The 144,179-nt window shown below is 42.6% G+C and overlaps 1 protein-coding gene and 1 long non-coding RNA gene across 2 annotated transcripts; one reads left to right on the top strand and one right to left on the bottom strand.

Moving 5' to 3' along the window:
* Positions 1 to 82,580: 82,580 nt before the first annotated feature.
* On the bottom strand, positions 82,581 to 91,846 carry NKX3-2 (NK3 homeobox 2). Its single transcript, XM_077477774.1, has 2 exons — positions 89,902 to 91,846; positions 82,581 to 83,694 (listed from the first exon to the last, which is right to left on the bottom strand). Exons 1-2 carry the CDS (start codon positions 90,266 to 90,268, stop codon positions 83,219 to 83,221), a joined length of 843 nt encoding a protein of 280 aa, XP_077333900.1. The 5' UTR covers positions 90,269 to 91,846; the 3' UTR covers positions 82,581 to 83,218.
* Positions 91,847 to 92,021: 175 nt separating this feature from the next.
* Positions 92,022 to 121,331, top strand: LOC143975401 (uncharacterized). Its single transcript, XR_013272377.1, has 2 exons — positions 92,022 to 92,189; positions 121,045 to 121,331. It is a non-coding gene; the product is annotated as an uncharacterized LOC143975401 (long non-coding RNA).
* Positions 121,332 to 144,179: the final 22,848 nt, after the last annotated feature.

The following is a 144,179-nucleotide window of genomic DNA, read 5'->3' as shown; positions in this document are numbered from 1 at the left end:
ACATTTATTTTAGAGTTTATTAGTCCCTTCATCTTGTCAGTATTCAGACTGAAGGTACTAGAAAGGGAAGGTCATCTGTGCAACGACAAGTAGGTTCTAATGATCCAGTGAGCAGGTTTTAATACTGATTCCATGAAAAGATCATGTAGTGTCACCATGCTGATTAATCAAAGTGGATGGGTGACATTGCATTTCAGCCTAACAAATTTATATTTCATCAACATATGGTGTGTGGATTTAGGTGTCAAAACCCAAGGAATTAGAAATGGTAATTTTCCATCATTAAAGGTGAAATGTGATCTGTCACAACAACTGGAACATGTCTGCGTGCTAGCACAAATAATTCTTATGATTGGGGATCATTATGGATGTCAAGCGGACTCCATTAAGTTGTATAAAGGAATTATCCTTGACGTCCGAGCCCAAACTGCCGCCTAGACACAGGCAGGGCATTGATCTCTCAGCTGTACCCTGCACTGGGGGCTGGAAAATTGCTGTATTTTCTTAATGATAAAACTGTGTTAATAAACAGTGCTGAGATCTAAGGAACGGCTGGAGAAGAGCACAGGGCATTAAGTGCTCCTACCATTAGTCTGATGGTAACTACTCTGCTTGATCAATTAGGTTTTTCTGTTCCTGCGCCAACCAAATTCCCCAGAAATTGCTGCTCTTTCAGAGTCACGAATCCAGCCCATGGTTCACATGAAAGGTGTTTTCTTCCCAATTCTGCTGAATTCCTGTACTCATCTAAGTAAATTCCCTGCTCAGTCCACCATACTGGCACATTATATTGAGTCAGGTGCTAAGAGAGTCAGGGGAAGCATGTGCAGCTATTAAAAGAACTACAAGTTCCAGCATGCTTTAGTACCTTCAGCTAAATGTGAACTCTACAGATAAATAGTCAAAAAGTTGTGTAGCAGGCTAAAAGTGTTCAGTAATAGAATTTTTAAAACATTTGGGCTGCCAGTGTTGAGAACCGGAAGTGGCATATCCACATTTTTGGTGGCTTTAGGCCTGTTTGACAGTCCCTGCCGTCCTTTAGAAAGGCGACCTCAGCAAAAGGAGGTACTTCCACCTTCTGAATGCCATTTTTAAAAAATGTTGTGCAAGCTGAAGGGGGATTTTGCTTTAAAATACCAGGTCCTGGTTCCATTGACTGCAATGGCCAAGTTTGACAGGTGGTGCTGCCTATCAAACTTGTTAAATCTCCCTTGCAAAGCATCACAGCCACATCATTTGTACAAATCCATTCCAGCTGCCATGCGGGGTTTTAAGTGGTCAGTTGGTAAAAACAAAGATCAACAGCATACTTCTACTACCTTCTTGCCATCCGTGTGAAAGTGTGGGGGGATAGTATAATTTTTTTGATGAATTCTCTTTTAAGTTTAAGCTTAACCCCTAATGACATAAAGAAAAACAAAACTCCTGTCCTGGAGAAGCAATGGGAAGAGAGGGGAATTTTCTCAAAAGTAAGGTAAATTTTCTCTTGGACAGCAGTCACTGGATCAAGTTCACCCACTGACAACTCCAAATTTAGAATTTGACCTTATTTTTGGTCATAGTGACAATGGTCACCAAGACATATGGAGAGACTAAATATACCTCATTTTTGATCATAGTGACAATGGTCACCAAGACACATAGAGAGATTGAATATCCCTTGCAGGAATACAGACAGCAATTAAAAACCTTTAGGAAAGTGGAAAAATTGTGCTTGACCTATGAGGTTATTTGACACCCCAGAGGATTTCAAGAGTTTCCTTAGCTTATAATGTAAAGTGAATTGAAGTGCCACGCCATTGCACACCACTGCTGAAAGCCCCAGATATAACTTTATTCCAGTAAGGGCCAAGGGGGGACAATCGAAATACTATATACAAAAAAAGTGATACGCTAAACAAAATTGCTTATAATGTGATATAAAAGTCCAACTGTAGAAATCACAGATTCGTGATAATGCAGATAAATCCAAAACACCCTCTACCACGTGTGTGCACCGCTGCCACCGGCAAAATAGACTCTTACCGGAGAGCCTGGACCTTTTATTATGAAGGGTCAAACAGGCTTGATGTAATAATCTTTGCCGGGATCATCAGCTGGAGATGTGTCCTCAGATCAAAAAGGACATTACCTGGATATTCAAACCAGACTCTATCCACCCCACGATCAGATCAATCATATAAATGAAAGAGATGCCACAGATCCACGTCCTGTCAGGAGAGAGGAGACCAATCGTGGGTTCCTAGTATGTGGGAACACCGATCAGTCTCCTTCCCTAGTCAGTCCCATCCCCCCACAGTTAGAATCACTCCCTAGCTAACACATTTAACCCCTTGATCGCCCTTTAATGTTAACCCCTTCCCTGCCAGTGACATTTACACAGTAAACAGTACATATTTATAGCACAGATCGCTGTATAATTGCCAATGGTCCCAAAATAGTGTCAAAAGTCTCCGATGTGTCTGCACTCCCAATAAAAATTGCAGATTGCCGCATTACTAGTAAAAAAAAAAAAAAAAAAATGAATCAATATAAATCTTATATAATCAATATAAATGAAGAATATAAATCAATAACCTATTTTGTAGGCACTATTCTCCTGCTCTGTGTACAAGAGAAAACCAACAACAGCTGGGAAATGCCTGGGAAGTGACATCACCCATTGAGTTACTATGGGGCTTCAGTTGTCGGCTGCCTCCTCCGCACCTGGCTACACAGAGAAGCTGCTGCTAACAGCTCAGTGTGGGACCAAAGCAGCTACAGAATAGGTAAGTACAGCGATTTCCTCTAGATAGATTAGGTTTAGAATGTGGCTGTGAGCAGGTTTAGAGTCAGTTAGGTGTTGGCTGAACTTCTACTTTAACCACTTGCCAACCACCGCACGCCAATATACGTAGGCACAATGGCAGCGGTGGGCAAATGGGCGTACCTGTACAGCCCCTTTAATTGGCGGAGCTAGTGGACACGCGTGCAACAGCCGCATACAACGTGACCATGCCCTCGTGTCTCATGGACTCGATGTCTGCCGGTGTCTCGCGATCGTGTCACAGAGCCTCAGAACGGGGAGATGCCTATGTAAACAAGGCATTTCCCTGTTCTGCCTAGTGACATGACGGGGATCTACTCTGCTCCCTGTCATCGGGAGCAGTGATCACTTTCATGTCAGTGGTAACTCATCCCCCCCACAGTTAGAATCACTCCCTAGGACACACTTAACCCCTTGATCGCCCCCTAGTGTTTAACCCCCTTCCCTGTCAGTGTCATTTATACAGTAATCAGTGTATTTTTATAGCACCGATTGCTGTATAAATGACAATGGTCCCAAAATAGTGTCAAAAGTGTCCGATGTGTCCGCTATATTGTTGCAGTCACAATAAAAATCGTAGATCGCCGCCATTACTAATAAAAAATAATAATAAAAATGCCATAAATCTATTCCCTATTTTGTAGACACTATAACTTTTGCGCAATCCAATCAATATACGGTTATTATGATTTATTTTTTTCCCAAAAATATGAAGAAGAATACAAACTGAGAAAAAAAAAAAGGTTTTTTTAAAACAAATTGGGATATTTATAATAGCAAAAAGTAAAAAATATTGTGTTTTTTTTCAAAATTGTCGGTCTTTTTTCGTATTTAGCGCAAAAAATAAAAACCGCAGAGGTGATCAAATACCATTAAAAGAAAGCTCTTGTTGTGTGGGAAAAAATTATCAAAATTTATTTGGTTACAACATCACACGAGCGTGCAATTGTTATCCAAAATGTTACAGCGCTGATAGCTGAAAATTGGCCTGGGCAGGAAGGGGGGATAAAAATGCCTGGTATTAAAGTGGGTAATTCAGATAAAAATCAGCATTGTATACAAATAGGCACCTATATAGAACATCCAGGCAATGTGTATAGGAATGCAATAGCAGGAAACAGCTCTTTACCTGACCGGTTTCGTCACAAAGAGGACAATCGAGAGAGTAGCCAATGCATTTTGGGGATCCAAAAACGCCTGCTTCATCAGGGCTTGAGAATAAAAACACTGTATATATGGACTAGATGATAAATGGACCTTTAATAGTATTTTCCAGTGTGGTTATCTGCACAGGTCTTATCAACAAGTTGTTGTGGCACCGTAGAGGTTCTAAATCTTCACTCTATCTAAAATGATTATTTATTTAAATTTTTTTAACCACTTCCCGACCGAAGCACGACGATGTACGTCGGCAGAATGGCATGGACAGGCAAATGGGCGTACAGGTACGTTCCTTTGAATTTGCTATCGTGCCATCGCGTGTGCACATGCCGGTCGGGACCCCGGTGAGTCCGACCGCAGATCCTGCGGACTCGATCAAGTAAAAAATAATGTGTGTTTTTTCAAAATTGTTTAAAGCGCAAAAAATAAAAAACGCAGAGGTGATCAAATACCACCAAAAGAAAGCTCTATTTGTGGGAAAAAAAGGACGCCAATTTTGTTTGGGAGCCACGTCGCATGACCGCGCAATTGTTAGTTAAAGCGACGCAGGGCCGAATCGCAAAAAGTGCTCTGGTCTTAAGGCAGCAAAATGGTCCGGTCTGAAAGTGGTTAAACACACCAGATACCAAGGACTTGTCTATATTGTCTGGCAGGGGTGTCTGAATCATACTGGCTAAACATAATTACAACATCCTTAGAAATTAATACAGGTCATGTATTTGTATTTTAAGTGCGGATTAATCTGTTTTACTGAAGCTCAACTTTAAGGCCCGGTTCACACCGCTGCGGGGGGAGATCCGGATGTGATTCGCACAGCAAATCACATCCGATCTCCGTAGCGATGCGAGTTCAGCCATACAGATAGTATGGCTGAATTCGCAGCGCTCCCGCAGCAAACTCGCACGGGACCCTTTTTTGGGTCCGCAACAGAATCGGATCGCATGGGGGTTCACACCATGCGATCCGATTCCTGTGCGAGTCGGCAGATCGCACTGCGATATGCCGACGGATCTGGGGGTGTCATTAACATAACATTGACACTCCCAGCCGTCCGCATAGGGTAGTGTGAACTGCCGGCGGGAGGTGTGCGATGCGGGTAAACGCCGCGGATTCGCGGCGTTCCCGCATCGCTATAGTGTGAACCCGGCCTAAAGCGCAATTTCACTAAATATTTCTATTTTAATTTTTTTTGTGGATAGAACAGGGGAAGGTTAAAGTGTTGATGTGTTTATTGCTCTCTGTGATCCTACAAGAGATTTATTTTCTCACAGGACAGTATGCAATGGAAAGTATCGGACAGTAAGTGAAAGAAACTATCTTCGACATGGACACAGAAAAAGGAAAACATTTTTTTTTTTAGAGTGAGTAATGATTAGAATACTTTCCTATCCCAGTGACAACCACTCCATCCACTTTTTTTTTTTTTTCCCTAGTGTCATAGCACAGGAATTAAGAGAGAATCTCTACAATGGAGGTCACAGGCACAATTAATAATCTGACAAACTACTTAAAATTAATAAAAATTAGACTTGGTACTAATGCCCCAGACACACGATCGGATTTTCCGATGGAAAATGTGCGATCGGATCATGTTGTCAGAAAATCCGAAGGTGTGTGGGCTCCATCTGACTTTTTCCATCAGATTTTCCGACGCACAAAGTTTGAGAGCAGGATCAGAATCCAATCGCATAAATTCCGATTGTGTGTAGACAATTCTGACGGACAAAGTGCCACGCATGCTCAGAATAAACTAAGAGACTAAAGCTATTGGCTACTGGCCCGTTTATAGTCCCGACGTACGAGTTTGACGTCACCTCGTTCAGAACGCTCTAATTTTCTGACAACTTTGTGCGACCGTGTGTATGCAACACAAGTTTTGGCCAAAATCCGTCGGAAAGAATCTTTTGTGGTTGGAATGTCCGACCGTGTATATGGGGCATAAGACCTTGATGTCCAATGTCTTCTGCATAATTTACTGCTATTCTAATCCCAGTTCAGTGGTTATTTCGCTTTATTTATTCTCATTAGTCCTCAGTGCTAGCACAATGATCACATTGGGCCCCCAGTAGAAGACACAGACAAGGACACTTCAGCTCTTGAATAACTGCAAGTATCTGCATGCCCTCACAGCTGTTAGCTATTTACGAAGTTTTCTTGCCAGGAAAAACATTGGGCAATGAAGTGTTAAAACAGCAAGAGCGTCGCTGCCCAACTTCTCAGCACTTAGCCGAGTCTCACAGAGGACACAGAATGGGCTCCTGTGACTAATACTGATGTTATGGTGTTTACTAAGAAGGTCACATAAAATGCATATGCTGCACATTAGCAGACCGTTCACAGGGGACAGCCCCGACATGTCATCTGGGAGTATGGGAGCAAGACTGTGCTGGCCTTATAATAAACCTAACTAATGGGTTTGCAACTGCAATAATAAATGACTAAAGGGAACCATTAAAACGACCATACATGTCTGAATTGAATACTTTAAGTTGTTGGAAGTGCTACAAGTCATCACAGATCTGCATGTAAATGTACACTATATTACCAAAAGTATTGAGGCACCCGCCTTTACACGCACATGAACTTTAATGACATCCCAGTCTTGTCCGTAGGGTTCAATATTGAGTTGGCCCACCCTTTGCAGCTATAACAGCTTCAACTCTTCTAGGAAGGCTGTCCGCAGAGAGGGGAGAGAGGAACCGCACATGACGCCAGTTTGTTTACAAGTGATCGGTTCATCATTTGACAGAGCGATCACGTGATAAACGGCTACTGTCAGAAGCCATTTACCGTGATCCATATATTCCAAGGGGGTACGCGGGAGCACGATTCTGGGAGTACACTCTCCTGGAGTTATCGAGCAGCGCTGCAGCCGTCATTCTTGCAATTAAAATAACTGGCATGATGAGAAAAGTGATTTTTGCATCTGCACGTTGCTACAAGTTCAATCACATGCTTTATTGTTACTTTATTAAACCCCTAATGTGGGCCAAATCAATATATGTGGCACCAAGGTGGTGGGATCTGTATTGTGTTGTGCAATTTTAGGAGATATTCAGGGTACCTACAGGTAAGCCTTGTTATAGGCTTAGCTGTAGGTAAAAGTGATGTAATTGAGTTTACAACCACTTTAAGTGCTTAAACTGACCTCATTTACAGACCAGATTTCATCCCATTGATCTAAAAGAACCAAATGATAAAATGTTTCCTTTTATCTCCCAGCGTTGAGCAATGTTAATAAACATTTGCCAGATTGTTTTTTTTTTTGACAGCTGTGAGTGAGCAGAGAACAGCTCTGCACTTGTTACATGAATGAATTGTCAAAATTAGGATCACGAGGGGAGCTGAATCAAGATCGTGATTTTTTTTAACAATTAATTGTGCAGCTCTACTTTACACGCACATGAACTTTAATGGCATCCCAGTCTTTGTCGGTAGGGTTCAATATTGAGTTGGCCCACCCTTTGCAGCTATAACAGCTTCAACTCTTCTGGGAAGGCTGTCCACAAGGTTTAGGAGTGTGTCTATGGGAATGTTTGACCATTCTTCCAGAAGCGCGTTTGTAAGGTCAAGCATTGATGTGGATGAGAAGGCCTGGCTCGCAGTGTACACTCTAATTCAGCTGAAAATTGTTCTATCGGTTTGAGGTGTGGGCCAGTCAAGTTCCTCCACCCCAAACTCACTCATCCATGTCTTTATGCACCTTGCTTTGTACACTGGTCCAAATAATTTGGTGGAGGGGGGATTATGGTGTGGGCTTTTTTTCAGGGGTTGGGCTTGGGCTTGGTCCCTTAGTTTCAGCGAAGGGAACTCTTAAGGCTTCAACATACCAAGATATTTTGGACAATTCCATGCTTCTAACTTTATAGGAACAGTTTGGGGATGGCCCCTTCCTGTTCCAACATGACTGCGCACCAGTGCACAAAGCAAGGTTCATAAAGACATGGATGAGCGAGTTTGTGGTGGAGGGACTTGACTGGCCTGCACACAGTCCTGACCACAACCCAATAGAAAACCTTTGGAATGAATTTGAGCAGAGACTGCAAGCCAGGCTTTCTTGTCCACATCAGTGCCTGCCCTTCTGGAAGAACGGTCAAACATTCCTATAGACACACTCCTAAACCTTGTGGACATCCTTCCCAGAGGAGTTGAAGCTGTTATAGGGTGTGCCAACTCGATATTGAACCCTACAGACTAAGACTGGGATGTCATTAAAGTTCATGTGCGTGTAAAGACAGGTGTCCCAATACTTTTGGGAATGTATTGTATGTGTGATGTACAGTATACTAATATATATATATATATATAGGTCTTTGCTCAATTTACAATCAACTAATGGTCAAAACAGTGGCTAAGTGGTTAGCGATTCCACCTATCAGTTTTAGGTTCATTGGTTTGAATCCCGGCAATGACACTACCTCCCTGGATTCACTATGGTTTCCTCCCACACTCTGAAGACATGCTGGAAGGTTAATTGGATCCTGTCTAAACTGGCTCTACTATATGTGTGACTTAGGGACCTTGGACTGTAAGTTTGTTGAGGGCAGTGACTGATGTGAATGTACAATATATATGTAAAGTGCTGTGTAAATTGATGGTGCTATATAAGAACCTGTAATAAATAAACTAATCAAGCATGGTAAGTACCTAAATCTGATGCTATTGGCCTCTTGCAGTCCCTATACAGTTGTGCTCATCAGAAATAAATCAGCAGCACAAGGCATCAATCAGTTTATGTGCTGACAAGGGGCATGCTGATAGGAGGAGAAAGCAGAGTAACAGGTAGATTAGCATATCGCTGTGCTGCTTCTCCTTCACCATGCAGTCTCAGACTCAGAGCAGGTCCATGACAGCCTGGCTTTAGAGGAAGTGGGCTGGCTGTCACTAGCCTAAAAGACTGAGGACATCTAGTGGTAGAAAAGAAGTACCGCAGGGGTTAGCTCAGGATTAAAGATGAGTATTACAGAAAATCTGCCTTTTTCTTGTTTTAATGAGCAAATATTGTTTTCTTTTACTAGAGTTCTGCTTTGACTATTAACCAATTTAGCCTAGTTAGCCTCTACAGCTATCATAAGTCATACCATGTGAATACCCCTGCAGAGGCCACTGACCCCAGCAACAGTCCATTCACTCTGGCTCCAATAAACCTTCTAGGGGTTGTCTTTTTGTAATTTATTGCTTGTAAAACTTGCAACAGGAGAGGGGTTGGGGCACTGGATGATCCAAAACACTCGGTAACATTGATCAGAGGACACACTTCTCCCTTTGGATATGGGGACAGTGTAAGGCCTCACGGATAAAGACAATGAGGCAAGTCTCTTAGTCATCTGAGTACCCTGCTTGGCTGCACAGCTATAGGTAACCAGTGCAATTTTAGGGCACTGCACAGTCAAAAGGGGGTCAGTTAAGATCTTTATTCCCAAGTCCCCAGGACAGCTGCCTCCTTCCAGCTTCCTCCAGACACAGCCCTGTGAGTGAGACTCTTCCTCTCCAGACCTGATCCCCTGCATTCTGCTCCAGATTATTCCCAGATCTCTGCCACAGTTGAGAACATGCAGAACAGCAACTCAATCCATAGGATGCCTCAGAGGTAAGCAGCACACTGAGGCTCTCGGAACATGCCCTGACAGGGAAAAGAACAGTCCCCCCAGGGCTCCAGATTATTTACCTCCTCTCAGACCACCTTCTGGACACACTTTCCCAGGAATTGGTCAGGGACAGTTAAATATTCAGACCAGTTATATGAATTTCCCATCATAAGCTCTGGAATCTTCTTCCAGAGGCAGGGGAAAACAGTCAAACTCCCAGCCTATGAAACACTAAACAGACCAGAGCAAGTGATTACTGCTCCCTTGATTACAGAAGGAGCCAAAAACTGAATTTACCTAGAATCCTTCGCCAGGAGGTTGCTACGTGACCCTAATGTCACGTACACATGATCGTGATTTCCTGAAAAAAATGTTTGATGTGAGCTTGTTGTTTGGAAATTCCAACAGTGTGTAGGCTCCATCGGACGTTTGCAGTCGGAATTTCCACCAACAAATGTGTGAGAGTAGGTTCTCAAATTTTCCGGCAACAAAACTTCTTGTCGGTAATTCCGATCATGTGTACATAAGTCCCACGCACAGAAGTCCACGCATGCTTGGAATCAAGCAGAAGAGCTGCACTGGCTATAGAACTTAATTTTTCTCGGCTTGTTGTACGTGTTGTACGTCACCACATTCTTGGCGATCGGAATTTCCGACAACATTTGTGTGACCGTGTGTATGCAAGACAAGTTTGAGTGAGCATCCGTCGGCTACATTGTTGCATCAAACCAGCATTGCCCAAAGATACATGCTGCCCTTTGCATGGCTGCAGGCAGGTTGAATCACATGCTGTCTTTCCATATCTTAATAGTTTTCGTCAGAAAAATCTTGTATGGTTTTTCCGACGGAATTCCGCTCAAGCTTGGCTTGCATACACGCGGTTACACAAAAGTTCTCTGAACTTTCGACCGTCAAGAACGCTTTGACATACAACACTACGACAAGCCAAGAATTGAAGTCTAATGCTTCTGAGCATGCGTCAAATTGTTTCCGAGTATGCGTAGGAATTTTGCTTGTTGGAATTGCTACAATCGGAATTTCTGATCGGATCTTTTTCCGTCTGAAAAATAGAAAACCTGCTCTCAATCTTTTACTGGCCAAAATTCCGCCAGCAAAAGTCCAATGGAGCATATACACGGTCGGAATATCTGAACAAAAGATCTCATCAGACTTTTGCTGGCGGGATTTCCGATCATGTGTACAGGGCTTTACAGGGACTGCAGTGGAGTGATATTTCTCCTCCAATTCGTACAAACTGTCATTGCATGGGATCTTTAAATGTAAAATAGAACCAATGGGAAATGTAGCAAGAAGATGACATCTACTACTGGAGGATTTTGCCAATAACGTATTTTCATACCTCCCAACATTTTGAGATGGGAATGAGGGACACTTACTAGCAAATGTATGTATTCATAGAACACGCCCCCTGCCACATCCCCTTAAAGAAGAATTAACCCCCAAAAAAAGGTTAATTAAATCCACAAGGGCTTTTTTTACCACTACTATTCCTTTATATTGGCTTTTAAATGTAGAAATTGGATGAAAGGTTTAGCACTGGGAAACACTTTTTGAAAGATAAAAAGTGCATTTTATATACAACTATATAGATCAGACCAAAATGAGGGACAAATAAGGAGGAAAGAGGGACATTGCTCCAAATCAGGGACAGTCCCTCGAAATCAGGGACAGTTGGGAGGTATGCGTATTCTAGTGATAAAAATAAGTGGTATGGTTAGTGATCAAAATATTGATCAAAAGAGAGGAGACTGTAATGGAAATTTGTAAGTTCTGTATATAATTGTATTCTATTTTATATGTATTGCACAATGCCATCACTGTGCACACGGCACTAATAATGTTTTCAGTACATGTTTTGCATTCTTTCGAGTCCTGATTAGAATTAGCCTGGCTATGTAACGCCCCTTGTTACCATAAACATAGAATTGTAAAATTAATGTGATACCTACGTAATCATGTGTATAAAAACCTTCAAATGGTTGAGCGCATGCGCGGGGTTTCCCAAGATGGCCGCCGGCATCTAGAGCTCCGCTCCACCGCTGCCCTGCTTTGACCACCGGAGCCTTCCGAGCGCCCCCACGATATACCGGACGGCAGATTCTTGTGGGGGAACACTCAGGGAACCCGCGGATGGCGTCCCAGAGCACCAGAAAGGACTTGACCGGCCGTATGAAGGCCGAAACCGGCCCTGTCAGTTACGCCAAAATGGCGGCGGCTACACGAGGCCTCCCAGTCACAGCTCCTCAGGAAGATTCCATAGCGGACCAGGACCAGGAACGGCTGCCTTTCCAAGGTACTGACTGTGCCCCTTTACCATCAGCTCACTCTCCCTCTTCCACTGAATCATTGCTGGGGGGATTGAGTGCAGGATATCCCACTACACCTATGAGGGATCCTCATACAGGCATGCTGCTGACAGTCAGTGAGGCACAGGAAGATTTTCCTCCCCCCACAGACTTTCCCTCCATGATGACAGCTTTCTCACATATGCTTTCCAAAAGCCTTGCTATTCAGGCTACTCAGATCACTACCTCCATACATGCAGACCTGCAGCAAATAGGTCAAAGGCTGGACACTGTGGAACGCAAAACTGACCAGGCCATATCACGGATCAACCAGAATTCGGCTAGATTGGAGGAGGTTCAGGACCAACTAGAGACTGCGTTTGCAAAAATCGATGACCTCGAGAACAGGTCGAGAAGATATAATTTTAGGATACGGGGGATTCCCGAATCTGAAAAAGAGGTACACAAGGTGGTGAGATCTCTCATAAGGAATTTGATCCCTGACATCCCGGATCGCCATCTAGAACTGGATAGGGCACACAGGGCTCTCCAGGCCCCCCGCTCTGACGGTTTACCCAGGGACATTATAGTCAAACCGCACTATTACTCGGTGAAGGAGGAGGTAATGCGAAAATCCAGATATACAGAAAATCTCTCGTTCCAGGGTCACAAGATCCAGCTATTCGCTGATCTCTCCCCATACACTATACAGAGGAGACGGTCATTTAAACCTTTGCTACAAGTTTTGCTGGACAAAGAAATCGCTTACAGATGGTCGTTTCCTTTGAGGCTGAACTTTTCTTACAAGAACAAAAGCTTTGGATTCTCCTCGTTTCAGGAAGGCGAAAAACTTCTGACTCGACTAGGTCTGATACAATTGGAACCCGCATCGGAATCTTCCAACAGAGGTACCCCAGCGTCTACCAAGAGGCCTTCCCCGGCGAGCCCGCTGCAGCAGATCTGGATGACACAAAGCTCCAAACGATCCAAAGAAAATCTGCCACCTTGAGACTATTTTAGTTTCCCCACATGTGGGCTGAACTTCCTTTTTTGCGGGGATCCCCTGGTAGTGGCTCGGGCCACGGTACTCGGGGGTCTTATGGGACTCTCTTGGTCCACTCCTCTGACTGGAGGGCTACGGGTGGGAAGTCCTCCCATGTTCTGTCTTATTTTTTTGGGGCTATCTTCTCTTCCCCAAGTTATCTGTAATTTTGCTCTCCTTTCGTTTTGTAGCATTAAGGAGGAGAGCTTAGGGGGGGGGGGGGGGGGGTTTTTTTTTTTTTTTGCATTTTTACTGTTTTGGTATTTTTGTACTCTTTAATTTTTTGCTTTATAACCTTGGACCAGGTTCATCTCTATTAGTCTCAGGTTGAGGTCTCAGGACTTGCTATTCTGGTCTCGAAGGACCGGTACAGCGCACGCTTCTCATATCGGTTGGGACTGTAAAATATATGCCTTCTCGGGGTAGTTACTAGGTTTACTGTATATGGTAGCAGGGTATGTTTTAAGGGATATGCTAATTTTCATAATCTTTGTTTTGAAAAGTCCTTTACAGCTCTTAGGTAATGATATGATAAGGGTATGGCCATTTCTCCACCGTCTCTATTTGGGGGGAGGGGGGGTGGGGGATGGAGGGTCTGGATTGTGTTTTGGGCCATTCCCTTTGCCATAGGTACAGGAGTGCTACTCCACGCTTAGACTTCTTGAGGGGCGCTCGGTTTCCATTCTCGATCGGAGCTTGTGACAGCTCCTCAGTTTATATATTTAAGGTGGCGGGGCGGTGGTGGATTTAGTGCGCTCCCCCTGGCTCAGAGGTTATGTTTAAGCTTCTGGGCCATTTTCGGGGTAACCTTGTCTGGGGTTGCCCCGTCCATTTACGAATGAGAGTGGGTTGGAGGGGTCCCGACCACTCGGGGGGGAGGATGGGGACGGGGGTCCCCTGTAGGTATTTTTCTGATAACTTAATGGTATTACAACATGGTTCTCCTCATGTTGATGTTCTTTCTCTATACGATTGTTTATCTCTTTTCTTTTTCGTCTCTTTCCTTCTCCTTTATCTTCATGTTTATTGCAGACGAGGCGACTTTACATATGACATCCGGCCTGCACTCCTGGAAGTTTATGGGATCTATTGGTGGTTCTGGATTCATACACGGCGTGGCCCTCCTCATGGGAGCGGTGAGTTCTTGTTCAGTTGCGTGGTTCTCCCCCCTCTGGTCCATGGCTGACACACCAGCTAAAGCGCCCACACTAAGAATAGTCTCGCATAATACTCAGGGTCTTAACTCTCCAATGAAACGTAGGAAGATTCTAGAACACTACAGATCCATACATGCAGATATTTTATTACTACAGGAGACGCACTTCCCTTCCTCTTTCAAACCCACATTTTTACATCAGCACTATCCTCAGTTCTTTTTGGCATCCGCTGAAAACAAGACCAGGGGGGTGGCAGTGTGTTTCTCCAAACATATAAACCTCTCGCAACCTGAGATTTTTCAGGACCCCCAGGGTCGATATATTCTGGTTTCGGGTCACATAGATGGAGAATGCTACACATTTGTTTCCTACTATGCACCCAATAAGGGCCAAAGCTCCTTTTTTGCATCTATGCTGAGGAAGCTACAGAACCGCCTTCAGAGCACGGTGTTTATTGGAGGGGATTCAAATGTAGCATTTGACTTTTCTCTGGATAAATCGGGATCTGGGGGGTCAAAACCCAAGCGTCCATCGAAGCAGAGCATTAGCATTGCCCGCATGCTCCACTCCGGTGGTCTGATTGACTCCTGGCGGGAGATGAACCCGAGGGCGAAGGATTATACACATTTTTCGGCACCGCACCACACCCATGCCAGAATAGATCACATTTTTACGAAACCCCAGACGGTCCCTTTGCTGGTCACTGCAAGGATCTTGGACACATCCTTATCGGACCACTCCATGGTGGTTGTAGTATCCAGGAGACCTATGGGCTCCGGGAGCCGCCCATGTTGGCGCCTCCGGGAATCCATTTTGAGCGATCCTGCACATAGCGCAGTGTTGGAGGCTGCTATTCGAGAATACTTTGAGCTGAATGATACCGGGGAGGTAACGCCGGTTACTTTATGGGCCGCACATAAAACTGTAATGAGAGGCAAATTGATACAGTTGTCCTCTAATCTCAAAGCGCAACACCGGGCTGACACTCTCAAACTCACGGAGGAGTTCCGGCTGAATCACTAGCCAAACTAGACGAGGTCAAGGCCCGACTGAATATGTCCTTAACCACAGCGGCTGCACAACATCTTACTTGGACGGGGGCTAAATTCTATGCACATAAAGACAGGGTGGGCTCACGACTGGCAGTAAAACTGACCCCCAAGCCACGTGCTCAGTCTTTTCCTAAAATCAGAGTTCACTCAGGGGACCTCTCTCAGAACCCTGTTAAAGTCATGGACACTTTTTTGAGGTTCTACTCGGACCTATACAAACAGGGGACTAGTCCCTCCAAGGGTGCTCGGGAGCGGCTCCTGAGTGATCTCCCACTGCCCAAGCTCTCAGAGGATCACAGGGATCTTATGGAGGATCCGTTCACTCAGGCTGAAGTACTTGACACTATAAAAACGCTCTCAGTGGGTTCTGCCCCGGGTCCGGACGGATTCTCCAATGGTTATTATAAGAAGTTTGGCCCTTCTCTGGCTCCTTATCTGGTGAAAATGTTTAACTCTCTCAGGGATGGCACCACCATGCCTCCGGACATGAACTCAGCGTTTATCTCGGTGATTCCAAAACCTGGTAAAGATGCCAGCGTGGTGGGCAATTATAGGCCTATTTCGCTTATCAATAATGACATTAAGATAATGACGAAAATACTGGCGAACAGGCTGTCAAGCTTTATTTCCCGGTATATCCACAAAGATCAGGTGGGGTTCATCCCTGGGAGACAAGGACCAGACCAGATTAGGCGCGCAGTAGATATTATTTCACTCCTGAAGGCACAATGGGACGGGGGTTCCCCGCAACAGGGGTTTCTGCTGTCCATTGACCTTCATAAGGCCTTTGACTCTATTGATTGGTCGTACCTTACGGACATTCTGAAGAGATGGGGGTGCGGAAAATACTTTCTTAACCTTATAGCGGCTCTCTATTCTAATCCTTCGGCTCAGGTGCGTCTGTTGGGCAGATTTTCTAACACGTTCGGTATTGGTAGGGGGACAAGACAGGGGTGCCCACTATCTCCGCTTCTTTTTGCCATAGCCATAGAAACTTTAGCCATTGCCTTGCGTTCTAACCCCGACATTAGGGGGGTCATGTGCGGGTCCTGCGAACATAAATGCGCCCTTTATGCGGACGACCTCCTTCTTTTTGTTACCTCGCCCCTGACCTCCATGCCCATCATTAACCGGACTTTATTAGATTTTAGTAAGATTTCGGGACTCCGGGTCAATATGGAGAAATCTTTAGCCCTGAATATTACGTTATCCACAGATATGCTATCACAACTCTCAAATAATTTTACCTTCTCATGGGCACAATCCCAGCTCCCTTATTTGGGAATCAAACTCACTTCCGATATACACACATTATTCAAAGCTAACTATCCCTACATGGCGCAAAAATGCAAAGAGGATTTAGTTCGCTGGTCAGGTTGTGGCATCTCCTGGCTGGGTAGGATTAATGCGGTAAAAATGACACTTCTACTGCGTTTATTGTACTTGTTCCGTTCACTCCCAATTCCAGTCCCCAAAACATTCCTTGAAAAAATACAAACGGACATTGTGAGGTTTGTCTGGGGGAAGAAAGGCTATAGGTGCTCCTCAGCCACACTCTACCGATTGAAATCTCAAGGGGGGTTGGGTCTTCCCAATTTGTGGGGATATTATCAAGCGGCACAACTGGCCCAGATATCAATGGCTTTCTCGGGTTCCGTAAAACCGGATTGGTTATTGATGGAACGGCAATCTATTCCCCACCACACAATAGATTTCCTGATGGGTTGTAGCCCCAAACGCAGACCAGCGATTCTGGCTCCCACCCTCTCGCATTCATTGGCGCTTAGCTCCAACCTATTCAAACGGGACTCGTTAATCTCCCCACTGAAGCCGCTAACACACATTTTTCATAATGGGGATTTTCCCCCGGGGGAAAATATAGAAGCCTTTAAATGGTGGACGAATAAGGGGTTATACAGAATTGGACACTTCTTTTCCCCTTCTGGCCCTCTTTCTTTATCACATTGCAAAAAGAAACTAGATATGCCCGATTCGGAAATATTCAGATTTACACAAATCTCACACTATTTGAATTCCATTTGGACTTCCAAACCTCTTCCTCCTTTTATAACGCAATATGAGCAATGGTGTGCGCAGGCCACGGACCAGAGGGGGGGTATCTCCCTGATTTACGCGGCTCTGATGGGGAAGGACAACAAGCCCTCTTATGCTCTCGCATGGGAAGCAGACTTGGGCTGCTCTTGGGAATCGAAACAGTGGTTTGGGGCCTCGATAAGAGCTCACAAAGGTATACTTAATGTTTCTCTAATTGAGGCAGGTATCAAAGTCCTGTTTAGATGGTACTACGTTCCTTCCAGGCTGGCAAAAATTTTTCCGGGTTCCTCGCCAATGTGCTTCAGAGGTTGTGAACTGGGAGGAGATATGTTTCATGTCTGGTGGTCCTGCCCACGCATCCGCTCCTTTTGGCGGAAAGTGTTTCGTATGGTCAGTTCCATTACGGGGACTGCCTTACTACCACACCCCAGTTTAGCCTTACTGAATCTTTTCATCCCAGCTCTATCTAAACATTTACAGCACTTGGTGCTTTTTGTTTTTCTTGGCGCTAAACTTACGATTGCTAAGGCCTGGAAGAAACACACGATTTCCTATAGGATGTTCAGATCTAAGGTAACATGGATTATGGTGCAAGAACAAGTAGTGGCTAAGTGGCACGACAAAACGGAGAGATTCCGGATGATCTGGGAACCATGGGCGACGTTGTGTAATATTTCTCTTATTCCAGGAGTGCGGCCCGGTACTTTGTCTTCTAGGGCAGGTAACATTTGATTCAGCATTTTACTTTGTCTCCTCTTCTCCTCTCCCCCTTTCCCCTTTTTTTTTTTTCTTCTTTTCACACGTTTTTTCTCTTCTCTTCTTCTTCACCTCCCTTGGTGGTTTGGGATGGGCCCCACAAGGGGTTCTATTAGAGATGGCAGCGATGTTCTAGGATGGTTTTTGGCCCAGAATTTCTTTGGGCATCTCAGGCAACTAAACTTGGTAAGGAGGGGTGGGGGGAGTCCTGGTCTTGGCGGGCGAGCCTAGCCCTTGGTCTGCAGCTTGATCCCGTTTGGGGCACCAGGGGATCTATGGCTCGTGTGCTTTGAATAGTCATTCTCCACCAAGGAGACTGAACTTGTTGTTATGGGTTCTAAATAATACCAATGTTTTATCAATGTACCTCTAGTTGGCTTTATAGGTTGGTTTTGTTCTATTCTGGTCTAGATCCATGTATGTCTAGCTTGGCTCTGCCTATGTATGGGTGGATTTATCTTGTTGAATTGTATTGAGGATTGTTTATCTTTTCTGTTCTGATGCAAATCTTCAATAAAAATTATTAAAATAAAAACCTTCAAATGCATCGTAATAAAGGAGAACGGTTATTTGAAAAGATGCTGATCGTATCTTTTGTGTCTGTTCCCTACTGCAGTAGTTATTATTAATTGGGAACCACTAATCAATATGAGGACAGGAGTTGCCTATCTATGAAATATCCATTTCATTAGGCCACAAACTGTCCATTTTATGTAACTAAAGTTTAGCTGCTACCACTTTGTCAAAAATTAATGATTTTCGATGAGGAGTGGTTAAACCAAAGGCTCCTTTTTTGTTTTGTTTTTCTTGTCCTTATTGCAATCTGTAAATTAATTTTACATAAAAAATGCATAATATTGTGCTATTGCTAAGGCTTGGTAAGTGGATTTTTGGACAATTTATAATTAACTGAACCCTCTATAATGATATATGGTGTATACATTAGAGGACCCAGCAGCACATTCAATGTACACAACATTTTATCTCTGGATGTAAAACATTTTGGAGGATCCATCACATTGTCAGTGACCCGAGTAATCCCTTCTGAAAACAGAATTGAGTGAGCGCTTTATCAGCCACAGCAGCAGGGATGGGTTAAACAAGTTTACTGGGACTAATAAAGAGCACATTATTCGGGAGGGCTCTCTAATTGCTGTAAGGAGTCATTTACCGTTGGCATCATACAGGGGATGATGATCTTCACAGGTAACGCTTCATTAAACTGTGCCTTCTCCAAAATTTACAACTGTAGAATCTGAGTGAGAGAAATATTCTGTCCATGTAAAGGGAAAGTAAAGTGTACCGTATTTTCAGTAAGAACATATTTTAATATTGCATTTATTTACATTTACTTATTTAATGTGTGTTATAAAGTTTTTGTTTTGTTTTTTACAGAAAAATAATGTTTTCACCTTTTTATGCTTTGTTGCATTTCATTGCTGCTGATCTGCTGCCGGACAACATTGGACCATGCTGGCGTAATATATGTTGGAAACACCCACAGGAACAGAGCATTTTCATCCTATGACAGGAAGTGCCCGAAGAAGGATCTTCATGGCGGGATCACCAGCTATTTTTTTAATGAAAGCAGTGATTTGAAAATATTTAACATGACTTTTGAAGGTAAATTCATTTGTTACATTTTTTGGGAGATTTTAGTGGTTAAATTTCTATCAACTGTAAAGTAATCATTCATATGACTTCCATATTTTTCCATGTTTTTATCACTGTATTAAATTAAGAAATTTGTATATTGGACACTAGGTGGAGTAGCTACAGCATTTACTCTGCATCTCCTAACGACTGTTGCAGTAATATATGAGCCACTCATTGAATGCATTCATTTTAGTGAGTCGACTTACTAATTGATTTACTAAAGGAGTAGATGCATAATGCCGTGTACACACGGTCAGACTTTCCGGCAGAAAAAGTCAGACGGAATCATTTCATCGGATATTCCAATCGTGTGTGGGCTTCAGCTGACTTTTTTTTCAAAAATTCTGACGGACCTAGAAATAGAACATGTTTTAAATCTTTCCGACGGAATCAATTCCTATCGGGAAAACCGTTCGTCTGTATGCTGTTCCAACGGACCAAAAACAAAGCAAGGGCCGCTATTGGCTACTGGCTATTTAACTTCCTTTTTCTAGTCCCGTTGTACATGTTGTACGTCGCCACGTTCTAAACGATCGGACTTTGGTGTGATCGTGTGTGGGCAAGTCTGTTTCAGCGGAACTCCGTCGAAAAACCGTCAGAGTTTATTCTGACGGAAAAAACGGTCGTGTGTATGTGGCATCACAGGAGCTCATTCTCTTCTTTCCTTGAAACATAATGATGTCACACACCTTGCAAAGGAGTTGTAGGTTTGGTTGAGGTATTTGTTTTTTCACAAAACGTTCCTTTTTCATAGGGGTTTTTAACTGCTTGTCAACCAGCCGCCATCATTATACTGCGGCAGGTTGGCACGGCTGCGCAGATCGCCGTAGCTGTATGCCGGCCACTTTAAGAGCTATAGTGGGAGCAACGCCAGAGCCGATGCACGTGACCAGCAGCCATGATGTCCGCCGGCGACCTGCGATCGCTCCTCAGGGAGCCAGAACGGGGATCTGTCTGTAATGTAAACAGACATATCCCCGTTCTGTCAGGGAAGTAGAGAGAGATCTGCTTTTCCTAGTGATCAAGAACAGCTATCACTCTCTACTCCCAGTCAGTCCACTACCCCCACAGTTAGAAACACCTCCCTAGGGAACACTTAACTCCTTGATCGCCCCCTAGTGTTAACCCCTTCCCTGCCAGTGACAAAAGTGTCCGATCTGTCCACCGCAATGTTGCAGACCCACTAGTAAAAAATAAATAAACAATAAAAATGCTATAAATCTATTCCCTATTTTGTAGTCGCTAGAACTTTTGTGCAAACAAATCAATATAGGCTTATTGCGATTTTTATTTACCAAAAATATGTAGAAGAATACATATTGGCCTAAACTGATGAAGAAATTCGTTTTTTTTTTTATTTATTTTTTATTATAGCAAAAAGTTCAAAATTTACACAATTTTTTTGTTTATTGCGCAAAGAATAAAAACCACAGAGGTGATCAAATACCATTAAAAGAAAGCTCTAATTGTGAAAAAAAAAGATATCAATTTAATTTGGGTACAACGTCGCATGACCGAGCAATTGTCAGTTAAAGCAACACAGTGCCATATCACAAAAAATGGCCTGGTCAGGAAGTAGGTAAATCCTTTCTGGGGATGAAGTGGTTAATCATCAAGTAAGGATCTGAAGTGGACCTTGCATTCTCATGGCAAGTCTGCTATAAGACATTGATGAAATCATTTACATCAAACTAATCTTTTTAATTTGTTTAATATATTAACAACACACAATTCCTTTATAGAGAAATTCCAGGTATAAATATATTTCTTATATAGTTATAAACATTGCTATTACAGTGTTCTTCACTTGCTTTCAGGTCCTGCACCAAGTGACTGTCCTGCTGCATTCTGAACTCAGGAGGTTGGCCACTTAGCATTTTCTGAATGAATGAAAAGCAATTTGATTGGAAGAGGTTTAGAGGTGAGGTGGTGATATCGTGCTCTCCAATTCATCCAATCAGAAATGGCTTTGCATTCATTCAGAAAATGCAAAGCATTCTCCTAATGGCACCCATGTCCAGTGGCCGACCTCCTGTGTTCAGAATGAAGAGCAGTCTCTCAGCACGGGGCCCACAGCAAGTGGAGATTATTGGAGTGGTGGTGTCTACTTTAGTCATTTCCAGCTTCCAGGGGTATCGGCCAGATATGGTATAGACCATTGTAAATATGCATAAAATATACATACTGGGATTCTTCTTTAATCACTTCAGCCCCGGAAGTATTTACCCCCGTCCTGACCAGAGCACTTTTTGCAATTCGGTACTGCGTCGCTTTAACTGACAATTGTGCGTGCAACATGGCTCCAAAACATAATTAGCGTCCTTTTTTCCCCACAAATAGAGCTTTCTTTTGGTGGTATTTGATCACCTCTGCGGTTTTTATTTTTTGAGCTATAAACAAAAAATGAGCGACAATTTTGAAAAAACGCATTATTTTTTACTTTTTGCTATAATAAATATCCCCAAAAATATATAAAAAAACTATTTTTTTCCTCAGTTTAGGCCGATACGTATTCTTCTACATATTTTTGGTAAAAAATCGCAATAAGCGAGTATTGATTGGTTTGTGCAAAAGTTATAGTGTTTACAAAATAGGGGATAGTTTTATGGCATTTTTATTATTATTATTATTATTATTATACAGGTTTTATATAGCGCCAACAGTTTGCGCAGCACTTTACAACATGAGGGCAGACATTACAGTTACATTACAATTTGGTACAAGAGGAATCAGAGATATATAAAAAAATATATATATATATATATATATATATATATATATATATATATATATAATTTTTTATATTTTATTTTAAATGGCGGCGATCTGCGATTTTTATCGTGACTGTGACATTATGGTGGACACATCGGACAATTTTGACACTATTTTGGGACCATTGTCATCTATACAGCGATCAGTGCTATAAAAATGCACTGATTACTGTATAAATGACACTGGCAGGGAAGGGGGTTAAACACTAGGGGGTGATCAAGGGGTTAAGTGTGTCCTAGGGAGTGATTCTAACTGTGGGGGGGTGGGCTACCACTGACATGACAGCGATCACTGCTCCCGATGACAGGAAGCAGTAGATCCCTGTCATGTAACTAGGCAGAACAGGGAAATTCCTTGTTTACATAGGCATCTCCCCGTTCTGCCACTCCGTGACACGATCTCGGGACACCGGCAGACATCGAGTCCACGGGTCCCGTGGGCACTGTCATGGATCATGCGGTGGGTGTGTGCGCAGGCGCGCCCACAATCGAAAACAGGAAGAAGATGGTCCAACCTTTACTAAATTGATTATGATCAGTATTGGTATAGCTAGCAATATTTGGTAATATCCTGAATCCTACTGCAAAGTGTAAGCCAGTGGAGATACAGTATATTTATCCGATGGTGAGGTCTCAGGACATAGACCTGGTACCAGCTGCTATGGTCGCAACCTGTATTGATGTGATGTGACCACAAATCATATTTTTTGGTGCACAGAAAAAAATTCTTATTAACATTTCTATGTTTTACGATTCAGAATAGTTTCCCTTTCCCTCTCCAGAAGGGGAAAAACATTACACTGATTCCAGTGCAAGATACAATATTGTATAATAATTATAATAATAATAATACAAATGGAAGGAATGCTTACAGGTGATTTCTTTCTTTTTACAATTAAAGTGATTGTAAAACAACCCATTCTGCTTAAAACAAAAATGAAAGGCAAAACATGTGTATAGATATTAAAAAAAAGTCATAAATACAATTTTCCCCTTTTTTTATATATGTGATCACATTCCCTCTGTTCTCAGCTGCAAAAGAGCTGGGGGAAGGAGAGGTTGCAGCACACTGAGCTTCCCAGTGAAAGACTGTGCACCAATCATTGGAGGAGAGCAGCACAGCTAGAAAACTGACCACAGTGTGTACTCCTGCTTAGTGTTGTCAGTTGTTTAATATGAAAGCAGAGGGACTGGCATGAATACCAGGGATTGCACATAAAGGAAGCAATACAAAGAGAACAGGATACTTTCTCATACATGGTACAGCAGGCACATATCAGGAATATGAATGTTGGGTTTACATATTCTTTAAGAGGACAGAAGACTGATCGATTGTTCTTTGTTACAATTATGTTAAATCTCACAATAAGCCACTTGGCCTGAACATCATATGACGCCCTTCCAGGATTGTGCCTCACACACGCCCCATGGGCCACGCTGTGATGCGATCTGTCATCCACTATATCCACTGGACGATCTGCAGATGACAGATCAGTGGACCACTGCTGGTACCATGTGATTGCTTTGACCAATCACAGCAAATAATATGAAAATTGTACACAATGGATGGCTTCCATTCATACTTTTCATTGTGTACTATTGTGTTGAGCTCCGTGATTGGTCATAGTGATCACATGGTACAATCAAAGCTAATCACAACAGTACACACTATGAATATATTTCATTTAGAAAAAGTGGTTATTACCATTATAAGCAATCATGTGTAAAAAATAAAAAATCTTGATCACTTCCCAGAGTAGTGCAGTTTTACTATGGTAGCATTTTACTGCTCTGATCACAAAATGTAAAAAAAAAAGTAAAAATCTGTAATAAAAAAGACAAAATTTGTAAAGGAAAATCGTTAAAATGTTTTTGTTTTGTTTTTTACTTGTTGTTACCAGTTACTGTCCCTGATCACCACCATACCATTTAGATCATGATTCTGTACTGCACTGGTGACAGTATGTAAAAAAAAAAAAAAATTGTGAAAAAAAACTATTTTTATTTAATTCCTTTCCAAAAAAGTGTGACAAAAAAATTTTACTTCAAAAAACTTGCTATGCCTCTTACTAAATACCCTAGATTGTCTAATTTCCAAAAAAAGGGGTAATTTGTACTGTCCTGGCATTTTCAGGCCTCAAAAAATGAGATAGGCCATCAGTGTATCAGGATTAATACATTTTTCAGATATATATATACTGTACATACATTTTTGGACTCTATAACTTTCCTACAGACTAATTAATATACACTGTATTTTGTTATTCTCACCAAATAAATGTAGCAGAATTCAGTTTGGCCTAAATTTATGAATAAAAATTATTTATTTGCTAAGTTTTATAACAGAAACAAAGAATTTTTTCAAAATTTTCTGTCTTTTTCAGTTTATTTAGCAAAAAATGAAAAACCCAGTGGTGAATAAATACCACCAAAAGAAAGCTCTATTTGTGTGAAAATATTTCTAAAAATTTCACTTGGGTACAGTGTCGCAGGACCGTACAATTGTCATTCAAAGTGTGACAGCGCTGAAAGCTGAAAATTGGCCTGGGCAGGAAGGGAGTAAAAGTGTCAGGCATTGAAGTGGTTAAAGTAACACTAAACTCTGTTTTAAAAAATGATATTCAAGTATATATTCCTAATTCAGAAAGAGTCCCTCCTTTTTTTTTTTGCAGCTGTGATCCATCTTCCTGTTAGAGGGTGGCTACGTTGGTTCCCCATGGTCCCTCTGTATGTAGGAATGTAGCCACCCTCTCTTGCTTGCGTCTGATGTCATACTGCCTCATTCCAAGAGCGAGATGTAACACTGATAAAAATGATTCTGTTGGCTGTAATTTTAACATAAATTTTTTTATAATTTTCAACAAATAAATAAATGTTAATTAATGTACGTTAATATTTTAAGTACCTTACATAATTTTCATTAGTTCTTAAAACACACCTTTTACATTTACAACAATAATGTATAATATAGAGTAAACTAGACAAAACTTTAAAGGTACGTGCATTTCCATATTCTAATTGCGTTACATTTACTTAAAAAAATGATCTTTTCATTTGACTGAAATTGCGGGAAGCAGATGTTTGCTGTGCAACCACATGAGTTTTGATGCTGTCATTTTAGAGTGTTTGACATCTTTTGGAACGTTGAAAACCTGCACAAGGCACTTCCCATACGTTTGAGGGCCCATCAGGACAAAAGAGCGCCACCAGTGACAGGAATTTTTCCAAGTCACTACAAAGCCATACAATGACATTGAAAGGTAAGAATGAACAGTGAACAATTTATTGTTCACATGCTTTAAATGCTGCTTAACCACCTAAGGACCGGAAGATTTCCCCCCTTAATGACCAGGCCATTTTTTGCGATACGGCACTGCGTCGTTTTAACTGACAATTGCGCGGTCGTGCGATGCTATACCCAAATAAAATTGACGGCCTTTTTTTCCCACAAATAGAGCTTTCTTTTGGTGGTATTTGATCATCTTTGCAGTTTTTATTTTTTGCACTATAAACAAAAAAAGAGCAACAATTTTGACTTTTAAACAGGTAATGTTTATTGAACATTATTGCAGAGATTACAATCACAGTGGCATACACCGAACATTCAAAAGGCGTTGCGTCATAACCATAACAGTAGATAAAAGACATTTTTCCATTACAGTAGCGATTATGTATCACAGTCAAGGAAAGTCCTAACATTGACATGTTATTTACTGTAACAGTACATCAAATTCCCTCATCACACGTGGCAGCCTCCTGCAGCCATTTATCCCATATTCTATGATATTTAGCTGGGCAACCCCTATTTTTATATAAGAATTTTTTGTATGGGAGCGTAAGATTAACTTCCCGTTTCCAGTCCTCAACCCGGGGTGGAAGGGGCCTCATCCACTGTCTAGCTATCACTTTTCGAACAGAAAACAAGGTTTCCTGCAGGAAAGTGCCAGTAGTTTTATCTAATACGTCAGGAAATATCCCTAGTAGACAAGGTTTGGGGTCTAGAGCCAAGGGCGAGCCCATAACATCATGTAAAAATGATACTACTTGTTTCCAAAGTTCCTGCAGTTTGGGGCAAGACCAGATAAGATGGAAGAACGTCCCAGTCTCAAGAGTACACATTGGGCAGAGCACAGATTGATTCATATTATATTTGGCGGTCCTTAGTGGGGTGAGGTATGCTTTATGCACTATGTAAATCTGAGAAAGCCTGTCCTGGAGCCTAGGGGACACCAACTTGCACGTCTCCAGAGCCTCCTCCCATTCCTCGTCTGTCAGTTCACCCACATCACCCTCCCAGCGGGACTTCAGAGCATACGCTAGTCTCGCCGAGACGGGGGCCGTAAGCATACCATAAAAGCACGAGATAAGCTTTTTGGGATCAGTGTCCTTCACTATGGCGACAATAGGATTGGGAGCAGGCCGAGGCAATGACTGCGGGAATTGTGTTCTAAGTGCATGTTGAACCTGTAGGTACTGAAATAGCATAGTGTTTGGAATACCATATTCCTCCTGCAGCGCCTGAAACGTTTTAATAGTACCATGGTGAATCAGGTGATGCAGGTAGTATATTCCCCTCGATACCCATAACTGAACACTCTGGATCTTTTGAAGTTCCGGCAATTGTTTGTTATGCCAAAGTGGGGTATAGTCATTTGGTGATGCAACATTCAGTTTAGTGGATGCCAGATCCCAAATCTTTCTGTAATGAAAAAGCATGGAGTGTTTACCTGGCTCCACGACTGAGCTCCCCGCCCCCGTCGAGATAGCAGCTATTGGATCATCTGCCATTTGTGCCCAAGTAGGGGAGAGAAGGGTAAGAAAACGTTGTTTATCAGTCTTGTCTACATGGAAAAGCTGAGACAGTTGTGAGGCAACATAGTAATGATTTAGATCTGGAAGAGCCATGCCCCCCATATCAGTCGGGCTTTTCAAAGCCTGCCAAGCAAGCTTGTGTCTATTATTCCCCCATACAAAGGGTCTAAGGAGACTTTCAAGGGATTTAAATTATTTCAGCAGCAAATATACCGGGGCATGCCACAACACATACAGTATTTTAGGTAATAGGACCATTTTAATCAGATTAACGCGCCCCCAAACCCCAAGGGGGAGACGAGACCAGGCCTGAATCTTAGTACGCACCAGGGAGAATAATGGTTCTACATTCAGCGCAATGTAATCTGCTGGATTCCTAGAGACATATACCCCCAGATACTTAATAGTGCCGACTCACTGAAGAGGCAGACTGGCCTGAGATTCTGACTGTGGAAAACTGTCAATAGGCAAAATTTGGGATTTTTCCCAATTTATACGAAGACCGGAAAAGCTACCGAACCACTCTATCTTTTGTAGGGCCTTTGCGAGGGAAGGGCCCGAGTCCGCCAGGTATAACAGCGTGTCGTCAGCATATTGACTGATTTTTTCGGTTAGTCGACCCATCGTCAGTCCCCTGATCGCAGGGTCCTCACGAATCGACACCGCTAAAGGTTCAGCAGCCAAGGCATATAGCAGCGGGGACAGTGGGCACCCCTGTCTGGTACCTCTACTAAGACCAAACTCCCGGGAGGACCACCCATTCGCCACCACCTTAGCCGTTGGGTGATGATACAGCAGCTTCACCCACCGGATAAAGTTTGGGCCAAAGCCGTATCCCGCTAGACACTTCCACAGATACTCCCATTCCACTGAGTCAAATGCCTTAGCCGTGTCAAGTGTCACCACCACACGCTCACCCACTGCCTCATGCGTTGCCTGTAGATTTATATAGAGCCTGCGTAGATTGAACGATGTATTCCGCCCCGGCATAAAGCTTGCCTGGTCAGCCTGAATCAGGCTAAGGATCACTCCGTTCAATCTAGTAGCAAGTATTTTAGCTAAAATCTTAATATCTACCTGCAATAGGGAGATTGGGCGGTATGATTCCGGGAAACCCGGATCTTTGCCAGGTTTGGGAATCAAAACTATCGTTGCCTCCCTCATGGACGGAGGCAATGTCAGTGTATCAAAAAGACTCCCGTAGAGGGCAAGAAGCTTAGGCGCCAGCACGTCTTGGTAACGGGAATAAAATTCAATGGGAAGACCATCTGACCCCGGCGACTTGGATTTTGCAAATTCCGCAATAGCACCCACTATTTCATCGGTGGTCAGGGGGGCCTCCAGAGCCTGCACCTGTTCCTCCGTAACCTGGGGGAGGGAAACCTGAGCCAAAAAGCCGTCCATCGGAGTGGTGTCGTCGGAGACTGTAGTGGTGTATAGGTCCGCAAAAAAGTCCCGAAATCTAGCTGTCACCTCAGAAGGGTCCGTGATCATTGTATCACCCTGACCCCGCAAAGAAATAACAACCGGGGGCCTGTCTTCCCTGTGTACCAAATATGCTAGCAACTTACCAGCTCTTTTCCCGGATTCAAAGTATTTTTGTTTGGTAAAAAAAAGTTTCTGTCGGGCCTTGTCTTGGTGTAGCTGAGAAACCACCCTCGACTGTAGTCTAAGTGCATCTGCGTTTGCCGTAGACGGGTCATCTATGTAGGTGCGTTCCCTGGAGCTCAAATCAGCCTCAGCCTCAATAATGACAGTGACCGAGTCAGCTTTGAGCCTATTAATGTGGGCAGTCAGCACCGATCGAGCGTGTAATTTAAATGTATCTCACACTGCTGGAACTGAGGCCGTGTGGTCATTATCCTCAAAAAATTTTATCCACTCCGCTACAATAGTGTCATCTTCGGGTAACAATGTCAGCCAGAACGGATTTAGTCGCCACGCCCGCGGAGGCCTACCCAGGGGCACGTCAAGCACTACAGAGTAGGGGCTGTGGTCCGAAAGTAGTCTGGGGCAGAACAATACTTCCCTGAGTCTGGGAGTGAGTTGTTTAGATATTAGTATAAAGTCAATACGGGAGAGAGAACCATGTGTGGGTGAGAAGCATGAATACTCCTTCTTTTGAGGGAATTTGTGCCTCCAAGTGTCCACAAGGTGAATGGTGGTTATAAGCCTGGACAACCTTGTGGTCCCAGCTTGCCCCACCATCAACTCGGGGGGTTTGAGCCTATCCAGGGAAGGGTTAAGCATAGTGTTGAAATCCCCCAGCCAGATAACAGGAACCGCCGGATGTCTGGACATAAAAGACAGACCCTCAACAACCAACGTCATGGTAAATGGAGGGGGTATATAGAAGGCCATAATAAGGTAGGGTTCCCCATACAATTTAGCATGTAGAAAAACAAACCTGCCCTGTGGGTCAGTAAGAATTTCGCAAAGTTCAAATTGGACAGACTTAGCTACAAGTACCGAAACCCCCCTTGAATGAGACGTGTAGGTGGAATGAAATGCCCACCCTATCCAAGGGTGTTTAAGGGCCATCTGCAGTCCACCCTCCACATGCGTCTCAACTAGCACCATCACTTCCGCACTTTGCTTTTTGAGGAACGTGAAGGCTGCCGCGCGCTTAATTTTATCGCACAGGCCCCTCACGTTCCAGGTAAGAAACCGTATAGATGCCATAAAGATTCATATAAAGCAATAGGTGCAATCGGCTTACCCCCTAACAGCCCTCCTATAAACACACCCCAATACAGCCGTGTTTGATCAAGCCCAAACAGGGGCTGTATAGGCAGTAGTGGTAAAAAACATTCAGTAAAAGTAACACTTAGTTCAGATACATACTTCGATATATTTATAGTAATCTTCTGCATAGAAACCCTAACCAAACCATCCCCCTCCCCCCACCCTACCCTGCACCAACCCCAACTTGTGCGGGTATGTTCCCTGAAAAACCAAACATGTCTGGCTGGGAAAACCAGTTTCATTAAATCAATAAAAAGGTTTAGAACAATAAGTCTGGAAGAGGGTCGCGGCCACCGGCACCAGATGGCAAGGCAAAGCAAAGCCCCCTGTATAACAGTACACAGTGGTGACCCGGGTATATAGGCAAAAGTGCCGGTTGCCGTCCAGCTCCAGTGATCAGCTCCCTCTTGACAAGAAGAAGTCCCAGCAGACAATGGAGCAGTGTTCCGCTGCACCGTGCAATTAGACCGTAGGCCTAACATGTCTCCCCTTGCTCCGGGAGAAAAAAAAAAAGGGAAAACCAAAATTGTTGAAATAAAGCAAACAGGTATGTATTGCAGAAAAGGTCCCCCAACAGGGACACTAAGAAAAAAGGAAAAAAGTTGATCCATGAACGTTGACACCATCAGCCGGCGCAAATGTCCCAGAATCGGAAAGTTCAGCAGATCTCAAAGTAGAAAAGGGCATAAAGGTAACATACGCCGCAGATGCAAGCACCCTGGCGATAATAGAGCAGCAAGTAGAGATCAGGCGACCTGCCACAGTTCCAGAACACCAGGGGAGAGACGAAAAAAATTTGTTAGCTCACATGTCCCAATGGGTCTCAGGCAGCTCCATCTTGAGGCCCTCTGCGTTCCAACCATGCTATGACCTCTCTGGGTTGTTCAAAGAAGATCGCCCGGTCTCCTGCCTCCACCCTGAGGCGTGCTGGGAATAGCATAGAGTATTTCACTTGCTGTGCACGCAGTAATCGTTTGGCCTCCATGAAACTCTGTCGGCGTTTCTGGACGTCAGCGGAAAAATCAGGGAAGATTGCAACTTTAATATTGCCCACAGGAATATTACCCTTTTCCCGAGCCATGCGGAGGGCCGCGTCTCTGTCCTTATAGTTCAGGAGTTTTGCAATAAAGGTGGAGGCCTGGCAGGCATACGATGCGCGCGTTCAACCGCCAGCATGGGGGAAAAAGACTCTCGGCCATAGGTACCTATCAGCAATTGTTCCAGAAAAGTTGTGGGGTCCTTACCTTCAGCCCCCTCCAGGAGACCAATCAATCGGATGTTGCATCTGCGTATACGATTTTCCATTTCGTCCTGTTTAGCAATCAGGAGATCTATTTGCTTCTGCATGTGGTCAGCATCACTTTGCAGTGGTGGGAGAGCGTCTTCCATATTACTGATACGGGTCTCAGTCTCCCTCACCCGGTCGCGCAGTTTCTGAAAGTCTTGCCTCAATAAAGAGATGTCCGTTTGCACTTCCTCAATTTGGGATGTAAGGGACGTGCGGCACAATGTAATGGCTTCAAGAAGCCTGTCCGTGTCTCCCGCCACACGCGGCCCTCCCGGCTCCTCCGCGCCGCCATTTTCCTCCCCCTCCTCACTCACATGTCGGCGGTATTGTGACAATCGCGCCGCCGCAGATTGTCGGGATTTCGAGGGAGACATACGTGCCGGAATGGAGGGACGCCTGCCAGACGTGGTTAGGTGAGTATCGGTGCTGTGGTGTCACAGGATCAGCGTGGGAGACAGGATTCCTCGGCGGAGCTCCGGAGACACGCGTCCTACTCCATGCAAGGTCAGGCCACGCCCCAAGAGCAACAATTTTGAAATGAAAAACAATATTTTTTACTTTTTGCTATAATAAATATCCCAATTAAAAAAAAAAACATTTCTTCATCAGTTTAGGCCAATATGGATTCTTTTACATATTTTTGGTAAAAAAAAAAAAAATCGCAATAAACGTATATAGATATTGGTTTGCGCAAAAGTTCTAGCATTTACAAATAGGGGATAGATTTATGGCATTTTTATTATTTTTTTATTATTTTTACTAGTAATGGTGGCGATCTGCAATTTTTAGTGGGACTGCAACATTGTGGCGGACAGATCGGACACTTTTGACACTTTTGACACTTTTTTGGGACCATTGACAGCAATCAGTGCTATAAAAATGCACTAGGGGGCGATCAAGGGGTAACTGTGTTCCCTTGTGTGTGTTTCTAACTGTGGGGGAATGGGACTGACTGGAGGGGGAGACAGATCACTGTTCCTAATTGCTAGGAACAGCAGTTCCCCCTTTACATCAGAATGGGGATTTGTGTTTTTACATACACAAATCCCCTTTCTGGCTCTCATGCACGCGATCGCTGGTGGCCGGTGGACATTGTGGACATTGTGGTCGCCGGCCACGTGCATCGGGTCCCCTGTTGTGCAGCAAACATCTGCTATGGTTCTTAAAGGAGCCGATGTATAGGTATGGCGATTCGCAGGAACGAGCCGACCTGCTGCCATATAATGATGGCGGCTGGTCAGCAAGTGGTTAACATACCATCCAAAATGTTTATTTTATTTGCCAATTAATATATTTATAATAAATGGACATTCATCCGTTGTATACACCTATTGAGACAACTCACTTATGCGCACGCAAAGTTTGCGCTTACTGCATTGCGCAGGACTCAACCGAGATGCAGGGCGAGGGACCGCTGGTTGTTAAGCTTATAAACAGTTTTGTGCCACAAAAATGAATGTTTCTGCCAAATTAAATTTTAGATTGTGAGACCTCAATCCCCACCCCACGGTATTAAAATTTAAAAACAAAGATAGCATTATTGTGCTGCATCTGTGCTGATTTGTGCTGCAAAAATGAACGTCTGTGCGGTTTGATTTCAGAGATATTACTAATAGTTGATGAAACCCCGCCCACTTTGCACCCCATGCTATTCAATTTTAAAAACAATTATACCATTTGTTTGTGCTGATTTGTGCCACAAATATGAATGTTTCAGCCAGTTCGGTTTTTGATATATTGGAATTTAAATTCAGATTATGTAACATCAAGCCCCGCCCACTAGGGCTGCCACCTTTTCTTCAAGTCAAACCCAAACACTTCAACATCGCACAGCAATTTTTTTCATAAAATGCATAGATAAATAATGCATAGATGTTGCTATTAATTATTTGCCGCAAATGACGGCGGTGCTGTGTGGCTTTCGTTCTGGGACGCCATCATATGACATGGTCCCCGAACGGCCGCTCGGGGGCGCGCAGCATGGCTGTCGTGGCCTCGCTGTGTTGCTAGGACATGGAGCAACTCTGATCTCTGTAAACAGCTGTGTCCGCAGCTCTTTAACCATGTGATCGGCTGTGTCCAATCACAGCTGGTCACATGTAAACACGGAGATGCCAGTAATCGGCTCTCCTCGCCTCACACTGGCAGAGTGTGTGGACATCTAGAGATGTGTAATTAGGGCACTGATCATTGGTGCCCTGATTACAATATAGCAATATAGTGTCACTAATCAGTGCCCACCATTGCCCACCAATGCCAGCAATCAGTGCCCTCCCAGTGCCCACAAGTGTCACCAGTGCCCATTAGCGATGTCAGTCAGTACTGGTTATCAGTGCCGCCTATCAGTGCTGCCCATCAATGCCCATCACTGCTGTCGATCAATGCCCATCAGTGCCCATCATTGCAGCCTATCCGTGTCGCCTATCAGTGCCCACCAGTGCCACCTATTAGTACCTCCTCATCAGTGCCACCTAATCAGTGCACATCAGTGAAGGCAAAAAATTACTTAGTTCCAAAATTTACTGACAGAAAAAAAGCTAAAAAAAATATTTTTTTTCAACATTTTTGGTCTTTTTTTTTTTTTTTTTGCAAAAAATAAAGAACCCAGCAGTGATTAAATACCACCAAAAGAAAGCTCTATTTGTGTGAAGAAAATTATAAAAGAAATTTGTTTGGGTACAGTGTAGCATGACCGCACAATGGTCATTCGAAGTGCGACAGCGCTGAAAGCTGAAAAATGGCCTGGGCAGGAAGGGGGTGTAAGTGCCCGGTAGGCAAATGGTTAAATAACATTTCTAATCATATGAAGTTAATCACAGGAGTCTCCCTTTACATCAGAGTCCACAGAGATCCCCCTTTACATCAGAGTCCACAGAGCTCCCCCTTTACATCAGAGTCTACAGAGCTCCCCCTTTACATCAGAGTCCACAGAGTTCCCCCTTTACACCAGAGTCCACAGAGCTCCCCCTTTCCATCAGAGTCCACAGAGTTCAGAGCCCACAGAGTTCCCAATATACATCAGAGTCCACAGAGTTCCCCATTTACACCAGAGTCCACAGAGTTCTCCATTTACACCAGAGTCCACAGAGTTCCCCCTTTCCATCAGAGTCCACAGAGTTCAGAGCCCACAGAGTTCCCAATATACATCAGAGTCCACAGAGTTCCCAATTTAAATCAGAGCCCACAGAGATCCCCTTTTACATCTGAACTTGCGGAGTTCCCTTTCACTGTAAGGGGGACTCTGCAGACTCTGATGTAAGGAAAAACTCTAAGGACGCTAATATAAGGGATGCTCTAGTGTACAAAGAGGTATTTAATGTAAAGGAAGCTCTGATGTAATGAGTGCTCTGAGAACCCTGATTTTTGAGAAGGGGGGAGACTTAGTCCAGTCTGAAAAATGTGTCCAGGTCTCAGACAGTCTGAAACCCGGACGCATGATTCCAAACCCAAACTTTCTTTTATTGGAAAATCAAATCACAGCTCAACAAACACAGCGAACAAGGAAAAATTGCTGACGTTTCGCACTAGCTGTAGCACTACAGCTAGTGCGAAACGTCAGCAATTTTTCCTTGTTCGCTGTGTTAGTTGAGCTGTGATGTGATTTTCCAATAAAAGAAAGTGGTTTTCTGAAGAGTGCGGCAGTCCAGAGCTTGTTTTTCGTCTGGTGCTAGTGGTAATAGCCAGCACCTGTGGCTTCCCAGCTAAAGAGACAGTTTACAGATGGTCTGTGTGTATGCTCTTCCAGAGCATACACACAGTCAGACTTTCCAACAACAAGCTCACATCGAACATTCCCCCTCGGAAATTCCGACCGTGTGTACGCAGCATTACTGTTGTATTCAGGCCAATATACACTAGAATTCAACTCCCATTAATCACATGCAGGTAAAAATGTTTCCCCTTGTTTTTCTTATCTTTCTTTGGGAATGGTAGTTGCACCTGAGATTTAAATCCCCCTACTTTTCACAGAAGTGGATGTCTTAGCCCTTGCACACATGGTCGGACATTCCGACGGAAAATGTTGTCGGATAATCCGACCGTGTGTGGGCTCCATCGGACTGTTTCCGTCGGAATATCCGACCGACAAAGTTTTAGAGCTGGGCTATAAAATTTTCCTACAACATGATCTGATCGGACATTGTCCCATTGTTTGTAGAGAATTCCGATTGGACAAAGTGCCACGCATGCTCAGATCAAATTCCTAGACCAAAGCTATTGGCTACTAGCCTGAACGTAGTCCCGTTGTAACGAATTAATGCCATCACGTTCTGAACGATCGGATTTTCCGCCAGCTTTGTCCGACCGTGTGTATACAACACCAGTTTTCGGACAAAATCTGACTATTTTGGTTGTCGGAATGTCCGACCGTGTATACAAGGGCTTAGAAATGCATTTTGCTAAATATTTATATGTAGGAAGGCCAGTATGGTGGCCTGAATTTATGGGAGGAGCCCGGGGGGTATTTAACCAGCCCGTTCGCCTGTGGTGGTTGTCGGTTTCCGGTGCGCAATACCACGTCACTAGGCCGACAGCTCGTGTTGATCACCATTTGATTACCATTCAGACAAACGTCTCCCTTCTTGGAAGTCTCGTAGTTTTCGTGTTCCGTCCGGTTTTGTACAAATCTCGCCGGCTCGACTGCCGCAGGTAGGGGTCTCGATTGACCTTCATTTCTATTCATTTCTACTTTATTTGAGTGTCGTAAACCCTAAAAAATGTCACATCGTTCGGGTTGATACCGGGTTGTTATCACTCATGTCGCACTTGCCCGCACACACCCTTCATTTCACAGGCGTCGTTCGGTAGGTTGTCTGTGATACTTTGTTAGCTACCGGTTGCATAATCTTGTTCGTCATGTTCCGCAGTCATATCGTTGTCAGTCGTATCTTGCGGCACAACGACCCATGCCTCTGCCACAAACTGGCTCACGTAGGCCATTTCTTCATTTCACCTGTCACTTACTACGCTCCGATTCGAATCCAGTTGCATCACCTAAATGCGCCGATTCGTCCCGGGGTGCCCCTAGGTATTCGGCCTCATTTCGGTACATGCTCCAGAGTCCGCTCGTTCCAACCGTCCGGGTCTCTGTCATGGGTTCATTTCACGTCACCTACTACGTTCGAATCGATACCAGTCGTTTGCCAAAAAAAAAAAAAAAAAAAACGCACAGGTTCGATTAAACGTGTCCCAAATAGCTTGGCCTCATTTCGGTACATGCTCCAGAGCCCGTGCGTTACCATTTCAACCCGGGCCCTGTCATGGGATTCATTTCACGTCACCACTACGTTCGAACCAATACCAGTCGTTTAAAAAAAAAAAAAAAAAAAAAAACGCACAGGTTTGGTCGACGTGTCCCAGTTGTCGTTGGCCTCATTTCAGTACATGCGCTAGAGCCCGTTCGTTGACGGTTGCGAGTCGCGCCCTCTCCGAGTCGCAGCTCTACCATGGGAAAACATTTCATCCTCATCTAGTTCGCCCGGGTCGAATCCGGTCGCATTTCGTTGCATCGATTCGCCCGGACGGTCCCACATTTTGTAGCTTTTTCGGCCTCATTTCAGTGCATGCTCCAGAAATCCGGGTTGGTTCCAGCCTCAGTTTGGGGCCGGCCATTCCAGGCCTCTGTCATGACAGTAGTCCTTCATTCATTTCACTGTCACATTCCGCGCTCCGGTTCGAATCCAGTCGCACGATCGGATGCACCGATTCGTTCCGGTTCGCCCCCAGGTTGTTGCCCTCATTTCAGTACGTGCTCCAGAGTCCGTTCTGCTGTCAGTTGTACTAACGACACGACCAGTTTGTGCCTCTGTCACGGCAAATCGTGCTTCATTTCATGGTCACTTATAGCGCTCCGATCCGAATCCAGTAGCATCTATGATGCATCGATACGGTTCGGCGTGCCCCAGAGGGAACAGCCACATTTCATTTATTTTTTCCACAGGTTGTCTGGCGCTGGGCCAAAAAAAAAAAAAAAAAAAAAAAAAACGGAATCTCAAAAGGATAACAGAAACAATGAGGGAATAACGGCGTGATGGTTTAGGAATCATGGCGCAGAAATATCTACTCACCGGTGCACTTCAGTTGTGTTAGCCAACTACTTACGTCACATGCCAGTTTTCCTTGTTAGGCTCCTTCAAACAAATGTCATCTGTTGTTTCTCTCTCCAGGTCAGTCAAAGCTTAGTAGGTCCACCCTGCACCAGCTTGGACGTCGTCTCCCAGGTAAAAAAAAAAAAAAAAAAAAAGAAGGGCTAGGAGTGGAAAAGGCGTCAGCAAGACGGACCGGTACACATATGTATGTAGGCGAAGGAACGTCAGTATATATGTGTATTCGCGTTCGCTTCCGCCTTAGTACCCAAGCAACAGGTGGGCTCACTTGGAAAATAGAGAAACAGTCTTGACTTTGTCATCCTCTATAGGTTCCGGTCGTCCATCTATCTTCCCCAAAAGAGATAGGACATCACTCCCGGGGCTCGATCCATCAGGAACCATGTCCCAGACCAGCAGTGAAGACCTTACTGCCCCCCTGTCACCTCGCCCGCCTTCAGTGGGCGACAGCATTCAGTCTTTCAGGGGCTGGACTATCCCTAGGCTGTCAGCGGAGCTCAGACGCAGGGGCATTCCCTTCCCAGCCACAGCTAGGAAGGCAGAGCTGTTCAGGCTCCTCTCTGCCCCCCCAGCTACCGCCGGGCCTAGTACCCCGCCTCAGGCTACGCTGCAGTCCATCTCTTCGGCCATAGGTCAACTGCATACCATGGTGTTGTCTCTGGCCAGCTCGGTCACGGATGTTCAAACCAGGGTGACCCTCTTAGAAACACCTCCAGCTACAGCCACCACTGTTCCGGATGCAGTCCCGTCTCTTCTACCAACAGGTACCGAAGGCACATGTCCCGTGGTCTGTCCAGCACATCTTGTGCCGGCCAGCATTAGGAAGGACATCTTGGACGGCAAGGATGTTAACCTTGCCTCCTTGCTCATTTCGGTGCATGACCTGGCAGAGAACAAGGCTTACACCTGGGGGGATGTATCCGTAGTTCTCAAAGCTAAGGACCCCAGGCTAAACCGGAAGCTATCCATCCCCGAGTTTACCCTAGCCTTCGGCATGCTCAGAGATGTCGTTTGCTCAGCCTCTCCTGCCAGGAGGGTTGAATTAGATTTGTATCTCCACACGGTGGTGGACCTGGGGTACAAATATGGTGGCTTTGCATTCTACGACTACCATCGTTCCTTCTCAGCGAAAGCAGCCGCCAAACTGGCACAGTTCCAGTCTCTCACAGACTGGAGCCTGATGGACACGGAACTATTCTGCCGGCATTTTGCCGGCCTTCGTTCACCCCTGTGTGCCGTCTGCCAGTCCTCCACCCATACCGCTCCCTGGTGCGCCAACATACCGGCTACTCGCCCGGTAGAATTTCCCTCCACCTCTGCCGCAGCCCCAGGCCCATCAGGCTCGGCACCAAAAAACCAGGTGGACAAGTTTGGACGCACGGTCCAAACCATTGGGGGCGCGGCCATCTGCAATAACTTCAACTACGGTTCTTGTAATTACAGCCAGTGCCGTCTACTGCATATCTGCGTTATATGCCACAGGGCGCACCCCAGGAATTTGTGCGAGGTCAAAGCGCACAAAGGTTCATGACTGAGCCGTATAGACATACTTTGCCTGGGCTTCTACCTCAACACGCACCCCACTCCTTCACTAACCACCTTCCTCATAGGCGGCTTCACCGCAGGTTTTCACACCGGCCTCATCTCCCTACCTCACCAAACCCACGAGTGCAGAAACCTCCGCTCAGCAGCCTCTGACGAACAGGCCATCGACCTGCTGCTGCAGAACGAGGTGGATCGAGGCTTCGTTATAGGCCCCTTCACTCAGCCCCCCTTCAATATGTGGAGAGTTAGCCCTATTGGGCTTGTCAAGGGCAAGTTTTCCAATAAAAGTCGTTTAGTGTATGACCTGTCTGCGCCTCATTTTTCTCACATCCCTAGCTTAAACTCATTGATCCCTTCTGAAGAATTCTCCTTAAAATATTCCTCAGTGGACATGGCAATCCAGGCCATCCTTAAAGTAGGCACAGGCGCATGGCTGGCGAAAGCGGACATATCCGACGCCTTTAAACTGTTACCTATCCACCCGTCCCTCTGGTGCTGGCACGGGATTAAGTGGAAGGATCAATACTACTTCGCCACGAAGTTGACGTTCGGCTCCAAAAGCAGCCCGTGGCTGTTCGACATATTTGCCCAATCTCTCGAGTGGATTCTCTTACACAAGGTCGGCTGTCAGCAAGTTATCCACTACTTAGATGATTTTTTATTGATAGAACGGCCAGGCGCACCTCCCAGAGATCTTGACAAGTTAAGGACCGTTTTCGGGAACCTCAATGTTCCCATCGCTGAGCATAAGGTGGACGGACCCGCACATTCAATCACCTTCCTGGGTGTTATTTTAGACGCCGGCTCCATGAAAGCCAGCCTGCCCCTTGACAAACTAACCCGCATCAGGGCGGCACTTCACGAGTTCACTCGGACCAGGGGATGAACTAGGAGACAGCTGCAGTCACTGTTGGGCATGCTCAATTATGCCATGCGCATTATCCCACAAGGCCGTTCCTTTATCTCACGACTGTTGGTCTACCTGTCTCAGGCTCAAGACCCGGATCATATCCTTTGCCTAGACACCGCAGCTTTAGCAGACCTGGCAATGTGGGACGAGTTCCTGTCCAACTGGAATGGCATCTCCCTTTTCATCCCGTGCATTTCACCTCTCTCACCACAGGTAGTCACAGACGCCGCGGCCTCTACAGGGTTCGCAGCAATTTTTGGCCACCATTGGTTCGCCGGACCCTGGCCTTCTCAGATACTTAGCATCCCGGGCTTTAGTCAATCCTCTTCACTCTTCGAGCTCTACCCCATGGTTGCAGCCGCCCAGCTCTGGGGCCCTACCTGGTCCGGACAAACGGTAGGCTTCACCACCGACAATCAGGCCACAGCCGAAATTGTCAATAAAGGCAGGTCTAAATCCCCCTCCGTGATGTCCTTCCTACGCAGGCTGGTGCAGCTGTCACTACAGCACCAATTTAACGTCATCTGCATGTTTATCCCAGGGAAATATAACCGGGCAGCTGACGCCCTCTCCCGCTTTAATTTCCGGTCCTTCTTTCTACAGGTTCCCAGTGCAGATGCCGCATCAGCGCCTATCCCGCATTGGTCGCAGTTGACCCTGGACTAGAGCCGCATTTACTAGGAGCCACGCAGCTCATCAACCGTTCGTTATCGGACAATACTCTCAAAGCCTACCAGGTAGCCTGGAGAACCTTCAACGCATTTCTGGTCACCTCCTCAGTAGGCACCCCCACAGATACTAGACACATTCTAGCCTTCATCTCGTACTGCCACAACCAACTGGCCTTGTCTTTTAACACCATTCGCTTATACTTAGCTGGTGTTCAGCACTTCCTTTCAATCCAGGATCCTACCAAACCCTCTGTTTTCTCGTCCCACGCTGTCCGAGCCATATTACGCGGCATCCAAAAGCAACAGCCGCCAGTAAAAGTCAAGCGGCTCCCCATCACCAGTGCCATCTTCAGGGACATGTCCACCATACTCAACAGCTACCCCTTTGGTGTTCTCCCCAGTCTGGTCATACAGGCAGCCATTTACCTAGCCTTCTATGGCTTCCTTCGGCCCGGTGAGTTTACTCACAACAGCCTACACGGCCCAGTCCTCCGCAGATGTCATCTGCTCCGTCACCAGGACCATTTCATCCTCCACCTCCCGGTAACCAAGACCCAGCAGACAGGCACCGGCGTAGACATCCACCTCTACAAAACCAACAATGCCTGGTGCCCGGTCACGATGCTTACACAGTTTCTCGCTCGGCTGCCCGAGCTCCCGGACTCTAGCCCACTTTTGCCCTTCCCGGTGAAACCACTAACTAACCAACAATTTGTTAAGCATATCAGGATTCTCCTCCGCAACCTGCTCCTCAATCCTAGTGAGTATTCCGGCCACTCCTTTCGCATTGGAGCAGCTTCATCCGCATCCCGGCATGGGGTCCCGGACCACGTCATCAAAAGGTTGGGCAGGTGGAAGTCGGCCTGCTTCACTCGGTACATCCCTAACCCACAGGTGGAGATGTCTCGAGCATTCACTCAACTGGCTCAATAAAATTAACCAGGAAACAATAAAACTCTCTTATCCCTACCTGACTGTTTTGCCCCCTTATTTTGGTATACCGTCCATTAGACCAGGGCACACTTTCAGGTCCATTTCATAAAAGGTGTCTCATGATAAGCTTGTTTTGTTCAGATACGTATCGGCCATAGGGCTCCAGCCATAAGTAGGAAGGCCAGTATGGTGGCCTGAATTTATGGGAGGAGCCCGGGGGGTATTTAACCAGCCCGTTCGCCTGTGGTGGTTGTCGGTTTCCGGTGCGCAATACCCTCCCTCCCATCCCCTTTTTAGGGCATTTATCAAAAAACATTTCTCTTCAATCATATTCATTCTGATTACTGGGTATGCCCCCTTATTTTGGTATACCGTCCATTAGACCAGGGCACACTTTCAGGTCCATTTCATAAAAGGTGTCTCATGATAAGCTTGTTTTGTTCAGATACGTATCGGCCATAGGGCTCCAGCCATAAGTATAAATATATATTCAAGAAATGATATGCTGTAAGAATGTAATGATTATTTATTTAACTAACTTTGGGATTTTATGAAATAGGTCTAGTAAATTGCTGGTGCAAATAAAGGACCTTGTTACGCCTTCTGTGATATTCTGTTCTGGTCTTTATCTTATTACACTGTTTTTTGTCTCCACAGGGCCTGGATGATGAGGATGTCTCACGGATCCAAGGAGACCTATTTATCTTGATCCTGAATATTTTTGTTATCCACAAAGTTATTAATGAAAACACTACCAACTTGGGAATAGTTATTTAGAGAATAGAGGTTCTCACTGCAATCTCTGATGTACCCCAAGCATGTGTTTTTCCTATGGGGCTCATTTATGCTTATAACCTGAGCTACCCTAAAAACCTAAAATATACCTTTGAAGTTTTTCAGAAGATCTTTTTAGAGCTAGATGTGGGGAATCTATCTTCAAACGTTCACACTTTAAAGTGAAAATGACTTCCCTAAAAGACTTAAAAATAAAGTTAATATATTCCGTGTTCTATGTTGTTTGCAGATATACTGTATGTTACATTTGTGTGTTTCAGTTTGATTTGTTAGCTAAGAATGAGGCATTTAAAAAAAAAAAAAAAGTGTTTACATTTTGTTTACATTTGATGCTGCTTTAATAATATTACATTTGTAACATTTTATAAATAATAAATGTTAATTTGTTTTGAGAGTCATGAGACTATTACTTAAAAAAAAAAAAAAACATATTATTGTATCATTATTATATAAAAACCCTCAAACATATCAAATACATTTGGAAAATAGGTTTTACCAACATAAAAACATTGCGTAAATTACAAGAAAAAATAAGTTAACATCACTTAAAACTAAGACAAGTTAATATATGTATTCCTAACTTGAAATTATGGTCTATAAACTGAAAATATTGAATATACTTTACTTATACATATAGTCCAAAAACTGGAAAAATTGAGTTGGCTTTTCTGAATACAACAAAGTTGAAAATATGAAAAGTCTAATTAGACAAAAATAAGTTTAGTTGACAGTACTTAAAAAGTTTATGCAAATAGTTGCCTCAATTTTTTTTTGAGTAGACCCAGCACACAATTTTTTACAGTGAAGCAACAACAATGTGTAGGCAGTGGTGGCACAGAATGACTCTATCATGCAGCCCTCCTGAATGAATGACTTTGTATATAGTATGCACTTAACACTATACAGACATTTGTGTGATTTGAGATGCACTACAGATTGATTTTTTTTTATGCAGAATCTCGCTACCAGCTTTCTGCCAGTAAGATCCTGTGTAAATCTGTATGCCTGTGTATATGAGTCCTAAAGAGTAAATGTCTCAATTAAAATATATTTTAAAATTATGCAAAACCTCATGAAATAACAATTCTGACCTTTAACATACACAGTGGGTATAGAAAAGAATCTCCGCCTTTATAATATTCACATTTTGTTGCTTTGCAGCCTGAAATGATAAAAAAAGATAAAAGATAAAAACACAGTTTTTGTTTCATCCATCTGCATTTACTAGTGCAACTCATAACATCCAAGTGAAAGAAGAAAAAAAAAAATCAAAAACAGATTCACTGAGTTGGAAAAAGGATCACCCCCTCCTGTCAGTATTTTGTTGGACCACATTTTGCTTTAATTACAGCCTTTAGTCCAGGGATATGCAATTAGCAGATCTCCAGCTGTTGCAGAACTACAAGTCCCATGAGGCATAGCAAAACTCCGACAGCCACAAGCATGACCCCCAGACGCAGAGCATGATGGGGCTTGTAGTTTTGCAACAGTTGGACGTCCGCTAACTGCATATCCCTGCTTTAGTCTGTTGGGATATGTCTTTACTAACTTTGCACATCTGGACTTTGCAATATTTGCCCACTCTTCTTTGCAGAACTGTTCAAGTTCAGTTAAATTTGATGGTAACCATTTGTGATCTTCAGTCTTCAAGTAATTCCACAGATTATCAGCGGGGTTTAAGGCTGGATTCACACCTATGCATTTTTAGAGCTTTTTGCATTTTGCAGATTTGTACTACAGTCCATTTAGGCTAGATTCACTCCTATGCATTTTTAGTGCTTTTTGCATTTTGCAGATACTGTCCATTTACCATGGTTTCCTATAGAACACGTTCTGCAGTACAAATCAGCAAAATGCAAAAAACACAAAAAATGCATAGATGGGAATCCAGCCTAAGTCTGGGCTCTGACTAAGAAATGCAAGGACATTCACCTTTTTCTCCTTCAATCACTGTGTGGTCATTTTTGCTGTGTGCTTTGGGTCATTGTCATGTTAGAAGGTAACCTTTTTCCCATTGACAACTTTCTGGCAGAGGGCAGCAGATTTTTTTTTTCTTGAATTTGATGGTATTTTGCCCCATCCAGTTTTTCTTCTTTGTCCCCTGGATCCAGCGATGTCCTCCCCGCTGTGTGTGCGAGCTGTCCTCGGCTCGATTCACATAGTGCCCGAGTGCCACTGAGCTCCATTCCCTGCGACGTTACGGCACACGGGAGCGGAGATAAGTGCCAAATTCAAAAAAAGTTAAAACATACAATACACATACAGTACTGTAATCTTACAGATTACAGTACTATATAAAAAATGGCACATCCCCTTTGTCCCTAGTGGTCTGTCCAGTGCCCTGCGTGCAGTTTTATATTATAAATACCGTTTTTTCTGCCTGGAATTTGGAGATTGTCCATAGCAACCAAAAAGTGTCCCTTTATGTCAAAAGTGGTTATAGACCAGCTAGAAAACAGCGATAATAAATTATAATCACTTGCAGAATTGAGCGATAGCGATTTCTGGGGAAATTCGTCATCAAACACTAAATCTAATGACAGCGACAATTCTGCAACTGAGCAAATTTCAGGGTTTTTGATTTGATTACATTATTGAATAATTTTTATTATTTGTTATAATTATTTATAGTTATTTATTATATTATAATTTATGATTTTGTGTTTCAAACTACTATCATACCCGGGATGAGTTATTCCTAAGAATTGCAGGCCTACAATATAAAATGCCAAATTTCCATGCAAAATAATGGTAACGCTTTCAGCACCTAAAATCAGAAATAATCATACCGCCAGGGAGGTTAATCTATACAGTAGTTTGTAGACGTGATAACATTTTCAAAAACCAATATACGCCTATTGCAATTTTTTTTATGAAAAATATGTAGAAGAATGTATATCGGCCTAAACTGATGAATAAATTGTTTTGTTTTCAAAATTGTCGTATTTTTTTTTGTTTATAGCACAAAAAAAATAAAAACCGCAGAGGTGATCAAATATCACCAAAAGAAAGCTCTAGTTGTGGGTAAAAAAGGACATAAATTTTGTTTGGGTGCACGACTGCGCACTTGTCAGTTAAAGAGACGCAGTGCCGTACTGCAAAAAATGGTCTGGTCATTAAGGGGGCAAATCCTTCTGGGGCTGAAGTGTTTAAAGCTTTGTTTTTTTTTGTTTGTTTTTTAACCACTTGCCGACCGCCCACCATCGTTATACGTCGGCTGTTTGAAGAGGAATATCGTTGTTATGGCAGTAGCTAGCTGCCATAACCCAGGTATCCTCTTCTTCAGTGGGCGGTCAGCTTTCAGATAAAAGTGGTCCCTACGGCGGATTCGCAGCAAGAACACTTTTATCAGTGATAAAGAGTGCCGTCAGTAGCAGTGGAGGTGACCGGATCCTCCTCGGTCTGTGGTATGGAGCTGACTGAGGGGAAGACGGCCCCCATTTGGCTCCATACCATTGCAGGGCGGAAGCGACGTCAAAATGTCACTTCTGCCCATAGCTCTTAAAGGGACTTTTTTTTTTTTTATTAAATTTTGCATTTTAGTGTAAATATGAAATCTCATATTGACCCCAGATCTCATATTTAAGAGGTCCTGTCATGCTTATTTTCTGTTACAAGGGATGCAGAAGCGAATGCATACGTGAGCAGCACCCGCATATCACCACGATCATTAGAGCGAGAGCAATAATTCTAGCCCTAGACCTCCTCTGTAACTCAAAACATGCAACCTGTAGAATTTTTTAAGCATCGCCTATGGAGATTTTTAAGGGTAAAAGTTTGCCGCCATTTCACGAGCGGGCGCAATTTTGATGCGTTACATGCTGGGTATGAATTTACTCAGGGTATCATTATCTTTCACAATGTAAAAAAAAAAATGGGCTAACTTTACTGTTGTCTTATTTTTTAATTCAAACAAGTGTATTTTTTTCGAAAAAAAGTGCGCTTGTCAGACCGCTCCGCAAATACGGTGTCACAGAAATGATTGCAATGACCCCCATTTTATTCTCTAGGGTGTTAGAAAAAAATATATAATGTTTGGGGTTCTAAGTAATTTTCTAGAAAAAAAAATGATTTTAACTTGTAAACACCAAATCCCAAAACGAGGCTCTGTCCTTAAGTGGTTATTTAACAAACATGTTATACTTACCTGCTCTGTGTAGTGGTTTTACACAGAGAAACTTCAATCTTCTTGTTTTTCTGGTCCCTTGCTGGTGCTCCTATCTCCTCCCCCTCGAGCAGTACCCCCAGAAAAAGGCGCTTGCCCTCAGGGCAAGTGTCTTTCTTGCCCTGAGGGCACCGCTGCATGCTCACTTCTATAAGATCCATAAGACACATAGAGCTGCGGCCTGGGCCCGCCACTCACTCAGTGGTTCACTGGCTGTGATTGACAGCAGTGGGAGCCAATGTGCTCCCACTGCTGTATCAGCCACTGAGGAGGGAGAGTCCCCATACAACCAAGGCTAACATGAACATTGCTGGATCGGATGGGGCTCAGGTAAGGATTGGGGATGCTGGTGGGGGGGGGGGGGAGCAGCTGCACACAGAAGGTTTTTTTGTAACCTCATGCAAAGAATGCATGAAGGTAAAAAACCTTCAGCCTTTAGAACCGCTTTAAGGTTAAGTTCTCACTAACCCATTTTCCAAAAATCAATCTGCGGTAGAACGCTTTTTAATGTGCATTTATGCAGCCACTGTCAGGTGTTCAGGAGGCAATCCTGCCTCCTCCTGAATGTTTGTTTTGATTTTTTTTCCGAACAATGGCATATATTTTTTTTGCTGAACAAGCGTTTGGCTTGCAGTTGCGGCACAGCCCCTTTGACTTGTCGCCTGTCAAATTCACATGTCGTGTTAAATGTTCTATAGCATGTGAACATCTCACTCCCGCTGTCTTCTGGACTTTAGGTGGACTTTAGCTGTAAGGCCTCTTATGCCGCATACGCGACCAGACTTTTCGACGGACTAGGTCCGACGGTCTTCCGGACGGATTTTCAGCAGAGGTCCGACGGACTTTCCAAACTAACGGACTTGGCGACACATGAACAGTCTAAATCCGTTTCAAAGTCTGTTCATTTTGAAGGTGATGATGTAAAACGGGACTAAACAAGGAAGTTCAATAGCCAGTAGCCAATAGCTGTCCTTGTGTCGTATTTGGTCCGTCAGATTAGCATACAGACGAATGGATTTTTCGACCGTTCTCAAGTCCGTCAGAAAGATTTGAAACATGTTTTATTTCTAGGTCTGTCAAACTTTTGGGGAAAAAAAGTCAGCTGGAGCCCACACATGCTGGAATTGTCAGACGGACCTAGTCTGCGTCCGATCGTGTGTATGCGGCATTGCACAATTGCCAGCAGTAACAGGCCTTACAGCTTTTCTTTGCAATGGTACACTTCTTGTCTACGTCTTTTGGGAGAAGCTTCCTATCCGGAACAGAAGATGTTAACAGTGTTTGACTGCTGGATGATTAAGCAGTCTGAGCGCTATCACACTTGTTTATATCCCACCAGACAATCTCCTTCATAAATGGATGAATTCTTCCCAAGAGAAACTGGAACAGGTTACAACATTCTGCGCATACATTTCATGCAGGCTTATCCAATCAGACAATGACAAGAGCAGTGATGATGTGCAAAGTACACTACACCACAGCAACCAGCAAAGAATGTCTTCTGCTAAGCAAAGTTTGTATTGGAAAACGGTCACATAATATAACAAAATTATCATTTTTAGATAAACTATGACCCTTTCAGCGAAAGAAAGATACTTATCATGGTGCCCTATGTCTGTAATAGACAAGAAATGCCAAGAACTTTATTTTTTTTTTCACGTGTGGCTACTAATCCCCTCAGTGTTCACAGCTGAGTACATCTGAACCATGAAATACACTTAGTTCCCATGATACAATAAAAGCTGTCAATGCCTTGAGGTCTGTACATCGTGCTTTAAGTCTAAATGATGCAATAAATAGAGCCAGCAGAAACACACTAAAGCTGGCCATACACAGCTCATATTTCGGTCTGGTTCCTGACGGCACGTCTAGCTCAACAAACTTTGAAAAAAGTAAAAAATTGTCAGTTGAACAGTGACCGCGTCCAACCAGATGCAGTTACTGTTCAGGCATTCATAACCTGAAGCTGTCTTAATACAACAGGCAGCAGGAGAAGTTCTTCCCTCCATGCGGTTTAGGCCTCGTTCACACTTAACGATTTGGAAATCCAAATCATGGAAAAAAGTGTGACGCGTGTTTTGGTACCATTCATCCTTAATGGCACCTCAAACGTGTTGCAATTTTGACACGACAAAACACACGAGAATCGCGGCAAAATGTGGGTGTATTGTGCTGTCTTCTAATGCTGTGTCCCCGTGTGTATGATTTCTTTAAAAAAAATGAAGCTATATACCTAATTTCAGAGCCCTGCCTGCCATTCACGTGACCGGCCAACTCTCACCTCCTACCTTCTGACAGCTGCAGTGGGCAGGGCCGATATTCCCCCAGTGATGTCAGCCGGGAGGGGAGGAGGAGAGAGCCGGATGGTCATGTGAGCGCCGACTGGGGCTCTGAAATGAGGTATAAAGCTGCATTTTTTATAAATTACACACACGGGGGGGCACAGGATTAGTAGACAGCACAGATAGTACAAAGATGTAGCTGTTATTCCAGCAGCTGGGGGGGGGGGGGCACTGTCACTAGCTGAGAGGCGGGGGGAGAGGAGCACAGAGGAGGACAGGAGAGACAGCAGATGATGGAGGCATGTAAACTGACCACAGTGTCAGGGCTGCCATGACATACTATGGTCAGTTTACATAGGGGAGGCAGAGTCAGCCAGGTATCCTGTTTCCCCCAAAATAAGACCTAGTGTGATTGTCGGAGATGGCTGCAATATAAGCCCTACCCCCCAAATAAGCCATAGTTAAAGTCCTTGTAGGTCTCATTTTCAGGGTAGGGCTTATTTTCAGGGAAACAGGGTAGGGCTTATTTGGGAGGTAGGGCTTATATTGCAGCCATCACCAACAATCACACTAGGTCTTATTTTCGGGGGAAACAGGGTAAATAATAAAAAGTAGCAGCGCTAAAAATACCGTGACTAAAGAATGTGGAATGAAAAATAAAAGAGTCCAAATTGATTATTAACAATAGCCTTGGATGGAAAAGACATAAATTAAACTGAGTAAATAAGATGCACCATCATCCAAATGATATGAAATAAACAATGGTAACTCTGGTCCCCAACTAGAGAAACACAAAGAAAAAAGGAGCAGACAGACTATTACGGAGCACACCAACAGTAATACAGATATAGTTAAACGACAGTGTAAAAAGTATTTTATACATTTATTGAAAAATTTGTTTTGACAAGAGACAATGTAAACAATCAATGGCTAATAGAAGCGGTGAAGTATTTCAGCCCGCTGAAATGCTCAAGCACCGCAAAAGTCTCCACCGGCGACTGGGGGGGCGGTAGAATAGCCCGTTCTGACCCGGAGCTTCACTGGCATACCAGCACCATCATGCTGTCACATCGTTACCATTGATTATTTGACGGACTCTTACCTATATGGTATATTTGCATGGTTGCCGTGGCCGAGATTGCCCCTTTTGAATTCGGGTGCTGTCTCGGTTGTCTCCGGGTCCCAGTTTTACCACTATCTCCAGCCAGAAAGGACTTTGGCCTGTTTTGTAGCAATTCTACCGCCACCAGTCGCCGGTGGAGACTTTTGCGGTGCTTGAGCATTTCAGCGGGCTGCAGCTCGGGGATGTTTATATTTCCTGAAGAAGCTGAAAAAGCGAAACTAGTCGAAATACTTCACCGCTTCTATTAGCCATTGATTGTTTACATTGTCTCTTGTCAAAACAAATTTTTCAATAAATGTATAAAATACTTTTTACACTGTCATTTAACTATATCTGTATTACTGTTGTTGTGCACCGTAATAGTCCATCCGCTACTTTTTTCTTTGTGTTTCTCTGGTTGAGGACCAGAGTTACCATTGTTTATTCCAAATTGATTATATCTAGATTATTGTACATAAATAACCTAAGTGATAAATGAATAATCCATATCAAGCACAAATGGGTGGGTTTTTTGATATAACACCTCTTGACGACAGTGCACCTCCACCACATGGTGTACAACGTCAGATTGTGACGAAAAGTTCATAGGGAGGTTGACTTTCTGACGTCATTGTGCTGTACTCAGTGTACGGGTGTTCACTTGCTGGCTTGCTGTGCTTTTATGATCATTTTTATCTTCTACTTTGTAAGTGAAATCCTTTATCCTATTAAATACTTTGGTACAGTTTACACTATGGAGTTTCTCTTTTATATTTTTTGGGTAACACCTGAACTCTTTCCTTGGTGGCCGATGCTTGATTTGGTGCTCAATTTAAATTCCTTCCCATTACATATTGTGGACAACCGTCTTCCGTTTGGATAAAGGCCCTGGCTGGGTATTTAGCAGCAGACTTCTAAAAGCTTGCCTTCTGGCAAGCTCGCAATTCATGTGGCGGAGGTGCACTGTTGTCAAGAGGTGTTATATAAAAAAAAACATTTATTTGTGCTTTATATGGACTTCATTTATTACTTTTTTTTTTTGCGGTCCCCACACCCCATAGCACCTTGTCCCCATGTTGATGAGGACAAGGGCCTCTTCCCAACAATCTTGGGCGTTGGTTGTTGGGGGCGGCTTATCATAATCCGGGAGCCCCCTTAAATAAGGGGGCCCCCAGATTCAAGCCCCCTACCCTATGTGAATGAGTACGCCACCATCCGGGGGTCTTCTTCCGACTTTGGGGGTCTTCTTCTGACTTTGAGGGTCTTGTCCCGCTCTTTGCTTCTTCTGCCGGGCCTCCACTATCTTCTTCCAGCTCTTTTTACTAGCGTTCCTGCCATTGCGGCCAGAGAGAGCGTTGTGTCAACATCGGAAGGAAGAAGAAGAAGAGAAGAAGAAGAAGGCAGCGGCGACAGCAACAGCAACAAGCTATGGCGACAAGACCGGGCCAACGTTAGTAAAAGAGCTGTAAGAAGATACATGCTTTAACCTCTTGACGTCCGCGCTATAGCTGAATGACGGCCGCAGCGCGGACCTGAATTTCTGGGAAGCCATCATATGACAGCCTCCCCTGTGCACGCTCCCTTCGTGCACCCTGTAATGTGATCACTGAGTCACTGAGACGTGGATGATCACCGGTCCCAGCCCCTTACCATGTGATCAGCTGTCAGCCAATGACAGCTGATCACATGATGTTAACAAAAGCTCTGTAATCGTTTTTTTTTCTCCTCACGCTGACAGCGTGAGGAGAAAAAAAAGCCACTCACCGGCTCATCTGCAAGGGACATCGGTCCCGAAGAGGAAGAGGTAATTATGCCTCATCTGTGCCCACTAGTACCCCCTGCCAGTGCTACCTGCAATTGCCACCTGCCAGTGCCCACAGTGCCCACCAGTGCCACCTATCAATGCCCATGAGTGCCACCTATCAATGCCCAAAAGTGCCACCTATCAATGCCCACTAGTGGTGCCAATCAGTGCCACCTAGCAGTGCTGCCTATCAGTATAACAGATCCGTGCCCATTATTGCCACCCATCAGTGCCCATCACTGCAACCCATCAGTGCCCAACACTGCCAACTATCAGTGCCCATCAGTGCCGCCTCATCAGCATACATCAACGAAGGAGAAAAATTACCTGTTTTAAAATTTTATAACAAAATCTAAAAAAAATATATATTTTTTTTTTAAAGCGGGAGTTCGCCGTTATTTTTTTTTTTTAAAAGCCAGCAGCTACAAATACTGCAGCTGCTGAATTTTAAAATAATGTCACTTACCCGCCCAGCGCGCCCGCGATGTCGGCACCCGAAGCCGATCTCTCGATCGTCTCTCGGGTGCTGCCGCCGCCATCTTGGGTATGGGAATCAGGAAGTGGAGCCTTTCGGCTTCATTTCCCGGTTCCCTACTGCGCATGCGCGAGTCGCGCTGCGCAATAAGGATGGTCCCCGCTGTCTCTGGGATCCATGTGTTTCCCAGCAGGCAGCGGGGGACCTTCAGAAAGGGGCGTAGATTCTGCGGAAAGGGGCGTAGCTTCTGTAGAATCTACGCCGGAAGTGGGTGCAGATACCTGTACTGTACAGGTACCTGCACCCCCCTCCCCCCTGAAAAGGTGCCAATTGTGGCGCCGGAGGGGGGGAGGGTTCCAATGAGCGGAAGGTCCACTTTAGGGTGGACTTCCACTTTAATTCGCTCTTTTTAAAAAAAATTAACAAAAAATAAAAACCGCAGAGGTGATCAAATATCACCAAAAGAAAGCTCTATTTGTGGGAAAAAAGGATAAAAATTTATTTGGGTACAGTGTTGTATGAACGCGCAATTGTCATTCAAAATGCGACACTGCTGAAAGCTGGAAATTGGTCTGAACGGAGGGAGAGGGGTTAAGTGTCCAATAAAAAAGTGGTTAAAGGGGGACAGAATCCATTTTTTTTTTTTAGTGCAACAAACACTTTAAGGGCTCATTCACACCAGGGCAATCTATTACAGTGTGTTTAACATGTGTTGCATTAAGGCAACCCATTCATGTGAAAGGGCTTCCTAATACAAATCACAAAAAAAAAAAAAAAAAACTCCTGCACCAAGACTGGCTAGTCTAGTGTAACACGTAGTGCAATACAAGTACATTGGGATTATATTCACATTGATTGGCTACGCAGTTTAGCAACACTCATCTCTCCCTTACTGGTGAAAATGCTGAAGACTGTGGTGTCCGTTTATCAAGCAGTGGAAAATAATGGCTGCTGAGTTCTCTGGCATTCGCAAAGGAGATCGCTCTCCTGTTTATGAAGCAGTGTAGATCGCTTTTCCTTTTGAGGAGTGAAGCGATTACACGGGCCCTTACTGTACACGAGCTCCGTTTTGCTCAGCGGGGGATCGCTCCATCAATCAGTTCAGGGCCGCCTAAAAAACTGACTGAACGGTCCGCCCATGTGAAAGGGGCCTAACAGAAAATCAGTGAAACACTTGAAGCAGCGTTAAATTACCGCTGTTGAGTACATGGGCATACTCAGAGGAGACCGATCCACCTCAATATATCACACTACACCACATAAATATATATATATATATATATATATATATATACAAATTACATACAGCATCTCACAAAAGTGAGTACACCCCTCACATTTTTGTAAATATTTTATTATATCTTTTCATGAAAAGAAATTTGCTTTCACGTTATTTAATAATTGAAGTTCATATTCAAAATGTAAAATATTTTTTTATTTATTTTTTATTGCAAATATTAAATTATTTTAATGACTTCATATTTTATTTTTTGAATGTAATTAATTCATTATTATTAATTATGTATTTTAATTTAAAATTCAAAAATGTATTGTGTGGAGGTTTTCAACTCCTTGAGTAAATCAGACCAATAGTCTCTAGTTTGCTTTGCAAGTGGTAAATATGAAATCTTCACTTATAATATTTTACCTGCCTAAAAAGAAATACAAAATATATTAGTTACAATTTTATTTTTTATCCCCTAAACAAAAACACCCCTCACATTTTTGAAAATATTTTATTATATATTTTCATGTGACAACACTGAAGAAATGACACTTTGCTACAATGTAAAGTAGTGAGTGTACAGCTTGTATAACCGTGTAAATTTGCTGTCCCCTCAAAATAACGCAACACACAGCCATTAACTAGTTGCCACCCACCCACCATCAAATGACGGCAAGTACAGTACACAAAAACACTGCTAGGCACACAGTTAACCTTTTTTTTTTTTAGCACTGATAACTGTATTAGTGTCACTGGTTCCCATAAAGTGTCAAAAGTGTCAGTGTTTGATTGTTTGCCGCAATATTGCAGTCCTGCTATAAGTCGCTGATCTCCGCCATTACTAAAAAAAAAAAGAAAATAAGTAGAAATTCCAGTATATATACCATAGTTTGTAGACACTATAACTTTTGCGCAAACCAATCAATATACGCTTATTGGGATTTTTTTTTACAAAAACATGTAGAAGAATACATATTTGTCTTAATAAAGAAATTTGAATTTAAAAAATTTTTTATTGGATATGTTTTTATAACAGAAAGTAAAAAGTATCGTTTTTTTATTTTTTTCAAAATTGACGGTCATTTTTTGTTTATAGCGCAAAAAATAAAAAAAAGTAGGGTTCTTCCTGAGGCATCCTGGTTCCTCAGTTTGGATGCCATGGAGACCCCACTGACACTGGATACAGAGAGCAACATTTTGTTTTATGTGAAATATTGTTTCTGTTTATGCCGCATGCCCCTGGGTCCCCCCCTCCCCCCTTTCCACCCTTCCTGGTCTATACAGTTGAATTATTTTGCTCTTGCGAATTTTGTAGTATTGTAGCGATATATCTATGGTTTTAACAGCTGTTATATACCTTTTTCAATCAATATTCTTATAAGATGTACTACATGTTTGATATCTACTCTCTGTTTTCTGTTTGTATCCTTTTTCTTTGAAAAATGTAATAAAAAAAAATACAATTTTAAAAGAACAAAAACGCAGTGGTGATCAAATACCACCAAGAGAAAGCTCTATTTGTGGGGGGAAAAAAAGACATACATTTAATTTGTGTACAGCGTTGCATGACTGAGCAATTGCCAGTTAAAGTAACGCAGTGCCATTTTGCAAAAAATGGCCTGGTCATGAAGTAGGGTAAACCTTCCGAAGGTCAAGTGGTTAACTAGGATCAAGGAACTTTCACTTTGCAAAGTCAACAATCTCTACCCATTTAAGCTGGTCATACATGGATCAAAATTCACACCGTTCAGTAGGGACCAGGTGAATTTCGGTCCATGTAAGGAGGTTGGACTTGATGGAATTGTGTCTTTTTTCAACCTCGCCTACTATGTAACTATGTAACTATGTAAGGGGTAGGGTGATTGTACAGAAGTCAATCTACTGAACAACTTCTGTGCAACAGCCCTGTAGGCTTTTTGCAGCTGGATCAGCACCGCTGGCTATAGCCAGCAATGCTGATCAGTGTATTCTCCTGATGGAGAAGTCTCTCCAATGTCAGAATGCAATAGCTCAGCACGGAGGATTAACCCATGCTCACATTTGAGATGAGTCAAATCTTTATTTTTTTTCCATTCACCCCACTGGTTGAATGGAAATAAAACAACTATATCTATGGCCAGTCTTAGTAAATCAAGCCCTATGCATATGATAATGAAACCTCCCATTGTCACTCTGCCGTATATGACAATATAATCCATACAAACTGTCTAACTGACACTTAACGAACAATCGGGCAACCCCCCATGTATGGATATATTTACTTTGCCTTCTTCACAATGCCTCTTTATTATGCTTGGTTTACATAAGATCCTTTGTGGCTCATTTGCACCTTTGCAAACAGCATTTATTTTGTCTTGTATGTGTGTATTTTCCTTTTATTAATAGATTAGCATTAATGTGAGCAGTCTGTGTGTGAGGGAGCTGTGCGCTTGTGTATTTTCACTGCCATTCAATCTGTTATTCTGCTGCGGATTGCCAAAACTGTGCATTCTTTGTGTGCGGGAGCAGCGACGTTCCCTGCGCTCCTCTATTCCATTTAGAAGGTGTTATTCATCCTGCCCCTTTCTGTGTGGAGGGGCACTGAGTTCCCATTAGCCTCCCTCAGCAGCTTGTCACCCAGCACTGAGTCACAGGTCACTGGCGCTCTGCATGCTGCCCGCACACAGGTGCTTTATTTGGGACACTTTTGTTTGTGCTACACAAAGATCAGGAAGTGTGTCAGTCAGGGAAAGTGTCAGAAATAACACGGCCTAGTTGTGTTTTCAAGCAAACTATAAATCAAACCAAAGTTATTTCCAGGACTGTCTGGTCACAGGAGGAGGAGGAGGAACACCATCCATTATCTATTGCTGGGTTTCACACACAATTCCTTTAACTGTTATTTATCAAGTCCACTCTTATTATTATAACTCCCAGGCTTAGGCAAGCCCATGTAGGCCTATTTCACCCTGGCAATGACATACATGTACACACAGAACATTTCTGAATACATACAGGCCCCTTGCACATAGGTGCAAAATAACTGTCCCTGATTTGGAGCAATGTCCCTCTGTCCCTCGTTCCTCCTCATTTGTCCCTCATTTTGGTCTGATCCATATAGTTGTATATAAAATGCACTTTTTTATTATTGAAAAAGGGTTTCTCAGTGCTAAACCTTTCATCCAAATTCTAAATTGTTGCATTTGTAAATTTTAAAAGCCAATATCAAGGAATAATAGAGGTTAAAAAAAAATGCCTTGTGGATTTAATTAACCTTTTTTTTTGGTTAATTCTCCTTTAACCACTTAAGCCCCGGACCATTTTGCTGGCCAAAGACCAGAGCACTGTTTGCAATTCGGCACTGCGTCGCTTTAACTGAAAATCACGCGGTCCTGTGACATGGCTGCCAAGCAAAATTGATGTCCTTTTTTTCCCACAAATAGAGCTTTCTTTTGGTGGTATTTCATCACCTCTGTGGTTTTTATTTTTTTGCGCTATAAACAAAAAAAGAGCGACAATTTTGAAAAAAATTCATTATTTTTTACATTTTGCTATAATAAATATCCCCAAAAAATATCTAACATTTTATATAACATTTTTTTCCTCAGTTTAGGCCGATACATATTCTTCTACATATTTTTGTTAAAAAAATTGCAATAACCGTTTATTATAGGTGGCAGTGTATGGGGTTAAGTATGTCCTGGGGAATGATTATAACTGTGGGGGGGTGGCTACGTGTGACATATCACTGATCTCTACTCCCAATCACAGGGAGCAGAGATCAGTGACACTGTCACTATGTCACTAGGCAGAAAGGGGAGATGCTTGTTCACATTAGCATCTCACCGTTCTTCCTGTCAGTGAGGCGATTGCAGGTATCCCCACGTCCTGACTCACGGAGGTCCCGGCTGGCGCGCGCACGTGCCGCCGGCAGCATGCACACAATGGCATGGTGGAAAATTTAAAGGGACGTACAAGTACGCCCATTTGCCCAGCCGTGCCATTCTGCCGACGTACATCGGCATGCTCCGGTCGGGAACCGGTTAAGGGGGTGTGGCAGGAGGCATGTCCTATGCCTACATACGTTTACTAGTAGGTGCCCCTCATTCCCATCTCAAAATGTTAGGAGGTATGCGTACATTTTGTAGGCCCATGCAAACAGTTATATAAAGCTTCATAATCTGGAGCAGCACTCAACTGCAAAAGAAAAAAATGGGTGTCCACAGTCCTGCATATGAACCGTATTTAACACAATGGAAACATTTGACCAGGGAAGTGCAGTGAGGTCAGTGGTTGGTGAGGCACTGACTAGTATCAGAGCCAGATACACACAGGTTACATAAGCCGCGATCGTTAGAGCGACAGCAATAATTCTAGCACTAGACCTCCTCTATAACTCTAAACATGTAACCTAACCTAAAAATTAAAGCATTGTCTATGGAGATTCTTAAGAACTGAAGTTTGGCACCATTCCACAATTGTGCGCAATTTTAAAGTGTGACATGTTACTCAGCGTAACATCATCTTTCACATTACACAAAAAAAAACGTGTTTGAAAAATTGCTGCGCAAAAACAGTGTAACATAAATAGTTGCAACAACCACCATTTTATTCCCTAGGGTGTCTGCTGAAACAATATATATTATGTTTTCTTGTCCTTTTAAGGACTGGTATAGGTGTACAATATATAGGGTGCTGGTGCATTGCTGTGCTGGTGATTGCAACTGTCTTTTGTCAGTGTAGGGACAGGACACAGTGTGGAGCAGGGACAGTCAGTTTAATCACTAGCTAGCAATTACTACTAGGTCCACAAAGGTCCTTTTAAGGACTGGTATAGGTGTACAGTATATAGGGTGCTGGTATCAGTGCTCTCTATCACGGTGCTGGTGTCAGTGTTCTATATCACGGTGCATGGTTTCAGTGCACTCTATCATGGTGCTGGTGTCAGTGCACTCTATCACGGTGCTGGTGTCAGTGCTCTCACGGTGCTGGTGTCAGTGCACTCTATCATGGTGCTGGTGTCAGTGCACTCTATCACGGTGCTGCTGTCAGTGCTCTATATCACGGTGCTGGTGTCAGTGCACTCTATCACGGCGCTGGTGTCAGTGCTCTATATAACGGTGCTGGTTTCAGTGCTCTATATCACGGTGGTGGTGTAAGTGCACTCTATCACGGTGCTGGTGTCAGTGCTCTCTATCACGGTGCTGGTGTCAGTGCTCTATATCACGGTGCTGGTGTCAGTGCACTCTATTACGGTGCTGGTGTCAGTGCTCTCACGGTGCTGGTGTCAGTGCTCTATATCATGGTGCTGGTGTCAGTGCACTCTATCACGGTGCTGGTGTCAGTGCACTCTATCTCGGTGCTGGTGTCAGTGCACTCTATCACGGGGCTGGTGTCAGTGCTCTATATCACGGTGCTGGTGATCATCTCCTGCACCCTCTTCATAGCCTACCCTGACCTTTCCTCTCCTCCATTGCCTTCATGGGCTCCTGAGTCCCGAATTGTCAAAATTTCACAGATAAAAAAATAATGCTTGTAGTTGTCGATCCCAGATTCACTTCATACATGTGTTATGTCAGTAGCCATGTGGTGGGACTATGTGTGCAAAGCTAGGAAGTATTTTGTGGCTGAAATTATGACCTGTAGGTTTTTAAAGTTCGCCTGCCATTGAAGTCAATGGGGCCCGCCGCAAACTTTTCGGTTCGCAAACTTTTGGGCGCATTCGCGGTTCACGTTCATGAAACGTCCCGTCGGAAGTTCGTCCATCTCTAATGCTGTACACCAGCAGCTTCACTGTACATATACACAGCAGCTTTACATGGATGAGCAGCAGACTCCTTCACATTATGAATGAAATTTACATAAAAAAAAAAAAAACGCTCGTATATCAAGACAGCGCTCGCAGATCAAGGCAATTTCTTTTTTTTTTTTAAAGTTGCACGTCTTTCAAAACACTCATATGCAAAAACTGTACTCAAGCAGGTGGTTTAATGGGAAAATTACTGAAGTTTGAAGTTATAACTTCCAACCAGTAATTTCACAGCAAATAGATAAATAATACATTATTATCTTATAACATATAGCATAATAATATATGATTTAGCTTGATTATAACTGTGAATTTTCAGCAACAGCAGATTTTCATTCTCCTTCTTAACTGTGTGAGAAAAACATAGGATTATGGGTAAATCTTATATACATAAACCCATGCTTTTTCCCTCTAGTTAAGATGGCTGGGCTGGAAGGGAGCATGTGTCTTTTAGATACCAGGACTATACATCCCAGAAATCCTTGCCACCATCTAGGGGACTTCTGGGAGAGACTATAAAGGAGACCGGAGACCCATCCCACGCTCTCTTCTTCCTGGGCCCTGTGTAATATACACCTCTCCGTGACGGGGAGAGAGAGGTTGTGGCACTGATGACAGATGGCACTAATACGTGGCACTGATGACACGTGACACTGATGACAGATGGCACTAATATATGGCACTGATGACACGTGGCACTGATGGACAGCGGGCACTTATACGTGGCACTGATGACAGATGCCACTAATATGTGGCACTGATGACAGATGCCACTAATACATGGCACTGACAGGTGGCACTGACAGGTGGTAATGATGACAGATGGCACTAATAAGTGCCACTGATGTGGCACTGATGACAGATGGCACTATGTGGCACTGATGACACGTGGCACTGATGTGGCACTGGTGACAGATGGCACTTATACGTGGCACTGGGGACAGATGGTGCTGACAACAGATGGCACTGAGGGTGGCACTGGGAACAGATGGCACTGGGGACAGATGGCACTGGGGACAGATGGCACTAACAGGTGGCACTAGGGACAGATGGCACTGACCACAGGTGGGACTGGCGACAGATGGCACTGAGGACAGATGGCAGTGGGGACAGATGGTAGTGGCACTGACAGTGAAAACATGTGGGCACTTAATTTTCCGTTTTTTTTTTTTACTCACGTTGCAGCGTTCGTCTCTCCCTCCTCACACGCTATCTCTGTGTGAGGCGGGAGAGCTGGCGATGAGAGTTGATCTCATATGTTTACATATGAGATCATCTCTCATTGGACACGCCGATCACGCTGTAAACAGCTGCTGTGATTGGCCATTTACAGCGATCTGTAACTGGCTGTGTCCAAGGGACACAGTAGGACGTCCAGGGACGTCCTCCCGGCAATTGGCGTCCGCAATTGGCGTCCGCGCTGCAGCCGTCTTTCGGCTATAGCGCAGACGCCTAGTGGTTAAGCTGTCTTTGGGGAATTCCTCTACTGAGTCTGGACTGTTATTCAGAACTCGGTTGATCTATTGCCCTCCTTTGTAAATTAATACTACTTTGCTACTTGTCAGGGCTGGGCTCAGCCCTTCCTTCTCTGAGCTGGCTGCTCAGCTGTAGGCTAATTGCCAGCTCCTTTCTCTCCACAGTTACTCAGCTGTTGATGATATCCTGCTCGTCAGTCCTGCCTACTTAAGCCGTCCAGCCCAGAAGATCTCTGCCTTTGCCTTAGTCAACATCTCAGAGATGCTCTCCTGCATTCCTGTTAAAAGACTTGCTTGGCTGACATCCCTTCTGGTTCTAGATCCTGCTTGCTGTTTTAGTACACTCATCTCCGATTTCTTGACGTTTGGCTTGTCTGACTATCCGTTCCGGTTCCTGAACTCTGGCTATGTTTTGACTACGCTTGATCCATTTACTTTTATTATTACACAAGTGTGATTTAACTGTACTTCTGTCTTGGTCTGATTTCATGGTTTCTGACACTACTCCAGTAAAAGATGAGATAATATAAACATATTGATCTGTGTGACATGCCAATTAAAGGTGCTAGTGGAAAGATGTCTGAACCCAGAGTGTCAGGTGGGTTGGAAGGTTTTTAGGATCATGGTGATGCAGATGAGCAGGTAAACCCAAGCAGTCCTAAAGGGGACCATGCTACACAGGTTAGGCAAGATAAGGAGGAGGAGGGGGATCAAAAAAAAATTATGACTAGTTAGGTTTTTCTTCCACTCTAACTTGTGTGATACATACTCTTTCTATGATCAACCCCCAAATGAACCCTTTCCTTAATGCCACCCATTGATGTCCTTGCCTTGACAATACACAAGATGCCCCCACAATGGTAAAATGCATTGATGAAATGCTTATCTCTTAACAACTATCATGATCTGCACTCATCGTGAAAATGGAATGTGATGCTAATGAAAATGTTTTGGAATCTACTACAGATTTATTAATGAAATATATTTCAGCTGCCTCAAGCAGAACAGCTTTCTAACACATTGGCAAGATGAATACTCGGAAACATTTGTTTATTTTTTTTAAATGTTTGGATGTTCAGGAATCTGTACCCTGAGAGTTTTATTCTCCAATTTAAACTATTCAGAATGTTAACTTTAAAGATGAATTTCTGGGATAAACTAATAATATCTAAATACAAGAGGCATGTGCATTCTTCTTTGAATCTTGGTGTGTATTTCTTTCAGATCTGCGCAGTAAACTAGTGTGAAACTTTACCTCTGTGCAGGAGCTTCCTGTAATAAAGACCAGTCACTGCTTCTCTCTATCCTTGTGCAGGGTGATCAGTCTTGTCTCCGCCCCCTCCTGTAGTTTTATGCAGGGAGTCTGTAGTGGGTGGAGCCTGTTGGGTTCCTCCTACAGCTTGGTTCTCTGTACAGGCTGTATGTAGCACAGTAATGATTTCACAGCTACTTTTACAAGGTAATATTTGGATTTGCAAAGGCATTTGGTTCACACAACGTGGATTTATATAATTTACAGAATATATTTCAGTGAATTTTATTTTTTTATGTCTGGAGTTCAGCTTTTAACAGTTAAATACAAAGACAAAATTCATATGAGGGGGATGTTTTACCTACCAAAGGGTTTGTTTTTCTGTCCATCCAGTCTTGAGAAATTCCACCACTCTGCCACAGGGAAAGGGAACTGATCTTTCTTTCTGCAATTTTGCTTTCACATTTGGGTCTCCTCCCCAACTTGATGTTGTGGCAGGAAAGTGAACCGAAATACAGCACAACAATGAGCTTGTTTTTCTGTCACTCTGCTGTCTCCTTCTATTGCATGCTCCTTGCACTGCAACCAGTGCTGGGACAAGGTCATCCAGAACCCAGAGCAAACATGCCAAAGTCCCCCCCCCCCCCCAAGATGTATGAGCATTATGCGTCAGAACCCCCCCACACACACAAAAACACTGAGCACTAATCTCCGCACTGCAAATTTACTCCCTAAGCATAAATTCTCCCTCCTCCCAGTACAAATCAGTCCCAGTGCTGAAATCCTCCCTCTCAGCATGAATCTTTGTGCTGCTTCTCCTTCCTCCAGTCTGATGTCTGCTGTATGAGACTGCAAGAGGTTATTACCAAGTCAAATTCAAGTGCTTACTCATTTCCACATTGTACTTTAATTATTCCTAGCCTACTCCAATTCATCTGAATGATCACGAAGTTTGTAAACGTACTTTGTGAAAATCCCCACACAATTACTTCCTTGAATTCTGGGACAGGTATTCACTATACCCTGTGGGTGGGCACTGCTGTGTAACACAGTTCACAGAGCCTGCCTTCTGAACTACAGAGGTGCTGAGAGGAGGAGTTTCAGGAGGCCTAGTTAGTATAGGAATCACTGCTTGCAAGCAGCAAGGTACTATGGGATAGGTAGTCCTTAGAAATTGAATGTAAAAAGCAGAGGAGAAACTGCAAAGCATGCAGTGAATCCAGGAAATTGTGGAAAGAGATGATCAGCAGACAGAGAGAACTTACAACATGAAAGGAAATTGTTCAACTATGCTTATATTGGATTGACAGAAATAACTATTGTTTGTATTGTTATTACAATGCTGATGTTAAAAAATTAAAGTGAATGCTGTGACCATAGGTTTCTTTTAATGATTTACTAGGCTATATTTACACTTGAAAGTTTCTATCTTCTGTTGTTTTTGTATGGCTTACGGGGGCCCCAAAGAAGCTCCTGTACATTTGCTGTGCATTGAGCTCAGATTTGAACAAGCACAACATGAAAAAATATGAGGGTTAAGCGTAGAGGTATTTCCAGAGACATGCTTTTGATCCTTCTATTGTGAATGGGGGCCAATTGAATACAGTGCTGCATTAGTGTCTTTTATATCTGCCTGGAGATCAGACAAGGGCTGACGTATTAAAAGGAAATAAACAAAAGTAGAGAAACCACCCTGGTAAACTTGTACTGTGTGGCTGCATTTGCGTTTCAAAGTATGCATTCATTATGAATATGATTGCCAGGTCTGGAAAATCACACCTAAATATATACGGAGCAGACACAGGTTGATTTACTAAAACTGGAGAGTGCAAAATCTAGTGCAGCTCTGCATAGAAACCAATCAGCTTCCAGTTTTCTTTTGTCAAAGCTTAATTGAACAAGCTGAAGTTAGAAGATGATTGGCTACCATGCACAGCTACACCAGATTTTGCACTCCAGTTTTAGTAAATGAAACCCATAATGTGCAATGTGAGTTGAACATCCAAATAATTCTTCTTTTGCATTCTGTTCCTAGGTGCACTAAAGAATGCGTTTGACAACCATTTACCTGAAAATGAAAAAGTAATGCAGCCCTTACCATGGAACTTTAGTCAGAAAATTAAGTCCCGCTAGATCACTTCAGGCTGGCACCTTCTGCAGGTATAGCTATGTAAAACATTAAAAATAAGTACCTATACTGTTTAAAATCCTGTAATGCACTGTCTCACCCTGCTCTGCACATCGGCATTGTGACAAACATCAGAGTCACTAGTGGCCAATCTGCTGACAGCCTAAAGATTGATTTCTGCTCAGGGACTCTGGGCTTTAGCAAAATGGAAGCTTCTGGCAAGAAAAAACAGGAGCAATGATTGAAGCAATTTACATCACACACTAATCCAGCCAAAAAAAAAATTTTTAAGCTTTTTGGATAACATTGGGAAGGATTATCATCACCCCTGTAGCATTCATTTTGCTGTCTGTACCCCTGTTCAGAAGATTTCACCTCGCTTTCTGTCCCAATGACAATTGGATTTGGAAAATTTTAGTTTTTCAGGGAAACAAGGATTGGTAATAAAGCATCAGTGGAGACACCGATTTCCCATATTAACTCTTACAGGAGAGAATTTCCCTTCCTAGGGGTAGATTTCCTCTCACTTCCTGTTGTCTCCCTCCGTTTGTAAGCAGAAGTTGTTTGTAAGTTGGATGTTTGAAAGTAGGGGAATGTCTGTATATACTATATGGCCTGCCCTATATACTCTGCAGAAATTTGGGCCTTAGGTGTTGGTGGTACCAGAATACCACCACAGTTACTCTTGGTGGGCGCTGGAACAGGCCCTGCTGTGAAATATTATATCAAGAATTGTAATTACATGCCCCTGTTGAACAGGGGCAGAAAAATTGGGCCTTTGGTGGCGGTGGTGGTGGTGCCACAACACTGTAAGCCCACACAATTGCTCTTGGTGGGCGCTGAAATGGGCACTGCTGTGAAATATTATATCAAGAATTGTAATTACATGCCCCTGTGGCACAGGGTCAGAAAAATTGGGTCTTAAGGCAGTGGTGGTGGTGGCACAACCTTTTACCCCCTCACAGATTCAGTTATTGAGCGCAGGAACGAGCCCTGCTGTGAAATATTAATCAAAAATTTTAATTACGTGCCCCTGTTAAACTGGGGCAGAAAAATTGGGCCTCAGGTGGTGGTGGTGGTGACACAACACTGTAAAGCCTCACAGATACACTTGCTGAGTGCAGGAACAGGTCCTGCTGCGAAATATTACAGCAAAAATTGTAATTACACTCCCCTGTTAAACAGGGGCAGAAAAATTGGGCCTTAGGCACTGATGCTGGTGCCCAGAACCTTTTCTTAGAAGCTATCAACATGAACATTGAGGAGGAATAGGATAGTCACTCAGTATAACAGGATAGTCACTCAGCATCAGCATAGGCAGTCTTCAAGGGATCTCACATTCATGAAAAATTAATCAGTTACATCAGCATCAGGTGCTTGGTAGCTGGTGATCCAAGACTGATTCATTTTTATGAAGGTGAGCCGATCAACAGAGTCTGTGGACAGGCGCACTCTGTGGTTGGTTACAAAGCCTCCAGCAACACTGAATGTGCATTCAGATAGAACGCTGGATGCAGGACAGGCCAGTAGCTCAATTGCATACCCGTGGAAGCTCTAGCCAGTGATCCATCCTCAAGACCCAATAACCCAGTGGAGTGGATTTTTAGTTGGAAAGATCTCCAAGTCTGATCTTGCCCCAAAGTATTTCTGCACCATGTAAATCAGACGCTGGCGATGGTTGCTGTAACTGATCAGACCTTGGGGCTGCGGACTAAAAAATTGTGTGAACGCATCGGTCAGACGGCCACCTTCTCCACCGCTCCTTCTGTGACTGACTGAAGCCTCAGTAACACGTTGTCCAGGAGGACCAGGAAATTGCAACCTCTCAGGCTCTGGAAACACATTGCACAAACCTTTCTGCAAGGTCTCCCGAAGATGTTTCATCCCCTGCTCCCTCTGTGAAGGCTGGATAAGTTCCGCAACCTTACCCTTGTAACGTGGATCAAGAAGGGTTGCCAGCCAGTACTGATCCCTCTCATTGATACCACGAATCCATGGGTCCTGTAGCGTAGGTTTGCTGAGGTACTCGGTCCAGAGTCCTCTGGGTCACTAAGAACGACATGATCCGCAGCCACCTCCTCCCAGCTACGTACAAGTCCATGGGTTTCTGGGGACTGAAAACGATCCCTTGAAGACTGCTGCTGATGCTGAGTGTCAGGCTCTACCTCCATGCTGACACAATCCTCCTCCTCCTCCTCTGTGTGATAATTCTATCTGGATAAAGGGAACCTTGAGAGGTAAAAAAGTCCTCTTCTTCCTCCCTCTGATCTGCCTCAAGTGCCCTGTCCATTATTTCACGCAGCTTGTGCTCCAACAGGAAGACAAGAGGGACAGTATCACTGATGCATGTTCTGTCACTGCTCACCATCTTTGTGGCCTCCTCAAATGGTGACAGGGCAGTGCATGCATTCTTGATCATTAGCCACTGGCGTGGCGAAAAAAATCTAAGCTCCCCTGACCCTGTCCTGGTGCCATACTCGCACAGGTACTCATTGATGGCCCTCTGCTGCGTGTGCAGCCACTGCAGCATTGCCAACGTTGAGTTCCACCTGGTGGGCATGTCACAGATGAGGCGGTTCTTGGGCAGGTTGCATTACTTTTGAAGGTCAGACAGCCAAGCACTGGCATTATATGACCGACGGAAATGCCCACAGACTTTCCTGTAAGCCTGGGTACCTGCACAAGAACCGCTACACCACCAAATTAAGGATGTAAGTCAAACAGGGAACATGGGTCAAGTGTCCCTGTCGGACGGGCGGAGAGGAGGTTGGTGCCATGTCGCAAACCACCATTCCTGCCTGAAACCACCTCTGATCCTGCCCCTGCAGAGCTACACACAATCTCTGCCCCTGTGTGGCTACTGTCCCCTATGCAGACCAACTCAAGTGCTTGCGTAGCACAACTGGTTCCGAGGACAAATCTGCACAGCAAGAGGCCATAGAGGAAGAAGAAGAGGAGGGGGTGGAGGAGAGAAGTGTGACAGAATCACCACTACCAGCATTTTGGAGGCGTGGTGGTGGAACAAGCTCCAAAATGACTGCACCCTGTCCTGCATACTTCCCAGCTGCCAGCAGGGTTACCCAGTGTGCCATGAAAGAAAGATAACGTCCCTGTTCGTGCCTGCTGGACCATGAGTCAGCAGTAATATGCACCTTACCATTAAACGCCCCGTCAAACAAGGCCAAGACATTGCCTTCCACATGTTGGTAGAGAGCTGGAATGGCCTTCCGAGAAAAAAAATGGCATTTGGAAACCTGCCACTGAGGTACCGCACATTCCACAAATTCTCGAAAGGGGGCAGAGTCTACCAGCTGAAAAGCCAGCAGTTGGAATGCTAGCAATTTAGCCAAACTAGCATTCAGCCACTGAGCATGTGGATGGCTGGGACTGAATTTCTTTAGACGGTTTAGCAACTGGGGTAGGGAAATTTGCCTGCTACAATCGGATTTAGGTGCACCGCTAGCAGATTGCCCGCAAGTGCTTGGGACACTGAATTCTACACCTTCATTCCTCTCAGTGCAGGTCTCTGAGAGGACTGAAGGTATAGGGGGTTGGAGAGCCCAGCTGATGAGGAGCAAGGAGAGGTCCACCTTGTTCTTTAGTGTGTGTCTTTTAAGTACTGTTGCCAATGGACTGCATGGGAGGTCTACATATGTCTGGTCAAGCATGTGGTGCCCATGTGGCTGCTGTTTTGGCCATGCTTGATACGCTTCAGACATGTGTTGCAAACAGCAACGGTGCAATCTGCTGCACATGTCTCAAAAAAGGGCCACACTAAAGAACTTTTGAAAAATCGTACGGAGTCAGCAGCGCCCTGCACATATGGAGCTCTTGGATGGGATGCAGTCGGTTGACTGTCCTTAAGCTGGCCCCTGGAGGGTATCCTGCCTCGTTGGAGATGTGCCGCCTCCTCCTCCTCTCTTCTATCAGGCACCTACGTAGAGTCATGGACCTCATCATCCCCTCCCTCTTCATCGCTGGAGCCGCCTCCTCACCACTAGGGCAATCCTGGTAGTATGCTGCAGCTGGGAGAACGTGGCGGCCAGTTTCTTGTCCTTCTTGGGCACCCTCTCTCTGGCCTCATGTTACTGCCTTCATCCTGAACCTGGGTACCATCATCGGAGCCTTCAAAACACTGCGCATCCTCCTGCAGCATGTACCCGACACTGTGGCTGAACAGTTCGGGGGACTCCTCAGGACATGATGGTGGGGCTAGGGAAGGAGTGACTGATGCCATTGAGTCGATGGAATAGGCCGCTTTGGCAGCTGCATTGGCAACCAAACTTGTCTTAGCCTGGATGACAGAGGATGAGGAGGATGAGGACGGCTTTGTGATTCACTCTACCAACTCTTCTGCATGTTGTGGTACAACAGGGCCAGCTTTAAAAAAAAAAGGCAATCGTGCCCCACGGCCACGTGCTGAGGATGCACCATGCCTACGACCAGCACTGTTGGCTGTAGACACAGAGCCTGCTTGCCCTCTTTTAGTGGCCTGTGAGCATCTGTCTTTCTTTGGTGGCCTTCTAGACATTCTGTAAAATTGGATTAGCAAAACACCACCTAAGGTTTACTAGAAAAATTATAACAGGAATGGCTAGACTAGAATGCAGTGGATATATATGTAGGAGACTGTATATATATGTTTATGCACTGCAGATCACTGAATCGCCTGCCTGAATGTGTCGTTGAAAACATACACCAGGAATGGCCTGTAGTCAGGTATAGGCTTGGCCAGACTAGAATGCAGTGGCTATATATGTAGGAGACTGTATATATTTTTTTATGCACTGCAGATCACTGAATCACCTGCCTGGCCGGCCTGCCTGCCTGAAAGTGTCTTTGAATACGTACACCAGGAATGGCCTATAGTCAGTCAGGTATAGGCTTGCCTAGACTAGAATGCAGTATATATATATATATATATATATATATATATATATATATATATATATATATATATATAAGACAGTTTATATATTTTATGCACTGCAGATCACTGAATCACCTGCCTGAAAGTGTATTTGAAAACGTACACCAGGAACTACCTGCAGTCAGATATAGGCTTGGCTAGACTAGAATGCAATGGATATATATATATATATGTTGGAGACTGTATATATATTTAATGCACTGCAGATCACTGAATAACTTGCCTGCCTGCCTGCCTGAAAGTGTATTTGAAAACGTACACCAGCAATGGCCTGCAGTCAGATATAGGCTTGGGTAGACTGAAATGCAGTGGATATATATATATATATATATATATATGTTGGAGACTGTATATATATGTAATGCACTGCAGATCACTGAATCACTTGCCTACCAGCCTGCCTGAAAGTGTATTTGAAAATGTACACTAGCAATGGCCTGCAGTCAGATATAGGCTTGGGTAGACTGAAATGCAGTGGATATATATATATATATATGTTGGAGACAGTATATATATTTTATGCACTGCAGATCACTGAATAACCTGCCTGGCCTGCCTGAAAGTGTATTTGAATACGTACACAAGGAATGGTCTGCAGTGAGATCTAGCTAAACTGGATACAGTAACAATATATATGTATGTATATATATATTCAAAGCCAGGAGATATATATATATATATATATATATATATATATATGCAAAGCCAGGATGTATATATATATATATATATATATATATATATATATATATATATATATATACTAAAAACACTGCAGCTAACTGAACAAACTGCCGGCCTGAAGTATGTTAGAAACAGTACAGCAGGAACGGTCTGTAGTGAGATCTAGCTAAACTGTATGCAGTGGATATATATATATATATATATATATATATATATACACATATACCAGTCTGACTGTATATATATATATATATATATATATATATATATATATATATATATATTAAATACACTGCAGCTAACTGAATCAACTGCCTGCCTGAAGTATATTAGAAACAGTACAGCAGAAACGGTCTGCAGTGAGATTTAGCTAATTGAATAAACTGCCTGCTCAAAGTAAATGAAATTAAATTACACTCTCTCTCTCTCTCTCTCTCTCTCTCTCTCTCTCTCTCTCTCTTTCTCTTTATCTCTTTCTCTCCAACAGCAACACACTACACAAGGCCGGCGTGCAGGTAGCCTTATATAGTGTGGGGTGTGGACTTAACCCCCTGAGTCATAATTGGCCAAAGGCATCCTGCCTTTGGCCAATTATGGCTCTCTTTGCTGACGGCGCTGTGATTGGCCAAAGCATGCGGGTCATAGTGTATGCTTAGCCAAACATCTGCCAGCAATGCACTGCGATTACGCAGTGCATTATGGGGCATGGGGATTTTTTGACAGCATTGGGAGCCAATGGCTGCGCTGCTATAAATCTATCCAATCAAGAGCCAAGACAACGGGCAAAGAGGAAGAGCGCACCTCCGGGGGGAATACAGGACTCAGGTGAGTAAAACGGGGGGCTGGGGGGCCGGTCAGTGGCAGTGAGTTTTTTCAACTTAATCACTGTGCTACAAGTGAGAATCTAACAGACACATACAGTACAAACCATTGCACAATCATACAAAAAAAAAACTCTTCCATTATATATTCTTTATTGTACACTGTCTACCTCAAAGTGGTTGTAAACCCTTACATATACCCAATAAAGTGACTAACCTCAGGTGATACACAGAGATGAAGCTAATTTGTACCTATTTATTTGCAGTATTCTCTTTTATACAGACGTTCTAAGTGGCAAATTTATATAGCTTATGTGAGTTATCAGGAAAAAAGGGGGCAGAGAGCTAAAGTTACACTCTGCAGAGCTCAGTGAGGAGAGCTCTGATAGCTGATTGGAGGGAAGAGACACAACCCACTTCACACAGCTCACAGGAACAGAGGAGAGGCTGTCAATCAGCTGGAGGTCGCTCCCCTGTCACCTTTTTTCTCTTATAACACGTACACGCGGTCGGACTTTCCGACGGGATATGTTCAATGGGAGCTTGTTGTCGGAAAGTCCGTCCGTGTGTATGTTCCATCGAACATTTGCTGTTGGAATTTCTGCCCACAAATGCTTTAGAGCAAGTTCTCAAATCTTCAGCCAATTTGTTGTGGGAAAGTCAGAGCGTGTATACACAAATCTGTCTCACAAAAGTTCACGCATGCTCGGAATCAAGCAGAAGGATCCACACTGGCTATTGAACTTCCTTTTTCTCGGCTCGTCGTAGGTCTTGTATGTCACCGCGTTCTTACGTTTGGAATGTTGGGCCAACATTTGTGTGACCATGTGTATGCAAGACAAGTTTGAGCCAACATCCTTCAGAAAAAAATCCATGGCTTTGTTGGCGGAAAGTCCGATCGTGTGTACACGGCATAAGTGTCAAGAAAACTTGTCAGAAGTGATTCAGCAACAGACAGAAATGACACTTAGTGCTCTTCACTGGGACAAGTACACACTATAGATGGACATGCTTTGTTCATGTCTAAGGTTTACAACCACTTTAAAGAAAAACCTTAATAAAATAGTCAGTAGCTTTTTAACAACCAGCATATCTTTAAATAGTAATTACATGTGCTTAGAGTGCAGTGGTCAAAAATAAATTGACAATTGTGCGGCCGTGCGGCGTGGCTCCCTAACAAAATTGACGTCCTTTTTTTCCCACAAATAGAGCTTTCTTTTGGTGGTATTTGATCACCCCTGTGGTTTTTATTTTTTGCGCTATAAACAAAAATAGAGCGACAATTTTGAAAAAAAACACATTATTTTTTACTTTTTGCTATAATAAATATCCTCCAAAAATATATAAAAAAAAACGTTTTTTTCCCTCAGTTTAGGCCAATACGTATTCTTCTACATATTTTTGGTAAAAAAAATCGCAATAAGCGATTATTGATTGGTTTGCGCAAAAGTTATAGTGTTTACAAAATAGGGGATAGTTTTATGGCATTTTTATTAATAATTTTTTTTTTACTAGTAATGGCGGCGATCAGCGATTTTTATTGTGACTGCGATGTTATGGCGGACACATTGGACATTTTTGACACATTTTTGGGACCATTGTCATTTATACAGAAATCAGTGCTATACAAATGCAGTGATTCCTGTGTAAATGACACTGGCAGTGAAGGGGTTAACCAGGGGGTGGCAGTGTAGGGATTAAGTGTTCCTAGGGGCATGTGGGGGGGGGGCTGGGCTTTGTGTTAGTGAACACTGATCTCTGCTCCAATCACATGGAGCAGAGATCAGCGTCACATGTTGCTAGGCAGAACGGGGAGATGCTGTTTACAATGGAATCCCTGCGGCGATCGAATCCACGGGACCTGTGACCGGACTTACGGGGGTCCCGACTGGCAGTGAGCGCGCCGCCGGCGGCGCGCACGCGATGGCAGGGCAGCATATTAAAATGGACGTACCTGTACGCCAATATGACTGCCCGTGCCATTCTGTCGACGTACATCGGTGTGCGCCGGTCGGGAACTGGTTAAGTAACACAAAGAGTGCAGGGTTTGGGATTTAGTACAGGACACAAGGGTGGATGTGCATAACACACAGAGTGTAGGGGTTAGCAGTACACAGAGCAGGGCCACCAATAAAACAGTACAGCTTTCCCTCCTGTACTGGGCATGAGCCCCTTCAGTTCAATAGGGGGGGCCTGGGCACTTGACAAGCAGGAGGGCCAGCTGTACTGTCTTCCCTAAAACCGATCCTCCTGTCGACTTAAGATAACTGTGGATAAGAGTAGGCTAGAAATAATTGAAATACAATGTGGAAATGAGTACTTAAAGTGGTTGTAAATGCAGCTTTTTTTTTTTATTTTAATGCATTTTATTTTTTTTATTTTAGATAAAAAACCTTTTGTGTGCAGCAGCCCCCCCCCCTCCCCAATAATTACTTGAGCTCAATCTAGATCCAGCGATGTTGCAGGAGTGTTTCAGCTGTCTGGGACTTCCCTCCTCATTGGCTAAGACAGCAGCGCAGCGCCATTGGCTCCCTCTGCTGTCAATAAAGTCAGTAAGAAAATGAGGAGGGAAAGGGAACGGGGCTGGGACAGGGCTCTGTGTCTGAATGGACACAGGGAGCTGTGACTCGGCTCGGGTGCCCCCATATTAAGCTACTTGCTGAGGGGGCACTCAGCAGGAGAGAGGGGCCAGGAGCACCAAAGATGGACCTGAGAAGAGGAGGATCTGGGCTGCTCTGTGCAAAACCACTGCACAGAGCAGGTGAGTATAATGTGTTTGTTATTTTTAACTAAATAAAAATGAGACTTTTGTATCTCTAACATTTTTCATTTGGACCATAGATACCCTTTAAATAAAAAGGTCAGGCAGTTATGGTGTCAGAACTTGGGGCATCGCCGAAGAGATGGAGGAACATGCCCTGGGTGCCCAGCACTAGCGAAGCCCATGTGGATGGCCTAGTATACAGTGGAGTTGACTTACTAAAAGAATAGAACATGTACATTTTATAAAGTGTATGCTGTGTTCACTTCAGTCATTCCACTTTTTTCCCTTGCACATGATTGGGTATTCAAGGTGAACATATCTTCACCTTTTTTTTACTCAGCTAAGAGAACATTCACTTTACAAAGTGAATATTCAATTTGCTAAGTGAACAGACACTACCTTGAGGTATTACAATTAACTTTCATTCTTTGAATATAGCGTATAAAAAGTAAGAAATTGAGGAATTGGCATGCCCCCGTACAAGTGTGTCTATATGGAGCATCCTCTACAGCAGTCCTAGTTAGACATTGATGTCTGATGGGAGGGGGAGCTGGCACGATACCATCCCAATGTTGAAGGCATGTGGCCTGCTTTGCTTCAGGAGGAGGAAGGAGGTACATGCTCACTGCCCCTGCCTTTAGTAGCCAACCAAGCTACTGCCCAGATAAGGGCCAGGTACATATTTTGGTTGGCGGGTCCACACCATTTTGTGTTTTATGCATTCTCTGCAAAACTCCAGTTTACCTGTAGCTACAAGAAATATCTCCTAAATGTGCACTGTTTGGGAGATGATCATTATTTCTGCAGCCGGTGACGTCACCAGCATATGCACACTATGCTCTAGGGACAGTACTGTGAGGCCGCGTACACACGCGGGGACTGTTCGCCCAACTTTGTCCGCTGAACAGTGTTTCGGCGGACAGTCCGCTCGTGTGTGGGCTTTCAGCGGACAGTTTCAGCGAACAGTCCGCTGAACAAGGTTTTTCGGAATTTCCGAAAAACTGTCCGCTGAAACTTTGTTTCAGCGAACAGTCCCCTCGTGTGTAGGCTTGTTCGTCAAACTAAGTTCCGCGCATGCTCAGAAAGGATTTACACGCCGAAAGTTATAATGCAGTGTATAGGACGTCGTATTTTTCGTCCCGTCGTACGTGCCGTTCACGTCATCGCGCACGGTTTCAGCAAACTGTTCGTTCGTCGTGTGTGGCCATGTCCGTCCATGCTAATTTTGAGCGGACTGTTTGCTGAAACTGTTTGACGGACAAAGTTGGGCGAACAGTCCCCGCGTGTGTACACGGCCTGACTCCTCCTGTGTGCATGCATGGGAGATATGTCATTGTGGCTCAGCCATCCAAACTGCCGGAGCCTGCGAACAAGATGAAAGCCTGGTCAGCATTGACAGTACACTGCTGGAGGGCTTCATTTTACAGTGGAACAAAACCCATTGATTTACAGTTTCAAAAAAACAGTTACATTCCCAGCACATGCCAGGAATGTAACTGTCACATTGTATGTGCTCTCAACAAACTGTCAAAACTTCAAATGGCTGATGTCATAGTTGATCACATGTGCAGTTTCATTACAGCTGAAGATCAAAGGTAGGCCAAAATGGCAGCTTCCTTGGCTGAAAATGATAGGAGGGTTTAGTTCTGCTTTAACCACTTCCTTCCCAGACTATAGCAGAATGACAGCCCAGTGGGGGTTTCATTTTTCTGACTAGACATCGTATCATTTCCTTCAGAACAAGCCAATTGTGCGTGCCCCCGCGGGCACGCGTCATGGCGATTGGTGGTGTGGTATGTCCCACACCACAACTCTGACCACAGTAAAGAGTCTATGACATAGGCTCTTTACCATGTGATCACCTGTGTCCAATCACAGCTGATTACAGTGTAAATAGGAAGTGCCTATTTAAGAGAGGAGAGCTGATAAGCGGCTTTTCTCACAGAGGAGATCTGCACTGATAATCAGTGAAATTATTATCAGTGTAGCCCCATCAGTGATGCCAATCAGGGCCTTCCAGTGAATCAGTGCTGCCTTTCAGTGCCCATCAGTGTTGCCTATCAGTGCCCTTCGTTGCTGCTTATCAGTGCCCATCAGTGCTGCATATCAGTGATGCCTATCAGTGCCCACCAGTGCCACATATTAATGCCTATTCATCCTCATCAGTGCCCATCAGTGCCACCTCATCAGTGTGCATCAGTGCAGCCTCATCAGCGCACATCAATGAGGGAGCAAAAATTACTTATTTACAAAAGTTTATTACAGAAACTAAGAAAAACTTTTCGGTCTTTTTTTTGTTTGTTTAGCAAAAAAATAAAAAATCCAGTGGTAATTAAATACCATCAGAAGAAAGCTCTATGTGTCTTAAAAAAAAATGATAATAATTTTGTTTAGGTACAGCACTGCATGACTGCGCATTGTCATTCAAAGTGTGACAGGGCTAAAAGCTTGCCTGGGCGGAAAGGGGGTGAAAGTGTCCTGTATTGAAATGGTAAAGTAAGTCATTCTTATGGTGCTAGTATCTGATGCATACTAACACATTATGCTCTTAACTTGTAGGGGAGACATTTTTATCTTTTTCAGACCTTACTACCGCATTAAAAATCTATACCAAATCCCTATCCACGTAGGATAAGAGTCTGGTCAAGAGGTCCTCCTCAAAATCCATACCCTTTTGAGCATGTAGCCTGGCTACCCATGAAAGGGGCCAGACCACATGCCATTAATAGAGGGAGAGTACCTTGCCAGGGTGTATATGGGGGTCTGTGAGGGGACATAGCAGAATCTTAAAGCCCCATTTAGAGGGCCTAAAAAATCCAGCCCTTTATAAGGGGTATATAGTACCCCTTGCTACTCAATTACAAAAAAAGGACAAAGTAAATAAACAAATACAACAAATAAAGTCCTATATGAAATAAAATAATATAGAAATAAACATATAAACATTGTCCCCTGATGTGAATCCAATGTCAATCATGTTGCCCAGCTATGTAGATCTATCACAAGGGAAAGATCCATGATAACTCGTGCCATGATGATTTAGCCTCCTCTCGCCAAATGACAGCTCGCTAAATGACTACTAAATGTCAACAATTAGCATGGCTGACATCATTGACCACATATGGTCATGACTATATGTAGTCAATGACATCACCTGGAATACTTGTTGGTTTGTTTACAGTTTGAAACATGCCGGCAACCAGTGAGAAGCTGTTATTTAGTTGCTCTAGAAATATTCCCACTAAATGAATGACTTCCAGCTGCAGCAGCCAGAGATTCAGGTAGGCAGGCGAACCGTCCAGTTTATAATTGAGCCCTCTCCAGATGATAGCTCCAGTTTATAAGGGAGCCCTTTTCATAGAATAATGACACCAGTGAAAAAAATGAGCCCTTTCCAGCTGATGACAACCCCAGTATATAAGTGAGTCCTGGATGATGACCTAGACATATAAGCAAGCCCCGCCAAGGTGATGACTCCAGTAAAAAAGTGAGCCTTGCCCAATGATGACCTTCAGTATGTACTGTAAGTGAGCTCTCTTGAGTAAAGACCACAGTATATAATTTATCCATCTCCACATTTTTTTTTTTTTCCCTTCGCAGAGGGGATAGTTTTTGATTTGAAATACGTTGTATGCACTAATGAATACCTATACCTATATATATTTGCTACTGGATAATTGCTATAAGTGATTATGGCAATCTCAAGAAGCTGTATTTAACCGTATAAGGCGTTATTGGACCTATACACTTTACAGTAACTCCTTATACTTGACATATATATTTATGTATTAAGATCTGTATAAGATCTTCCAGAACCAAGCTGTAACCTATAGACCAGAGCTGACGTCAAGGGGGTGGTAACGCTTTTTGGAGCAGCGCAATTCGCTCCTTCGCCAGACCTCTGACAAAGGAGTGAATTGCAAATGTTCCAAAATACGCAACCACCCCCTTGAGCTTGGTTCCGGAAGTCCATCGGCCATCTTGCTTTCTTGCTTAACCCTCTCCTGTCACAACTGTGGGCCACCTCTCCCTCCCTCTAGAGGCAAAGGACTATACAGGATGCCTCCCCCAGTCTCTCCTCCTTCCCTTAAAACTGATGGTGAAGCTGATGTTGATGTGATAATAATCTAGAACAGTTCACTGGAGGACGTTTCCTGACAGAAGCGCCCTATTCCTCTTCCTTTTGCATAATATTTGACTCCCACTTCTGTTTAGACAATTTAGCCTCACAATAGCATTAGCTCACATTAGTCTCACAATTTTTATTTGTATGTTTACTTTTGTGGGTGATAACCCACTATATAAGGGAGCCCTGTCTGGGTGATGACTCCAAGTATATAAGTGAGCCCTCTCCAAGTGTGAACCTCACAATATAAGTGAGCCCTCATCGGGTGATTACCTCACCATATAGATCAGCCCCCGTCTGGGTGATGACTTCAAGTATATAAGTGAGTCCTCTCTGAGTGATACCCCCAGTATATAAGTGAGCCCTCGCAAGGTGATGACCTCATTATATAAGTGAGCCCTGTCTGTGTGATAACTCCAGTATATAAGTGAGCCCTCTCCAAGTGAGAACTTACACATATAAGTGAGCCCTTGCCAGGTGATGACCTCATTATATAAGTGAGCCCTCTCTGGGTGAAGACCCCAGTATATAAGTGGGTGAGAACCTTAGTATATAAGTAGGTAAGAAGCTTAGTATATAAGTGAGCTCTATCCGGGCAATGACCTCAGTTTATAAGTGTGCCCACTCTGAGTGAGGACCCCAGTATATGAGTGAGCCCTCTCTGAGTATATGAGTGAGCCCTCTCTGAGAGAGGACCTTCGTATATCAGTGAGTTATTTCCAGGCAATGACCTTAGTATATAAGTGAGCCTTCTCTGGGAAAAGACCCCAGTATATAAGTGAGCTATTTTGTGGTGAAGACTCCATTATATAAGTTAGACCTGTCCAGGTAAGGAGCCCAGTATATAAGTGAACCCTTTGACCCCAGTAAGCCCTCCTGGTGGTGACCTCAGTATATAAGTGAGCCCTCTCTCCTGTGATGACTCCAATATATAGGTGAACCCTAGCTATGTGAGGGCGTTAGTATATAAATGAGTCCTATCCAGGGGATGACTTCAGTATATAAGTGAGTCCCCTCCAGGTGAGGACCCCAGTATGTAAGTGAACATTATCAGGGTGATGACACTAGTGAGCCCTTTCCAGGTTATGACCTCAGTACTGTATACAAGTGAGTCCTCTCTCCTTTGATGACTCCAGTATATAAGTGAACCCTAACCAAGTGAGGGCCCTACTATATAAGTGAGCCCTCTCCAGGTGATGACTCCAGTATATAAGTGAGCCCTACCCAGGTGAGGACCCCAGTATGTAAATGAACCCTATCCAGATGAGGGCCCTAGTTTATAAGTGAGCCCACATTTCAGGTGATGACTCTAGAATATGCGCGAGCCTATATGTTTGGGTGATTATTCTAGCATATAAAAAAAACCCTATCCTGGTGAGAACCCTAGTATATAAGTGAGCCCTATCTGGGTGATGGCTCCGGTATTTAAGTGAGCTTTCTCAAGTGATGAGTCCCCTGGGCTCAGGAAGTGATTGCGGTGAGAAGTGCAGTGTGGCTGTGCGGGGATCTGGGCTCTTATGTACACAGCCTGGACTCTGCACAGCTCTGGCCCACGCACATTCCTGAACATTGAATGAGGCCAATTCGTTTCCTGCCTATTAAATGATTATTTTTTTGACCCTGAGGAAACTTGTAGGAGAAATCTCAGGTATTAGTCTTTACACTTTCGAAATAAAACAAAATTGTGGCTTTCCAAGTTGGAATGATTTGTAAGTATTGAAAAAATAGAAACAAAGTGTGAATCTGCAGGAGGAGGATCAGTGCCAATATCACCAAAGTGCAGCCTGTACTTTCAGAGACTGATACCGAACCACTTCTCTCATTGTTCCAAGTAGTATTCATAAGAAAAATAAGAATATTATTATTACGGTACTATATAACTTGTTTAGTTCGGCTAGTCCTATAATATTAACTGTGAATCTAGTAATTGGAATAGCATCATTACGAAACCAATAAAAATGACTGTTATCCTAGTTCAGTGATCTTAATTTACCAAAAATATAATTACCAGCATTAATACTACTATCGGTCACAGTTTACTACTATCAGTAACAATTTATTACTATCAGTAACAATTCTACGTATAATTCAGGCCATAATGCTGTTAGTAGGTTCTGATGGGTTGATTTACTAAAACTAAAGAGTGCAAAATCTGGTACAGCTCTGCATAGAAACCAATCAGCTTGCAGGTTTTATTGGCAAAGCTTAATTGAACAAGCGGAAGTCAGAAGCTGATTGGCTACCATGCACAGCGGCACTAGATTTTGCACTTTCAAGTCTTAGTAAATAAACCCCACTAACATAGGCCTGCGCAGGGGGTATGCAAGATGTGCCTAGGCACACCCTAGTCACCCAGTGTGGCGCAGATTCCCCCCTGCTGATATTTCACCAAAACTCCTAAAATAAAATTGTAAAAAATAATAAAAATAAAATTGTAAAAAATAATAGAAAAATAAAAATGAAAAACTACTTACAGTGTTCACTGCTTTACTGACCCTGTCCACTACATTTTAACATTTAACATGTTTACATTTTTTTACAATGCGTATATATATATATATATACACATATATATATGTATACACACACACATATATATATATATATATATATATATATATATACACATATATATACATATATATATATATATATGTATACACATATATATACATATATATATATATACATATATACATGCACGCATGTGTTTGAGGTTTGGGGTGCATACCCTAATGCAGTAGGCTGCACACACATATGCCCACCGATTACAATAATAGTACAGTAGCACTTCAAATTACAGGGGAGAAGTACTATTCTTAGAAATAGTAATATACAAAGAGCATCCAAACTAACAATAAAATTGATAGCGAGCAGTACACCTAGTAGTTTGTGCTAGTATTAGGATTACAATGCTGCTGCTTCTACGCCCAATGTAATGTAATAACAATATTAGAAATATCTATATTATCTATTACTAACAGCTGGGAGAGTGAAGTATTATCTCCTTGGGAATTATATTTTTATTACATTTAAAGATACATTGTATTGATTAGAGTTCAGCAACTATCGTGTATTATTTTGAGTAGACTATATGCAAATGGGCAGAAAAAGTGCAGCTTTTAGAAGTATTTTTCCTTCCTTTTTTTTGCCTCTAAACACATCTCAATATTAGCCAATGTGTGCACATTGTGCCATTTATTTTTGTATTTTAGAGCAGTGTTTATGGGCACAAAAAAAATGCCCCAAACCTGCATTCAGAGAGAATCTTATTGGTATATGAGTGCATAAACACGCATATAGGTGCATAAACACATATGCATGTGTTTATGCGCCTATATGCATGTTTATGCGGTCATATACGTAAATTACACCAATAAGACTATGTGCATAGTTTCAGCCTAACAAATTATGTTCTATCCACTAGAATGAAATGACATGCATATACTTTACTCACATTAAGGCCTCATGTACACAGGCGTATGAAATGTTGTTGCAGATATGCTGGATTGTTTCTGCCTGAACATGGCACTCATGTTTATATGCATATGTGCACGTATGGTGTTGAGCATAAATGCATTCTTCTGGCCAGAATATTCATTTTATGCACTTATTATGTAAATTTGCACACATACGAGCATAAAGTTCACTCTACACAGGTATGGGGCTTTTTTTTTTTTTTTTTACAGCCCCAAACGCTGCTCTAAAATACACCTGTAAACGACACAATGTGCACATGCAAAATAAATAACTTTGAGCTGCTTTCAGAGGCATAAAAAAATGCCAGATGCCTGTAACTGCAGCATTAATTCCACCCATGTGTATGAGGCCTTACATGCATAAATACATGCTTTAACGTGTGTAAATATGCACCAGATGAAGCATTTTTTTACTCTTGATTTTTCTGCCAGCTCCTGGTAAAAAAATAGATGGTAAATATACACTTACACATGTAAGCCTATTTATATACATTTGCATAAATGCAAGAAGTGTATTCTGGTATTAAAAAAAAGCAGGAGGATACAGAACTACAATTTTATGCATAAAAAAAAAACCTTATCTGAAGGCAAGCATTTTACTGATCATTTATGAATAAAATACTTTTCCAAAAAACCTGCCTCTATGATCAGGAAATTCTTATGGCTTTGTGCATGTAGCCTTAGATTTGTATTGGCAATTGTATTACCATCTATATTACCACTATTGTTACCACTATCTGAGCTATGCTTTTAAAAATCATCAATTTGTTGCTACTGTTATCAATTTTCTGCTATCCCATTATTTTAGAGCTTAGTGAATGTGATGAAGCTCTTCTGACTTCCATTCTCCAGTCATGTACAAACAAAAATGCTGTATTTTTTTTTAATTATTATTATTATTATTATTTTATTTTTTTTATTTTTTTTATTATTTACTCTAATACGTGACAGGGTATTCTTTGCAAAGTAAAACTTCACCACTGTCACTAAGCTCTGGGCAAAATTATCTTGCAAAGTGCAACTCCCCTGGCAAAGTAAACAGCTTATTTGCCCTGAGTAAAAAAAAAAAAAAAAAAACAATGCTTCTTCCATGCATCAAAAGTAACTGATTATTGATTGGTGACATCTTAGCAATAGGAGAATGATTTCAAGAAAATTACATTCCTACATCCTGACTGTACAACACTGTGGTTATTTCCTATATATATATATATATATATATATATATATAATTGAAAATTATTATTATTATTAATAATAATAATAATAATATATTTAGACACCCTATTACTTGAAAATTATTATTATTATTATTATTATTATTAATATTAATAATAATAACAATAATCAATCATCCGTACCTTAAATAATAATAATCAAAACAGTACTGGAATATCCTAGTAACTGTAATAATAATAATAATAATAATAATTATAATAATATAGTAAATGATTAATAAAAAAATACTGGAGCATCCTGTTACTTGAATTAATGATAACTAAAATAATACTGAATAATCCACATACCTGAAATATTATTAATAATAATAATAATAATAAAAAAATAATAATACTAGTGCATCCAATTACCTGAAATAATAATAATAAAAATAATATTGGAACATCCTAAAACCTGGAATAATAATAATATTAATAGTAATTACCTGAATAAGAATTAGCACACACATACCAGAAGAATTCAGCAAAGCGAATAAGGTAATAGACTGCACTGTATTGGTAGGAAAATTATTCTTTAAATTAGGATTATTATATTAATAATCAGATTATTATGATTAGAATTATTATCACTAATGTTGTTATTGTAATTAATTTTAGAATTAGTTTTCAGCACACAAAGATTACCAAATACAACTCTAATACATTTTAAAAAAAAAACGGTTTATTATAGAATAAATCACAAGACTGTCTTGTTTTTCCAACTGTAGTTTATAAATTAGAGGGAAACGTACATCATCTTAAAAAAAAAAAAAAGATCTATTGACAACAAGAGCATTATGGAGCCCTCTGCTGCAGGCCACCTCTACAGGATCATCTCCACAAAACAGGCCAGGCAGTCAGGCTATTCTTAGGAAGACTCTGTCCTACCATCAATCTTCACATTGGCTATGAAAAAATACTTATTTATAGTAGGAAAGTGCTAGGGGCAGTATCAGATCTCCATGGGGTAAGGCCTTCTGATGAAGGATGGGGCTCTGGTAGTGGGGAAGGAGCATCAGACTTGGAATAGGCAGGAAGACTTTGGAATGTCAGAACCCCCCAGATCCTACCAGTTGCACCCACAGAGTCATTTAGGGACTGGCAGTCCTTGATTCGGTACTCATTTCCCAGCTAGCACCTTTTGTTGGTTTCCAAGTTCCAACCAAGTCCAGTCTATAAAAATATATGTAGTTATAATATGTAAATCTTATACATAGTTCAAACAGCATGGATACCATGGAGGAAGCCTGTGTGGTTTGATGTTGTGATGGAGTCAGCAGGCTGATTAGGGGATAGCCCCAGCTCCCCTGATTTTGGACAGTGATGAGTATAATAAATAGCGGCTGCTTTAAGGTGTCCCTCCAGTGCAGGCTGCCGCGGCTGCTGCGGCCGCTGCGGCAGCCGATAGCGTCCAGCCAGGTAGGGCACAATAGTAGGGGTAATAGTATGGGGGCTGTAGGGGCACTAGTGACGGCCGCAGCACCTCTCCAGGCTGGTACTGTCTCTGATCGTCCCTCACCAGGACCTTAACTGCCACTTTCTTGGCGGCCGGGGCCGTGGCCATCATGTCTGCCGCCATCTGCCGTCTTTTGGTCTTGTAGCGGCGGTTCTGGAACCAGATCTTCACCTGGGTCTCCGTCAGCTTCAGGGAGGCGGCCAGGTCGGCCCGTTCTGGTCCGGATAGGTAGCGCTGGTGGTTAAATCGTCTCTCCAACTCAAAGACCTGAGCATGCGAGAAGGCGGCTCGGGAGCGCTTCTTCCTCTGCTTGGGGGCCTCCAGGAGGAGCTGGTCACACTTGGGGTCCTCATCTGGGGGGCTGGGGTCTGTGGAGACAGAGGGATGTTAGTACCACCGGCTACAATAATCCAGGATAGCACTGAATTCATTACATTATACTTACTGGATAATCAGGCAATAACCAATAAACTTGATTAAATGGATAATCAAAGCATAGATTAGCAAAGAAATGATCATCAATGCACCAGATATACAATGACTATAATGACTATTATAATTATTATATCTATCTATCTATATCTATCTCCATAGCTATGAATATATATAGATAGATAGATAGATAGATAGATAGATAGATAGATAGATAGATAGATAGATAGATAGTGTATAATAATAATAATAATAATAATAATAATAATAATAATAATAATAATAGATATTCCGAATGAAATATAGTGGCTCCTAATCTGCCTGATTTATTATTCACATACATATCTTGTTCCTATGGACCAGGGCTTACTATATGACCCACCATTTATCCACATAAAAGAGCTAATTTACTGAAGGAAACAATTGATTCTTAAGTACCCAATCAGGTACAAGGGAATTAACAAGAAACTAAAATAGGATAAACATCTTCCTATGATCACAAAGCAGTAGAAAAATAAGTCCAGTGACATATATAGTTACATAGTTAGTCAGGTTGAAAAAAGACACAAGTCCTTCCAGTTCAACCAAAAAATAAAAATACAAAAAATAATAATACCATATATACACTCCTTCACCCACAGTCGATCCAGAGGAAGGCATACATACTTACATACATACATACTTACATACATACATATATACTTACATACATATATACTTACTTACATACATATATACATACTTACATACTTACTAAAGAAACATAGACTGATTAAATTAACTAGTGGAATTAATGTTTAGTGCATAAATCATCCAGTTGTTTGCAGACAAAATATCTATATATACACTCCTTCACCCACAGTCGATCCAGAGGAAGGCATACATACTTACATACATACTTACTTACTAAAGAAACATAGACTGATTAAATTAACTAGTTGAAATTAATGTTTAGTGCATAAATCATCCAGTTGTTTGCAGACAAAATATCATTTTTTTTTTTCTTTCATCTACTTTTTTTGTCATCGAAAATATCCAAGTGCTGTGGCCTATGGTAATCTGCATTATATATTTATAAATTTATCAGCAAGCAAGGAACCTACATTTGGAATGTTTAATTTTAGATTTTATTTATTATGAATTATAGAATTATTAAGAGAGATGGAAAAATAGATGATAGATACCAGCTAGCAAGATAAATCTATGAGAAAGAAAGAAAGAAAGAAAGAAAGAAAGAAAGAAAGAGAGGGGAGATAGAGAGAAAGAAAGAAAGAAAGAAAGAGAGAGAGAGAGAGAGAGGGAGAGAGGGGGGGGGGGAGAGAGAGAAAGAAAGAACGGAAAAAAGAGAGAGAGAGAGAGAGAGAGAGAGGGGGGGGAGAGAGAAAGAAAGAACGAAAGAAAAAGAGAGAGAGAGAGGGGGGGGAGAGAGAGAGAAAGAAAGAACAAAAGAAAGACGGAGAGAGAGGGGAGAAAGAGAAAGAAAGAGAGAGAGAGAGAAAGGGGAGGGGGGAGAAAGAAAGAAAAAGAGAGGGAGATGGAAGAGAGAGAACGAAAGAGAGGGAAGGAAGAAAGAAAGAAAGAAAGAAAGAAAGAAAGAAAGAAAGAAAGAAAGAAAGAAAGAAAGAAAGAAAGAAAGAAAGAAAGAAAGAAAGAAAGAAAGAAAGAAAAGTCCAAAGGAGATATGACACCATTAGCTCGCTGCTATAGATAAGTGTATTTCAACAGGTTCAAGTTCAGTTATCACCTTTTTAGCATCCACATTCACTATGAAGCTCACTAGTAATCCATATAAGTAATATTAAATGGGTGGATAAAGATGTGAGATAACAGCTAGATAAATCTATATCGCTATTTATTTATGGAAAGAAAGAAAGAAAGAAAGAAAGAAAGAAAGAAAGAAAGAAAGAAAGAAAGAAAGAAAGAAAGAAAGAAAGAAAGAAAGAAAAATGATTATGACTGTTGATGAATGATTATGATTATTAAATGATGCTGCTTTAGAAAAGTGTATTTTCACATGTCATAAGTTCGGTTAGCTCCCTTTAGCATCCACACTCTTTATGAAGCTCACTAGTAATACATACAAAGGGTACAATTCCTTAATACCAGAGAGAAAGTATAATATATATATATATATATATATATATATATACACACACACATACAAATCGATAATATCATAGATAGGTATTTTATCTCCTGCAATGGACACAGTCCTCCAATGCACTGTGGTGTCCAGGGCTGGTGAGGGGCTGACAGGCAGATGCCCCCATCCCATTCAGCTCCTATATTATGCAGATCATTTACTAAAGGGCCTTCTAGGCTAGGAGGTCAGAAGTTAATTTTGGTTACAGAACTTAATACCTCAGCGAGGAGAGAGGCCAGGAGGTCACCAACACGGTGCATCTGACAATGACTGGCAGCCATAGGACACACAGCCCTGTATACACAATGATGTACCCACTGCACACAACACATGTGATTTATAGCACTGTCCACCTATGGAAATTAATAGTCACTGAGCTTAGCAAATAAGCTGAAACTGTGTGGCAGTAATCGTATGCTAGATAAAAATCCTATTTTTATAAAAAATTTCCCTAGTGCGATTGGGTATTCAAAGAGAGCACAGCTTTGCCTAATTGCTGTCATTTACTATGGAAATCCCCTACTCTTAATAAATCACCCTTCCATGTGCTATTCTGTCTGCTGCTCACAGGGTGCTCATCAGCCTGCGGAAATCTATTCCAGTGATAGTGAAAAATAAAAAAGTAATAAATAAGTTATATATAATATCTTCACGACTGACACTAGTCTAACAAGCAGACTGTGCAAAACTCACAAACTTCACAATACCTCCTTGTAACAAATGCAGAAAGTCTAATTTACCTCCAGTGCATCTGCCGCATCTGTATAGGACGCCGCATGTAATAATATATAACATATAGGAATATATACTAAATAATAAGTATATTAAATGTTTGTATGTATGCACATTGCTGAAAAATCGTTCGTTCTCCAATGACAGTCACCCGCAACATGAAGACAATGTATTGATTTAATTTATTAATTTTAGAATTATCATACTATTTATAGAAAATAAATTCCCAACCCCACTAAGAATGTATTTATTTTATTGATGATATTGAAGATTCACACATTTTTTTTTTTTCATATGAGATTTATTTATTAGTTTTTTTGTTTTCATTTTTAGATTTGTTTTAAATGTATTTTTATTTTTTATTTTAGATCTTGCTGTTCGGAGGAGATATATAGCCCAGTCTATATTCTGAAGGCCTTTCTAGTTATCAGATTAGTTTATTATAATTACATATAATACGTTATGTATAATTCTGTCTATATCTGAGCTGGGAAATATCCATCATTTTCTAAATAACATATTTCTACATAATGACCAATATGTAGGTTATTTATGTAGATTACGTATATATATATATATATATATATATATATATATATATATATATATGTATATATATATATATATATATATATATATATATATACTTTTCCTGCATCTCTATATACATTCCATCCGTCAGATATGGAAATTATTCCCAGCTGTGATACTTATAGTATCGATTTAAAAATACACTTTTTATTGTTTCTGTGCCTCTTTAACAAAATGCGTTCACACTACAAAACCACAAAAGCCAAGCGAAACACACTAATATTTGCAACATTGTTTTAACCTCCTACCAAATCGTCCACAGAATAAGAATACAACCATTGTATACACAGGTTGTGTTGCTCCAGATGTGGGGAATAATCTGAGGCTCTGGTTTTGTTTGGGTGTACATCACACCATACAGACACAATAAGAATTTCCTGACACCTCCCTGGAAGCTGGAGCCACGCCCACACGATGACAGGCCAGTCACAGGGGAGAGAGAGTGACACATCCCTTGTAATGAAAACACCACACACTCATCTGCATAATTACACTCATCAAATCTTCATCTTAGTAAATTAAGCAAATGGAAAAGTCAAGCATTAGCAACAATTCACTAAACTAGAAAGTGAAACGAAAACAAAACAAATACTACAACCACCATTATTATTACTATTACTATTACTTGTAATACTAGCAGGCATATCATTGGTACTTTTAACTGTCGGGCATAGTAAATTATTAGTCATTTTACGTCTATATATATATATTTTATCTATGTTTTTTTTTTTTTTAACTGGATGGACTTGTCTTTTTTCAAACTGATTAACTATGTAACTATATGTAACTAAGAAATGTAAGTAAGTATGGAGTGATTTTATTCTGCTTTGTGATAATAGGAAGATGTTTATCCTATTTTATCTTCTTGTTAATTCCCTTGTACCTGATTGGGTACTTAAGAATCAATTGTTTCTTTCAGTAAATTAGCTCTTTTATGTGAATAAATGGTGGGTCATATAGTAAGCCCTGGTCCATAGGAAATTTGCCGGATTCAATTTCCAATTTGGTAAACTATATGTGAATAATAAATCAGTCAGATTAGGAGCCACTATAGTTCATTCGGAATATCTATCTATCTATCTATCTATCTATCTATCTATCTATCTTCAATTAAAATAAAATAAAAACAATATATATATATATATATATATATATATATATATATATATATATATATATATATATATATATATATATATATATATATATATATACACACACATATATATATAACATATAGAAGATAGATATATCTATAGATAGATATATGCAGCATATGTATATTTAATATTGCAAGCATAAATTTAGTAAAGACATTATAAAGAATAGTAGGGATGTTTTGATAATAGTAATAATACAAATAATAATAATAATTAACACTAGTCACATTCATCCAGCATGTTCTGTAATATTTTATTAATAAAGAACAAGAACATGTGACTCACTACGTCACAGATAATAACTGCAATATTGACACATTTTTCAGTGTTTAGGCACGATGCAAGCTTTCTTTTTGGAAGGAATTGTGTATCATTAAAATAAACAATGTATCATATTACCCTCCTAACACTTTGTATTTGTATCCAAAAATGGCTTGTATAAAACCAACAAGCACTATATATATATATATATATATATATATATATATATATATATATATATATATATATATATATATATATAACATGTATAATGGATACTTTTATAGATACGTTCTTGTATATATTTATATTTTGCCCCTGCAGGCCATTTCACTTTAGTCTTTGTACTGTTATATAGTTATTAATAAGTTTTGAGTGAGTTTTATATATATATATATATATATATATATATATATATATATATATATATATATATATATATATATATATATATATGTCACTTCATTGTAACATACAGTAGCTATTGTATTGTATATAACTAATACGTCTTAAATGAGTTGATCATTTTTGCTCCTGCATGCCATTTCAGCGTATTTCAGCGTATTGTGTATATTAACCATATGAGCTCCATTTACAAAGTTGACACAGCACGATAAGTACTCTTATTTTTTTTAAAAGGAAAAAGGAGTGACAGTTATTTTCAGTTATGTCATTGAAATTCGTAAATTACAGTCTAGTGGCTAAAAATAGTGTGTCTTGGGCTGGTGTTAAAGAGTTGTAATTGAGCCTTTTGCATTAGTATATAGTTATTAGCTGTTTATGAGTTTGTATTTTTTCCCCAGTATGCCATTTTTCTGTATTATGTATAAGGAGAAGATTCATATTTGTGATTCTTCCATTGTGTGTGATATGATATCATCATAATAAGGATATGCCTGCGAGGCCTTGTATAGTTATATAGTGTTTGCTGGCACTGTAAGGAAGGGGGTGGGGGAGGGGGTGTTGTATAGATTGCACCACTTGTGTATATGAATTATGTGCATTGTATGAAATGAAGTTAGTGACACATAAGTATAACATGAGTAGAATGAGTGTATAATAATATAAAAAAGAAATGAGAATGTAATGTTGACATCATGTTTGGATGGGGGTATTACATTTTTTATATGTATTGATATTTGCATTGTACATATACAATGTGTATGAATTGATGTAGAGGGGTCAATGTTGGTGACATGTTAGGTGACACTATTCCTCAGACTGTCCCAGCAGCCCCCTCACCTCCCCAGCCTTACCTGTGCCACTGGCTGCGATCTCACAGTCACTGCAGCCCGGGGTCTCCTCTTCTTCCTCCTTCTTCGGTCTGGCCTCCAGGGGCCTCACCCCCGATCCCTCCATCCTCAGGCTTCCCTCCACCGGCCTCCCCGGGTCCCCGTCCTCACTGAGAGCAGAGTCCGAGTCCCATCCAGCCTGCTCCTTCCCTGCCAGTCCTCTGGCCTCCACCTCCCCGAACAGCCTCCAGCAGCAGGCGGGGGTGGTGGGGCTGCCGCCGGCGGGGATCAGGCAGCCCAGCCTGGGGTAGGTGGCCCCTCGGTCCTCCTTCTTGTTCAGGATGGCCTGGATGGAGAAAGAGGTCAGGGTGCTGGAGCTCCTTACAGCCATCTGCAGGGGGAATGAGGAGGAGGATGAGGATGATGGGGGGGGGGGGGGGGGCTCAGGCTGCTAGGAATCCCCTCCGAGGATCGGATCACTGGGGAGAAGGCAGATGACAGCCCATGCAAGTCAATGGGGGGGTCATTCGCTCCACTTATCCAGGTATGTCCAGGAATGAGCGCACAGGAACTTCTGCTGTCAGCAACACACAAAAGGGCGATCCCAGGATCTCATCTACTGGATGGCATCACCGCACTCTGCTATTGGGAGCGGACCAGGGAGGGAACAGCCTGCCTCCACACAGACAGGTCCTCCTTGCCTCGGACAGGCCAGGCAAACCAAGGACCCCTCCGACCTTCTCCACCTCTGTAGATGTCTTCTATGCTCAGCACAGACAGGGCAGGAACACCACTGATCCCCAGGATCTTCCCTACACTGCCTCTGCCCTCTGTGCCCACTCTCTGTGCCTCTGCTCTCTGTGTCCACTCTCTGTACCTCTGCAATGTCCCTTCTCTCTGTGTCCTCTGCCCTCTGTGTCCACTCTCTGTGCCTCTGCACTGTCCCTACTTTCTGTGTCCTCTGCCTCTGCGATCCCTACTCTCTGTGTCCACTGCCTCTGCTCTCTATGCCCACTCTCTGTGCCTCTGCACTGTGCCTACTATCTGTGTCCTGTGCTTCTGCTCTCTGTGCCTCTGCTCTCTGTGTCCACTCTCTGTGCCTCTTCTCTCTGTGTCCACTCTCTGTGCCTCTGCCCTCTGTGTCCACTCTCTGTGCCTCGGCCCTCTGTGTCCACTCTCTGTGCCTGTGCCCTCTGTGTCCACTCTCTGTGCCCTCTGTGTCCACTCTCTGTGCCTCTGCTCTCTGTGTCCACTCTCTGTGCCTCTTCTCTCTGTGTCCACTCTCTGTGCCTCTGCCCTCTGTGTCCACTCTCTGTGCCTCGGCCCTCTGTGTCCACTCTCTGTGCCTGTGCCCTCTGTGTCCACTCTCTGTGCCCTCTGTGTCCACTCTCTGTGCCTCTGCTCTCTTTGTCACTGCGTTCTGTATCTCTGCTCTTTCTGTGTGCAGTGTGCTCTTCTGTGTACAGTCCCTCTATGATTGTTGTGCAGGCTGAGAGGCTGAGAGCTGTGCTGTCCCTGTCTGCTCTCTGTACAGGATGTGATCTGGGCTGTCCTTATCCGCCTGTAAATTTGTCCCTCTGTGCCCCCCTGTCCTCCCCTGTAGATCTTTCTGTGATCTTCTGTAGATCGGTGCTTTCATGCAGATCTGTGTTATCCTGCAGATCTGTTCCTTCCTGTAGATCTGTGCTTCCCTGCAGATGTCTTTCTGTGTTGTCCTGTAGATCTGTGCTTTTCTGAAGATCTGTGCTTTCCTGTAGATCTGTGTTGTTCTGTAGATCTGTGTTGTTCTGTAGATCTGTGTTGTTCTGTAGATCTGTGTTTTCTTGTAGATCTGTGCTTTTCTGAAGGTCTGTGTTGTCCTGCAGATCTCTCTGCTGTCCTGTATACAAGATGTCCCTCTTATGCTCTCCTATACAGGCTGAGCTCCCTGCAGAGGGATCTCTGGCATTGGATGATGTCTTTGCACTCACTCTCTTCTCTCTCATTGCTCACCTGTGAGTGACAGCTGCAGCCAGCGCGTTCCGATTGGCTGTTTTTTGGAACAGGGCGCATCTCATTGGCTAGACAACTCCTGGGAATGCTGACCATACGCTGAGATATTAACCCCTAAATCCTCAGCATGAAAACACAGAGTGCCATTAGTGTGCAAGAAAATAAATCAAATTAGTGATGTTACCACACAGTAAGGGATTAACTAGCTGAATGGCAAAAGCTACTAACCCCAAACAAGACGACCACTTACCTGCATCGCTAATTTCTATTAGATCGACCATAACGAATTCCTAATTGGACGAGGAAGACTGCTGCTCTTGGTAAATAACAATACTATATGAAAATACTGAATTATTCCAACCTCTTATATATATTTACTGCAAACCTTCACATTTCTTTTTAAATTTATATAATGCACACTTAACTTAAGCTGGCCATACATTATACAATTTTCTTGTTCAATTTCCTGTAGATTTACCTTCAACTATATAGTTCAAGGGCCTGCCTGATTGTAAACAAATTTAAAGTGTTTAGATTGGACCTCATATTATATGGTTTTGGTGGAATTGTATAAGAACATTGTATAATGTAAGGCCAGCCAGACACCTTTCCCAAATGGCAAAACATTTCCCAGATTATTTATTGCTGTTCTAAGCTGTTCTACTAGTACCTATCTATCTATCTATCTATCTATCTATCTATCTATCTATCTATCTATCTATCTATCTTTTATATATAAATATAGGTACTAAGAATCTAAATAGCATAATAGTATTATATTGTTAAAATCTATCTATCCACTCATCTTTTTAGAAAAGTAAAGCTAATACAAATATAAATAAAATAATAATAGTATAATATTTTATTACTATATACTACTTTGCATGTCATGCTCTCATCATTTGCACCTTTCCAACTCGCAAACAAATGTCACAAATGATATATTGTTATTATATTATATAATTTGATATTCCAAGTTGTTAATGATCTATCTATCTATCTATCTATCTATCTATCTATCTATCTATCTATCTATCTATCTATCTATCTATCTATCTATCTATCTATCTATCTATCTATCTATCTATCTTTTATATATAAATATAGGTACTAAGAATCTAAATAGCATAATAGTATTATATTGTTAAAATCGCTAAACCAAATATAAACAACATTATAGAAAAATTGCCAATGTTATATTACTGGAGTGAGTGTTATGTTTAATTTTACTGAGTATAATTTAGAAATAAGTGGGTATTATTTTCAAATGATATGCTGATATATATATATATATATATATATACACACACACACACACACACACACACACACACACACACACACACACATATATATATATATATATATATATATATATATATATATATATATATATATATACACACATAGATAGATAGATAGATAGATAGATAGATAGATAGATAGATAGATAGATAGATAGATAGATAGACTATATGTAATACATCTCTGTGTATAAATAGATAGATAGATAGATAGATAGATAGATAGATAGATAGATAGATAGATAGATAGATAGATAGATAGATAATCTATATGTAATAAATCTCTGTGTATAAATAGATAGATAGATAGATAGATAGATAGATAGATAGATAGATAGATAGATAGATAGATAGATAGATAGATAGATAATCTATATTTAATATATCTCGGTGTATAAATAGATAGATAGATAGATAGATAGATAGATAGATAGATAGATAGATAGATAGATAATCTATATGTAATAAATCTCTGTGTATAAATAGATAGATAGATAGATAGATAGATAGATAGATAGATAGATAGATAGATAGATAGATAGATAGATAGATAGATAATCTATATTTAATATATCTCGGTGTATAAATAGATAGATAGATAGATAGATAGATAGATAGATAGATAGATAGATAGATAGATAGATAGATAGATAGATAGATAGATAGATAGATAGATAATTGTACATAAGAGAGTTGACCGCGATCCTTCTCCTGCCGGTACATGGGTAGTCTGACCCTCATAAGAACATACAAATATTCCTTCATTAATAGAAAGAGTCGTATTTTAGTATTTACCAGATTGCAGCATATAACTTGTATATAATATTTAATATAGATAATTTTTAACACAAATAATAACTTGGCAAAATCTCCCCTTCTGATGGATATGTTCTTCCTATATTGGTACATGGGATGCAGATTGTCTGGATTCAGCCAATCAGTTCGTCTCGGACACATTAGAATCTGTACAATTTGTGCACATCGTCCGGTGTGGACCCTTCTCGATCATACATCTGAAGGCACTATTTTTTTGTTTTTTGGGGGTTTTACCAGAAATCCACTCGGAAGCTATACCGTATCCGTATTAAAATAATTCCAATTTTTGATAAACATATTAGTAACCTAGTCAATTTAATCATAGCGTGGAGTTAATTGAATTCAAAACAGACATTGGCGTTGATTTGCTAGTGAGGTTGAGCCTGTTCACTTAGCAAAGTCAAAGTTCACTAAGGTTAGTAAATACGGTAAGATGGTGTAAACTTCAATCATCTATCTATTTTCCAGGCATTTTTCATTACACACGATTGGATATACAAATCTAGAATGGTTGTCCTGTTTACTAAGCAATGAGCGAACATTCTTTATAGCAAACTCAAATGAATATCTTCTCCTCTACTTAGCGAATGAGCCCTACTGAATGGACAGGATCGATATATAGTTGATTGATCAGTCTGGGAGTTGTATTGGGGGTTATACAATGGATATGATATTGCCGCAATTGGCTTATACAGAGCAATGTTGCTAACAGCCGAAAATACAAGTGCAACTCCTGAATACAGTTTTATGTGAAAGATGATTTTTGATCGATGCCATTAATTTACCGACCATCATTGGACTGAATATAATAGTACATTGGTATACTGTATATGTATATAAATATTAGATAATACTTCTCTGCTGACAGTCATAATACATTATAGGGAGTTTGATGTCACCGATAATCAACTCATATTCATCAATGTATAACCACCTCTAGATCTATAACTCTGCTCCCATTCAACCCAATATTGCCGCTTTCTTACAATGTTAGAACAAAAACAGTTTTATAAAAAAATATATATACTGTGTATAAATACAATTATATTACTTGCCAAACACACATGACATATATACTCCTCCTGGCCAATTACATTTAACGATCTCAGTCCATTTGACTGTGTACTGACCATTATCATCTGATGATTTACTAAAGAATCATGTGCAAGGGGAAGGTATGTTTTAATTCCCGACTCATCAAAGAGTCAAAACCTCTCCTTTTCACAAATAAAGCTGTCCATATTTTCTGCTAGGGATTAAATAAATACTGGTAGATCACCTATATGAAAATATCAGGGTGGAAATTTCAAGGTGCCTTTACACAGTGCCAGTGGAAAAAGAACTACATAGTGCCAGTACACATAGGGAAAGAGTATGCCTTTACATAGTGCCAATATATACGGTAAGCCAATACACAGCGCCAGCGCACAAGCCCTTGTATAGGGAAATAATTATTTGCCTTTACTGTACCTAATATTTCTTTACATAGTGCCAATATATGTTCCATTACACAGTGCCAGTGCACAAGCCCTTGTTTAGAGAAATAGCATATGCCTTAACACAATGGCATGTGTCAATACATAGTGCCAGTGCGAAGCCCTTGTATAGGGGAATAGTACATGCCTTTACACAGTGCCAATACATGTGCTAATACCGAGTGCCAATGCAGGTACCTTATAGAGTGCTTGTACAAATGCATTCGGTCTGATTTACTAAAGGAGTCGAGAATTTTCACTCATAAATTGTGTGGATATTTAGTTCAATTATGCAATCATGTGCAGGAGAAATAAGTAAACTTGAATTTGCTTTTGAATGGATAATTGAAGGGAATATGTACACAACATATTGTGTGAATATTCTGTACCATTTTAGTAGTGTAGTGTCAGTGAATGTGCAATGCAAATAGTGTATGTGCTATTATATTGTGCCAGTGCATGTGCTATCAATAGTCCCAGTAGATGTTACTTCACACAGTGCCAGTTTAATTGTCCTTTTATAGGGTCAATACAAACACCCTACAGTGCATATATCTATATAGTGCTAGTTCATGTAGTGCCACTGTATGTCTCCTTAAAATGTGCCAGTGCATGTGCCCTTATAAAAAGCATGCATACATATCTATACAAAGTGTCAGTGCATGCACCCTTGCAAAGTGTCAGTGCATTTATCATTATAGTGCCAATGCAAGTACTCATACATAGTGCCAGTGCATGTGCCTTTACAGAGTGCCTATGTATGCACAATTACAAAGTGCCAGTGCATGTACCCATGCAAAGTGCCAGTGCATGTACCCATGCAAAGTGCCAGTGCATGTACCCATGCAAAGCGCCAGTGCAAGTACTCTTACAAAGTGGAAGTGCGTGTGCCTTTACAGAGTGCCTGTGTATGTACAATTACAAAGTGCCAATGCATGTACCCATGCAAAGTGCCAGTGCATGTATCCTCACAGTGCCAGTGCAAATACTCTTACATAGTGCCAGTGCATGTGCCTTCACAGAGTGCCTATGTATGTAAAATTACAAAGTGCCAGTGAATGTACCCTTGCAAAGTGCCAGCACATGTATCCTTATAGAGTGTCAGTGCCCATACATAGTTCCAGTGCATGTACTGTACATGTACATTGTTCCAGTGTGTGTGCCATTGCAGAGTGTCAGTGTATGTGAAATTACAGTGCACACACCTTAGCACTGTTGCAGCCTTTACCCAGGCTAATATTCACAAATTCAATGGAAATTAAGGCTTAAGCTATAGCTTGAGGCACTGTGCCCTAAATGGCTCCTGTGATTTGACAGCATACATTTCTATAGCATTGCTGTAACCCTCCAAAGGCCAGCATTGTGAAGGCTAGACAGGTCCTCTCTAAACAGTAGCACAGACTGAGCTATTAAACCCTAGAAGCATGCCACCAGGTGCTTGGCAGGGACAATGGCAGCTCCAGCAGAGACATGGCTCAGACAAGGCTTATGAGATGCAGGATTCAACAGCCCCATCCATAATCATCTTGTAAAAATACAGTCTGACAATAAGATAAACTTTACCATAATGAGGGGCACTGTACAACCAAGTGCCATTGTGTTATAACCACTAAAAGTGAGTTGCCCATTAATAAAATAAAGAATGACACAGGGGAGGGGGGTCTGAGACAGGGCTGGTGATGAGGCTTCCTGAAATCTGCAGGCAAGTTGGGTGGTCTGTGTTTATTTCAACAGTGTTAACTAGACCCCTTCCTCACCTCCCTGTGCAAGAGCCTTCAGCAGCTTGTCCTGCTGAGATCCTCTTCACACAGTTCCCTGTCATCCCCCAGGAGAAAGAAATCTCCACATTTTGCAGGGCCGTGTGTTTATTTTTCACCCCACCAAGAAGTTAATGTATAGGCCAAGATCAATATGGTGCTAGATTTGTGAACAAGGAACCGCCAGGTAGTTTTCCAGCCTCCCTGCTAGGGAAGAACTTCCAGAGAATCCCCTTCTTGTGTTTGTCAGGCTCCTTTCTCTATACTCACTCCTGTAGAAAAAAGTAGCCTGATTCCTCCTTGGCACTGCAGCCTCTCCATAGGCTTTTAGCATTTTTAGGCTTTATTGTTTTGCATATTACCTATTATACTTATTTTGTATATTATTTTATGAATTTATATGGGGTTTGCAGACAACTCAGAGTTATTTCCATCAATTCCTGCCTGAAAGGAGCCAAGCTTGCCCTTTAAGGGGCATCAGAATCTGTGAAAGCTGTCAACAGCTGCCCGTATAAAAATTTGTTCATCATAAGCCTAGCCTAGGTTCACACTAGTGCTGCCGCACCATTATGGATTTTTCCAGTGCATTTAAGTAGTGTGTTTTCTGTGCGTTCTTGGTGTGTTTTCATGTTTTTTTTTGTTAAATGCAAAACCCTGCCAAAAATGTATGCACACATGTTTTTAACCACTTACAGACCATACGGGAAAGCAAAGTATTGGTACGTCGCTGCCTGTTTTCAGGTTTAGGGCATACAAATGCGTGCCACCCCATTGACACCCGATGTGATTGTACACAACAGGAGTTTGTCAGCAGGTCCCGAACCAATGTGTCATGGCTGAGACCTGCTGATCAGCTGTGTACATTCACTGCCCAGAGCCCTGTGTTGACAATTATAGGCTTATTATAGGCTTACCTATAGGTACAAGTCAGAGATGGGAGTTTACTTCCATTTAAGATCCAAGCTTTGCAAAGCACCATCTGATTACACTATATATATTGCTAGATAAGATTATTTCTTTATTAATATTATTATTATATAATTAAAGTGTTACTAAAAAGGAAATGGATGGCCTCACAAAATGTAGTGAATAAAAAAGATGTACTATCATCCAATTTAAATAGAATGGAGGTTTGGGAGTCTGGTCCCCACCCAAGACCCTCCAAAAAAGAGAAGCATGCGGACTATCTCGGTACAGGTTAAAAATTGTAAAACATGAAAATTTGAACAATATATTTATTAATACAAAAAAACAATCAATTTCTAAAATAACAGATGGTGTGGTATTTCAACTAGTTTCGCAGTGTGTCCGCTTCATCAGGAAATAAAGGGAATACATCTGAAAAACATATAGAATATTCCATAATATTATAACAATAATATTGCCATAAACATTACAGTTCAGGTATATTTAGGGGATTAGGGATAAAAAGGAAGATCAGAATAGGCAGCTGCTTACCCAAGCACCAGTACCATCAAGGCACAGAAGTCACCTGGCCAAGCCTCCCGCGGCGACTGGGGGAGGCAATTTATGCAAAGCCAAGGGGCTATAGTGTGGATAAAATGAATGGAATATACTCAGTTGCCAAATACTAGTGAATCATGCCAATATAAAACGGCAGATAAATTGTCATCAAAGTGAAAAAGGGGAGGTGCAAAGGGGATTGAATAAACCCAACCGCAATCTCCATAATGTGTTGAAATGGGAACATAATTCAAAAAAGAATAATGTAATAATGTGAAAGAAACCGCACAAAGAAACCGGGACCCAACAGAAAGGAAAAGGGGGGAAAAAAGGGGGAAAAAAATAAAGTGTTACTAAACTCACAACAGTAGGCCTCATGTACACTGCTGCTGATAAACAGACGTTCAGTGGCAGTTGGCTGCTTTTTTCAGCTGCCCCTGAACTCATCCAATGTTATCTTATTGTGTACATGTACACAGGTTTGTTTAATGTCGTTTTTAGGCAGTTGGGTTTAAAGGCCTTTTTTGGAAAGCAAAAAAAATGAGTTCAGACACTGAGTTTCAAAACGTGGCTAAATGCAGTAACTCGCATTTATCCGCATTTTGTTTACAGGCGTTTTTCATTTTTGGCTATTTAAAAAAAATAATAATGAAAAAAACACAGCATGTAAACGTGGCAAAACGGACGTTTTAAACGAGGGTTACTATCTGTCAAGTTAAATAATTCAGGAGACGTTGTAAAAACATCCCGTGTACATTAAACTTAAAATCAGTCGGTATATGCAGCAAAGCATGCTTGTTATACTCACTGTGTATTAACGGAGTATTACCCTAAGGGGTTAATACTTCACATTGTGTAAAAAGGCTCTTTGTCTTCTCTGATCCCCCCTTCTTCCATTGTCCCCAATCCATCTCCTGATAGAACAGAGCCTTGGGGGCACTTTGCACATGCTCAGTTTGATGTGTATTGCTAGAGATTTTTTTTCTTTTTGGGAGGGTGCATGTGATCAGCACAGGGCCAATCAGCACTGTCCAAACAGAGGGTCAGGGGTCCTGCAGCCTCTTAGGACAGTCATAGTGGAATGAAAACTCTTCCTACAAGCTTTTACCAGACACTAATAGAAGTCAGAAGACTGCTATATACTGCTGATGAGAATAGGTATTTAGCAGTTTATATTTACTAAAATAATTGCATTCCCATGTTCTGTGTACTGTGGGAGACCAGATATAGTGAATGCAGGGTCCTGGGTTTAGTAACACTTTATTGTACTATTTTCCATAATACAGTTACCATCTCCATTTATCTAAAGAACAGTCCAGTATTTTGGAGACTGTTCCTTCATTTATTTTCAGTGTTCATCTAGCTTTACGAACAATCTACTGGAAATAATAAACTCAATACGCACAGTTAACACTGTTCCTCTGTTGCCTGTATTGGTTACATTTCTAATTTTCAGTCTGGGATCTGACACCCTATAAAAAGTTTGTGTCTGTGCCCACGCTCTTCACTACATCATGATGACTGACAGCATAATCTTCACACAAGAATCTCCAAGTGCATTATGGGAACATGGTATTTTTTTTCCTGACTCAAAACTCCTTGGGTATGAAATGCAAGAGGAGAGGATTGAATACTGACAGGTCTCAGTTTTTCCCATTTTTTCCCACACGTGTCTGTTGTTAGAGGCATTAAGACCCCAATAACAGTAAGGGAATAATTCATTAAATTTGTATTTTTTTTAATTTAATCTTATTTTATTAAATTTTTAAATATTACAAGAACAAGGAAAGGATTTTTTTTTCCTTAGTACTATTTAGTCTTAAAGAGTAACCCCACATTTGTTGTAAAAAACAAAAAAACAAAAAAAACTTCTGGCTGATCAATGTACATTGCAAGGATTTTAACCACTTGCCGACCGGCAGAATGGCATGGCTGGGCAAAGTAACGTACCCGTACGTCACTTTGAATTTTCCGCCGTTTACGCGTGCGCCTGCCGTGAGCTCCATGACCGTGGGACCCGCGGACCAGTGTTGCCAACCTACCAGATTAAAATTTACTAACATGACACCCAAAATTTCCTGGCACAGACAAGTTTTTACTGGCATTTCCAAAAGTTACAAAATTACAGTTTTAAGTGCAAATTTTAGTATTTAGGCTACAAACAAGTACAATATGCAATTAGCAATGTGATTTAAGGTAGATATTAGGGCAAAAAACATATTTCTTACTTATTTTTCAATATAGTAAGTAGCTCAGGGACAGGACTCAGGGTGGCAAGAAATTGGAATAGGAAGGCACACACATGAATTTGCTCCCTTCAGTCCTCTACAGTCTAAACAGCACTGACAGTCCTGCTCCTGACCTGCCCAACTCCTCCCCTGCAGACCCACACACGAGCCTCTGGCCGCTCTGCTTGGCTCCCTTGCAGCATGACATCACACGACATACTCGGGCACCGCCTCCACCAGAGCTGCCCGAACACACTGTAGAAGGGACTTGGATGGTCTCGGCCAGCTCTGGGCTGAGCTGAACATCACAGCCATATTTTTTACTGGCAAATTTTTCCTTTTACTGGCATTTACTGGCAGGACAAAATTGTCTGTTTTTTACTGACTGCTAGTAAAAATACTGACGGTTGGCAACACTGCCGCGGACTCGATCGCTGCTGGGATACTCGCGATCATGTCACGGAGCTGAAGAATGGGGAGATGAGGATGCAAACTGCATCTGCCCTTGCTTCCTAGTGACAGGACACCGATCGCCTGCTCCCTGTTATCGGGAGCAGCGATCAGTGTCGTGTCACTGATAGCCCATCCCCCAGACAGTTAGAAACACTCCCCCAGGACACACCTAACCTCTCCCTGCCCCCTAGTGGTTAACCCCTTCACTGCCAGTGACATTTTTACAATAATTAATGCAATTTTATAGCATTGATTTCTGTATTAATGCCAATGATCCCAAAAATGTGTCAAAATTGTACGACGTGTCCGCAATAATGTCGCAGTCACGATAAAAATCACTGATCGCCGCCATTACTAGTAAAAAAAAAAAATATTAATAAAAATGCCATAAACTATCCCCTATTTTGTAGACGCTATAACTTTTGCGCAAACCAATCAATAAACACTTATTGCGATTTTTTTAACCAAAAATATGTAGAAGAATACGTATTGGCCTAAAGTGAGGAAAAAAAAATTTTTTTTGTATATTTTTGGGGGATATTTATTATAGCAAAAAGTAAAAAAGAATGTGTTTTTTTCAAAATTGTGGGAAAAAAAGAACGTCAATTTTGTTTTGCAGCCACGTCGCATGATCGCGCAATTGTCAGTTAAATCGACGCAGTGCCGAATCGCAAAAAGTGCTTTGGTCAGGAAGGGGGTAAATCCTTCCGGGGCTTAAGTGGTTAACAAACTTGCAGATTCCTACCTGTTTCTGCTCTAAAGAAAAAGCTGTCTTTTTGATTATGTCAATGTGCAACGTGAATCTGACTGGGAGTGACTTTTTCATTATTAATCTGCTGATGCGCTTGCAGTGTTCAAATGAGGAAAGTTGCAGGGTCAGCATCCCTTTAGAAGTGATTAACCCTTCAGGGTATCTCAAATACAATTATTTTTTTTGTTGCAGAGAGTGCCTAAAATCTGACTTTTATCTTAGTGCAAACTTTTGGGGAAACTGGTGAGCCAATCACACAAGCAGGAAATTATATTTCTGGGGAAGTTCTGTATACGTACTGTGTACAGAAGGCCTGCAGGTTCCCATATCACATTTAATTTTACAGAAAATTACAGCGGCTGCAGATTGAAAAGGAAAGGTAATTTTGAATAGCATTCAATTACAATATGGCTTTGTCAGGGCTGGGCTCAGTCCTTCCTTCTCAAAGCTGACCGCTCAGCTGTCGGCTAATTGCCAGCTCCTTTCTCTCCACAGTGACTCACCTGTTGATGATATCCTGCTTATCAGTCCTGCCTACTTAAGCCGTCCAGCCCAGGAGATCTCTGACTTCGCCTTGGTCACATCTCTAGAGACACTCTCCTGTGTTCCTGTTAAAGACTTGATTGGCTGACATTCCTTCTGGCTTCAGATCCTGCTTGCTGTACTACTACACTCATCTCTGGCTCCCTGATGTTTTGGCTTGGCTGGCTATCTGTTCCAGTTCCTGAACTCTGGCTATGTTTTGACTAAGTTTATTCTGTTTACCTTTTTATTATTATTATTATTAAACAAGTGTGATTGATAACTGTACTTCTGTCTCAGTCTGATTCATGGTTTCTGACAGTAGGTGAAGGCCATGAATTCAGAAGATGCAGGCAATCCACTTGTTGGATAATTTTTTTCCAGACCAAATGAGCAGGATCACTGCATGGATCAGTTTGCCATGGAGTTACAAACGTTCCTGAGTTGCACGGCTCACCTGGAATCTCCCACTGTGGCTGCTCTAGTACAACCTGTGTCACAGGCCATCCCTGCTGCTGCTCCGTCCCTGCTGTTTCTGTGCAGACTCATGTATTACCTCTATAAGAGGTATGTCTGGTTTCGCTCCACTTCCCCAGCAATTTAGGGGTGATCCAGTCCAATGCAGAGGGTTTCTCAACCAGGTTGAGATATACTTTGAGATGCTGTCCCAGGCGTTTCCCACAGACAGAAGCAAAGTAGGTTTTGTGATATCTTTGCTTTCTGAGAGAGCCTTGGCCTGGGCAAACCCTCTATGGGAGATGCAAAAACCTGTTGTCTTGAGTTACCCTCAGTTTGTGGCTTCTTTTAAAAGGGTATTTGATGTTCCCACATGCTCTGCTTCTGTTGCCAAGTGCCTCATGTCCATCAAACAGTGTACAAGAACTGTTGCCAATTACGCCATTGAATTCCGTACTCTGGCAGCAGAGGTTGCTTGAAACAATGAGGCCCTCATGGCTGCTTTTTCTCATAGTCTCTCGGATGCCTTCAAGGATGAGATAGCAGCCCGAGATATTCTCACGGAGCTGGAGAAGTTGATCACGTTTTCCATCCTCATTGACTCCAGACCGAGATAAAGACTTCCTTTTAAGGAGCGCTTGCAGAAGCCTCCTGTACATTTGTCTCCAGTTTTCCAGGAATTTATTAATGATGTCCTCCGAGATTTGTTGCAGTTATGTATGGTGGTTTATCTCTACGATATCTTCATATTTTCCAAGTCCCTGGAGAGCCACCACACAGATGTCTGTTTTGTGCTTCAGAAACTAAGAAAGAACAATCTCTATTGTAAATTGGAGAAGTGTGAATTTCATCGTGAACAAGTTAATTTCCTGGGCTATGTCATTTCCACTGCTGGTTTTCGATGGACCCAGAGAAACTTCCAGCAGTCCTACAGTGGCCCCGACCCGTGGGTTTATGTCCTCTGAAGCATTTTCTTGGCTTTGCCAACTATCGGAAGTTTATTTGTACCTTCTCATCTCTGGTCAAGCTCCTGAGTGATATGACCAGAAAGGATGGTAACCTACAAAGTTGGTCTCTGGAGTTCATTAAGGCCTTTGAGAGTCTCAAGGCTGCCTTTGTTTCTGCTCCTGAGAGAGCTATTAGTGATCATTTTAGCCCTGAAAGAAGGGAGACATCTCCTCGAAGGTACCATTGTACCGGTTCTTATTCTTACTGACCATAAGGATCTCACATTCTTATCTGAGGCTAAACACCTCCCTCCAAGAACAGAAGGACACGATGGGCTCTTTTCTTGTCTAGTCTCAATTACATTGTCTCATTCTTACCCGGTACTAAGAAGGGCTGATGCTTTGTCACAACAATTTTCCTCCACTTCCAAGTTGGAGTCAGTTCTGGTTCCTGTTATTCCTCCTGATCGTATTCTGGCTACGGTTCGCACCACTCTCACTTCTCCTTTGGGTGACAAAATTCTTGCCGCTTAGGTCCATGCTCCTCCTGAGAAACCTTGTGACCACTGTCCCAGAGAGTCTCCATACTGCCATGCTCCAGACATACCATTCTCTTAAGGCTGCTGTCCACCCTGGGAAGAATCAACTCTTTTGGGCCATTTCCCAACAATTCTGGTGGCCTAGTCTACGTGCTGATGTAACTGCCTTCATAGCTGCCTGTTCAGTGTGTGCTCAGAGTAAGACTCCATGCCACCTTCCAGTGGGCCTCCTACAATCCATACCCAATGGAGAGAGGCCCTGGACCCACCTGTCTATGGATTTCATTGTGGAGTTATCCAACTCCCAGGGCAACACAGCTATCCTTATGGTGGTTGACCGGTTCTCAAAAATGTCCCATTGTATTCCACTTAAGAAGTTGCCCACTTCTAAGGAACTGGCCTCCATTTTTGCTCGGGAGATTTTTTGCTTACTTGGGCTACTCAAGGTGATTGTCATGGACAGGAATAGTCAGTTTGTGTCCCGGTTCTGGTGAGCCTTTTGTGCACAGTTGGGAATTCAGCTTGATTTCTCCTCTGAGAATCACCCGTAGTCTAATGGGGCCGCAGAACAAGCCAATCAGTCCTTGGAGCAATTCCTACGTTGCTATATTTCTGACCATCATAACAAATTGTCAGACCTCTTACCGTGGGTGCAGTTTGCTCACAATAGTGCCTTGAATTCTGCTTCCCGATTGTCCCCGTTTATGGCGAACTATGGTTTCCAACCTTCCATGTTGCCTGACTAGTTTGTTCTGCAGAGTATCCCTGCATTAGAGGAGCATCTCCCTGCTCTTCGTTCCACTTGGGCACAAATCCAGGATTCTTTGCGACATGCTAATGATAGATACAGATTCCATGCTGACCGCAGACGCCTGCCTGTGCCTTCCTACCAGGTTGTGGACAGGGTCTGGCTGTTATCTCGCAACCTCTGACTTTGTGTTCCCTCTCTGAAGTTCGCACCTTGGTTTATTGGGCTTTTCCGTATTCTTTGCAGGATTAACCCAGTGGCTTATGCATTAGACTTTCCTTCTAATATGCATATCTCAAATGTATTTATGTAATTCATGTCTCCTTATTAAAACCTTTGGTCTGCAACTGCTTTACCACCTCGGTGCCTTTCCTCACCCTGTACAGGTTGAGAACCATGAGGAGTATGAAGTACAGTTCATTCTTGACTCCCGTAGGTTTCGTGGGTGCATGCAGTACCTGGTGCATTGGAATGGGTACGGTCGGGAGGAACGCTTTTGCTTCTCATCCTCAAACATACATGCCCCTGTCCTCCGCCGTGATTTCCATAGACATTTCCCCTCAAGCATGGTGGTCCTCCGAAGGGGAAGGGTCATTGAGGAGGGGGTACCGTCAGGACTAGGCTCAGCCCTTCCTTCTCAAAGCTGGCCACTTTGCCGTCGGCTATTTGCCAGCTCCTTTCTCTACACAGTGACTCATCTGTTGCTGATATCCTGTTAAAAAATTGCTTGGCTGACATTCCTTCTGGCTTCAGATCCTGCTTGCTGTTCTACTATGCTCATCTCTGGCTCCCTGACCTTTTGTCTGACTATCTGTCACGGTTCCTGAACTCTTGCTATGTTTTGACTATGTTTACCTTTTTATTATTAATATTATTATTATTAATAATAAACAAGTTTGATTTAACTGTACTTCTGTCTTGCTTGTGTCGCAGTTATATACACTATATTATTTTTTCTTTATTTTTGTCCCCTTCAATTCCTTCCTTCCTTTAAGAGGTCCCAGCAGGGACAGGTCCCCGAAGCCAATGCATGGGCCCGGTGGGCACGATGCCCGCCAGGCATCCACGATCGCTCGTGACAGAGCGAGAATCGGGATCTGTGTGTGTAAACACACAGATCCCCATTTTCTCAGGAAAGAGGAGAGAGATTGTGTGTACATACTAAGTATGAACACTGATCTCTCTCCTCCCCTAGTCAGTTCCATCCCCCCTAAAGTTATAACACACATAGGGAACACAGTTAACCCCTTGATCGCCTCCTAGTGTTAACCCCTTCCCTGCCAGTGTCATTTATACAGTAATCAATGGCTATTTTTAGCTCTGATCGCTGTATAAACGTCAATGGTCCCAAAATAGTGTCAAAAGTTTCCAATCCGACTGATAAAAATTGCAAATAACCGACATTACTAGTAAAAAAATAATAATAATAAAATAAAAATTACATAAATCTATCCCCTATTTTGTAGAGGCTATAACTTTTGTGTAAACCGATGAATATACACTTACTGTGATTTTTTTTAAACAAAAATATGTAGAAGAATACATATCAGCCTAAACTAAGGAAATTTTTTTTTCAAAATTGTTGCTATTTCTTTGTTTATAGCGCAAAAATTAAAAACTGCAGAGGTGATGAAATACCACCAAAAGAGAGCTCTATTTGTGGGGATAAAAGAACATACATTTTGTGTGGGTCCAATGTCGCACGACTGCGTAATTGTCAGTTAAATTGATGCAGTGCCGTATCTCAAAAAATGGTCTGGTCAGGAAGGGGGCAAATCCTTCTGGGGCTGAAGTGATTAACCACTTAACAACCGGCCCATAGCCGAATTACGGCTACAGGGTGGTCTGATAACTCTAGGAGGGTGTACTATGACGTCCTCTCAGAATCGCGATAAAGCGCGCCCCCTGGGGTGAGCACATGGGAGTATCCGTGACCGCCGGGTCCAGAGGACCCAGTGCATCATGGATCACAGTAAATTGCCGATGACAGCGGCCATTTACCACGTGATCGCTCCGTCAAATTACGGAGCGATCACATGTAAACAAACCGGTTCCTCTCTCCCTTCTCCGTGCAGTGTGAGATCGGATGCAGCAGTGCTGTTTGCTTGATGTGTAGTGCCCACAGTGCTGCTCAGTGACAAATCCAGCCATCCCTCTGTATAACATCCACACTCAGCCATCCCGCCATCCACACTCATCCAGCCACGCTCAGCCATCCCCCCATCCACACTCCGCCATCCAGGCTCATCCATCCCGCCATCCAGGCTCATCCATCCACGCTCATCCATCCTGCCATCCACACTCATCCATCCCGCCATCCATACTCAGCCATCCTGCCATCCATGCTCAGACATCCCGCCCCATCCACGCTCAGCCATCGCGCCATCCACGCTCATCCATCCTGACATCCACACTCATCCATCCCGCCATCCACGCTCAGCCATCCTGCCATCCACGCCCATCCATCCTGCTCAGCTATCCCATCCACCCCCAGCCATACTCAGCCATACTCAGTCGTATGCAGTCATACTCAGCCGTACCCAGCCATACTCAGCCATACTGAGCTGTACCCAGCCATGCTCAGCCATACTCGGTGAAACCCAGCAATATTCAGCCACACCCAGCCATATTCAGTCATACTCAGCCATACCGAGATGTACCCAGCCATGCTCAGCCATACTCTGAGATACCCAACCATACTCAGCCGAACCCAGCCGTATTTAGCCATGCTCAGTCATACCAAGCTGTACCCAGCCATGTTCAGCCATACTCAGCGATACCCAGCCATACTCAGCAATACCCAGCCATACTGAGCCATACCCAGCCATGCACAGCCATACCCAGTTGTGCTCAGCCATACCCAGCCTTACTCAGCCTCTGTATGTGGCTAGGCTGTGCAAGTTTCCCACATGTGGTATCGCCCTACTGAGGAGGAGTAGGAGAATCTATTTTGGGGTGTCATTTTTGGTATATACATGCTATGTGTTTGAAATATTATATAAATGGACATCTTTGTGTTAAAAAAAAAAATGCGTTTTCATTTTCTTTCCACATATTACAAAAATTTGTAGAAAAAAATGACATGTTCAAAAGACTCATTATGGCTCATAGATTATACGTTGGGGTGTTTACTTTCCAAAATGGGGTCATTTTTGGGGTGTTTCCATTGTCCTGGTGCTCCAGGGCCTTCAAAAATGTAAGGCCTCTTTCAGACGAACAATCCATTCAGGTCCGCCTGTCAGTTTTTTAGGCGAACCTGAACGGTCGGATGTCAGCGGTGACATGTCCGCTGACATCTGACCCGCTCTGATCCGAAAAAGTGTGATGGAGGAAAAAGCTACTTTTCCATTCGTCTGCGGATCGGATCGGGTGACAACGGACTCTGCCCATAGGGGAGAGCGGCGCTCTGACAGGTCCGTCCCTGCACAGTATGCAGAGACGGACCTGTCATTTTCCTGCTCAGCGGGGATCGACGGAGCGATCCCCACTGAGCAAGCGGGTGTCTACAGGGCAGATCATCATGGATCCGCCCCGTGTGAAAGAGCCCTAAGAGTTAGTCAGGAAATTAGATGTGTAATTTATGCTCCAGAACACCTGACAGCACGTGCATGTTGGGCCTCTGTATGTGGCCAGGCTGCGTAAAAGTCTCACACATGTGTTATCGCCATACTCAGGAGAAGTAGCATAATGTATTTTCCTGCCCCTTATTTGGTATTTGCACAAATGTGAGGTGAGGGGCATTTTCGATGTTAGTTTTTGATGCGTTTTAAGATGCACTGACATGCCTTTCTAATTTTATCTAAAGCCCCAATACCGTGCATTGACGGACAAAATAATAAACATTACTTTTTTTTGGCCGATGCACTGCATATTGCATATATATGAACTATATGAAAAATGCATACGTGCAATTTTTTAAACCATACATTTTTATTCAAAAATGAATAATCAGCATGGTGGAATTTTAATAAAAAGTGTGTAGCGCCAAAAGTAAATGAACAGCGATGAGATGAAAATACTGTGTTATAAATGGACAGCACATTGAAATAAAGTCCAAGAAAATGCTAAAGTGAAAAAAAAATAAAAATATAGGTCCAAGCTTGTGGATGGAAATCAACAATAAAAAACCAATGTAGTGAACAATATAGATCTAAATGCACAATCCCATGATAGGATCAGTAATATAAACTTATTGGTGAAAATACAATAGTTCAGTGCAAAGATGTGCACAAAAATTTGGTGGTTACTTGAAAAGTGAAGAGGTGATCCAGTACAATGCTCCAGAATCATCCACCACACCCCTGTGATATGGACAATGACCAGAAAAGTTGGCTGCCATTACAGCAGCAAACACAAAACTCAGTGTAGATCCACCATGTGTTGTGGGGAAGGCAACTCGCACCATACACATGTAACTGTAGTAAATATAGCTCATGGGAGCCAAATGAAGTCTCTATAGTGTAGTATTTATTGGAATTGTATGTTAAAAGCCCAAATAAAATGAATCATAAAAACATGACAATGGGTTCCACTGCCGACCCAGTATCGGACAGTGACATGTCGTCAGCACTATTGTCTCCTCCCCTTGATAACTTCCTATTGGATGAAACGCGTCAGAGAGGAGGCACTATCCCTGACGCCAGGCCACTGTCCAATACCGGGTCGCCAGCGTCACCCATTGTCATATGTTTTTATGATTCATTTTATTTTGCCTTTTAGCATACAATTCCAATAAATACTGCACTATGGATACTTCACCTGGCTCCCGGTGAGCTATTTTACTACAGTTACATGTGGATGGAGCAAGTTCTGAACAGCCTTCCCCACAACACATGGTGGATCTACACTGAGTGCGTGTTTGCTGCTGTATTGGCAGCCAACTTTTCTGGTGAGTGTCCATTTCACAGGGGTGCGGTGGATGACTCTGGAGCACTGTACTGGATCACCTCTTCACTTCTCAAGTCACCACCAAATTTTTTGCACATCTTTGCACTGAACTATTGTGTTTTCACCAATAAGTTGATATTACTGATTCGATCATGGGACTGTGCATTTAAATCTATATATCATGCCACATACAGTATGTAGGTCAAAACGACACGCAGGTCGCGTGATCGATTTCAAGACCATCTATATGACATACATAAAGATACAGACACTGGAACAACATACATCAGAAAGATGTCTCCAGTTTAGCCATCCAAGGTGTAGAGAAAATAGTGTTACCTATCGGTTTTATGTAAATGTGAGTTTTATTGCATTTTCTCCAATATGGAACACCAGAATACCAGCGGATATGAATTTTGAGTGGGATGTCACTCATTATCATGAGTGACAACACCCATGTTCATTACCACTTCTATCTTCTTCCTTTTCTTTTACTTTATATACAATAACATCAGCCTCTCTAACACACCAAAAAAAAAAAAGTTTCATAGTATGCGATTGTTTGCTCGTAAATAGCAACAATTGTTTTCTCATGCTATGCATCATGTGTGCGTGTGTCAGTCCCTTTCCCCTTTTTTTACCATAAGATAAAACAGATTTTTTTTACTACAAGATAAAATAGATTTTTCTAGAAGGCATTCGTCACATCACACACATAGAGATGTGTGTGTGTTTTCACACACGTTCACATATATGGATGTGTTTACATCCATATAGAATCCGTGTCATACACACTGTTTTGTATTGTATTTTCATTAAGCCTGCATTTTTAGCATCTGTTCCGGTACTTTTCCCATTTTTTACCGTCATTTCACATTCTCATGTACACATACATGAGTAGCCTTATGTGAGAATTATTACTGTCAATAAATGTCTAATAAGTAATCTATATACTTTTTGCTGGAAGGATTGCTTTGAAGTCTTAACATAATTAAACAAAGCTCTTTTATACATATATATATATATATATATATATATATATATATATATATATATATATATATATTGAATTCTTTGGCGTTTATGCCAATTTTTGCAGGTGTTCTTATACACGTTTTTCCTCCAGCAATACTGAAACTGTATACATATGTTAATACATGTACAGTAAAACCTTAGATTGCAAGCATAATTTGTTCCAGAAACATGCTTGTAATCCAAAGCACTTGTATGTCAAAGCAAATTTTCCCATATGAAATCATGGAAACTCAGATGATTCGTTCCACAACCATTTATTCATAGGTCCTTTAGTTTATAGTCCATATAAAAACATTATAGTAATGTGAGGTTGTGTGACCATAAAATGTCCATCCACAAATGAAAGCCTTCACAAGGGGATTAGAAGCAAAATCCAGCAGGAGCTACAGAGTATAAAAGAGAAGAGAGGCGCCTCTAAGTGTAGCAATATGTTTCTAAATGTTGTACCTTCATTAAATGTAACCATATTGCTACACTTAGAGGCGCCTCTCTTCTCTTTTATACTCAGTTGTGACATGACACTGCTTGTATATCAAAACATTGCTTGTATATCAAGTAAAAATGTATTAAAAAATTTTGCTTATCTTGCAAAACGCTCTCAAACCAAGTTACTCTCAAACCAAGGTTTTACTGTATTTGGTTTTCACGTTTTTTTTTTTTTTTGCCTTTTTTGATGTTTTTACTTCCTATCTATGTTTTGTTCATTTACTTTTGGCACTGCATGCTTTTTGTTACGATTATTTATAAGTTTGGTATATTACTTATCTGTGTCAGCTACCGCCCCACCACAGCACAGAGATACATCTTTTTATACGTGCAATTTTTTTTTTTTTTTATGAAAAAGAGCTGGAGATTTTCTGAGAATCATGTCATGAAAAGAATTCAGCTAGTTTAAAATAAAAATAGTGCTAGTGAAATTTCTTTTGAATAGATGAAGTGTAGGAATCTGGAAAATACAAGCATATCACTTCTCTTATTGATAAATGTTCTGAGTAAATGTTCCATGTAATAAATATGGGTAACATTTTGTGATTTCATACTGAGCTTGCAGGGCGCTGATGGGTAAGTAAATTTGCAAAGCAGATAAACCGTTAATGTAGATTTGTCCAGTCTGTGGAGAATCATACGAATACGGACCTGGATTTCTGATTGTTTAGACTCCTGTATTGTGTAATTCTCTACAGGGCAGACAGGACTGTATGCAAATATTCAGGAGAAACATAATCAGTATGGTGACTAAGTGGTTAATTTTTTTTTTGCTCCTCATTTCTGGGTCTAGATAGGGATGAATGAAATTGAGAGTATTCACTTCCCCAAAATTTCAGCAAAAATCAGGATACTTCATTGAAATTTTAAAATTTTGGTAAAATACAGTGGAGTTAATGAAGAAGGTAAAATTAACGGGATTTTTTGTTGTTGTTGTTTTTACCTGCCGACCGGCTCTTGTACATATACGTCAGCAGTTTAAAGATGGATATCTTGGTAACGGCAGCAGCTGCTGCCACAACCAAGGTATCCATCTTTTGAGCTGGTGGTCCTGTTTAAGATAATGGTGGCCTCTGCAGCGGATTCGTCACAAGATCACTGTTATCGGTGGCGGGAGAGGAGCCATCCCATCTCCATACTATAGCAGGGTGGAAGCGACATCAAAACATCACTTCCGCCCATACGTCTTAAAGGGCGTTTTTCTGTTGTCATTTTTTTAAATGACAAATTTATTTTATTCTTTTTACATTTAAAGCGGACCTCCACCCTAAAGTGGAAGGTCCGCTCATCGGAACCCTCCCCCCCTCTGGTGCCACAATTGGCACCTTTCAGGGGGGGGGGGGGGGGGTGCAGATACCTGTATAATCCAGGTATCTGCACCCACTTCCGGGTCAAGCTAGCCACTGCTAGCCGCAGATGCCCCCCCCCCCTGTTGTGTTCTGGGAAACAAACAGTTCCCAGGACACAGCGGGGGCCAGTGGAGACGTGCAGCGCATCTCGCGCATGTGCAGTAGGGAACAGGGCAGTGAAGCGGCAACGCTTCACTTCCCGATTCCCTGACAGAGGATGGCGGCGGGGGCAGCTGAGAGATGAGCGATTGCTCGTCATCTGCTGCCGACTTCGCTGGACCCTAGGACAAGTAAGTGTCCATTTATTAAAAGTCAGCAGCTGCAGTATTTGTAGCTGCTGACTTTTAATATTTTTTGTTAAGGTGCAGCTTCTCTTTAAGTCCAAATATGAGATCTGAGGGCTTTTTGACCCCAGGTCTCATATTTAAGAGGACCTCTCATGCTATTTTCTATTGTAATAGGAATAAAAGTGACCCAATTAAATTTTCTTTTTAAAACAGTGAAAAAATAAATAAAATCAAGTACAATAAATAAGATTTTTTTTTTTTAAAGTGCCCAGTCCTGATTAGCTTGTGCGCAGAAGCGAACATATAAGTGAGTAGCCCCCGCATATGAAAACGGTGGTCAAACCACACATGTGAGGTATTGCCGCAATCGTTAGAGCGAGAGAAATCATTCTAGCCCTAGACCATCTCTGTAACTAATGCAACCTGTAGAATTTTTTCAACGTCGCCTATGGAGATTTTTAAGGGTAAAAGTTTGACGGCATTCCACGAGCGGGCACAATTTTGAAGCGTGACATGTTGGGTATCAATTTACTCGGCGTAATTATATCAAAAAAAATTGGGCTAACTTTACTGTTGTCTTATTTTTTTATTCAAAAAAGGGAATTTTTTCCAAAAAAAGTGTGCTTTTAAGACCGCTGCCCAAATACGGTGTGAATCGCAATGACCACCATTTTATTCTCTAGGGTGTTAAAAAAATATATATAATGTTTGGGGGTTCTAAGTAATTTTCTAGCAAAAAAAACCTTGTTTTTAACTTGTAAACACAGAGTCTGAAAAAGAGGCCCAGTCTTTAATTGGTTAAATGGCTCATAAGGGTCCTTTAAATATCCTGACCTGTTCTTGTACCTACAAAAAAATAGCTACAAGCATACCCCACTTTTAAGTACACAATGGGGTTTATTTACTAAAGCTAGAAAGTGCAAAATCAGGCTCACTTCTGCATAGAAACCAATGAGCTTCTAACCCCAGCTTGTTCAATTAACCACTTACAGACCGGACCATTTTTCTGGTCAAAGACCAGACCACTTTTTGCGATTCGGCACTGCATCGCTTTAACTGACAATTGCGCGGTCGTGCGACGTGGCTCCCAAACAAATGTGACGTCCTTTTTTTTCCCACAAATAGAGCTTTCTTTTGGTGGTATTTGATCACCCCTGCGGTTTTTATTTTTTGCGCTATAAACAAAAATAGAGCGACAATTTAAAAAAAAAAAGCATTATTTTTTACTTTTTGTCATAATAAATATCCCCCAAAAATATAAAAAAAATCATTTTTTTCCCTCAGTTTAGGTCGATACGTATTCTTCTACATATTTTTGGTAAAAAAATCGCAATAAGCGATTATTGATTGGTTTGCGCAAAAGTTATAGCCTTTACAAAATAGGGGATAGTTTTATGGCATTTTTATTAATAATTTTTTTTTACTAGTAATGGCGGCGATCAACGATTTTTATTGTGACTGCGACATTGCGGCGGACACATCGGACATTTTGGACACATTTTTGGGACCATTGTCAGTTATACAGCAATCAGTGCTATATAAATGCAGTGATTCCTGTGTAAATGACACTGGCAGTGAAGGGGTTAACCAGTGGGTGGCAGTGTAGGGGTTAAAGGGGTTGTAAAGGTTCGTTTTTTATTTTCTAAATAGGTTCCTATAAGCTAGTGCATTGTTGGTTCACTTACCTTTTCCTTCGATTTCCCTTATAAATGTTTTTTTTCTTTGTTTTCTTTGTCTGAATTTCTCACTTCCTGTTCCTCCTCAGTAAGCCATTCAGTAAGCTGTTCTGGCTGACTAACCACCAGCTCGGATGATGGTGAGAAGTTTACTGAGGAGAAACAGGAAGTGAGATATTCAGACAAAGAAAAAAAAGATTTAGAAGGGAAATCGAAGGAAAAGGTAAGTGAACCAACAATGCACTAGCTTAGAGGAACCTATGTAGAAAATAAAAAACGCACCTTTACAACCCCTTTAAGTGTTCCTAGGGGTGTGTTACTAACTGTGGGGGGCTGGGCTTTCATTTAGTGAACACTGATCTCTGCTCCAATCACATGGAGCAGAGATCAGCGTCACTAGTTGCTAGGCAGAACGGGGAAATGCTGTTTACACGGCATTTCCTCCATTCAGCCGTCCCGTGAGACGATCGTGGGTATGCCCATGGCGCGCTTGCGATGGCAGGACGGCATTGAAGATTGGATGTACCTGTACGCCAATATGCCTGCCCGTGCCATTCTGCCGATGTACATCGGCGCGCGCCGGTTGGGAACCGGTTTAGCTTTGGTAATAAAACCTGGAAGCTCATTGGTTTCTATGCAGAAGTGAGCCTGATTTTGCACTTTCCAGCTTTAGTAAATAAACCCCATTGAGTACTGAAAAGTGGGGTATACCTGTACTCAGGCATTTTTTGCACAGAAATAAAAAACAAATAAACAGTAAAATAAAAGTAAAATAAAATAGAGACCGCACATAAATAACAATAAAATATACTAAAAAACTAAAAATACACAACACACAAAAAAAAACTACCCTAAATACACCATAGCCAGTCCACGAAAAAAAATGACATCCTCTAAAGAGTAGAACTTTTCTTTTTTTTATTTCAAGGAAATTTCTCTTATTGTTCAAAATTGGTACATACAGGTAGGTTTATAGGCATCTGATTTAGCTTGACCTAGAGCTTTCACTTTTCACGTTCTTTAGGGCAAGGATTGATTTGAAGGGATCAATGTATTCTCTCCTCACAAAGCTGATGTTTCAGTTTTTGGTGTATAGTGATGAGTTAAACCATTGGATAATCTATTGTATCTGTCTGATAAGATATATGCTTTTGTGTTCCTGGATTTACACATCAGCTGTGGACATCACCCGATGTTCCCACTCTACCTGCTGGATTTTGTATATATTATACAAGGGCTGTACAGAAAGCAAAGCAAAAGTGGGCATAACTTTTTTTTAACTTCCATAAGTCACTCAAAACTCACACATTGCTCGAGTAAATCTTCTTCTATAGTGACTCTTCTTCTTTTTCAATGCAGGTGAATAATGGATTCCAAGCAGAAGCAATGTGCTGTCATTGAGTTCTTCATGAAGGAGGGTTGCGGGCTGTCTGACATCCACAGATGGCTACAAAATGTTTATGGAAATTATAGCATTGACGAGAGCAGCCAATGACAAGACTTTGCTCTTCTCAATGGTGTCATCTCTGTAAACATTCTGTAGCTGGCTGAGGATATTGGACATCCTGCACCCCTCCTTCTTGAAGAACTCAATGACAGCATATTGCTTCTGCTTGGAATCCAATATTCACCTGCATTGAAAAAGAAGAAGAGTTACTACAGAGGAAGATTTGCTCTACCAATATGTGAGATTTGAACAACCCATGTCACTTAACCACTTGTACCTAAACCCCCCTCCTGCCCAGACCAATTTTCAGCTTTTAGCGCTGTCACTCTTTGAACGACAATTGTGCGGTCATACAACGATGCACCCAAATGAAATTTTTATCATTTTTTCCCCACAAATAGAACTTTTTTTTGGTGATATTTGATCACCTCTGAGTTTTTTTATTTTTTGTTAATTTTTTTTTAAAAAGACTGAAAAAAAAAGTACAAAACCGTTTTATATTTTGTTAATAAATTTTGCAAACAGGTAATTTTTTTCCTTCATTGATGTATGCTGATGAGGCTACACTGTTGGGCACTGATAGACTGCATTGATGTGCACTGATAAGGTGGCACCGATGGGCACTAATAGGCAGCACTGATGGGCACTAATGGGTGGCACTGATGAGGTGGCTCTGGTGGGCACTGATAGGTGGCATTGGTGGGCACTGAGGTGACACTGATGGGTGGCACTGATGGGCAGCACTGAAGGGCATTGATAGGTGGCACTGATGGGTGGCAGTGATGGGCACTGATGAGTGGCAGTGATGGGCGCTGATCGGCACTGGTTGGTGACATTGACAGGCAGCACTGCTAGGTGGCACTGATGATGCACTGATTGGCACCACTGGTGGGCATTGATAGGTGGCACTCATGGGCATTGATAGGTGGCACTAATTGCTAGCACTTAAGCACTGATTCGTGGCACTGTGTGGGCACTGGCAGGGGGCACTGGAAGGCAGTACTGGTGGGCACAGATGAGGCTTCGCCTCTTCCTCTTTGGGTCCGAAGTCCCTTGCACTGAAGCCAGTGATCTCACGCTGTTAGCGTGAGGAGAAAAAAAAAAACAATTACTGATCTTCTGTTTACATCACGTGATCAGCTGTCATTGTCTGACAGCTGATCACGTGGTAAGGGGGCGGTGGTCTCATTGACTCGGTGATCACTCGCGCTCTGCAGGGGGCGCGCGGGGAGCGTGCAAAGGGGAGGGCGTCTATTGACGGCAAAGTAGATCGGTGCTGTAGCAGTCATTCGGCTATATCGCGGATCTGAAGGAGTTAATAAAATAGTTATGCATTACTTTCAATACAGCCCTCATACTATGGGGAATGCAACAGAAAATTCTGAAACACACAATTGTGTTCAAGAACACCCACATCTCCAGGAAACAGTATCCAAGACATATTAACCACTTAAGGTACCTGTACGTTGCTTTTTATGTGCCCAGCCGGGGGGCGGGAGCGCGCCGCCGGTGGCGAGCTCCCAACCAGGTCCTGAGCTTCATGACCGTGGCCGCGGGACCAGCGGAACCGATCGCCGCTGGTGTCCCGGGTTCGGGTCACAGAGCTGAAGAACGAGGAGAGGTATGTGTAAACAAACCTCTCCTCATGCTTCCTACTGTGGCTGTCACCGATCGTCTGTTCCCTTTTATAGGGAAAGATGATCAGTGACGTCACATGCCAGGCCACGCCCCTACAATAAAAAAACACATAGCGTCATACATAACACCTACACTGCCCCCTAGTGGTTAACTCCTTCACTGCCAGTGTCATTTACACAGGAATCAGTGCATTTAAATAGCACTGATTGCTGTATAAATGACAATGGTCCCAAAAATGTGTCAAAAATGTCCGATGTGTCCACCATAATGTCGCAGTCACAATAAAAATCGCTGATCGCCGCCATTACTTGTAAAAAAATAAAAATAAAATGCTATAAAACTATCCCCTATTTTGTAAACGCTATAACTTTTGCGCAAACCAATCAATAATCGCTAATTGCGACTTTTTAACCACAAATATGTAGAAGAATACGTATCGGCCTAAACTGAGGAAAAAATAATTTTTTTTATATATTCTTTGGGGATATTTATTATAGCAAAGAGTAAAAAATATAGCATTTTTTCAAAATTGTAGCTCTATTTTTGTTTATAGCGCAAAAAATAAAAACCGCAGAGGTGGTCAAATACCATCAAAAGAAAGCTCTATTTGTCGGAAAAAAAGGGCGCCAATTTTGTTTGGGAGCCGCGTCGCACAACCGCACAATTTTCAGTAAAAGAGACGCAGTGCCAAATCGCAAAAAGGGGCTTGGTCCTTTGGCTGAAAATTGGTCAGGGGATTAAGTGGTTAAGAGCCAGGGGCTGATTCAGTCCCTTAGACTCAAAGTTTATCAGCTTGCGGACCTCCCCACGCACATATATTGTGGCAGGGCGGCTGCTCTGTCCTAGATCATGTACCTAGTACATGAGCTGACACATCCGGGTCTGGGGTGACACGTTCGCCACTGGCATTCGCACTGGGAGCGAATCGGCGGGTCTGGCGCACACGATGTCTGCTGGGACTATCGATTGTACAGGAGACAGGCTGTGAGAGGGGAATGTACTGATCCTGTGTTTCTGTTAAACAGGAACACCGATCTTTATCTTCCCCCCAGTCAAAGCACCTCCCCCACAGTTATTAAGCACTCCCTAAGAACACATTTAGCCCTTAGATTTCCCTGCAAGTGTCATTAGTATAGTGACAGTGAATTTTTTTAGCACTGATCACTGTAATATTGTCACTGGTCCCCAAAAAGTGTCATAAGTGTCAGTTAAAGCAGAGCTCCACCCTAAAGTGGAGCTTCCGCTCATTGGAACCCTCCCCCCCTCCGGCGCCACAATTGGCACCTTTCAGGGGGAGGGGGTGCAGGTACCTGTACAGTACAGGTATCTGCACCCAATTCCGGCATAGATATCTGCAGAATATACGCCCCTTTCCGCAGAATCTACGCCCCTTTCCGTAGGTCCCCCGCTGTCTGCTGGGAAACACATGGATCCCAGAGACAGCGGGGACCATCCTTATTGCGCAGCGCGACTCGCGCATGCGTAGTAGGGAACCCGGAAATGAAGCCGCAAGGCTCCATTTCCTGATTCCCATACCCAAGATGGCGGCGGCAGCACCCGAGAGATGATCGAGAGATCGGCTTCGGGTGCCGACATCGCGGGCGCGCTGGGCGCGTAAGTGTCCTTATTTTAAAAGTCAGCAGCTGCAGTATTTGTAGCTGCTGGCTTTTAAAAAAAAACAAAACGGCGGAACTCCTGCTTTAAGTATCCGATATGTCCACTGCAATATCGCAGTCCTGCTATGAGTCGCTGATCGTTGCCATTACTAGTAATTAAAAAAATATATATGTAAATATCATAGTTTGTAGACGCTATAACGTTTGCGCAAACCAATCAATATACGCTTAAAGGGATTTTTTTTACCAAAAATATATAGCAGAATACATATTGGCCTAATTTGATGAAAAAATTAGATTTTCTACACTATTTTATTGGGTATGTTTTATAGCAACAAGTAAAAAAAAAAAAAAAAAAAAAAAAAAAAAAATATATATATATATATATATATATCTCTTTTTTAATTTTTTTTTTTTTTTTAATGGCCGTCTTTTTTTGTTTTTAGGGCAAAAAATAAAAACCGCAAATAACACCAAATACCACCAAAACAAAACTCTATTTGTGGGAAAAAAAGGACAAACATTTTATTTAGGTATAGTGCCGCACGAACCGCACAATTGTCATTTAAAGTAACACAGTGCCGTATCGCAAAAAATGGCGTGTTCGTGAAGGGGGTAAACCTTCTGGAGCTGAGTGGTTAAATAAATGATTTACTCTTGGGTGGACTGGCCCTTTAAAGTGGTTGTCAACCCTTACAGACCACTTTAACCTACAGGTAAGCCTAGATTAAGGTTTACCTGTAGGTGCAAGAAATATGTGTAGGTTAAGGAGATATTTTCCTAAAAACGGGCACTGATGTCTACGGCACAGTGAAGGCGATCATGCTGTCACTGATGGCTCCCACGCGCATGCGCCAAAGAGACCTCATCGCTGCTCCGGACAGTCACAGCGCCGAAGCAGAGATACCCAGAAGTCACTCCGGGTATCATGGCGGCGACGGAGGAGGTGAACGAGGGTCGCTTTGGGGGCTTCGATCTAAGGTAAGTAATTAATAATGAGCTAGTATGCTATGCATACTAGCTCATTATGCCTTTGTCCTGCAGGGCGTTTTTTTTTTTTTTTTTTTATTAGAGAGGGTTTACTTCCTCTTTAATATAGTAAAGCTATAAATCATTAGTAATAGTTATATAAAATAGTTAAGATGGCTTAAAGTGTAACTTCACTCTCTCAGTCAACACTGACAGTTTTTAATCCCTATGTTGCTAACATTAGTAAATAGATAGCAAAGTATATCATATTTACTTGTTTTAAACTTTTTCTTTTGCATTTCTTCACTTACTTCCTGTTTTTCAGGCCTAGGCAAATTATGCCATACATCCCAGGAACCTTCTGGAGTGGAGGAGGAGTTTTCTCAGCTAAGCACACCCTACTCTTCAAATGCCTGAGCTAAGGGCAGTCTGATTCCAGGTAGTAAATGCTACAATCTGCTGCAATCATCTGTCCTTACTGTCCTTAGTCTGCCACTATGAAAGCTATGATTAAGCGCCTTTAGCGGTGTAAAACGCGTCAGTTATCATCTGGACCCGTGTCTCTGATTGATGTATGGATTAAGCTTTATTCAATAAAGGCATTATTTTGGAGTGCGGCCATCCTTTTTCCATTTTCTGCCATTAGAAAAGCTAGGGGGTGTTTTTCAAACTCATATCTCAGCAAAATTCTGAATTTCTGCAATTTCTGAAATCCATTTGGACTCATAGGTGATATTATAGGAACATATCAGTTAATAAGGATTTTCAGCAAACATACTATTGACAAATCAGGGACATATACCAAATGCTCACTCTGCCTACTGGCACCTGCTCTCTTAGTGCTGCTTCTCTGAACCCAGTTCATGCTCCACACGAAAGAACAGTGGAAAGTGCAGTTTGGAGAAGGGAGGGGGAGGAGGAGGAGGAGGAGAGGGAAGCAAGGAAGTGTCTTGCCATTCTAGGCTATGGGGCTGTGTTTTTTATTGATGCACACAGTGTAGGGAGATACAACTTTATTTTCTGCACTGCAAAAGTAAGGAAATCAGGAATCAGGAAATCTGGGGCAGCAGTCGTGGCACCAGCTTACAATGGAGCATAGGCAAGGATTAAAGGATAAATAAGCTGAATACTCAGTAAGTGGTTAAGGCAGCCTTTCTCAACCTATTCAACACAGAGGAACCCTTGAAATAGTTCTCTGGTCTCGGGGAACCCCTGATAAAAATTAGAGATCTACAACTCATGATACATTAGTGTGATGGTCAGTGGGAAGAATGGTCCTTACACTTGTGGTCATTGGGAAGAATTACCACCTTACAGATCGCTAAAAAGATCACTGGTGTGAGTGGGAACTTATCTGAGAGGCAGAAATTGCCCAATGCTGAAGGAGCCCCTAGCAACCTCTGGAGGAACCCTGGTTGAGAATCGCTGGATTAAGGTGTCTGTTTAATGAAACTGTGAACAGTGGCGATCCCGGGGATCGCCACTGATCTCAGTCCATTAACAGTTTATGAAACAGAGATGATTGGGGAGAACATGTTCTCCCCAATGATCTCCACACACAGAGAAGCTGTCATTGACTGATACAGAAACGGCCACTTTTTGAAGCTGCGAAACTCAGCACTTCACTGGTGATCAGTGTCAGAATTCACCTCCCAGATTCACCATATCAGAGGTGGAGAATTGGGGAGAGAAGAGAGAATCCTGGGAGAAGGAGAAAGACTATTGACTTTCTTCTACCTCGATCAGACCCCCCCAAGACAGTGACCATGCCCCCCAGCCATGTTTATGTGTGTGTATATATATATATATATATATATATATATATATATATATATATATATATATATACATGGGCATAGCATAAGGGGTTACAGGGGTCACAATCACCGGCCCGTCCCTATCTCCAGGGGGCCCCTGCAGCCTCCCTGTCATATTATTATATCCTCCACAAAGTCCAGCTCTGATCTGCCCTAGGGCCCCACAGTCACGCTTCATTACTGGGCTTCCACTTTGCCTTCCACAGTCCACATCCCTCTGTTCTCATTGGCTGGGGAGAAGCTGTGAGCCATTTCCTGAATGGAGAGGAGCACGGGTGAGTACAGCCCAGGATGGGGAAGTGTCTGTGCTGGCAACATGGAATGGTAACTGAGTTAAGAGTTATGCCGTCCTGTAGCCACGAAGGGACCGATGTCACTTGTGTCTTCTAGTCACTAGCTGGGATTCTCTGTCTGCTTACCCCACTTCCCTGACAACTGGGGAAAAAGACATGCACCTCCGGGAGGTGATCTTCCCCCAACACCTGCCAACACTGACAGTGAAATCTTCAGAAATAGCTAAAACAAATCCCTTAACACCTTCTGAGGGGCTGCCGGCTCAAGATTTTGCTTTGCCCCCCCCCAGATCTAAGTTACGCCCCCCCCCAAAGCCCCCTGACAACCCCCTCCACCCTGTATGCTATGCCCCGCTGCTGAGCTTCTTTCCGAGTACAGCACTCTATAACATTCCTCCTCCGCAGGGCTGAAATCACATTCCTTTATGACACAGCCAGTCAACCATGATCTGCACAGGGTGTAACTTCCTACTGCAACTACACTGCCGTTCCAACCAGGGGATTTCATAGGTCAAAGCGGCAACATAAAAGCCAGATACACCCTGTCCTCTAATGTAAGGAGGAATTCTGGGAACTCAAAACTCTTAAGCCACTTTGAGTATCTTGGCATGCGGTGGGTGTATCTGCACACGTGGTGGAAGTGGTGGGTGGTAGTGGAGGGGTCCCAGGTCAACTTTTGCATCGTAGCTTCAAGCTACGCCTCTCAATATATATATATATATATATATATATATATATATATATATATATATATATATATATATACATATATAAAAATGTAGGGGAACTAATTACTTTATTAATGAGGTGGGTGGTCTCCTCTGAGAATGTCTGTGTACTGAGTAGTGATAATTTACCACCGCTTAATAAATGGACACCAGAGTGTTTCAGTGAATTTCTGGTGCCGTAATCCCGCAAGATTCCAGTATCAGGGGATGTTCTCCACTGTTCGAAGCGTTTGTAGATCACTTCACTTCTCAAAAGGAGAATAGATCTACACCCCTTCATAATCTGGCACTCACAGGAGAACAATCTCCACTGTGAATGCCGAAGAACTCAGCAGTGGATATTTCCCACTGCTTCTTAAATGGACACTGATATCAGCTGCTGAAAGTGCCTAAAAACCAAGGCATATGACTTTAAAGTGATATTAAATTCTTAGTTTTTTTTTTTGTTTAAAAATATCAAACATATCATACAAACCTGCATCGATCCTCCACTTCTCTGGTTACTTCCATCTCTCCTGGCCCCTCCCTCCTGTCGAGTGCCTCCACAGCAAACAGCTTGCTATGGGGTCACCCGCTGCTCTGTGTTGTCCATTCAGACATGGAGCCACGGCTCGGCCCCGCCCCCTCTCTCTCCTCACTGATTTTGATTGACAGCCGCGAGAGCCAATGGGACCCGCTGCTGTGTCTCAGCCAATCAGGAGGGAGAGTCCCGGGCAACCGAGGTAATGTTACGCAACATCGCTGGATCTAGATGGGGCTCAGGTAAATATTAGGAGGGGCTGCTGCACACAGAAGTTTTTTTTTTATCTTAATGCATTAAGATGAAAGTAAAATTCTGCCTTTAGAACCACTTTAATTTGGTGAAGTCTCAGGCCTCATGCACACTGGGTGTTTTGTTAACTCTCCTTAATTCTTTTCCTCCTGAAAGCAAAGTTTTGGCAGAAAAAAGACTTGATGCTTGTAAACTCATGTAAAGTGTTTAGGCACGTCACACGCTTGGGCATTAATTCATTGAATTTGCCAGAATAATTTATTCTGGCCATTGAAATGAATTAACCCTCAAGCGCTAAACGCGCCTAGTGCTCAGGCACATTTAGACGCAATTAGACAAGTTTACACATGTTTAGGCACATCAAGCGTTTTTTTTTTTCTGCTAAATTTCTGCTGTTCCTAGACACACAGGCAGTGGCTTTTTTTTTTTCTTCCTGTAAACGACCCTGCCTCTAAATGTCTATGTGTGCATGGACACATAGGGCTTTATTTACTAAAGGCAAATAGACTGCGCACTTTGCAAAGTGCAGTTGCTCCAGAGCTTAGTAAAGGATGTAAAGCTTCACTTTACAAAGAGTTCCCAATCATGTGCAAGGAAAGAAAAAAAAAAGTCAGCAGAGCTTCTGCTCATTTACTAAGCTCTGGAGCAACTGCACTTTGCAAAGTGCACCGTCTATTTGCCTTTAGTAAATCAACCCCATAGGCTAATATACAGTGATGTTTAGAGGAAGGAGAAAAAAAGCCAGACACCCCTAGGGGCAGAGAAAACGTCCAGAGTGCATGAGGCCTAAAACTCTCAATTTCCTTCATCCCTACTCTACTAGTTACTGCAGTTACTCATACCTCCCAACATTTTGAGATGGCAATGAGGGACACCTACTAGCAAACGTATGTAGGCATAGGACACGCCCCCTGCCACACTTCCTTAAAGGAGAATTAACCAACAAAAAAGGTTAATTAAATCCACAAGTGCTTTTCTTACCACTACTATTCTTTTATATTGGCTCTTAAAATTTACTAATGCAGCAACTGAGAAACTGGATTAAAGTTTTAGCACTGGGAAACACTTTTTGAAAGATAAAAGCGCATTTTATGTACAACTATATAGATAAGACCTAAATGAGGGACAAATGAGGAGGAATGAGGGACAGAGGGACATTGCTCCAAATCAGGGACAGTCCCTCCAAATCAGGAACAGTTGGGAGCTAGCTGAATTACATTGCAAGTCTTTTCATATAGTTTATAGAGAGCTACTATTTTGCACGGTTTGGTAACAATGTAATAAAATACAATCAAGTTAAATCAATGCTTTGTGTTCTATTCATTGTTACAAATGTCCCCATCTTTTTCCAAAGCTGACCTGCACACGATCCACCATTAGTGTGTAGGAGGGAAGAAGCACACGTCTCACTGCAAATATTAACTCATTTGGGGGGGTGATAAGAGTGGTGATTTAGGGATACTTGTGTCAGGAGGGTGGGTGGGGGGAAGAAGATTTGTGCTGGGGGGGATGGGGGGGTCTGTGTTGGGATTTAGAGTGGGGAAGGAGAACCTGTGTACTAGGAGTACAGGTTTTGTGCAAAGAGGGGTCAGTTTTATTTTGGGGGGGGGAGCATTTGAGCTGGGGGGATTTGGGGGGTAGAGGGGCAAAGATCTGATCTGGGAAGAGGGGGTATTTATCTTAGGGAGAAAGCATGCGGATTAGTGCTCAGTTTCTTAGTTTTTTTGAGAAGCGGGAGATTTTTACTGACACATAATGCTCATGCATCTTGAGGGGGCACAGTTTGACATGTTTCCCCTGGGCTTCAGATGTCCTTGTTCTGGCAATGGTGCAGCACCATACATTTTTTAATGCGTGAAAATTGTTACAAGATGCATGAGGCTTGTATATCGCATACACTTATCTGAAAATGCACAAAAAATTCCATATTCTAGTGCTTGGAACAGAGGTTTTGGTCATAAATACCAGTACACACATTGCAGCAAAGTGTAAGGGTCTTTGGTATGGTGTTTAGCTTGGCACATGTGCCTTTCATTGCTTGGACAGCAAAAAAATGTAATAAAATTTTCAGTGAAATTTTGACGCATGCATTCTGTAGTCTTTTTGCAACAGAAGGCACAAAATGCACATGATGTGGATGTTTGATTACAATCGCTATGTACAGTACATGGCTATCTGCGTGTGCTCTCAGCTCTACAATGGAATTGTAAAGTAATCCTTTATCCCTTCTCTTGTTTTATTTGTAGTAAATCAACCCCAATGGCATCAAGTATATGTAAGCCCTAACATTGAACTTATTTTTCTTGTTTCCCTCTGGTATGCTAAAAATACAATCGACAGTTCATTCTTTCATCTGTTTGATAAAGCCAACCCCCCCCCCCCCCAAAAGAACAGTTGATCCTGACAGAAATCCAGTGAACTTTAAACATCATGCTGCACTGAAATCTCAACAAAAATACACAAAAAAGAAAAAACTAGCAGGTGCGCTGATCAACAGTTTAGTACAGTCCTCCAGCTGGCTATTGATAATAATTAAACAAGTCAACGGGTGCTACTGCTCTCTATGGATGCTCTGGGTGGCAAGAACACATCTAGACAAAAACACAAAAGAAGAAAATGCAAAGCCACCCCAGTGTAACTGGGCTTTAATATGGTAAATATGTACAGTAATATGTGTAGCCCTTTCTACCATAGGTAGGTGCTAGCATAGGATTTTTTGCTACGAAAACTGTCAGCACAGGTAAATTTAGGCAGGCCTATGCTTTGCGCTAGGCCTGTCTGTGTTGATCTGGGGGCAGGGAGTGGTTAAAGTAGCAGTGGGTGTGACCACCTGTGCTCTAGTTCTGGGGTGCCTCCCCTGCTTCCAGGGAGAATGTTCTGGAAGAGGGGCAGGGCCTAGGATTGGCAGGCAGCTCATGTAGGTGCCCCTTACCAATCCCCAACTGGAATTGGCAGGGGGTGGGCCTCTGATATAAGATGAGTTAACAGGCCACTGGGTGGTGATGTCGGCTGAAAGAAGGGGAGAATGGAGTACTAGACAGCAGCAGGAGGGCACCCCCATCTAGGGGGGGGGGGGGTTCACCGATCGCAGGAGGACGACTGTGAGGGAACTTCACCTTTACACAGTCATTGGTGAAGTCTTTATCATTACACGGTCATTGAGAAGGAATTCCTGGAGCAGAGGGGCAGGAGAGGTAGTCGGAACATATGGTCCGGTTAAGTTTTCCATCATGGACTCGGGGCAGAGAAAGGACGGTGAGTGTACCACAGAGGAGCTCTGGATGTGGAGACATGCCAGGGAGTCTGTGAGGGAACTTCACCTTTACACGGTCATTAGTGAAGTCCTCAAGCTGCAAGCTGGGCTGGCAGGGAACAGCAGTCCATTATCCAACACATGCTATTAATCTACTAGGCCTCCGGGGAGAGGTACTGCAGGCCTCTGGCCTAGTAGCAGCAACTAATCAGAGTTAGCATTAGAGACTATTCAGAGTGGGATCTTTTGCACATAGAAGAAGATGTGACAAGAAATGAATATGCTACAGTATAAGATATGTGCAGGAGAGGATTTCTGGGAACTTCACTTACACGGTCATGGGTGAAGTCCTCATCATTACACGGTCATTGAAGAAGAAGTTCTGGGAGCAATAGTCTGCAGGAGTTACACAGAGGAGGAGCAATAGTCTGCATGGTGATGCAGGGAAGAGACTGTATCTATTATACATGCACATCATTCCTTCAGGCTCAAACAAAGTTCTAAGCTTTAAAACCTACAAATAGGATGGCAAAGTCTTTTGATCTATGGGCATCCCATATAGCCCTTTCGCCAACCAAGTCCCCCCCCCCCCCAATAAACAAAAACAAAACAAAGCAAATTACTGTTCATTATCTCTGAGGTGATATATGAAGGTCGGGCAGTCGGGTGATTTGGTGGATGTTTGTTACTAGTGGCAACTACACCGCTCATATGTAGTCTCAGCATACTTTCTGCACACTTCCTGTCCTAGAGTGACAATGCTACTCCTCCATAGATACAGAACCATGAGTAAGAGTTGTCACCCTAGAACAAGAAGCAGTTTGCTGGCAAGAACATATTGTGAATATAAAGGAAAAAAGAAAATGAATACATTTACCATGTCTAAGGACTGGTAAGCTGAAAAGCGCTGAACAATCTCTTGATTTTCGAACTGAGTACTCCAGGGGGTGTTGGTGGTCTGCTCGGCTGCTTGGGAGATTCTGGAAGGCACATGTGTGCTGGTGGACTCTTTAAGTACATATGCCACGTCTAAGGACTGGTAAGCTGAAAAATAGCACAATTTTGTACCTAGGTTTAGATACACTTTGAGATACACTGAGTTAGGAGCACATTTAGAGATCTGGAGTTCCAACTTCAGGCTAACAATCCTGATCAGAGTACTCATTCCAGCTCAACATAACTATGTTTTAAATCCAAAGTCAGCCAGGCCCCCCGTTCAAGAGGGAGGTTAGCAATGCAGCCTTCATGTTTTCAGTTAATAAACCTGTTCTATGACAAATATAGTGGTTGCTGTTGCTGACCTCTGCTTCTACTTGCCTGCCTATTGACTTCAACAATTGGGTCTGACATCATCCTGATCTCACTTTCTACATATTTAGTCTCATTTATGACTCAAGAAGTATTAAATTCATGGATTCTGCAGGACAGTCAATGTTAACCGGAATTTTCAAAGGGAGGCAGCAAGTCCTGGTTTTATCACAATCTGCCATTGCTAATTAACAAAATGTTGAAAATCAAATGACCTTTAGTAGCTTTTGTTTAAATTCCCTTCTCTATAGGAGAAAGCTGCATATAGTTGGGTGATCTAAACGCCACTCCATGCAGAGGCGCTGCATATAGATATTCAACATAGTTGTGTCCAGAGCATGCTGCTTGCAAAATACTCAGTTTACAATCATTTGGTGCTTATCATAATTATATGGATTTGTATATTTAAATTTTGTTTGCTACTCCAAAATATTGACAGTAAAGACCTTTTCTGTAATGTCTTATTAAACCCACACCTGTAATAATGCTATGCAAGACCGCATGACGGTCCACAAAATATACTGCTATGCACTGAACTGTTTGATGTATGTGTATTTGTTTCTTTTTTGTTTTGTGCTAAAATACAATCAAAAGAATAAAAAAAAAAAAAAAAAAAAAAAAAAAGACCTTCTCTGTAAAGCTCTGATAGTTTACCTCTGCCACCTAGTGTTAGAATATTAGTACTGCAGACAGGGACCAACAACTAGCTTTGATTAGAATTTTGTATTTTGGAAATTATGTACAAATATAGCTGAATAAGCAATAGGTAAAGGTCACTTCAACTGAATGTGTTCTCGCTACCTTTGTACTTTTATGTTTTTCATATATTTTTTCCCCTTTCTTTCTTCTACTATACTGAAATGCACTCAGCAGCATTGCAATACACAAATTAAATCATTCCTCCAGATGAAGCCACGAGGTAGGTGGCGTAACTAGCAGAGGTGGAGCCTGTTGGTGAAACTTTTCGTAACAAGTGAGATCTTTCCTATGGATTTTGTATCAATGCTTTTCAATTTTTAAATAAATGTGAGTTGAATATTAGCTGGGGTGAGGTTCTGTTTTTACTTCCCTGGATACTGCACCATTGGAGGCACTTTTGTTTCTTCTATGTTACTGTGGAACTACCGGCCACTAATGTGGAGTCAAGTTTGAAGCAGCATAGCGGAAGGAAACGACACCTGTTGTAGATTATTGTCTGTTCCCTGAGAACAGAAATTGTCAAGGACCAGTGTGGAGCATTCCTTAAATTGATTGTTAGGGTTCATTTTTGTTTTGTTTAAAATAACAAACATATCATACTTACCTCCACTGTGCAGCTCGTTTTGCACAGAGTGGCCCCAAACCTCCTCTTCTGGGGTCCCCCGGCAGCTCTTGCGGGTCCTCTCCACATCAGATATCCCCCTCAGAGAAGTGCCTCCCTGAGGGGGTTACCTTGCGGGTGCGCTCCCAAGTCCAGCTTTCGGTGTCAATAGACTCGGCCCCGCCCCCCAGTGTCCACATCATTGGATTTGATTGACCAATCTAGCTAACCAGGATACGAGACACCGGCTAGAGCTGGTGTGCTCGTCCCCGGCGCGACAAAAAGAGGGTTCAGGTAATTAAAATGGGGCACAGGGGGGCTGCTGCATGGCAAGAGGCTTTTCACCTCCATGCATAGAATGCATGGAGGGGAAAAACCACAAAGGCTTACAACCCCTTTAAGTGAGAGTTGCACTGTGTGCAAGGTGTGTTTGACCCCTTGCAGTGTCTTACAAGGAGGTGATCGAGCATTGCACATGGTGGCGAGAGCACTATTGGTGTGGAAGTTATTTGAAGCAAGGAAAAATGTCACATCTCCCTGCAAGCTAGCAGAAGATTTGACACCTATATGTCACTAATGGACTTTTTTGAGCATTTTTATTCTACTTTATTTTGTGATAGTTTCTTTATATTCTGCTTTTAGTGTAAATGCAGTGCTGTCTCATTCACTTTAATACATAAATCAAGATACATCACTAATTTACTGTATATGTACAGAGGAGCTGAATCAGGCAAGTGAAAGGTCAGGATTGCTAAAATATTCTGTGCTCAGGGCTGGTGCTACCACTAGGTAAACTAGGCAGCCGTCTAGGGTGCACTGCTGCCTAGGGCACCCGGCCACTGGTGTCTCTACTCCCTTCTCTCTGCAGCAAGCAAATAAGTCTCAGCATCAGCAGGCAGCCGCCGCTCCATTCACACATAGTGTCAGAGGCACATCGGCGGCGTAGGACTGTGTCTGTGTCCCGACTCCCAAATGATTGAAAGCAGGCAAACATTAATTGATGGGCACTGGTAGGCTGCGTTGATGGGTGCTGGTGAGGCTGAATTTGATGGGCACTGGTAAGGTTGCATTGATGGGCGCTAGTTGGCTGCATTTGATGGGCGCTTCATTAAAAAGGTGGGGTATACATGGGCAGGGCAAATGGGGTGGAGTCAGGGGTGGGGCCAAGGAAGGGGGCAGCAAAATTAGGTTTCGCCTAGGGTGTCAAAAATCCTTGCACCAGCCCTGTGCACGCTGCTTATCCTGTGCACTCCTTTGTCTTTATGTTTATCATTTCTTTTTGTGCCTTACACTTTCTCTTCCATTTCTCCTTTTCCTTCCTCTTTCTTTCTTACAGACACACACACAGTTTGCCTGTTAGAGAGATTTTCCCTAATTTTCTGTCCCGGTGACACCATTGCCACCAGGATAGGGAGAGAGAGGACATTTCTTGAATGGGGTCACAGACAGCAGCAAAAGGGTTCAAATGTTGTCTAGAGAAACACTTTACTTAGTAACATACTTGGCTTCATGCAAGTTCAGGATCTAATTAGATGACCTCAGTCATCTCATACTGTAATTGAGGCACATATCTATCATCTGTTTTAACCGGTAAAGAATTGACATATTTGTTCTGCCAGACAGAGCAGGCAGGTGCTCTTCAGTCCAGTAATCATTGTTACATAACACTGTATAATGCTGTGATTGGTCCAGTCCCTCCACAGTCTGAGAACTGCTGTACAGAGAATTACAGTTTATGCAAAAGGCCATTCTTATAAAGAGGCAAATTGAGAATTTTGCCTCTGGTGGCACCTTGTTTGGTCACATGGGGACAGCATTAGAAGAGAGTGGTGGTGTACGCAGAGGTGAGCAGCATTGGAAGAGGGTGGTGGGGAATGGAGAGGTGAGCAGCATTATAAGAAGGTGATGGGAGATGCAGAAGTGAGCAGCACCGGAAGGGGATGGCAGGAGATACAGAGGTGAGCAGCATTAGAAGACACTGGCAAGGGGTGGAGAGGTGAGCAGCATTAGAAGAGGGTGGCAGGGGATACAGAGGTGTGAAGCGTTAGAAGAGGGTGGCAGCAGGGCCGTCTTTAATATAGATTGGGCCCTGGGCAAAATTTTTCTTGGCCCCCCCCATGCAATTTCCCTCTCCACCTACTCTATTGCCGCATACGCACGGGCGGACTGTATGGCATACTTAGTCCGTCGAAACACATTTCAGCGGACAGTCCGCTCGTGTGTGGGCTTTAGCTGACTTTTTCAGCGTGCAGTCCGGCGTACTAAGAATTTCGGATTTTTCGAAATTCTGTCCGTCGTACTTTGGTTTCAGCGGACAATCCGCTCGTCAGTATGCTAGTTCGACGGACTAAGAATGGCGCATGCCCAGAAAGGATTTACACGGCGGAAGGGTGCTTTGCTGTGTATTGGACTTCCTATTTCTAGTCCCGTCGTACGTGCTGTACACGTCATCGCGCAAGCTTTCGACGGACTGTTTGGGTATCCGTGTGTGGTCAAGTCCGTTCAGTGGAAAGTACGACGGATTGTCCGTCGGATTGTATGACGAACTAAGTACGCCATACAGTCCGCCCGTGTGTACGCGGCATAAGACATACAATAAATAGCAGCTAGACCTAAAATCAGTTTTCTGTATCAGATCAGGCAGCAATTGCGATTGGTTGCCAGCAGTTACAGCATATCATTACTGCTTACTGACTAGTTGCTAGAGGTTACAGCACACATTACGGCTCACTGATTAGTTGCTAGAGGTTACAGCACATCATCTCCTCACAGCAGGGGAGCATGATATACAGTACATAGGAATGCCACCTTTATTTACATATCAATGCCGCCAGCCGCAGCTATTTACTTTGGATTGTCACCGCTATTTACATATGAATGCCGGTTATTTATATGTAAACACAGGGTCTGCAGGTGAGTCACTTGCACACAATAGGGCAGAGCTGCGCAGCATTAGTACCAGCACTTCACACAGATATTAGGACACAGCACAGGAATAAAACTTCAAGGGACGAGGGAATTTAAACCTGGATAGTTGGCAAGTATGAGGCAGCTGTTTTGGGCCCCACAACAATGACAGGGCCCAGGGCAGCTGCCTTAAAGACGGCCCTGGATGGCAGAGGATACAGAGATGAGCAGTGTTAGAAGAGGATGGCAGGGGATACAGAGATGAGCAGCGTTAGAAGAGGGTGGCAGGGGATACAGATATGAGCAGCGTTAGAAGAGGGTGGCAGGGGATACAGAAATGAGCAGCATTAGAATAGGGTGGCAGGGAATACAGAGGTGAGCAGCATTATCATAGGGTGGCAGGGAATACAGAGGTGAGCAGCGTTAGAAGAGGGTGGCAGGGGATACAGAGAAGAGCAGCGTTAGAAGAGGGTGGCAGGGGATACAGAGGTGAGCAGCGTTAGAAGAGGGTGGCAGGGGATACAGAGGTGAGCAGCATTAGAAGAGGGTGGCAGAGGATACAGAGATGAGCAGCGTTAGAAGAGGGTGGCAGGGGATACAGAGATAAGCAGCATTAGAATAGGGTGGCAGGGTATACAGAGGTGAGCAGCGTTAGAAGAGGGTGGCAGGGGATACAGAGAAGAGCAGCGTTAGAAGAGGGTGGCAGGGGATACAGAGGTGAGCAGCGTTAGAAGAGGGTGGCAGGGGATACAGAGGTGAGCAGCATTAGAAGAGGGTGGCAGAGGATACAGAGATGAGCAGCGTTAGAAGAGGGTGGCAGGGGATACAGAGATAAGCAGCATTAGAATAGGGTGGCAGGGTATACAGAGGTGAGCAGCGTTAGAAAAGGGTGGCAGGGGATACAGAGATGAGCAGCGTTAGAAGAGGGTGGCAGGGGATACAGAGATGAGCAGTGTTAGAAGAGGATGGCAGGAGATACAGAGATGAGCAGTGTTAGAAAGGGGTGGCAGGGGATACAGAGGTGAGCAGTGTTAGAAGAGGGTGGCACGGGATACAGAGGTGTGAAGCATTAGAAGAGGGTGGAAGGGGATACAGAGGTGAGCAGTGTTAGAAGAGAGTGGCAGGGGATACAGAGGTGTGAAGCGTTATAAGAGGGTGGCAGGGGATACAGAGGTGTGAAACATTAGAAGAGGGTGGCAGGGGATACAGAGGTGAGCAGCGTTAGGAGAGGGTGGCCGGGGATACAGAGGTGAGCAGTGTTAGAAGAGGGTGCATGGGATATAGAGGTGTGAAACATTAGAAGAGGGTGGCAGGGGATACAGAGGTGTGAAACATTAGAAGAGGGTGGCAGGGGATACAGAGGTGAGCAGTGTTAGAAGAGGGTGGCAGGGGATACAGAGGTGAGAGCAGCATTAGAAGAGGGTGGCAGGGGACACAGAGGTGAGCAGTGTTAGAAGAGAGTGGCAGGGGATACAGAGGTGTGAAGCGTTAGAAGAGGGTGGCAGGGGATACAGAGGTGAGAGCAGCATTAGAAGAGGGTGGCAGGGGATACAGAGGTGAGCAGTGTTAGAAGTGGGTGGCAGGGGATACAAAGGTGTGAAGCATTAGAAGAGGGTGGCAGGGGATACAGAGGTGAGCAGTGTTAGAAGAGAGTGGCAGGGGATACAGAGTTCTGAAGCATTAGAAGAGGGTGGCAGGGGATACAGAGGTGAGCAGTGTTAGAAGAGGGTGGCAGGGGATACAGAGGTGAGCAGTGTTAGAAGAGGGTGGCAGGAGATACAGAGGTGAACAGTGTTAGAAGAGGGTGGCATGGGATACAGAGGTGTGAAGCATTAGAAGAGGGTGACAGGGGATACAGAGGTGAGAGCAGCATTAGAAGAGGGTGGCAGGGGATACAGAGGTGAGAGCAGCATTAGAAGAGGTTGGCAGGGGATACAGAGGTGAGAGCAGCATTAGAAGAGGTTGGCAGGGGATACAGAGGTGAGAGCAGCATTAGAAGAGGGTGGCAGGGGATACAGAGGTGAGAGCAGCATTAGAAGAGGTTGGCAGGGGATACAGAGGTGAGAGCAGCATTAGAAGAGGGTGGCGGGGGAATACAGAGGTGAGCAGTGTTAGATGAGGGTGGCAGGGGATACAGAGGTGTGAAGCATTAGAAGAGGGTGGCAGGGGATACAGAAGTGAGGAGCACTGGAAGAGAATGCAGAGGTGAGCAGTGTTGAAAGAGGGTGGTACGAGATGCAGAGATGAACAGTGCTGAAAGCGGTGGCAGTGGGTGAGTGTAGAGGTGGGCAGCATTGGAAGAGGTCAACAGGGCATGCAGACATGATTAGTGTTGAAAGAGGGCTGCAGAGGTTGGCAATGTGTGAAGGAGGCTGCAGAGGAGTCAGGGGTGAACTCCAGTGCATTGCATGCATGCATGCTTGTGGTTTCTCGGAATCTGCGTTTTGGACTGTTGGGAGACACCAGTGTCTCTTCTCCACCTGTGGCAGGGGAGCGGTTGCAGAATAGACAGGAGTGGCACACAGGCCAGGGGACTCAGCGGAAGTATGGGTGAGTGGAGGAGACCTACACTGAATGGCACACATGTAGCTCCTTTTTGGGGGTTATGAAAAATAGTCCTCCCCAAACAGGATATTGTACTAAACCTGTCGGTAAAATAAGAGAACCAGAACCTTTGCTAAGTGGAAGAGTGGGATTAATAATAAAGTTGACAGTGCCTCCATCCAGGACGGGGTCTCTGAACAGAGGGGTTTCCCTTCCTTGTAAAGTAATCAGTAATCTTAACAAAGTAATTGGGTGCAGAGGAACTACTGAGGCTCGTTTCTATGTGATGAGTGGTGCGGCTTCCCTCCCCTGGAGGTATAGGCCCACACCTACGAATGTATACAGTTTATACCAAGCTTATCTCCAAGCTTTTGTGGCCTACGAACTGACCTTAAGTTTGGAAGTGCCATATGTATTTGCTCTGTTTTTTTAGTTTTATATTATTCTTTTTTGGCTATGGCTCTTACTGTACAGTATAGTAGACCTGAAGTGTGCCATTTTAATGAATGTACCACATAGTGTCTTGAATAAAATTTGGGGTCACCCCCACACAGACCAAGCATTTTACACGTTTTTTTTTTTTTTTTTTTTTAAAGAACGCCTTTTCTTTGCTCTATTATATTTCACACATTCTGTATGTATCTTACATTGTGGAGGATCCGCATTCTTTGTCATAACTTTTGTATTCTCTTTTGTGAAAATACTTCAATAAAAAAAAAAAAATTGAAATGGAGGAACTACTGAAACTAGCATATAATATTAGCCATAAGTGTATAGATGAACACCAGTAATAGCACATACTTCCAATGGATAAAAAGGTATTATCAGCAAAGGGCCCAACAAGAGTCCTGGTAGAATTGTCTACATATAAGTAGGTATATCCAGTAGTTATTAATAAGGATACTTCCAGATGAATATTGCAGCAATGTTCAGTTGCAGGGGCCTCTTAAGGATGATCGTGATGCAGTGTCTGTCTTAGCCCTTGTACACACGGTCGGAAATTCCAACGGAAAATGTTCGATCGGACCGTGTTGTCGGATAATCTGACCGTGTGTGGGCTCCATTGTACTTTTTCCGTTGGGATGTCCGACCAACAAAGTTTGAGAGCTGGATATAAAATTTTCCGACAACATGATCCGATCGGACAAAGTCCGATCCTTTGTAGAGAATTCCGATCGGACAAAGTGCCACGCATACTCAGATCAAATTACGAGACCAAAGCTATTGGCTACTAGCCTCTATGTAGTTCCGTCATAACGAACAAACGTCATCACGTTCCAAACGATCGGATTTTCCAACAACTTTGTCCGACCGTGTGTATGCAACACCAGTTTTGGACAAAATCTGTCGGAAAAAATCCGACGGATTTTGTGGTCAGAATATTTGACTGTGTGTATAAGGGCTTAGTGTTGACAAGATCAGTGGTGATGGGGAGACCCTCCAGCCATTTTCCAACCAGCCTGGAACACAGCTTCTCACCAGCAGAGACTGGGTGTGACAGTGGAACTCAGATTCAACCTATCTACTTTGCATTTTAGTACCTAGTAGCTTCTAAATTGTCATGCAACTGAATCTTTAACTATATGAAACCCATGCTGCTTTTTGAGCCTTAAAGGATATGCAAACATTTTTTTTTTTTACAAACATGTCATACTTACCTCTTCTGTGCAGTTGGTTTTGCACAGAGTGGCCCCTATCGTCCTATTCTGGGGTCCCTCAACAGTGCTCCTGGCTCCTCCTCTTCTCGGGTGCCCTGTTGGAGAAGCGCTCTCCCTTGGGGCAACCATGCGGGCACGCTCCCATGTCCTGCTGCTGCGCCCATTGACACAGACAGGAGGACTTGGCTCCGCCCCTGGCTCCAGCATCTTTGTATTTGAATGACAGCAACGGGAGCCGCTGGCTGTGCTGCTATCAATCTATCCAATCAGGGCCCAAAACACCAGCTGGAGTGGGTGTGCTCGTCCCTGACGCAGGAACGATCGGGCTCAGGTAAGTTAAAGGGGGGCTCTGGGGGGCTGGTGCACTATAAAAAGTTATTCAATGGAGAATCCCAGACCAGAAGGGACAGGGTTAACTAAAATAATGGGAGCTGTATATAAACTCTATTGCAATAAACAGGTACACCTACTACTATACTTTAAGATAATTACCACACACAAATACAGTAGCACAGGCCTAGCTATCGGGCACTGTAGACAACAAGACAATAACAATAGGACAGAAACTTGTCTTTCACTAGGATTGAGATCGAGAAGTTATGGGTAGCTGCAGGTAACAGGTTCCCACTAAGGCCAATTCTGACATTTTTCTCATACTTGTAAACATTATTTTTTTTTCACAAGAAAGTTACTTAGAACTCCCAAACATTATTTATTTTTTATGCAGAGGACCTAGAGAATAAAATGGTGGATGTTGCAATTTTTTTTATGCCACAAGGTATTTGTGCAGCGATTTTTCAAACACAGTTTAAAAAAAAATACACTTCAATGAATTATAGTGCACACAAACACAATATGATAATATCACGCTTGAAAATTTTGTACGCCTGCGGAATGGCGCTAAGTCTCCATAGACAATATAATGCCTCATACACAGTCGGACATTCCGACCACAAAATCCATCAGATTTTTTCCGACAGATTTTGTGCCAAACTTGTCTTGCATATATGTCGGGACTATAAATGGGCCAGTAGCCAATAGCCGTGGTCTCTTAATTTATTCTGAGCATGCGTGGCACTTTGTCCGTCGGAATTGTATACACACGATCAGAATTTAAACAATCGGATTTTGTTGTCGGAAAATTTTAGATCCAGATCTTAAACTTTGTGTGTCGGAAATTCCTATGGAAAAAGTCAGATGGAGCCCACATACGATCGGTTTTTCCGACAACACGATCCGATCGCACATTTTTCCATCGGAAATGACGTCCGTGTGTACAGGGCATTAGAGTTACACAGCAGGTCTGGGGCTAGATTTATTGCTCTTGCTCTTACGTTTGCGGTGATACCTCACAGGTTTGGTGAAATCACCATTTACATATGTGTGAGGGACTTACGTAGGCGTTCGCATTTGTGCATGAGCATTGGGAAGGAGTGCGAGTTAAAATATATATTTCTTTAAATATTTATTTTATTGATAGTTTTTTTTTTTTTTTACACTGTCTTCTTATTTTTATCAACTTTATTGCTATCGGAAGGGATGAACAAAATACTTTGTGATAGCATTGGCTGTAACAGGTCCTCTTTATGGAGAGATACAGCCTATCAGACACAGATCAGCTGCTTCAGGGGCTGGAAATGGGCAGGTAAATAAAGAACCGAAACTGGAAGTGACAAAATCCTCATTACTTCTTGATTCTGAAGCCATGGAGAAGGAGGAACTATGTCAGATCCGCTTTCTCTGTGTAATGCAGCTCCCCGTTCAGATGGGAGAGCCCTAAAAAGGTGGCGGCAGCATGGGGGGTGGGGGGGGGTGTTTGACCCTATATGTACTGCCCCTTGTAGAAGTGATCAAGTGGCTCTTTAGCCAGTCGAGCCGCTTCAACTTTACAGGGCTTTGGCTGCTAGAAAATTTTGATACCGGGATCTGCAGGCATCATCCCGGTATAACGACTAAAAGTCCGGGACATCATGACATCCTACAGGCAGGAAGTGGTTAAACAGCCAGAGCACAGAAACAATTATCTAATATAATTACCTATTACCTAATAACTCCCTGTTGTTGTTGGGGTGCTACACTTCAAATAGATTGTACAGACTAAAATTTGTGGCTAGCTAAACAAATACATAAATCATTTTACTAATGAGCAATACCTTCTTGACGGTGTTTCTGTCCATATTATAATATATTTACCTGATTTTCCTAACTTGTCTAAGCTAAATAATCATTGTCAGTTTATCACTATATATTCTAAATAATAACACATTTTTTTAAATATTTATGTCAAGCTGATTTCTTGTGTACCAAAAAAGAAAAGACCATACATTACCTTTATATAATCAATGTAAAAAATATATAAAAAATTATATATACAGTATAGTGCAGCTGTTTTTTTTTAAAACTCAACCCAGTTTCAATGAACGAAACAGCACTCGCACCCAATCAAATAAAATCAGAAATGACATCACTGAAGTCCCACTCAACGCGTTTCATCACTAGCATACAAGCAGGTCCTGAGGATATATTGAGGCTATGTGTGGATCACCGGAGGCACTGGTGGGATTGGCTCGAGTACTTAAAGTGGAACTCTAGGCTCCTTCCGAAAATACTGTAGCTGCTGACTTTTAATATTAGGACACTTACCTAGTTCCAGTAAAGGGAACTCTTAAGGCGTCAACATACCAAGACGTTTTGGACAATTTTATGCTCCCAACTTTGTGGAAACAGTTTGGGGATGGCCTCTTCCTGTTCCAACATGACTGCGCACCAGTGCACAAAGCAAGGTCCATAAAGACATGAATGAGCGAGTTTGGAGTGGAGGAAATTGACTGGCCTGCACAGAGTCCTGACCTCAACCAATAGAACACATTTGGGATGAATTACAGCGAAGACTCTGAGCCAGGCCTTCTCATCCACAACAGTGCCTGACCTTACAAATGCGCTTCTAGAAGAATGGTCAAACTTTCCCATAGACACACTCCTAAACCTTGTGGACAGCCTTCCCAGAAGAGTTGAAGCTGTTATAGCTGCAAAGGGTGGGCCAACTCAATATTGAACCCTACGGATAAAAACTGGGATGCCATTAAAGTTCATGTGTGCCGTGTAAAGTGAGACGTCCCAACACTTTTGGCAATATATATGTGTATAGATATATATTCCCAGAAGAGTTGAAGCTGTTATAACTGCATAAGGTTGGCCAACTCAATAATGAATCCTACAGACTTGGCCCTTGTACACACGGTCGGAGATTCTGACAACCAAATCCGTTGGATTTTGTCCGACGGATTTTGTCCGAAACTGTTGCATACACACGGTCGGACAAAGTTATCGGAAAATCCGACGTGATGACGTTATTTCGTTACGACGGGACTACGTTCAGGCTAGTAGCCAATAGCTTTGGTGTAGGAATTTGATCTGAGCATGCGTGGCACTTTGTCCGATCGGAATTCTCTACGCATGATCTGAGTATGTCCGATCGGAGCATTTTGTCGGAATGTTGGAAAAGTTGGAAAAGTTGGTCCGTCGGATACTCCGACGGAAACAGTCCGATGGAGACCACACACAGTCGGAATATCCGACAAAACGGTCCGATCGGACACATTCCGTCGGAATCTCCGACCATGTGTACAAGGGCTAAGATTGGGATGCCATTCGATTTCATGTGTGTGTAAAGGCAGGTGTCCCAATACGTTTGGTAATACAGTGTATATATATATATATATATATATATATATATATATATATATATTATAATTTTGCTTAAAATGTTGCTAAACCCAGGACCCTGCATTCGCCATATATCTGGTCTCCCACAGTACACAGAAAATGGAAATGCAATTGTTTTAATAAATATACATTTCTAAATACCTTTTCTCATCAGCAGTATTTAGCAGTGTTGTGACTTCTATCAGTGTCTGGTTAAAGCTTGTAGGAGGAGTTTTCATTCTCCCCCGACTGTCCTATGAGGCTGCATGACCCCTGACCCTCTGTCTGGACAGTGCTGATTGGCCCTGTGCTGAACACATGCACTCTCCAAGGGGAAAAAATCTCTCTAGCAATATACACAAAACTGAGCATGTGCAGAGTAGCCCCAAAGACTCTGTTCTATCAGGAGATTTATTGGAGACAGTGAACGAAGGGGAGGATCAGAGAAGACAGTATCAAACATCCTTTTTACACAATGCGGAGGATTAACCCCTTGCCCCACAGTGAGTATAACAAGCATGCTTGACTGCATATACAGACTGTTGTGGGTTTAGTAACACTTTAAGCAGCTGACTGAGGTTCTCCATTCTGAGAAAACTTTCAAACTTTGATTTTGACAATTCATTTTGCCAAAATCACTTTGCTGCTTTTTTAGTGTTCGTCACTATTTTACATTTAATAGTTTTGATTAGTGACGTTATATAAACACTTATTACCTTCCTGCCTGTCTGTTTACATTTTGCTGTTTAAACCACACTGGGATAAAACGTTTCTAGAACTGGTTCCAATACAGCAAAGACAACACCATCGCCTTGTAATATTGGGGAGTTCCAGCGCTGGAGGTGGCTCGCCGCCAGATGACTGTTCCCGAGCAGCCAAGGGCCAAGGACAGAGTGGTCAGCCCTGGAAATTGGGATCAGAATAGCTGACAACAGCAGTATGTGGAGACCTGGCGGGGTGCAATGTACGGGATAGTGAGGGGAGTCACCAGACTGCTGCCATATAGACATGATGGATAGATACAATTAACACTTGCTGAAAAACAGAACAGCTACAATGAGTCAGAGCTGGATCTCTCTTCACTTATAGCAGCGATTGGCACCCACACAAAAATGTAACACTTGCTTTTACAGTTGTTTAACATAAAACACTGGAGTTCAGAGCCGGAAAGGAGAACTTAAATTGACTATTTGGGAGGATTGTGTCATACAAATACAGAACGTTTGACAGGAGATCATTCGTCTAATTTTATCAGTTTGAGATTAAAGTGATACTTTTTCCTTATTTCGGTAATGGTACTTTTTTTTATTATTTTAAGTTCTCAGTTATATCTGAAACGTTTATTTATCTTACTTAAAAAATTGTCCTCCAACTAGAAGAAAGAAAGTTGCTTCTTGTATTATAAAGCTGGCCATACATGGTTAGATTTTCATTAGACTTTTTGTAGGGAAATTTCTTTTTTCTTTTTGACTTCATTAAGTCAATTCATTTTGTTCAAAAGTCCTTAGACCCCTTTCACACCAGGGCGTTTTGCAGGCGCTATAGTGTTAGATATAGCGCCTGCAATCCGCCCTAAAAAAGCTGCACCATTGTCTGTAGTGTGAAAGCCCGAGGGCTTTCACACTACAGCGGTGCACTGGCAGGACGTCAGGGAAAAGTCCTGCCAGCAGCTTCTTTGGAGCGGTGAAGGAGTGGTGTGTTTACCGCTCCACCACCGCTGCTCCCCATTGAAATCAATGGGGCAGCGCTGTAATACTGCCGGCAAAACACTGCTATTGCGGCATATTGCCGGCGGTTTTAACCCTTTCTCACCCACTAGCGGGGGCTAAAAGCGCCCCGATAGCGGCCGAAATGCGCCGCAAATCCGGCGGTAAAACTGTACTATCTGTACATAGGAAGACAATAAGCCGTATTCTCCATAGAGTTGGGCTTTATGGCAGAGTGGCCAGAAGAAAGCCATTACTTTCAGCAAAAAAACAAAATGGCACATTTGAGTTTGTGAAAAGGTATGTGGGAGACTCCCAAAATGTATGGAGGAAGGTGCTCTGATGAGACTAAAATTTTACTTTTTGGCCATCAAAGAAAACGCTATGTCTGGCACAAAACCCAACACATCACATCGGCCAAAGAACACCATCCCCACAGTGAAACATGGCGGTGGCAGCATCATGCTCTGGGGATGTTTTTCAGAAGTCGGAACTGGGAAACTGGTCAAAGTTGAGGGAAAGATGGATGGTGCTAAATACAGGGATATTCTTGAGAAAAACCTGTACCACTCTGTGTGTGATTTGAGGCTAGGATGGAGGTTCACCTTCCAGCAGGACAATGACCCCAAACACACTGCTAAAGCAATACTTCAGTGGTTTAAGGGGAAACATGTAAATGTGTTGGAATGGCCTAGTCAAAGCCCAGAGACAAACAACATACTTCAGCAATCCATTCACCAATCATAGTGGTTATGATTGTTTGACAGTGTCTAGGTATGAGTACTCTAGCTCCACAGAGAAAGAATCTAAACAATACTTTACTGTCTGTTGAGATTGATCCAGGAAATACGGAAGGTAAGGCCCCTTTCAGACGATCAGCATGGGATCCACTCAGAGATCCCCTGCTGGTTAGAGCTGAGCAGGTGGATGACACATTGGTGTCCACACAGTTTTTGCAGAGTGGGAATGGTCCACCTAAATGGACAAGAACTGATCCCCTTCTGTTTTCTTTTTAGCGGATCGGACCTGAAGGTAGGCAGGTGTTAATGCTATCTCATCGTGTCCTCCTAAAAGGGGTTTAAGGCAGTTTCTGGGCTCATTTGGAGTATAGTTAATGAACTACTTTTTTCCCCATTGCTGTTTAACTAGAGGGCAACTCCCCCCACATATATGTAAGGGTGCCTTTTGAAAAGCATCAACACAGATTTGAGTTGATGAGAAAGATTTGAAACAGTCTATGAGGAAATATACCAATGAGTTGAAATTTTAAAGTTCTTTTGGCAGGATGAAAATGTGGGTTGACCAGGAAGAGGTCCATAGTAAGAGGAGAGTTGAATGATGGATACGACTTCCATGCTTTTAGTGCTGATGCTGGTAAAAAATTGCAGCATTGAGGATGCAGGAGAGAAAAAGGGTGGTATCCATGGAATAGCTGTTAAAGGGATAGGGAAGGTATCCTCTATCAGTAT

The sequence above is a fragment of the Lithobates pipiens genome, unplaced genomic scaffold (genome assembly GCF_037356315.1).
Source record: "Lithobates pipiens isolate NorthernLeopardFrog02 unplaced genomic scaffold, aLitPip1_a1.2 Scaffold_13, whole genome shotgun sequence".
In the NCBI taxonomy this organism is placed as follows: Eukaryota; Metazoa; Chordata; class Amphibia; order Anura; family Ranidae; genus Lithobates; species Lithobates pipiens.
Note: the sequence above shows the minus strand (reverse complement) of the source record. Positions and strands in the feature narration are given on the sequence as shown.

Coding starts and splice junctions, on each gene's coding strand:
- NKX3-2 (XM_077477774.1), bottom strand. CDS start 90,268: ATGGCTGTAAGGAGCTCCAGCACCCTGACCTCTTTCTCCATCCAGGCC. Junction 83,695..89,901: donor GATCGCAGCCAGTGGCACAG/GTAAGGCTGGGG, acceptor CTGTCTCCACAG/ACCCCAGCCCCCCAGATGAG.